General features: G+C 32.9%; 1 protein-coding gene across 1 annotated transcript; it reads left to right on the top strand.

The window, feature by feature from the left end:
- The first annotated feature begins 35984 nt into the window (after positions 1–35984).
- LOC143641315 (cadherin-10-like) lies at positions 35985–140976 on the top strand. The gene is given in 11 exon segments (XM_077108579.1): positions 35985–36215; positions 99115–99409; positions 101660–101779; positions 102165–102332; positions 127757–127944; positions 130241–130506; positions 134138–134274; positions 135227–135325; positions 138858–138885; positions 139002–139033; positions 140486–140976. Coding segments are annotated over 11 exon segments (2055 nt in total).
- The last annotated feature ends 3203 nt before the right edge of the window (positions 140977–144179 follow it).

Genomic DNA, 144179 nt, shown 5'->3' with positions numbered 1-144179 from the left:
AGAAACTCAAAGCAGTTTTTTCCCCCACTTGAACATACCTGGTTGCCTCCAACCATTCTCCACCTGACTACAGTTACCATTCAGTATTCCATTTGGATTATTAATCCATCAAGTGGATTAATCCACTGATGAAGTTATAGTCCTGATCAAGGCCTAAAAGTATAATCTTTGAACCTTGCTTTCTGGGAACCATGCTTTTAAAACAAGAGCTTTTTGGAGAGCAAAACCTTAATAAATTGTAATACTGAATTTTTTTAGTGTAAGCTCATGAACTGACTACAAATTATTTTTTAAAATAAAAAGTCTTCTAAATACATCTAAAATGACAAGCATTATTCATTGAAGTAGATTTATTAAAGGGGACATTGAGATAAATTACTTGTTTTGTTGTATGTTGATTTATAGCCATTTATTGTTTTAGGTACATACTCTGAGAAGAGTTTTGCATTATACACAAAAATGAATATAATTTAAATAGTAAGAGACACTTTGTCTTTGAGAATCAAAGTAGTACATAGAAGTATTTATTGGAACATTATTAGGTACCAAAATGACTATAATAAACCTGTTAAGTATGAGGGATCATTAGTATAAGTCAGAAAGCTGAAGTAGTAGGAGAGATGGCATTCTTAATGAACCCTGGCTTGGAGAAAGGATAGAAAGTTGCAGAGAACTGGCATTCTCAAATATGTATCCTTGTGAGCAAAGGCAGGAAGGAATGTGAAAGTTGGTTGGTTGTTCAGGATCCCAGCTTGGTTGGTGTGGAGAAAATTACATTTATTAAGAGACTTATATATTAGGTTAAGGGCTTTTGACATGATTAAAAGTTTATACAATAGGTACTATTTTGAAAGTACTTATTAAAAAAACAAAGTGTTGAATAAGGTAATAAAATAATCAAATATAGTATTTGGTATTTTTTATGCTATATTTGACATTTTATAGGCATGAACTGGTAGTAATAATATACACTCAAATGGTTTCCAATTCAAAACTGTACTAATATTTCTTTATATAAGCTTACCTGGAGGTGACAATGGAGTTATACCATTAATCATAAATGTCTACTTGTCTGCCCATTCTAACCCCTAGAAATTTTCCCATACATTCTGACTTATTATTTTGGTGTTTGTGGTGTTCCCTGACTCTGTTTTCTGCTCCTGACACCTTGATAGCTGTGTAGTTTCCTCTCTTATTCATGGAGAGGAATCTCATTGATGCATTATTTCTTTAGTTAGTGTTTAGTTGGTGTTCTGGCATTTCAAACCCTGTAAAACTGCTGATGCTCATATGAGGTGGCATTTTGATGTGTCAGATTGTTTTGTTCAAACCCTTCTTCACTTTAGGTTTGTTACTGTGACCAGGGCAGGGGTGATTTATTTAAATCTCCATTTTATTAAAAAAATTGCTTCTAAATTCATAGTTAGCCATTGGCAAAATATGATGTAGACATGAAACTACCATCACTATGTTATTATGTCCGTGTTACAAAAGGAGGCAAATTTGTCTTCAGTATAAAATAAAAACTTGGACAATATCAACATCATGAGTTTATTTTTATAATTGATTGTGATAATTCCTAATGTGTGATATACAGTATATAATACTTGTGTAAATTTTTCATTATGTTTTGTACACTAAATAACATTATGTAATTAAAGCTACCATTTTGTTTGCAATGATACTGATTATAGATAGGACATTCTAGATTTATTATGGAACAGACTTGATACAACAGATTAATATTGATAATACACACAATAATTATAGTTATCACCTACTGACCAGCTTCTATATGGTACATACTATATTGAGTGATTTGAGTTTGGTATTCTTTTTATCATCTTCTTAAAGAAGGCAGGCAATATTATTTATTCCCATTTTACAAAGGAGAACACTGAGAAAGACAGGTTAGATAACTTTCACAAATCAAAATACTGTTGTGACATTGTCGGAATTGTACTCTGATAATATGACCCCTGCTTCTCTATTCTTTTGTTTTTTTTCAATTTTTAAAATTAGTTTTAGTTATATATAATATTAGGTTTTATTTTGACATAATTATATAATCATGAAATATAATTTGCTCCAGTTCAGTCCCCATTATTTCTTCTTTCCTACCCCTTCTTTCTCATCATTTACTTCCCTCTCCTTTAATGGCCTTTCTTCTATTTATTTATAGTTGTTAAAATTAGTACCTTATAAATAAATACACTATGGTATATTCATATATGTACCTAGGAAAGCTTGATCAGATTCATTCTACTGTTCCTTCCTCTTCCTATTCCTTCTCCTTCCCACTCAATTCCCTTCCTCTATTCCACTGAGCTTTGTTCTATTTTCATGGAATTACCCTCTCCCATTTTTATTTTTATTTTTTCCTTCCTTTGGTCTAGCTTTGACATATCAGCCTGTTCCTATATTCTTAACCTCTACTCTGTTTCTGACTATGCTTGACTTCCTGAGAGAAGTATTCAATTTGTTCCAGTCTTATATTCTTTTCTTACAAATTTCTATTTACTAGGGATTTATAATTGTTATTCTTTTCCAATGAGAGAAAAATCATTCTAAAAGCAAGTAGAAATTAAGCTTTAAAAGCATATCAAATGTACTATACTTTAAACATTCTTTGTTTTATTAATATGTAAAATAGAGTTGTCAAAATTATTGAACAGTAAGGAGTCAGAAGATAAGAATTTAGATGATAAATGTGTCACTAAAACAATTTACAAAAAAATGGCCATAAATGCCTTAGTCAGCTTCATGTTGTTCTTAGCATTATAGTTTATTTAAATGTTCTCACTTGGGTAAATACGACATACACCAATATTTTTAATTAACACAGAATATTCTCAAAGTATATAGGAATAGAATCACAGTGGTAAGTTATGAATATGGATTAACTTTTGTATGGAATTAGTTAATTTTCAAAAGCTTATAAATTGTCATGGAACTACTGTACATGAAAAATAAAAAACTGAAAGATTCCACACTCTACATCCATATTTCTAAACTGACCCACACAGTCTCTAAGCCTTCTCAGGTACACTCACAAACACACACAGCTCCTTAAATTTTAGCAAAGTGGTTACTACCAGGAATACTTGAATACATTTCTTTCTCTTGTGGCTCTAAGCTTTAAAAAAATTTATATTTTTATAAAAATATTTTTATATTTTTATAAAAATCTATATTTAGAAAACTACATTGAAGTTTTAATGTAGGCTAGTGTTTGAAAAATTCATGTGGTATGGATTTTAAAACTTTGAACTTTCTTTGGATAATAGGAATATATTTAATATAACCATATATTTAAAGATGATGACTGTCTTATAATAAATTACTTATGGTATTTTGGGACTCATATTTTCTACTGTGATAATTGTTTTTCATGCCTGCTCATAAGTTCCAGAAGTAGGAAATAAGGTGGATTTATTTTATGGATTTTTGTCAAATAAACTTCAAATTATATCGTGGTAAATTATATGAATTATGGGAATGTTTTTCTATATAGAGAAAAGTGGATCATTGAATTTACTTTGTCTATACTTTTAAATGATATATATATGACAGTGGAATGCATTACATACTTTTAAATCTTTGAAAAATCTCCATATTATCTCTCAGTGCCATATACCAAAAGAATCTGTTCCATGAAATTAATTTTAATTTGAATGCCTTTAGGTTCTATGATTTTTGTTTGCAATTATTTTTACCTCTGTCCATTGACATTTAAAATTTTATAAACATAGGGTTTTTTTTATCGTTTAGCTAAAAATGCCTGTAAGCATTCACGTTTAGTGTAAAAGTTCTAGTAACATTATTCTGCAAATAATTGACATCAGTGTAGCAGCAAGTGTTATAAGCAAACAACAATTTGCCATAAAAACCCAAGATAAATCTAAAGTTATCTCTCTCAATGTTAAATAAAAATGTTACAAATCATAATTACCAAGAGACTGTATTATAGAAAGAACATGTTTTATTTTGCAGCAAAGATTAACATTTCAAAATGTGTCAAACCCCGTGATATAAGCAACCTTTATAGATCCTCAACACCAGGAGCCCAAGATACTTCAAATAATTCTTTCTGTGCACCAAAATCTGAAGTTCATATCTAGTAGGGAAATGGCCTTTGGTTCATTTTTATCTGGAATTGAAAAAAAAAATGGTATGCTTCTGCCAGAAATTAAATTAGTTCACCTTTCCACTCTGCCCCTCTGAAGGCAGAGGATTGGAAAGTGGAATTACTGTATCAAGCAGCCTGGTATTGTTCTTTCTGCAGCCAATTCTAAGCCAGCAGTCCTGGGGAGCCAGGGAAACTAGTCAGGCACATTATTAGTAGGGGTACAAGTTTAGGTAATTATGCAATAAAACAGTTTTTCTTTTCCATGATTCCAAAAAGTGGCCAGTAGTAGTTAATGAACCACTTATTTAATCAGTTACATAATTATGAGTTAACTGTAACCAGTAATTGCTTGAAATCACTATTTAAAATGAAATAAAGGAGCTACAATTTAAATGAAATAATTGATAAAAATTAGAACTATAACAAAAATATAAAATATAGCAAAATAAAAGGTTTAATGTTTGTCCACATAATTAATATGAAAATTAGTACAATATGAGATTCCATGGATATTTAAATTATTAAGTACATATGCTGTTAAGTAAAATCATTTTAAAAATGAATGTTAATGAAGCACTTAGCAGCCACCTTTACAATGCTTGAGCTCACTGATCAAATATTCATTCATGACCATGAAATTCCATATTTACAGGAACATTTACTTTTCTTAATAATTTGAATTATCTTTTCTTTGAGGAGATTATTTTATTCTGGATTAAGTAAATAGTAGAAGCACTGAGAGATAGCTTGGAGTGTCAGGGATAAATTTGACATATTGTTAATCATCCTTAATAAACATTTTAAATGACATTTACTTGATTGTTTAATTTTGAGATTTAACAAACTTGAACATTCTCTGTACCACTTTATTTTTGTAATTGTCATTTTTAGTATTTTAGTGTGTTCTATAAGATTATTGAGTAATAGTAATATGTAAAAGAGTTAAGCTTACAAAACCTCAAAACATAAGCTGGTGAATTAGTCAGATCAATTACACAGTACTAACATAAATTTCATAACCCTTAACTACTTTATGTAATTAACCCTGACGCCAGACTCTCTCTCTCTTTAAAAAAAATAATGCAGTGACTTAAATTCTTAAAAAGTTCTAAACCTTCCTGTGAATTTAGGCATACTTTTGGTACCCCACTGTATAATTTTTTATATAATCATGTATGATAACCTTTTTTTGTCTTTTATTTATTTTCAGTACTGAGGATTGAACCCTTGCTGTCCAGCATGAGATGAAAGGGCTCTATGATTGACTACACCCCCATATCCTGAATATGGTTTTTAAAATTCCTATTTATATTATAAATTTGTTGTTATTCCTTATTTTTAATCCACTTTTTCACCTACCACTCACATGAGACAGAAATGATTATGGATTGATTGTCTCATCTCACTGAACATTAGAATTGACTCCTTAAAAGAAAGAAGAAAATAATGTATTGCATAAGAGCTTTGAAGTATAGTTTAGAACAATTTTCATATATATTCAACACACCTTTGACATTTTTACTTCCTTCTACATATCAACACTGAATATATCTGATTGCAAATAAATTTCACCAAATGGAAACTATATAATTTTCTTTTGCTATTGATTTTAACCCCAGGTCCCTAAGAAAATTTTCTAAAATAATATTTTGAAGCATCAAGAATTTTTCATAAGCAAAACTCTTCTACAGATTTGAGAATTATATCATGCTCCATGCTTATAAAAGAGAATAAAATTAAGTTGGTATTACCATGTATATCAGAACATATAAATTCTGCATTGGTAAAATAACATTAGAATAAGGGAAGTATATTGATATACAGAATGATCCAGACTCCTTTTGTTTTCTTTCTTGCCAATCCATGGTTTTGACTTCTATTGATGAGATTAATCATGGTTGTAAAGTAGAGATCTAAGTTTCTTGCTTTCTTGTGTACTACTAATCAGTGCACTGGAAAGAGAAGGGGGGAGGAGTGTATCATGGGTAAGGATTTAGGAAATCCTATCTTGAGTCAATCAGGGAAAAAGGGATGAAGTTCCTGGAGTTTGCTTGCCATGTTGGTGTATGCCTGTTGTCCTAGCAACTCAGGAAGCTGAGGCAGGAGGATGGTAAGTTTGAGTCCAGCCTAGGCAACTTGGCAAGACCCTGTCTCAAAATAAAAAATGAAAAGGGCTAGGGATAGAGAACATCAGTCAAACCCTTTTGGGGGTGAACTGATTGAGAAAATGTAAAATTTGAAAACTGGAGTAAGATCCACATGGCTACTGCTAGAATTTGCAAAAATACTATTAGAATTTGCAAAACTAGATATAGTGAATCTTCCCTTGAGGCATATAAACTGACAAGATGAGTGTGTCATTTGAGATCTTATATAACTTAGGAAGGAAAACAAAGGAAGCAATGCTAGTTAGCTAATACATTCCAAATCTAGGTATTTCACTGATACATTTAAAAGCCCTAAAGTTTATTATTGAACAGGTTTGTGCCTCCACTGACTTCATCATGAGATGAAATTACATCAAAAATTTATTTTAATGCACATTTCTACCCCATTCTGGGAAGTAGGTCATAAAATCAATTCAACTTCTAAATATTTTCAGTAGATTTTTTTCAGCAATTTTCAGTATCTCTGGATATATCACTCCCTACAGTTTAGTTAGCCTAGAAAATATGCAGGTTTTCTTTGTGAAAATGTATTTAAATGGTTTTTAGAGTCATTCCTCAAGTGTACCTAAATACTTAATCATTTTAGGGATTCTTAATCTTGAAGTGACTCACTTCTGGAATTTTGCTCAAGAGCCATATATCTCTGATTGACCAACAGACAGGTTTTTCAGATTTTCAGTTGATATAGTCCAGAGATCATTGCATTTCTGTTTCAGTCCCAGAGACTTTGTGATCAATTTGTCACTGGTAAATACTTCCCTGAAGCATTACTATTAATTGCATAAACTACATCTCTTATCTTATGACTCATTGATATTGTTTGGTTTTAGTACCTATGGATGCCATCATTGTCTAGGGAAATAACCTGTTTCAACTACAACATTTCTGAATAGCACTACTGACTAAAAAAGAGCAGATTATATGATATTCTTCAAAGATGCTGATGTTTTACCATCCATGTATTTCTTGAAAGATGAAGGCATATTTTACCCTGAAATTGATCAAATTGATTTTAATATACACATGAATAGGTCACAATGAAACCACCATTCTATATAACTAATATGCATCCATAAAAAGAGATGCATGGAGTAGGTTGAATAAATCACATATGGCAAGCCATTATATTATTCTCATTTATTTAATTAATGAATTTTTATAGGTAATAAATCAGTCATCTCAGATCTTCATTAAGGACTTTATTTGGGTTAGATGACCACCAGTAAAGCAAACCACTCTCTAATGTGCTTAGGTTTGAATACTATTGCTGAACTTTGGGAACAATACTGTAATTATAGATAGATACATTATAAAATTATGTTTTGTAACCCTTTGTTGAGTACTTTCAGAATTCATTCCTACAAATGTTTTCTAGATTGTTACTGATACAAATCCTAAAATTTTAGCAATGTTTTCATGTTTAATATCTTTTACAGTTTGAGTTTGTAATGATTTCCCCACCACACGTTGAAGTCTGTTTCTAATTTAGAACTGGAGATCATTAGAAATAACATGGGATGGTTTTCCCTGATAAGGTCAATCAGATGAAGTTGTTAATGGTTTTAAGCAAGATAAAAAAGTGTGTCATTGAAGGGCCCATTCTTTCTGCTAATGATATACCCTGAGACATTTGAATGGTTGAAATATGTTGAGCCATGTGGATCTTGCTCCAGTTTTCAGAATTTTACATTTTCTCAATCAGTTCACTGGCTTTCATAGTAAGGTTGTGATCAGGCTGTACACATAATTAACCTTGAAATGTTGAGTTATAAAATTCCCATTGTTACTCTCTGTGCCTCGAGCCAAGATTTTAGGCATTTGTGCTTATTGTTTTTTTACTTCAAGACATCTATTCAGTTTGCAACAGCCCACTCACCTTCACAGTACTTTCTTCTGCATATTCTTTTATTTTCTTGTTGTGGAACAACTGCCAGATCCTTCAAAACCTTAGTGCTAAGAGGACATTGTAATGAGGTTGTCTTTGATGAACTGTTTTGCCAAACTGCAAATGAATGGGTGGTAACTTCCTTTTAATTTCATATGAATTTTATTATGGGAGAAGGGAGACTTAGCTCTACAAAGACTGATGATAAACATCATTTCTTGTACTGCTTTGAGGTTTTATTTCCTCTAAACTCTTCTATCCAATTCTGTATGATTCAGAATTGTGATGCCTCAAGTTTGTGGTGCCAGATTCATATTTGGTGTTCCTAACTGCAAAGGAACTAAAGAAAGCTATTTTTTGGAATTCTTCCTTAGTAATTATGAGTTATGAAGCACGACATTCACTAGGCATTAAAAAGTTATTTCAAATATACTTGACAGAAGAATAATGATAATATATAGCAATTCTTAACTTTCCTTTGGGCATAGTCTATTTATTTCATATTTTTCCATTGTGAGTCTCATTTTTTTCTTATTAAATTGTCAAAGCACTTATCCCTTAGAAGCATTAAGTTCTTTATCAAATATGTCACATGTATTTATTTCCAAATATATCTTCAAAATCTGTAGGCTTCTTATTGTATTATAACTTTTATATGTATTATCTTTTTTATTTTATAGAAGCTTATTAGTTCGTTTTGGATATATATAATATTAGGGTTCATTTTGACATAATTATACAAGTGTGGAAAATAATTTGCTCCAATTCAGTTCCTAGTACTTCCCTCTTCCCTTTCTTTCCCCTTCACTCTTTTCTTTATATTCATATATGGTCATAGGGAAGTTTGAGCAGATTCATTTCTCCATTCTTCCCATTTCCCATCCTTTCTCGTTTCCCCTCAGTCCATTTCCTCTACTTCTCTGATCTCTGCCATCTTTTTTTTATTAAAGTACATTAAAAATTTAAAGACTGTTAATATTGTCATAACTGTAATTGTGGTTTTATATATTTTTCTAATTATATCATGGTCCTTTTAATTATATTCTGTTAGATTCCAAATTTTGCTTTGTTTTGATTTGCCTAAAATGTCATTCTGAGATTACTGAAATTGTCTTTTTCCCATTGATATAAAGTTTATATCTCTTTGGATTTAATGTCATCAAAATTTATATTGGTCATCTAGTGCATTAATATTGTTGTATTAAACTAAAACAAAACAAAACAAAATTTTAGTACTTTTCTTGTTCCTGAGCCGGCCAATCTGCTGTCCTGCACAGGTCACATGGCCATGACCAAATGCTTTGCAGTGAGAATGTGGACTTTGCCCATTTTACAAGGAGGTTTTGGAGGGGTGCATGGAAAGACTATGATATGTAATCCCAACAAAAGGAGCAAGTGAAGTGTTAAAATAGGCTTCAAATTTATTCCTTTGATATATCAGTCATTAATTTGTTTTTACATAATTTTCTATTTTTTATATTGTCACTGTAAGACCAAAAATAAATAAATAAATAAATAAACACCATTTTCTTAAAGCTTTTAAAAAATAAATTCAGTGTTGTACTTACTCATTAAACTTTTTAAAATTTCTGTTGGCATGCTTAGGCTGTGAGGATTCAATTCTATTTTCAAAATCAGCTAATTTATTATCAAATCACATCAGGAAAACTTTCCTTTTGAAATTAAATTTTCATCTTATAAATTAATGGCTACAATTTCTTTGTTAATAAGGGAAATTATTGTGAATGTTGGAAAATATCATGTAAGCAAAGATTACTAAGTTTTCAAAAATACCACAGATGTCATTTTATTGTAATTATTTGCCAAACAAAAATGGAAGCATTCTTTCAGACCTTTTTGTTAACTCATTTTATTGAAAACTAATGTGAAAATATTGAGATAGATGAACATTTTGGATAACATAACTTTTGAGTACTACAGTGTATATGTTGTGCACTGTTGCTTTTTCAGAGTAGCTGAGCTTCTTTAAACCTAAGCAGTTCTGCTGGACCTTCTCCCACATTCCTCAAGGACCCACCTTTGTACCTAACCTCTTGGCCAGTTATTAAAATGGGACATGCTAAGCCTTATCAATCAAGTACATGTGCTAGTGTAAATAAACATTTTGATAATTTCCTGAATTTTAGTATAGTAAAATGCAGTGAAAGACAACTAAATGTATGCTTGAAAGTGTACAAAATGTTTTAGGAAATTTGTTGTGAGACAGAGTTCTGAAACTTGGGGTTTTAGATCAGCTATATTAGTAAAAAAAAAAAAAAAACTTTGAAAAAGTAATTTACTACTATGAAAACTGTTTTTTTTCTTTTATACAATTACTCATTTGAATGATATTGAAGTCACTTTAAACAACTATAAGTTGTAGCAAGAATAGCTTAGAAGTGGGAAAATAATGGAATATTACTCAGCAATAAAAGAGAATAAAATCATGGCATTGGAGAACATAATGCTAAGTGAAGTTAGACAATCCCAACAAAAACAAATGCTGAATCTTTTCTCTCATATAAGGAGTCTGATTCATAGTGGGGTGAGGTGGGGTCATGGGAGGAATAGATGAACTCTAGATAGGGAAGTTGGGGGAGGGAAACAGAGGGTACAGGGTTTAGAAATGATGGTGGAATGGGTGGAACATCATTATCCAAAGTACATGTATGAAGACATGAATTGTATGAAGTATAAATATATAACCATATATATATATATATATATATATATATATATATATATATATATATATAACCAGAGATATGAAAAATGTGCTCTATATGTGTAATATGAATTGTAATGTATTATGCTGTCATATATATAAAAAATTAAAATAAAATTTCAAAAAGAAATAGTATCTTCTAAAAACTTGGCCTACATTGTATGTTTGCATAGAGATTAATTGGCTAATAGATTTCTCACTTTTCAGGATTTTGGCTACATAGTTTTAGTCTTTTTTTTTTCTTAAAATTTTCACATTTTGTTTAGAGTTTTCTTGCAGAGCTTAATTAAGTAATTCATCTACATATGAATATTCTAGGGGATGTTCTAATTCTGTGGTTCTCAATTAAGGGAAATTTCATTCCTCTTCTCCTAGGTAACATTTGGCAATGTTTGTAGAGTTTTTCAATGGTCTGGAGTTAGGGGTAGGGAGAACATTGCTAATGACATGGGATGAATAATGTACAGGATTGTACACCTCATCAAGCAACAGTCCTACAAAGTATTGGAAATGCTACTGTTGAAAATCTTATATAAATTCATTCTAAATAGAATGTTATGAATTTTCAAGTGATTGGATTAACATTTCTTTTCCAGCAATAACTGATGTAAAGAATTTCTTATTTAAAAATGGATATGTATTTTAAAGAGATGAGATGTTAAAGTCAATGGAATTATAATAATGAGAGATTTGTGCTTTTTCAAAATCACTATCATACCTAGATGTCCTTGAATATAATGATATCTAAGATGTCTGTTAGAGGAAAAAAATTATATATGCACTTTGAGAACCAATGTAGTTTATGACCATACCACAAAGTGAGCTTAGCATTCATGCAAATTGATAAGCACAACACTTGGCCCCAGTCCAGGGGTCTAATATGATTTGACATTCCTGTCCATCTGGAAACAGTGAAAGCATTTGAAGACTTACCAAAATATGCTGGAAAACAATCTTAAATTTTGTTCCACATCTAACTGCTTACAAAATAGGAACAATTAACTATGGAATACTTTTTTAGAACATGGAAAAAATATATATGCCAGATTTTGCAAATTAATTCTAACCTAGTAATAACACCTACTTTGTGAACTTCGTTCACGTTTATCACCTCTACAATTTGTTTTTTCTATGTATTTTATACTTTATTCCTTTCTTTTTGTCTTTAAAAAAAAACTCCCTAAGTAGTCAGGCACATTGGTTCATGTCAGTAATCCCAGTGTCTTGGGAAGCTAAGGCAGGAGGATCATGAGTTCAAAGTCAGCTTCAGCAACTTAGTGAGGCCCTAAGCAACTCATTGAAACCATGTATCTAAATAAAATGTAAGGAAGGCTGGGAATGTGGTTCAGTGGTTAAGCACCCCTGAGCTAAATTTCCTGTACTGAAACAAACAAGCAAACAAATATCTCCCTAAGTATAGAACCCTTGTTTAGTTTTCTTCCCTAAAATGAGAAAGGTCTTAAAAATCATAATGCTGATTATAATATGAATGTATTTCATTGAGGAAAACTTCTGATTCTTATTGTCTTGAAAAACAAAGAGTGTCTTAAGTAGTGAATATTTAAACATCATGTGATCCTTGCAACAGAAAACTAAGGTACCCGATATCCACTTTTTTTGCCAAACATAAATTCCTCCTTCTAAAAATTACTACATATATACCTTCTTTTTTTAAAAAAATTAACTTGCAGAAAAGAACTAAATCCATGCAGGGCAGTGGGATATATACCTTTTTTGGTTGTTGTTGAAAAAGTATGAATACAAAAAAATGACAATATTGCCTAAAAACAAAATGGCTCACATTGATATAAATTGAAGTTATTAAACCCAAGGCATGCTAAAACCTTGGCAACATGAAAGGTAGATGGAATACACCATGACCAAGTTCACTACCTCTAATGGACAAGAGAATGGAGTAATGCACATCTATTATTATAGTAGATGTAATATTATAATAGCTGTCTATTATAATAACTGTGCTTAATTTATATAAATTAATTTATACAAACAGAGCCATTCTAATGGGTAAGCTGGCAGTAAGAGTCCAAAGGTAAATAACAATCAAGTAAAAATTAGAGAACTCACTGCATTATTTAAGATATTACATTCCCCAGAAATTGAATTTTCAGAGAGAAAATTCCATGAGAAATGTAGGAGGTTTTAGAGATGCTACTTATTTTTAGAATGTAAGGTACTCATTTACTCAATGTTACCTTCCATTTGTTGCATACCTACAGTATACCACACTATGCCTTATGCTCAGTAACTTAACAAGAGAAAAATAAGAACTAGTATCCTGTATACATATAAAATGCATTTTAGTAACTAATGATAAACAGTTAAACAATATATAAAATTAATAATCATATAACATTGTGATAACTTTCATGAAAAAATAAATGAGGTGAAGGAATGAGAATGTCTTTGAGGGACAGTTTTAAGTAGGACAGTCACAAGGTGATAAGGAGATGACATTTGCTTTGAAACTGAAGCATTTAATAAATAAAATATATGAGATACAGGGAAAGAGCTTTAAGTGTAGGAGGACGAATAAGTGCACAGCTCCTAGAGTGGAAGTTGACTGGATCTTATGGTGGAAATGAATAGATGCCATGGGGCCAGAAAAGCATTGATCAAGAGAAACAGATGAGAGAAGGGTTTAGAGAAATCGAGAGCAGTAGTATCATGCATGTGTCACTTGGCTGACGAGAAGAAAGCTTGGCTTAGAGTTCATGCAGAAATGTGGGGAAGATGGCCATACTTCTCAGTGACACCAGAACTCCTGTGCTTGGAGGTGGCATGATGGCTGAGGCCAGCTTGTTCATCTTCATCATCTGGCTATAGAGGCAAGAGGATGCAGGGGAAATTACTTAAAAATTTGACCTATCCCTTTGGATTTGCACAGAACAAGCTTGTGCCAAAATGAAGAATAAGATCCTAGGTAAACATGAATCTTATACAGTTTGAACAGGTACCCAGATTTTGCCTCCAAATGTCAATTTCAATGTATTTGGCAGAAGGAATTTATTACAGGCTCCACTAGCATAATGGATATGCCTAGATCTTTCTGTGCTTGCCTTGAAAACCAAAACTAAATCAAGCTTCATCAGATGGTGGATATAATTAGAATGTTGTGAAAATCAGTATCAGAGAAAACAGGTGACAATGTTCCCTGATCTCATTTCAGTTGGTTTTGCAATGTCATGATAGTCATTTTTGCTGAATATTTAATTCATTGAATGTCTGTTAGAGTTTAAAATTTTGATATCCACATCTGCAACTATAATGAGATTTCCATCTATAATTTCATGACTCGTACTCTTTCTATTCCCAATTACTCTTGTCCAAATTCCTTATTTTGGATCAGGAGGAAGTTTAGCTACTAGAGTACAAGCCCTGGAATTATTTTTATGGTCATGATATATTTTCTATGTATCTTTAGTTTTAAAAGTAATAAAGAGTACATATTGCATGCAGCATTACCACAGAGCCCATCTTCCAAATATGCCATTCATCCACACTTGTTTGCATTTTCCTACTTCATAAATTCTTACCACAAAGATATGGCCTATCCTTAGATCTCACAGAGTTCAGCCAATCATTTAGAGTAATTGTTTCTTGACATTTTTAAATCCACCATGTACATAGTGTACATGAATAACAACACTGACTATACAATAGGACTAGTATACACACTTGTCAAAAAGTTTCACAAAATCATTTCTGTTATTCCACATAGACAGTTTTTCAGATTCAAAGTTGAATTTGTCATTTTTTTATCTAAAAGACTTCATTCAATAAATATTTGCTTACTGAATAGTTTATTCAAGGTATCTTCAGTGGGTTGAGATGGAAATGACCATCTACTTTTAAAACAGGCCTTTTTGTTAAAAGTCCTTCTACTTAAAAAATAATAATGAATTATTTTCACTTAATCTATGTATCATTTGGTGCTGAGAGAGTGATTCTTTGATGATCAAGAAAGCATGTGTGGAGCTGGGGTTGTGGCTCATCAGTAGAGCTTCTGCCTAGCACATGTGAGGCTTGGGTTTGATCCTCAGCACCACATAAAAATAAATAAAATAAAGATATTGTGTCCAACTACAACTAAAAGAAATATTTTTTTAAAAAATGAAGCATGTGCCCAAATTTTGTTTAAAATTGGGACAAGATGTGGCCCTGTTCTAAATAGCAATACTGTCCCTACTTAAGCTTATTGAGAATGCCTTCAGCAGCTGCTGCCAGTACCTTTAAGGACATTCTTTCATTTTTGTGGTAAATGAAGGCTATCATTCATTTATTTCTTCATTCCCTTAATGAATAGCATGTTTGCAGGTCAAACAACACAGGAATAATATAAGGAAAATGGTGAACAAACATTGTAAAGTTCCATACAGGAGAGAAAGTGAAGACATAAAGATGATTTTAATCTTCTTTTTGCTAGAAAGTCTATAGAAGTGAATCATATTGCTATGAAAATATTTACTTATAGGCATATTAACTGCATAGAGCACAAACACATTGCTTCTCCTGAGGTTTTTTTTTTAATATACTTTTGCTCACTTCAGATATAGTGGAATAATAAGGGAAAATGTAGCACTTCAGTGGTGATAAATAAGCTAACCTCCACACAGTCTATACTTCCCATTTGTACCTCAGTCATCTACTTTCAGTTGTAAGAAACTCACAGCTGCAGGGTGCATGTAAAAGAAACCATTGCATTGCATTCTTTAATTTCATTTTTCTCTACAGATATGCTCTTGGATTATTCTAGATAATGATAATGACATCACAAATCAATTATTGATAATTTGTCTCAGAGGCAGTAGATGTGGGTTACACTTCTTAGAAGACCATGTCCTCAGCTTTTGCAAATAAGGTACCATAGAATCTTAATAAATAAGTAAAAACATCATTAAAATTTTAAATATTTAATAGTAATATTCTGTCAAATGCTATAAATTCCACATGCATTGATTTTTTAGGGGGGTACTTACTGGGGATTGAACTCAGAGGCACCCTACCACTAAGCCACATCCCCAGACCTAGTTTGTATTTTATTCAGAGACAGGGTCTCACTGAGTTGCTTAGCTGCCTTGCCATTACTGAGGTTGCCTTTCAATTTACAATCTTCCCACCTCAGCCTCCTGAGCCCTGGCATTACTGGTGTTCACCACTCCGCCCAGTTCCACATGCATTTTATGATAGATTAAATAATGACATTACATTCTTAAAATTCAACATAGCAATTTCACCATTTTATTAATTATTAGGAGGCATCAATAAATTTAACCAAATGAAAAAAATAACTTTTAAACCTCTTTATAAAATGTGTATAAACATGAAAGCTCTATATTATCTAAATTACCTTCTGGCTTTCTAAGAACCAGTGTATACATGTGAATTTTTAAAAAATTTCACCAAATAATGAAGAACACACACAAAAAAACATTAAAAATTTATAGTATTAACACATTTGACAAGTATTTTTGTAGTTTTTCTATTATGTAAGCAAAGTTATTTTTGTGATATGAAGAGTAAACTGATTCCAAATCAACTTTCAATTAATTGGAAGATATTTTCTGTATTCACAAATGGTAATATGAATTTGAAAAACAAAAGTATGTTATGGAGGTGAGAGAAGATTGCCAATGGGATTATCAACAAATTGTAAAATTTTTAAGAATTTCCTTTTTAGAATACTTTATTGCAATTGAAATCACTCCAATTATGGCATTTTATTACAGTTTAAGAGACTCTTATTTTTTCCACTGATCCATTAGAACACTGTGTCCCTTTTATAAATTCATTTGTATAATCATAAGCCACTGATATTTTCATAGAAAATATATAACATTTTTAAAAATCTAAATCAATTTAATTATTTTATTTGATATACTAATGTGTAACACATCTCCACAAAATTTAACTATTTAAAACAACATTTATTATGTCAGTTTATGTAGGTCAGGAATCCAGGCCTAGTGTTAGGGTCTCTCACAGGTTAAAATCAAGTATTGAGTTCCAGTTAGACTAAAGTTCTGAGTTCCTTGCTGGCTGTTGGGCTTTGTTCTTCTTCAGAACATGAGTGTTCCACTGCTAAGCTGTATCCCCAGTCATTTATTTTCTTGATTTTGAGACAAGATCTCTCTACATTGCCCAGGCTAGCCTCAAATATACAATCCCCTTATCTGAGCCTCCCAATTCACTGGAATTATAAGTGTTCACTCTGGTTCCAGTCAGTCTTTTACCACAAATCCTCTCCAATAGGGTAGCTAGTTCATCCAAGCCTGTAAGTCAAGAAGGCAGGAGAGGGATCTGTTAGACAGATATAAGCAGCAATCTTTTCTAATTTAATCATGGAAGTGATATATTTTCACCTTTGCAGTATTCTATAGATTAGATAAAAGTTCTAAGCAATTCCACATTAAAGAAGACAAGATTATATAGGGTGTTCATACTAGGAGGAATGGATCTTTGAATACCCAATTAAAGCCAATTATTAGGAAAAATCTACTTTGAAAAATACAAGGCAGAGATTCTTTAACAAGTTTTCTGGTGATGCTGTTTTATTCTTGATTTATGTTTCTTCGTTTTAATTCTTGAACTGTTTACATTTTGAATATAGTGTAATAAAAAAGAAAAAATTTAAATCGCAGTATAGCCATTTACTTGCTGAATTGTATTATCATGTTATTTGATTTTTTTTTGGTTAACCCTGTTTGGTTAATCAATTAAGTGGTATTAGTATGATCTAGTTATGGAAATGAATTAAGGTGATAACAATTATAAGTATGTGTGCATAATACATATGAATAATAATTATATATGCATATATGTGTGTATAATAATAATTTACTTACCACTAATTAATTGAGCAATTATATATATAAGGATCCATGTCAGAAATTTAGAACATTAGCATAAAAATCTGGGAAATAAATAGGCCTGTCTCAGAGCATTAATTATTAAAATATGAAATATTTCTATTCTGTAGTAAGCACCAAGCAAATGATGTCTAAAAAAGGATTTGCTCTTTATTAAAGTTTCTTTTTCTAAATTCTAATTTCTGAGCCTCACAATACCTTCTACCCTCTGCCCATCAGTGACTGTAAATGACCAGTTCTTACAGTATTAACAGAAAATCAAATACAGGTGTAGGGATTTTTTTCTTCAACATAATAACCTGTTAGTTTTCATTTCTCTACATCTTTCAGATTTTAAAACATTTTTCCCAAATCTCCAAATGCACATAAGAACAGGCACTTAAAACCTTCTTGAGAATTTGGACTCAGGGAAATAAAATTCAGCATGAGAATATTTCCAGAAAATATTTATTGATGTTAATAAAAAGATTTCACTAGAAATAAATTAAATCAATACATAATCTCTTTATTCAGGGATCATAATTCCATTTGGTAGAGCTGTTTAACATTGCCATTCATAGAAAACCTGATGCTTTATTCATGTGTTTTTTTGAAATAGAGGCCAAACATTCATGTTTATAATATGAAAAAAATCCCATATTAATATTTAAATATCTGTCTCTAAATTTAATCAAATATAATTAGCATAATGAAAGCCAAAATACAGATGATCTTAGTCAATACAATTTTGAAATGGACTCTAAAACTACTGTTTATTGGAATTAAGTTTTAAAAATTCAATTTATATTTAAGAAGCTATTTAATATGATATTCTTTGCTATAGTCCAACACGTGAATAGTTAGAATTCTTTTCCTTACTTTCCCCTTTTATAAGTATTTAATAATCTACTTCACAGTATTATAAAAATTAACTTAGCATATTTTAAAGTTCCTGGCTCAATGATTGACAGGTAATTATTACCCAAGTATAAAATTTTATTTTCTAAAACTGTCTCAAAATACAATTAAGTCCTCAAAAAAGGATTGACTTGAAAAAATTCTCCAGTGTATCTGTGATAATATGGAACATTTCTGCTTCCAGGACCCCTTTAAAATATGTCACTAAATGACTTGTACTGGGTTCTGTTGGAGGCCATGTATAAATTATGGCTTTGTTTGAGCCAACATAAGGCAGTGAGGCTACTTTTCTGAGAACTCATGGGTGAAATTCTCCAGTTGGAGAAAGCCCAGATCATAGTGGTACCCTGCATTAGCTCACAGTCCTAGTTTCAAATGCAGCTGCTCACAGATGGACAAAACTGGCCAGCCATGAACAGTCTTGTTTTCCCATCCGTATCCTGCTTTCCTCAAGAAGCCTGCAATACCGAAACATTTTGATATTTTTTTCCCTTATATAAAGCATTAGGTCCTTTTTCCTTTTTTTCAGTTCCAGTTCCTATCAGAGATGGAAGATTTAACAGGGATCCCACTTCTAAAACTAATTTCTGTCTTTGTCTTTTATTCCTCAGTGATTATTTTTTTAAAAAATTTTATTTTCCTAGCTGGTTCACAGCTCTATGGGGGTACTGGTAACCCCAGCAGGGTTCCCCTCGCTGCTCTTCTGGCCAGTACTGTAAGAGTTACCAGATGTTATATCCTAAACTCTGGGATTGGTGGGGAAAGAAGTGAATGGATATCTGACAGGCTGTAACTGAAAAATCAGTAATTCTGATGGGCATCTGAACATTGAGGTAAAGTCAGCTGACACAGATAATTAGGAGACTTTCAAACATGGTGGGGGTGACTGAAGCCAGGATGGCAAATGTGTATACAAGGAAAGAGAAATTGGGGAAAACCAGAAATCAAAACTTCAAAGAAAAATTAGCATTAGCTTTGCAGTGATGGCACATGCTATCTTGAGTTCCTGTTGGTCTCTGCTTCACAGTGTCTAATCTCTTTATACACTTGTACTGCCATAATTTTGGGGTGAAAATTTTGACAAATTCCTTTAGAGTTCTGTTGGCTTTTGATGTAGTGTGATATGCTCAATAAGTTGTAGACCTATCCTTTCATCATCTGAGGTTGAAATATGTGGTTTCTACTATCTTTGTCTTCATGTTGCTCCCTTCTATTTTTTGTTCTGGCTTATTCAGTTACATATTCATCACACACTGGGTTGCACAGGGCTTGTTATGATTTGTATCTGGAATGACTCCCAAGACCTCCTGGGTTAGTAGATGTAGCAATTCAGAGGTGAAAGGAGTTGATTCCAAGGGCCCTGGCCTCATCATGAAGTCCACATCATGTCCCATTCTGAGGGTCATTCTTTAGTCCCACTGATAGCTCAAAGATTCAATAGGAGGTGAATCCTCTTTGGAGGAAGTAGGTCATCGAGGGCATGTCCTGTAAAGGAATGTCTTCCTTTCAACTTTTTCCTCTCATTCTCTGTCTTGTGCTCTCTCTCTGCTTCCTGGATTCTATGAGCTTAGCAGCTGTCTGGTACCACATGATTCTGACATGATTTTTTTTGTTTCACCTCAATCCCAGAGGAATGGAGCTGGCTGAACACAAATCTTTCTGCTTCTAAGTTGTTCTTGTCGGAATGAAAAGCTGGTACAGCACTCTTGAGGCTGCCCTTCAAATCATCCACCTGGACACCTGCATCAATCACTTCTTATCTCCACGCAATCTGAGCATCTTTTTCTCCTCACCCTTTGACCAAACCTCAGGAAAGTAGAGAAACAGAGGAGTAATAAAGAGTCAAGACTCAGTGGTCTGACACTGTTGGATCATCTGCATATTATTGCTTTTCTGTGGATGATTCTTCCGCATGGTTTTAGTCAGATTTTTTGCTGCTAAAACTAAAGTATCTGCCAGAACAATTGTAAGGAGGAAAATTTTATATGAGGGCTCACAGTTACAGTGATCTCTGTCCGTAGACAGTGGCTTCATTCCTCAGGGATGCAGGTGAGGCAGGAAGAACATGGCAGAGAAGTGTGGCAGAGGGAACCAGCTCAAATGGTGATCAGGAAGCAGAGAGAAAGATTCTCCATTTGCCAGTTATAAATATATACCCAAAGCCACCCCCAAATTTCCACCTCCTCCAGCCATACTCTACAACTTCAGATACCAGTCACTTGATCTCTATTGGGGTATTAAATCACTGATTGGGTTAAGACTCTTACAACCCAATTATTTCTCCTCTGAACCTTCTTGCATTTTCTCGCACATGAGCTTTTCGGGGACACCTCACATCCAAACCATAACAAGCACTTATCTTTTTTTTTTGTTTCTTTCCTCATGGCAGGAAGAGAATTTTCCTACCTTTTGTCCTCAGTTATCTCCACACCAAAGTTTTTAGTAAAGCATTACAAATTTAGTAATTACTGACTTTCAAGGCATTTATTCTACAAATAAGCCAAAGAAAATACAATTTGAAACGCAGGGTCATGTTCTCACCCTTTCTTCTGTCCACACATTTGGAGCCTCCCACCCAAAGAATAATGTTATTATAAATGGGTCATAGCCAGCCACACATTATGGGAAATTTTAAAACGCACAAATTTTAATAACTTTTAAAATGTTGCACATCCAAAAGATCATACAGCATGATTAAGGTAGTTTCATTCCAGGGATGCAAGGTTTAACATATTCAAATCAATAAATGTAATAATGAAATGAATAAAGTATAGAAATCAAATGATCATGTAAATAGATATTTTTTAAAAAAAACTTGATAAAATTCAACTACATTTATCATAAAAGCTAAGAACAAATTCAATATTGAAATATAATACATCTCAACCTAATAAAGGCTATATATGACAAGCCCATAAAAATATCACAGTTCATGCTAAAAAAAATGAACTCATTCCCACTAAGAAAGGTGTAAGACAAGGATGTCCATTCTCACTGCTGCTACTCAATATAAAAGTAGACATTTTAGTCTGAGCAATGAGGCAAGTGAAAGATATAAAAGGCATACATATAGAAAAGAAAAAAAATAAAGTTATTATTTGCAAATGATATGATTCTATACATAGAAATACCTAAAGACTCCACCATCACAACAGACAAATGAATTCAGTAAAGTAGCAGGATAAAATGTCCCTCATGTGAAATCAGTAATTTTCTATACATCTATGATTAGTTTGCTGAGAAAGAAATTACAAAAGCTTCCCATTTATAATAGCTAGAATATAAACAAATATAGGAATCAACAACCAAAATGTTTGGAACAAAATTAATTAAGGTAGAAAATATTTATGCAATGAAAATTATAAACACTGAAGAAATTCAGAGTTGGAAAGATCTTCTGTGTTCACAGACTGAAAGATTTAATATTCTTAAATCTCCCCATGTTATCTACAGATGCAATGCACTCTTCATTAGAATCTCAATGACATTCTTCACAAAACATAAAATTCTAAAATTCCCAAGGAAGCACAAAAACTCCAAATATACAAAGCAATCTTGAAAATAAAAAAACAAAAGTGGAGGCATTATAATACCTGACTTCAAGACATACTATACAGCTATTGTAACCAAAAAAGAATGTTATTTACATAGAATTTGATGCATAGACCAATGGAACAGAATCAAGAATCCAGAAATAAACCCATGCATATACAGCCAACAGTTTCTTAACAAATGAATCAAAAACATATATCGGAGAAAGCAGTCTGTTTAACAAATGGTGCTTGGGAAACAGGATATTCACATTGAGAAGATTGAAACTTGGCTGCTCTCTCTTATCCTGTATAAAAACAATTCAAAACATATCAAAGGCCTCAATTTAACACCTGGAACTTTGAAACTGCTATAAAGAAGGGGGAACACTTTGAGATGTTAGCACAGGCAACCATTTTCTTCCAAAAGTTACAGTTGACAAATGGGATTATGTCACACCTAAAAGCCTCTGCACAGTTAAGAAATCAAGAGTGTGGAAACAACCCTCAGAATGGGAGAAAATATTTGTCCATTATTTATCTCACAGAGGATTAATAGTAAAAGCATTTAAAGAACTCAAAAAAAACTTAACAAAAGCAAAAAATCAATAATCCTATTTAAAAATGCCCAATAATTTGAATAGACTGGTCTCAAAAGAAGAAATACAAATGACCAATAGTTATATGAAAAAGTGTTCGTTATAGTTAGCAATCAGGGAATTGCAAATCAAAATTTTAAAGAGATATAAGCTCACTCAATTTAGTGTGTCTCATAAGAATATTGCCAAACTACTATTAAAAATAAAAAATATTGTCTTACATACACTTTCATATTCTTTCTCCTAATAGTAAAATTTTATATCAAAGATATTTCAATAGCAAACTGTAAAGGATTAAGAAAATTAAGTCAGGCTTGATACTATCAAATAAAAATAATAGAAGGCCCCATTTAAAATATAAAATTATCTTTTTAATAATATAGTCAAGAACTATTTATCACCAGATAATCTTTAATATTTAGATCAGGCTAGGATATAAAATATTCAAAGTATTAATAAAACAATTTTATGGAAATTACAGAATATTTGTTTTTTATTTAATGTGAAACAAAAACTTTAATTTGTATAGTCTAAGATGAGATGTTCTTTTTGGATGACACATAATTCAACTTCTCTTGAGAAATCTTTCATTTCACTTTTTCAGAATAATCTAAAATAGAACAACTAATGTTCATCCCTAGACAATAAAGTAAAATTTATTCTGTATGGAATTCTTACCCATATTGCTTAAAATTCTTGGGGATTTACAGAAGGTTGTTAGTTGTTAGAAAACTTAGTCAATATGTCATAAAAATATTATTCCTTATTTATAATTTATGCTAGAAAATTTGTGTGTGAATAAAGTGGGAACAATAGAAGCCTGGTGGTATCTTTCATAACTTTTTTTTTAATGAATAATGCAACCCTGTCAACTTCATTTCCCTTGTTGACTTGCCTTTTCTTATTTTTGTTTGTTCCATCAGATACTTGTAAATCTAAGGTGCTTTGAGAATAACTCTCCCATCCTTGTGTCTGTCTCCAAGGGAGAATGCAATCTTACTTCAGTCATCTACTTAGGAGTAGGAGTCTCTGTGCTTCAGGCATTGACATCAACACAAGTCTGATGAGCCAGTGTGCTGACATCTATGAACACTTTATTAAATTACACACTCCCCTAAGCAGGCATGGGCTTTCAGAGCCTAATATTTTATGCACTACTGCACTGACTCCTTGTTTGCTGAAACTCAGGTTGTTCAGGCCTCGCTAAGTATATAAAGTTCTAATGAGGTTATGGAAAAAAAATTTAAACAAGATAGTTGGCATGCTGTTAGGTGTTAAGTGTCGTCCATTGTTTTGACAAGTGATAAGTAGAATCAAAGAATTTCAAGAAACAAGACAGAGTATAAGTTTAAGGCAATTTAATTTTTTCTTTTGAACAACAGTTTCTCAGAGTAGAATAAAGGAAGCATTGATCAAAATAAAAATTTAAAATGACTACTTTTTCTGCAGACTACTAATTTAGGTATGTAATTAATATTTAGTAGGTCTTGTGTTCTGTATAATTTATCAAATTGCATATTCTTAAAAGTTTTAAATTATTAAAATATTCAATATTTGATAAAGGAGAATGTAGTGAAGGTAAATACATTTTTAAAAATTTTTACATCCTTTTATAGAATAACCATCCTAACAGATGGGAGATGATGACTCATTGTGGTTTTGATTTGATTTCTCTGATGTTGCTTGATATTAAAAAGCATATCATAACCTGTTGGCCATTCATATCAGTATAAAATTCAAATAGAATAAATGGTATCCTTCCTAAAGTAAATTTCTATGAATTTTGACAAGTTCCTATTTTCTGTTTTTTAAGAGAGAGAGAAAGAGAGAGAGAAAGAGAGAGAGAGAGAGAGAGAGAGAGAGAGAGAGAGAGAGAGAGAATTTTTTAATATTTATTTTGAGTTTTCGGTGGACACAACATCTTTATTTTATTTTTATGTGGTGCTGAGGATCAAACCCAGCGCCCTGCGCAGGCTAGGCAAGTACACTACCGCTTGAGCCACATCCACAGCCCAAATTCCTATTTTCTTATGACTACAGTCAAGACAAAGTATATTTCCATATCCCCCTCCCAAATTCTCTTGTAGTATTTTAAATTTACTAGACTGGGAGGGAAATTACAGATTTGTGTTGTATCTCTATATTTTTGCTTTTTTAAGCATGTCATATGAATGCAATCATATACTATATATAATTTTGAGTTTGATGTCTTCTTTTAGTATATTTAAGATTCATGCATGTGGTTGCATGTATCAATAGTTCATTCAATTTATTGCAGTGTGGATACACTAATATTGTTTATCCATTCATCCATTTGAAAATATTTTGATTGTTTCCATTGTTTTATGATTCTGAGTAAAGTAGGTACACTTTACTTGCATAGAGTTTTATTTTAATTATTCTTTTTTAAAATATGTAGCCTGATAATATTGAGTGATTGGTACATATGTAACATGATAAACAGAACAAAGCAAATTTGTTTTCAGAAGTAGCTATGATATATTGTTCCTACTCATAAGGTATAGTAGTATCAATTGCTCTATATTTTTGCCAATACTTAATAATGTTTTTTAAATTTTTTGCTTTAGCTATTTTATTAAGTGCAGTGGTATGCATTGTACTTTAAATTTTTACTCACAATAATGAATGCTGAGCATCTACTTATGTGCTTGTTTGTCATCTGCATTATCTGTTGAAATGTCTGTTCAAGTCTTTTGCATGTTTTTGTTTTTTTTAATTATTGGCTTTTATGTTTCCTTTATATAATGTGGATAAATGGTTTTACAGAATAGAATTTTGAAATTGTTTTCTACAAGTTTATGAATTGTATTCTCATTTTATTAAGGCATTTTAAAGGCATTTAGCTTTTCTAAAAAATATTATATATATATATATATATATATATATATATATATTTAGTTGTAGGTGAACGAAATACCTTTTATTTATTTATTTATATGTGGTGCCGAGGACCGAACCCAGGGCCTCACACATGCTAGGAGAGCACTCTACCACTGAGCCACAATCTCAGCCCAAAAGGCATTTAATATTGATGGTCAAATTTGTCATTTTTTTTTTAATTTTAGAAATACCTTTTAAGAACCATATCTAAGAAAGTTTTAACAATTAAAAAACAAAAATGAGTTTTATTTCTAAAATTATTAAAATTTGAATTTTACTTTAGTCTTTTGAAACTGACATATTAAGCTTTCCCAATTATAAATATTTTAAAATAAAACATCTCTTTGTTAAATTTTTACTTTCTTGTAGGGGCTTGAAAATTTCAGCATAAAGATCTTGCATATTTTTTTTTGTATTCCATTTTAAATATTTCTTGTCTTTTTGGTCTCAGGTAAATTATACTTTTATTCTTATTTCAGTTTACAATTGTGAGATTGCAATTACTTGACACTATAATTAATGTTTTTTGTTTCATCTTGTATTTGTCAACTTGCTAAATCTGTTGATTAAATCTAGTGTTTCTAAAGCAAATTATCTGGGATTTCTTATATTTAGGATGAAACAGTTTTCTTTTTTCTCTATGTATGATTTTTATTACTATTTTGTGTTAACTTACTGTTTTGTGGAGGAACATCAGTTTAAAGCTGAATGCAAGGTGTGAGAAATGACACCTGTACCTGGTTCTTCATCAGCTGGAGGAAAATACGTAGGTTCTCCCACTAAGTGTGCTAGCTGTGGGATACTGTAAGTGCTCTCTGTGGGATGGAGAAATTTTACTATGAAGGATGTTGAATTTTATGAAGCATTTTTTCTTCATCTCCTGAAGTGGTCAGAGTTTTTCTTAATTTGTTGATAACATGATTTAAATGATTGACTTTTGAATATTGAACTGAGGTAAAGTCATGATGTGTTATACTTTTTACATATTTTTATTTGCCTAAGTTTCATGAGTATATTTGTCTTCACAGAGATTATTGATTATTGGTTTCGTTCCTCCCATCTCTTGTAATGACACTTTACTGTTCCACTGTCAGAGTATTGATGCCTTCACAGACAGTTTTAGGGAGTGCTGTCTTCTGCACATATTCTCCCTATTCAGAAGGTCTGGTTAGTTTATATTAGAATCCGAAAGTAAAATGCACAAGTTAAATTGAGTGGGCCCTACTACAGCTACGATGGCGGATTGACATCTCCAACTAGACAAAGCGTTCACTTCCTTACTATTCTGTTTTCTGCTCCTCTTCATATGCCACTGATGATTTTTTCTTCCTTATTCATTTTCCTTCCTCCCCTTTAATTCATAAAATTAGATATTCTGTATTTTAAAGTTTCATTATTAGATAAAACTGCCGTGATCCAAGGTAAATGTTAATCATGAGCAGAATATGCTGAAAAAGATGAAGATACATGTTTGAAAAAAAAATAACCGAGAGAGCTATTGAAAGGATGCAGGTTTTCCCCTTTCTAGAAAATTGGCCTTGAGATAGATCCTTACCTTTCTACTATTTATTGTCATTCCATCTAATTTATATCCTTACCTTTCTACTATTTATTCTCATTCCATCTAATTTATATCCTTACCTTTCTACTATTTATTCTCATTCCATCTAATTTATATCCTTACCTTTCTACTATTTATTCTCATTCCATCTAATTTATAGGAAAAAGAAATGACAAAACTCTGTCTAAATAACAATGAACTTTTTTTCCATATTTTCTTCATTGACCTTGCTGCAAGTATCTACTACTACATGTTCCTGGTTATGGGAAAATGCAGGAACTTAAATTAAAGTGACGTTGAAATATTTTCTTTGATGAGCTCAGTCCATTGAAGGTCATTAGGATGTGTACCCCCTCACCTCCATAAAATGATATACACTTTCCCCAAGATGCAGCAGGTCACTTTGGGCTGGAGTGTCTTCTAGATAAGCTTTAATCATAGTAACATCTGTTCATTACTAAATTATGTAGAGAATTTACAAAGAGTGCAGATGCATTTGGTGACCCAAGTATATTTCTAGTTATAACACTGTTTGAATTGAACACCTCATATAACATTACTCTTGAAACTTTCCATACCCTTCAGATTATCCCATAGAAGAAAAATATCTTATGCTGTTTGGAGACAGCTCAAAATCCATGATAAAGTTTGCTACTAAAAATCAGGGTCAACTTCCCCATTTAGGCATAGATCTGAGTGCTTGCAATACTTTTAGAGACCCATGCAAATGTTTTAATTTCTTTTAAAATCCAAGAACTAAGCAAACCTCTAAGAAAAATAAAGACATATAGTCATATATAAGTTATATGACTATATACATATATCTATTAATGCATATGTATTTCTATGAATGCAGTTGTAATATACATTTTGTTTTAAAGCCCACAGAAGCTAAATACCTAGTGTCCATGAAACGCATAACACAACCATGAGTAAGAGAAAAATTTTGTCTTAATTATTAGTATATTTGGGCTCCACATTATTATAGGCCTGGGCCTAAATTTGAGCTTATTCATCTAAGAAAAGTGAATTTAATTAAATTAGTGCACAGGCTGCATTTTATTCTTGGAGCTCTGTAATGTTCTTCCTCTATTCATGTCTCTGTACCTATATCTGCCACATTACTCCCACTCATGAAACACAGTTCCACTCCATTGTGTTGTCATAGCTGAATTTAACTCTTACAGTTGTTGGCAAACCTAACACATATACAGTTCACATATATTGGCACTCTATTTTTTTCTTTCCTTTGGATCATTTTGGATATAAATTCAATCAAAATAATTCCTTAGACCACTGATGTTTAAAGTAGGTACTTCTTCATGTTTTTACATTGTTATTTCTTAGGTGGTAAAAGACATTTCAGTTTTTTTTACATTTGACAGCTCCTATATGGCAGACTTGATGGTACAAGAAAAAGTACTCCATAGACACTGCTGAAAGAACCATTCTGAGTATTGATGACACATCTATAGAATGGATATTCTGAACACATCCCACTGAGATTCAAAGAACAAGAACAAAAATTTTAAAAGAATGGTTCATTGATTTGTACAACATACTATAGTTTAATACTTCAAATATTTATGTACCTAATAACAGTTTTTGTAGTCTAGTGTCTATATCTAGGCATTGATAACTTTAAGAAATAAAATAAATAAATAAATGAATATATAATATATATATATATATATATATATATATATATATATATAAATAGAAAAAAGGAAATAAATCTGGAATTGTTTGTTTACTTGAAAAATATGATGAAATTATAATTTAGCATTGAGATGAGCATTATAATAAATAAGAAGTACTTTATAAGCTAATCCTGTCTTCCATGAAGAAAAAGAACTTCAGCTGACATGGTATTATTCCAATTTTATATTTCAACCACAGAATGTCATTTAGTAGATAATTCTTTTCTATGGAATGAGCTTCCATATAGGGAAAGGACAGGTGATCAACTAATGAGCAGTTCAGTTTAGTATTGGGCATATCCTAAAGCATAATTAGAATTAAAAAATCGTGCTAATATATTTTTCATTTTTGTTTGTTTGTTGCTTAAGCCCAATTGTATCACAAATTCATGCCTCGAGGTCTGTCTGATGATTACTGTGTTTATCCTCATGTTGACAGCAACATGTATCCTTTTAATTTAAGTAGAATTTTAATGAACATTTGTTTATCTTTGTATATTTGTATTTTTTACTCATCTTCACAAATTAGTGTCAAAATATTTTGCACTTTTAGTTTAACAGTGAAAACGTCTTAAAATGTTGTTAATTTCAATATAGTGCATATTCTATACATTTCCACAGTAGAACATATTAAAGTATTTAGTGGCTTAGTACATATACAAAAGGTCTTCATTGAAGTGACTTAGAAAAGATCCTTAGTAGTGGCTTCCAACTTTGTTTATCTTTTCATTGGTGTTCTAATATTAATGTTTTCAATGAGAAATAATTCATTCTGGGTGCAAACTCCAAAACAACTCTGAAATTCTCTTTGTTTCTTTATTCATTGTTTACACAATCTTTCAAGTCCTGGATCAAAGAAAATGGGGTACCAGATGGCTTTTATCTGAGCATCTTTAAGTTACCCTGAGAGCATTCTTGCTACCAGTTTTCACGTAATGAAATAAATCCCAGCTACAGTAAAATGAGGCTTCCTGAAAGGAGCAGGTGTAATGTCACAGCTGTATTGGCACTGCTAACATGGTCGTGGATCAAGTTACATCTGGGACTGTCACATTTGCTGCTGAGTTAAAAAGGTTGTGCAGAGAGCAGGAAGAACTTTTGGACACTGTTCCTAAACTTATTAGCAGGAATCTTAGAGATAATGACCACTCCAAGTTATGTGCTTCATTCACCAAGGCTCCTCTTCACCTCTGCCATATGCTTTATCTACTCAGTGCTACAAATTTATGTGGGTTGTACATGGCTGGAAAATTACAATATGAAGATGTTAGTTCATAGAACAGCTGGAGAAGTGTTTTGCCAGTTTGTGTGCAGGTCACATTCCCAGGAATAAAACTAATTTCAAACAGTTTTGCTTGCAGGAAAATTTTAAACAGAGAATAGCAAGAAATGGGAGCTTTTTGGAATTTTTTCTGCATTGATAGCAAGCATAGCAATCAAAAATGTTTGATAACTTATCTGAGACTAATGAACCTTGTGTGGTATATTTTTTTTATTCAACAAAGATGTATTGATCACTAGTTTGAAAAATGTCTTATGTGAGTTCTGTCATGTTACATACAAATAGGATTATGCATACAATATTTTTGTTTTGTTTTAGGGAAGGGAATCAAGGTTCCTTCTTAATAAAATATTTTAGACAGAATAACAATATTCAGTCAATTTTAACAATAATATTCATTGAACACTTTGCATTAATCCCTATATTACTAAATTTGCATGCAAGGTATAAGACATTGCTTTACAATTTAAACAGAAATGCATATGCAGAATATTTAAAATAGAGTGATAAATATTCAGTATAGAACTATATATTTTCTAAGGCATTAAAGCACATTAAGTAATGTATAATAAAGTCTTGGAAAATATGATCAAGCATATGGACTCATTTTATTTGTGTCCTTTGTGTAATGCTTTGATTCAATTATCTCAAATTGTGCTTTATCCAAGATGCATAAAATGGCATCATTTGAATAAAAAGGAAGTATTTAGTATGCATCAACTCATTTTAATTATACCAATATACCTGAAAACTGTTCCTTTATTTTTCAGTCTTGAATTTCATTAGACCGTATTTGTTGTATGAAATACTAAAAGCATTAAAGTTATACGACTATACAGGCTTCAGTTTGGTCTCAATAATCTTTAGCATTTTTGTTACTATTATAAATGGTGGTTAAAAAAAACTAATACTTTAGGATTCTAATCAACATAGCCAATTGACTGAAGAATGATTAATTCTTTTTATTAGCCAAAGATGGATTGTAGCTTAAGTAATCATCTGTGATGTATGAAGACTTAATTAGTAATTGAGTTTTTCCAAAATACCCACTATTGTATCCTGTGATCTGCTTTTTTTTGAGTGTTTTAATGATAAAATTTGAAGATTTTTGAGGAATTAATATGTGTGATAAGTATTTACAGAGAATAATGAAATCTTGTGATTATAAAAATTATAGAAGCCCAGTGAGACAAATTATCTAAAATGTGCTTATACAAGAAATCATAGTTTATATATTTATGTTTATGATTAGAAGGGAAATTGTTTTAGAGTATGCTGACTTGAGTCAAAACTTTCTGGTTAAAAAAGTGTCCAAAATGACTTTGAATATTGAGAAATAATGTTCTAATCTTCCAGCAGCAATCATTATCATAGTAGAATGTGTACCTGTTTTCTGAAGCACTAATGGGGAAAAAAAGTCATAATATATTTTAGAGGTGAATTTAGGTTTGAGTTGGTCTACAGATTTTCTGTTGAAAGCATGGTACCAAGCTGTTTTGGCATGATATGTGAGCTAGTTGGCAATGGAGAATCATGCGTGCTGCCTCAGATATGCTGAGTGGGAACAGACACTTACCAAAGGTCCTAAGAATCCAGAGTGTATGTCAAAAATTGAAAGCTCTAATTTAAAGGAATATGGGAATGCACATGCTAAAGGGTGGTTTAATGATTCTTAATTTGCATGATATTTATGTTAGTTTTATGATAAAAATAAGGAAATATCATTTTAAATAGACTACTCAAAAATTAAATTTATTAATTGGAAGTTACATTATAAAATTTCATTAATTTAAGTATTTTACTTTTATCTTAATCCTGTTGACACTTTTAATAGTTTATAATTTCCAACAAGTACAATAGTTCCCCTGAATAGTATTTTTATATTCTAAAATACAGCTTTTATTTTTCATCACAAGCAGTCCAACCTATTTAGAAAGAGTTCTTTGAGCAGGGAAGGGGGTATCAGGGATTTAAATCAGGGGCACTCCACCACTGAGACACATCCTCAGCCCTATTTTGTGTCTTATTTAGAGACAGGGTCTCACTAAGTTGATTAGTACCTCACTTTTGTTGAGGCTGGTTTGAACTCACAATCCTCTTGACTCAGCCTCCCAAGCCTCTGGTATTACAGGCATGCCTCACCATACCCATCCAGAAAGAGTTTTTAAAAACATGTATTACTTAATTCTAGAAACATCTGCTGGTATATCTACATCGAGCTTACAAAATGGAGTTCACTAGTGAGGAAAATTCAATAGAGTTTAATCACCTAAACAGTACTCTGATTTATATATTCATGAGGAAGTAATTTATACACATAAGTTTCATATCAAAACTGAAATGAAAAACAATTGGAAATAATGTGAAATAAAAAATTTAAAATTATCTGATTTCAGATATTGAAATGAATTATGAATGGTAGATGTTATGTTCCCTGTAGAAGATATACTCAAAATTTTTAATTGATTTGAATCTTGGTGAAGTGAGTTTTGGAAAATTAATTCACCTAACACCCTGTAGTATAACTTTTAAATAAGAAAAGTTGAGGTTTAGAAAACCTGGCAGTAGATATGAACAAGGTAAGCTCTCATTCATGAAATGATCATTTAATGTTGCATAGTGGCACATAGAACACAGGGTTGGTGGGGAGCACAGTTGTGAGTCATGAAATACTAAATAAAACAATAAAATATATTAATTTACCATATCAAAAGTCTATTGGTTGAGGGGCTGGGGATGTGGCTAAAGTGGTAGTGTGCTTGCCTGGCATGCATGCGGCCCAGGTTCAATCATCAGCACCACATACAAAGATGTTGTGTCCGACGAAATAACTAAAAAAATAAATATTAAAAAATTCTCTCTCTCTCTTTTTCTGTCTCTTTAAAAGAAAGAATATTGGTTGAATCTAAAGTCAAAATTATTCTGTAATTTGAGGCAGGTTACTGGCAAAAATTGTGGTATTAATAATAAATGAGCAATGCTTTGATATGTCTACATATAGACTCTGAGCCATATAGAACATCCTAGGGAAAATTAACTTTGGACAAATTAAATGATGGTTTACTAAAAGTGTCTACATTTATGTATTCTTGTCAGTGGAATAGTTTTTCCAATGATCATTGTGTAAAATGTACTTAAAATAGATGAACTGAGAATGACTGTTGCTTCAATAAAATTTTATGCTTTGGTGGAAAAGAGTAGAAACCACTCATTACACAGACTTTCCCTTCCCTTAGGAAAAGTGACTTTCCGGATATACCATTGGCACACCCTGAGATACAAAAAGACAAACATCATTTTATTAAATGTTTTTGCTACTTAGAATCCAAACAATATGAGTTTCTATAAAGTCATTACTTTAGTATGTACAACTATTTTGTGCATCAGGTGATTACTAAACTCCAAGTAAAGTATCACATATAATATTTTAGTAGAGTTTGCATCAATCATGTTGAATGACTTCACACACTATGGAGGTTTCAGTGACATTAAGTACACTCAGGAGATTTACTGTTTCACCATTAGTATTATTTCTAAAGCACATTTGTTATAGCTTGTCAATATTTTAAATAACAAAACAAAAAGTAAACAGATTGCTAACGAATAATCATAGACGGAAACACAAATGTAAACACCAGAATACTTAGAATGCATGCTGTATAAGAGAATTAGAACTCAATCATTTCATTCTCCAGCCACTTTTTTAAAATAAATGTCTTATCATCCTTGACACATAATTTATTTCTATTGGAAAAAATTAAAAATCCACACAAAATTTTAAAATAAGAATAATATTCTGGGGCTGGGTTTGTAGCTCAGTAGCAGAGTGCTTGCCTAGCATATGTGAGGCACTGGGTTCCACGCTGAGTACCACATAAAAATAAACAAAACAAAACAATAAAAGGCATTCTGGCCATTTACAACTACAAATTTTTTTTTAAATAAGTATATTCTAATGATAAGATAAATGAGAATTAAGAATTTTATTTAAAAATATGCATTTCCATAGATGAATACTTTAGCATAACAACACACAGCAGGTAATGAATCATATTCAGAAGTTTGTATCCACTTTATGCAGGCATTTATTCATTCATTCAAAATATTTATTCAGCATCCACTTGGAGCAAGATATTGTTGTATGTATTGTTACTAAAGCAGTAAAGGAAAAAGAGAAAAAAATCCTTCCTGAAAGAGATTGTAGCTGGTTGGCAGAATTTATGCATAACAAATAAATAAAATGCATGTCATGTGTTGGGATATGTAAAATATCAGAAGAGTTTTCAAAGCAAAACCTGAAGGAACCAAAGGGCCTATGTAAGTTGCTAACTTCAGAAAAGGCATTCCAGGCACAGGGAACAAGCAGAAAGACTTGAGGAAAGAAGCAGATGAACTCTGTTGCAGGGTGAAGAAGAGGGTCCTTGTAACTGGAAAGGAGTTGGTCAGGAGGGCAGTTGAAGGGTTGAAGTGAAGCAGGTCAGAGGAGTGACAGTGATGAAGGGAATGCGGTAATTTTGCATAGATTTTAGATTTCACTCAAAGTTAGATGAGAAGCCAGTTGAATGTTCTGTGGACAGCAGTGAAATGGTGTAACTTACTTTTGAATGGGGTTACTTTGGAGATTTTGTTGAGAAAATATTGTCAGGCACAACGTGGAGAGTGGGGAAATAGACTATTGCCACAGTCCAACAGAGATGCCATGCAATTTGGGACAAAGTTGGTGGCCATAGGGACCATTAGAACTGCACAGTTTGGGTAAACATAGCACAGGTAGAGCTGTGACTTGATTATATCTTCTTACCCACTAGTATTAATTGTTTTAGAAATGATTCTCTGTAGTGGAATTTTTTTTTTTTGCTGCATCTAGGAAAACCCAGATGTTTCACACACCAAAGAAAAGAGAGGAAAGATTTTAACCCAGTGTAATCCTCTTTTGTTTATATGTTTGTTTGCTTGCTTTTGTCTTTACTTTTGCATCTAGATTAAATTGGAAAAAAATTGTGCGCTGTTTGAAAAATATATAGGTATTATTATATTTTACAAGTAATGCACAATTCCTGTAGTTTATTTAAATCACTGTTTTTTTTTTAGAGAGAGAGAGAGAGAGAGAATTTTAATATTTATTTCTTAGTTTTTGGTGGACACTACATCTTTGTTTGTATGTGGTGCTGAGAATCAAACCTCAGCCGCATGCATGCCAGGCAAGCGCCTACCACTTGAGCCACATCCCCAGCCCCAAAATCACTGTTTTTTAAGTAAAATTTATATTAAATTTATTCCAGAAACAAATGACACACAAAATAAAATACACCTACAATCTATAGGAATTATAAATTCTAAATAATATTAAATCACCAAAAGAGATAAATGAATTTCATGATATCTCTTCTTTATGCTTTGTTTAAAGAAAACACCTGTAATCATATTTTCTTAAATCATGAATATTTTATGACACAAGGCTTCCCCAAACCAATCACTATTCTGTGAAAAACAGAAACACTAAATGTTTTAATAAATTTTTATAATTTTAAATTTAAAATTACAAATAATAGTCATAATGTTGTCAACTGACTTTTTTTTTATCTGTTTGCTTAAAGATTTTGGAAAAGTACCAAACATTAATGAAATGTTGGAAACCAGTTGAAATGCAGTAAAATCCAATCCAGTATAATAAGACTACTTTTTCTTCATCCACTTTGGGATTTGTCAACAAGTGAACTATGACAATACACCAGTTTTTGAGACTGATTCTACTCTGCCTATGCCTGCCACATTTCTGTTCTCCAGAGATAACATTCAGAAAGACTCCTGTGCCTCAACAAAGGACTTTAGGTGCACGAGTGTCAAGAAGTGATGGCAAAATTCTGCATCGTCAAAAACGTGGTTGGATGTGGACTCAGTTTTTCTTACTGGAGGAATATACAGGATCTGATTATCAATATGTAGGCAAGGTAAGTCCATACTGAAATGACAAATATTTACCTTCATACTTTACAAGTCTTACTATGGAAAATGAAAGGTTGTAGAGATGATGATCTGTATATCTTTGATTCCCAAAATATCCCAAAAGTATTATTTATGAAATATTATTCTATTTTGAAAAACTAGGAAATTGATAAATGTAGGAATTTATTTATGTGAATTAATTTTTTTCCACCAACTCATGGACTCAAGATGTAAAAAAAAATCACTTAAAATTTTAACTACAAAACAATGATAGATATCTGTTAATATAGTCATTTAAATGACTATATTCATATGTGTTTGTGTATATATGTGTGTGTATATGCATGTGTATTCTTTAGTTTTGTTAAATCAAAATTTGAGAGTATTTGTATAAAAGAAAAACAACTAAGAAGATCAGCAGGTAGAAACAATTTACTTACTACAATATGAGGGGAGCATACAAGTCTTGCATTAAACTTTTTGTTAAGTTTTTGTCTTCTAAGTAACACTATTTTTGATAAAATATATTTTCATTCATTTAAAAAATGTTGATATGTTTTATCATACTCAATTATATCAGTCCTTAAACATCCGATAATATAAGAAAGATGATATTAAAGGTGAAATGTTATATTGAGAAGGAAAACAAATAGCAACCTAAGCAATCTTAGCAAAAAGCAAAAATTAACAGACTTGTCACAGACCCAATGGTTGCATGCTTAAGAGCACAGTGTGAAGGTAATTTTTATGGGTGACACTATAGAAAACTTTTAAAACATGAAATCAACCACATAAAGATGTGATAATGGTAATCTTGCCCATAGAAACTATAAATGGTTTTGTTTGTTTTTTCCTGGACATAGGGATCATTTGGCATCTATTTTCCTTCATCTAGTTCTTAATGAGGATTTAATAAATGTTGAGAAATTAAAGTATTACATTATATACTCTCTCCAGATAGTCAAGATGCTTCTTGTTTTTTTTTTCTTTTTGCATTTCCCATAGAATGTTAATACTTTAAAATCAAGAACTATACTTCATATCTTTGTCCATAGTCCTTGGAATAGAGTTTAATAACTACTTAGCTGATTGAATTAACTTGAGCCTTATTGAATTTAATTCCCTCAGCCATCTGGTACCACTTGGCTCTTCAGCAGATAAAACTAGTCTAGAATTTTAAATCATTGAGAACAATTAAAGTGAGTAACCAGTTAAGATATATGCATCTTGATATGCAGTTAAATTATAGTCTCTCTATTCTGCTCTATGAAAGCAAATCAGAAAATCATTTAATGGGATGGGCATAGAGAATTTATGGTAGTTAATTTCTGTAATCTATATACTGAGCTCCTGGATGAACAAAAGTTTAGTAAATGCTTTACCTCTGAGATACAAGTAGATTCTGAATCTGTATTACAGCCACAGTGTCCATTTTATACTGTATGTTTCAAGTGGTAGAGCACTTTCAAGTTACTGTGGATTATTCATTTCATAATCTGTGAAATAGGATTTTTTTAAAAAATTTTTGTCTATATTACAGTATTGTATTAGTTATATTGCATTAACTGTCTATATAATTTAAAATCTTATTTTAAATGGAAGCATACACATTTATGTATGTCAAAAAGGCAATGCTAAACATACAATAATTTAATAAATGTGCCTTATGATGAATTTAAATTCATAATAAGACATATTTTCTTCAGGAAATATGAAAACTTAAAATATCCTACATATTCTCACTAATATTATTTATAATAAGTTTATTACAGCCATGGAAATTTCCCCTTAAGTTTTCATTTCCTTTAAGATAAGCATGTGATCTTAATGTGTGATGAGCACAAAAATGCAAAGAGGAAAGACATTTTTTAAATATTCAAACAACTGGGAGTCATTTAATTCATCAGATAAAAATTTTTGGTTATAGTGTTAAAGTTGAGGGAAACACAGGAAAATCATACAGTTGGCCACAGAACACCTAGCATATATAATGTTTTTTTCCTGCCAACATTTCTTTTTCAATGTTTAATTGCATTCTCTTGGTCTTCATTTTCTCATCTATGAAATCAAAAGGAATGATTACACCAGTGAACATTTATGTACATTCACTTTTTATAGTACTATTATTTTACTAATGTAAAGTGTATTTTAATATCTATTTAAAAAAGAGATAAAGAAATAAAGAGAGCATTGGGCAGTAGGGAGAGAGAAAGAGAAGTCAGTGGCTGAATTTCACCACCACAGCTACTATGTTATAAGAAATAGAGTTGGACTGGGGCTGTAGCTCAGTGGTAGAGCACTTACCTAGCGTGTGTGAGGCACTGGGTTCAATCCTCAGGACCATATAGAAACATATAAACTAAATAAAGGTATTTCATCTATAATATGCATATATATTTTTAAAGAAATAAAATCAACCATAATGAACTTAAAACATTTCTTTGCTGAGTTTTCAATGACTAAGAAGGCTATTCTAATAAATCATTCAATCAAATGGATTTCCAAGCAAAAAAAATGTATCTATCATAAAACCTTTTTTCTTCAAAGAGTTAGTAAGAATGCTGCCCTTTAAGGTATTTTCTATATACAAAAATTGATAGCATTTTGGGGAAGTTTTCATGTACTGTCCAATTTCTTCAACTTTGAAAGCATAGTCTTCAAGAGTTGAACTTCAAGAAATATACTTTAAACTGTGTAGCCTTTGTATTGCAAACCTCTAACTATTTTTAAATTTCCTAATTTGATTTGAGAAACATTATAATTTTTTACTTTTTATCAATTTGATATTTTCATATGTAGTTTCTAGTCACAGAGTCCTGTTGCCTGTAAGAGTTGTCCTGTTTTATCATAATTTCTAATTTCTCAGCTTCCTATTTTCAAATCTAAAATAAATAATGAAACTAAAACTTGTATTCTTGAATTCAATTTTGGTAATAACAGACAACTCTAAGTAAATTACTAATATTATTTACTGTACAAACTTTGTATTTTATACAAAAGTCTGAAGTAATGAAAAGCATGTTAAAATAGATTTTAGTAAAAATCAGATATAGAGACAAATCCAAACCCACGAAAATTAATAATATAAAAATAAAATCATGGATTTGTCTCTGAATCACTATAGTAATATCATTCACTTCAGGAAATAAAACTGTGAGCATATGTATATGGTCATGTATATATGTCTGTGTATTTATATAATCAGAATAACCCTCAATCCTCTTAAAATCATACAGCATCCAGAGTCATAAAAGATTAAGGGGCCTCCTAGCAATTCTGAACTAACAGATGTCATTAATATCCTTTTCTAAATACAGAATTAGGTACCAATTTTTGAGCATTCTTGAAAAACAGAAACCATGTTCAACTATTTCTTAAAATCATATCCCTTTGCCCTGAAACATTGTTGCCTTATCAGACTGGAGCCATAATGCCTGCTTTCCATTTCAATAGATTAAGAATATAGTTGAAGGTGTAATTCCCACTGATAATTTAACTGAGACTCCCTTCCACCCACAAGGTACATCACATCTTTTATGCATTGCTGCTGTTTATACACTCTATAACCTAAGATGAACAATCATTCTCCCTCTTGAATAGTCAATAGAAATACTGCTCCTAATGTTTCATTTGTTACAGTTTGGAAACAGCTGTTTTTGTTTGAACAAACCTCTTGCAGGTCATTTGACATTTCATTATTTTAGTTTACATTTTCTGACTCTAAACTTTCCCATGATCAAAGAGGAATGAGTCATGTATTTTGTCACTTCTTCTCAACTTCATGTTTTCAGAACTTTCTCATTTGCCTGCACCTTCTGAATGACTGTGATGAGCTCAAATTAACCTAGATTAGTGGTTCTAACTGTGAGTGATTTTGCCTCCCCTGGGACATTTATATGTGTATGGAAGCATTTTAGGTTTTTACAACTTGGCATGTGATTCTTAGGTCTGGCTGTCAATGGCCAGGACTACTACTAACCATTCACAATGCACAGAACTGACCCTCCAAGGGTCAGTTGTCAATGTCAGTAGTGCTAAGATTGAAAAACACCTTTCTAGAGTTTGCTATAGGGTTTTTTCCTTTTCTTTTCTTAAATGGTTCAATCTTGATTTTAAATTCTTCACGAGTTCTTACTTCTGAATCTACTTTAATTACAATCATATATCTTCCCTTAAGAGTTGCCAGTCATACTTGTTTTCCCCAGATTCTACTTCTACCAAGATCTTAACTCCTGTCTTAAGGCATGTAGTTGGCACCCATCTGCCAGTCATCCCTCACTGTAGAATTGTGGGCACCAAATACCACTATGAATGAAGTGATTATTTATTATGTCAATAAATATCTAGAAGGCCTTCCAGCTGCTACTTTGTTGTTAAGCATATGGCAATAAAAAATTTAAATTGTCTGCTCACTGACTATCTGTGTTTAGAGAGAGAACAAATAATATATAAGTGTGTGAGGAGATTATGAGGCTTTTTTTTTCTTTTTGTCTCAGGTATGGCCAAGAACAAAACAATAGGTAGGAAATATCACCATGTTTCATTTCTGCATTACTGAAAACTAAAATTGAAATAACACAGTTTTGGAATTTGTGTTTCATGAATCAATGTTGTTAAATGTTAAGACTAGACAGTCAAAGAACCTGCTTTTTTATTTATCTTTTTGTTTTTAGAAAGAGTTGTTCATGTGTAAAGCCTCATAATGAAACGGTCACTCAGGATTTCTAAAGGAAGTGTCTCCCAGAAACTCTTTTTTTTTCTCCCAGAAACCTTAAAGGTGATCCATGAAAGACAAACTCATTTTTAATCATTACTATGTTCAGAAATATCAGTGATGTCCACTATATTGGACTGTGTTCCTGTTTTCCGGTTAATTTTAATTATATGGGCATAATCATGGTCAACTATGAAAGGAGTGGTTAGAAGTCAAAGTGAAGCATGTCTAAAATGGGCAATTTAAAAAAAACTTCATAATATGTGGTAGTTTGGAAAGTAAAAAAAATACTTTTTAATTACTGAAATCAAACCTATATAAAAAATAAAAAGATCACTAATTATAGACTATTAATAGGATAGGAATGGAAGGTGGGGGTTGCTGGGATACACATTTATTTTCTATTTGATCAGTACCAAATACAGATACAAAATAAATAGAGTCTACAAAAGGTAAACAGAGTAGAAAATATTAGTGAAAAAAAGCTCTGGAAGAAAATCATTATGTGGTATCATTGACAAAGACTCCTTTAAATTAAGTGATAATACATTTCTTCCTAATGGGTGGGCATTTGGATAAAAAGAGACATTATTTCCCTTACATTTAATAAGTTATTCCCTGATAGCACTGCAAAGTGAATATATGATAGATTCTCTGTTGACTTTTATACAAATATACTAATAATCAAGCTGGAATCAATAAAAGCATTTTAAGAGGATGCCCTGCAGAATCCAATAATGTTTTCCAAGCAAGCCACCTATTGTTTCTTAAGTCATATATATATAAAAGATATATACATATATATAGGGCTGGGGTTGTGGCTCAGGCGGTGGCGTGGTCGCCTGGCATGCGTTTGGCCCGGGTTCGATCCTCAGCACCACATACAAACAGGGATATTGTGTCTGCCGAAAACTGGAAAATAGATGTTGAAATTCTCTCTCTCTCTCTCTCTCAAGAAAAAAAGATATATATATATATATATATATATATATATATATATATAATTTAAATTGTATTTTAACCAGAAATTATATAGAGAAAGCATGCTTGCATTCACAAATCTCATTATAATCTTGTAAAAAAAAAAGTAAGAATTCAAGATGATCTTGAGTAACACTCCAGATATACTTGACAGAGCTTGAAAGCCTCCATAATTATTTTGAAGATTAAAAATGATATCAAAAAGAATGTGCAGCTAAGATTTGTAAACACATAGAGAAGACATGGAGATTCATTTTAGCTTTTAAGTCACTCCGAAAGACTACTTTAACCATTTTACATATTTATTTTACACATTATTCTATACAAAAGTTTTATTGTGTCTTAGTGACATTATAAGAAATTGACTTTGAAGTTTGGTTTAAACAGTTTGCCTTATTCCATTTAAAATAATTGTTATCACTTTCAAACAGAATATGAAATGTCAAACGTGAAATGTGAAAAATAAAATTATTCAGGCACAAAATCAATTGGGAAATAGGAGGCTTGCAAAACATTTTAGATGAAATGAACCTAATAGGCATATTAAACATTTTATCCAATACTAGCAGAATACCCATTCTTCTAAGCCCAAATGAAGCATTCTCTAGGATAGATCAAGTTGGATAAAGAACAAAGCTTAACAAAGTTAAGATGGTTATAATCGGCCTGGGGATGTGGCTCAAGTGGTAATGTGCTCGCCTAGCATGTGCGGGGCTCTAGGTTTGATCCTCAGCACCACATAAAAAATAAAAAATAAAAATGTTGTGTCCACCAAAAACTGAAAAATAAAATAAAAAATTCTCTCTCTCTCTCTCTCTCTCTCTCTCTCTCTCTCTCTCTCTTCTCTCGCTCTCTTTAAAAAAAAGATGGTTGTAATCATATCCAGTATTTTTTTCTAGCTATAATGGAATTAGTCTAGAAATTAATAAAAATAGAAATTTTAGAAAAATTGCAAATACATGGAAACAATATGTTCTTGAACAACCTATTGACTCAACAAGATATTAAAAGTTAAATTATAAAATGTCTTGAAATTAACAAAAATCAGCACACAATATATCAAAAGTTTTGGAAGGCAATAATAGTTCAAAGAGAGCAGTTTATAGTAATAAATGCCTACATCAAAAAAGAAGAAAAAACTCAAATAACATTACAACTCAATGATTTGGAAAAATAAGAACAAACCGGACCAAAAATCAATAGAGGAAATAAAATTTTTAAAAAGATCAGATAAAAAATAAATTAAGAAAACAATAGAAATTCTGAGGAAAATCAAGAGTTGTCTCGTTGAAATGATAAACAAAATCAACAACTTTTTAGCCTGAATAAATAAGGGAGAAGAATCAAATAAATAAGTCTTAGACAAAAAGTGAAGTAATTATAACTAACACAGAAATAAAAAAGGGTCAAAAAATCACTGATTATTTATTCTATGACAAATTGAATAAACTAGAAGTATTTCATAGAAATGGATGGCACAGCAAAGTTGAATCAAGAAGAATAAAATCTGAACTGACAAGTAGTGAATACTAAAATTAAATCCATAAAAATCTCATCAAATAAAGTCTAGTATCAGATGCATTCACAGTGGAAATCCCCATCTAAAGAACTAATGCCAGTCCTTTCCAAATCATTTGAAAAATTTATATGGAACAAATATTTCCAAACTCAGTTTATGAAGCCAGTATTAACCTACTAAGAAATTTAGTTAGATATTACAAAAAAAATAGAAAGAAAGAAATTAATAGGAAATTCAGTATTTTTGAAGAACATAGATACTAAAATTTTCAACAAAATACTAACAAACCAACTGAACAATACAGAAACTATAATTCACTATGATCAAATTAGTTTTACCTTTTAGCTGAAAGGAGGGGTCAACATATGAAAATCAATAAATGAGGTACACTATATTCATAGAAAGAAAAAAACCAAAAAATATATGATCATAAGTAGATGCATAGTAAGCATTTGACAAAATTCAGCATCATTTCATTATTAAAATCTCTTAATAAATGTGGCATAGAAGGAATTATATCAACACACTAAGGATCATATATGAAAATTCCATGATTAGCATCACACTGGAGAAAAGTTGCAAATTTTTTCATCTAAGATCAGGAACAAGATAAAGATGCTCATAAATTCTATTCCACATGGTACTAGAAGTTCTAGCAACAATCATTAAAAAAGAAAAGTGAATAAAAGACATTTAAATAGACTAGGAAGAATGAAGTTTTGTCTGCTCACTGATGACATTACCTTATAGAAAGAAAACCCTAAATAAGATATCAAATATCAGCTAGAATCAATAAATTCTCTAGTAGAAGGGCACAAAAATTTCAGTGATTTGATACTTTCAGAATTCTTACTGTAGTGCATTTAAACTGGAATGCAGAAGGATAAATTGGAGAAACACATGTGGCAAACTTCTGAGTATCTTGCCTGAGATTAGCCTGAATATTCAGCAGTACTGAAGAAGGTGGGAAGCTGTATTACAGCAACCAAGAGAAAACCCTTTTTGTTTTTTGTCTTTTCTCATTGATTAAAAACTGCAACACAGGGCTGGGGATGTGGCTCAAGCTATAACACACTTGCCTGGCATGTGCGGGGCGCTGGTTGGATCCTTAGCACCACATAAGATGTTGTGTCTACCGAAAACTGAAAAATAAATATTAAAAAATTCTCTCTCTCACTCTCTCTCAAAAAAAACCTGCAATACAATAATCCATAGACTATATTATGGGAAGAATTCTTATTTTTCTTTATTTCAGAGAATATGTTTAATATTTTACCATCAATTCCAAAGTTTCCTAAGCCTATTTTAAATAATTTCTTTTTCAGAATAAAGAACTAACTTTTAATTCTAATACCTAATGTTTTTTATTCATAAAGAAGTATGAAATATTTCACAATATACTTATGTTCCCATTGAATACTGTTTATTTTTCCCTTTTCTAAATTAATTTGAGAGATACTTTATTTTTTCTTGTCTGAACTAAACTTTGAAGTTCTGGAAAAGCCCACATTGTTAATTATTTGTATATTTTAATCCATTTACTTTGTATATTTTTAAATATTTTAACTTTTTTATCTTATTGTTTTCTTATTTTTTTAATGCTTTGATTTATATCTCAATTTGGGCTTTTCTGATATATAATTTTTTACACAGATAGAGTTTGGTTTTGGGTTTTCACAGGGAAGACTACAGAGGTGAAATGTTGATGTCAAAACATCATATGATGCCATGGGCTCATGGCTTTAGCATTACTTATTATTGATCATGTAAGGCTAAGGTTCCCATGTAAGCATTTAGGTAAAATGTGAACCTGTGAACTAAATTTTCTAAAATTTCCCTGTTGGATTTAGAGATGAACTTTCTACTTGTGACATAAAAGAGGTAGGCAGTAATACCACATTTCCTACTCTGTTAAATAATTTGCACAAAATGGATTTTTTTCGTGAATGTTGGACAGAATTCAGAAAAGATACCTTATGGCACCACAATTTTATTGTAGGGAAATTTGAACTATTGATTTATTTTCTCTAATAATGATAAGGATAACTAAATTATTTTTCTTCCTTGTAGTAAACAGCGCTTTAAACATCTATTAAATTTTAATTGTAAAAAGCATAATTATGTCTCACAAAAGAATCCCAAAGAGATATTAATCGTTTTATTTTTTAAAATGTTTATTGTAGTATAACACTTGTGATAGTGATACAAAAAACTCACACTCAGTTTCCCATATCCTTAACATATCAATTACCTTAGTGCATTTGTCATATGTAATGACCCACTATATATGCTTTATTAACTCGGTTCTATACATTGCTCAGAGTCCATAACTTCTCTTAACCTTTTTCACTTCTAGGATCCAACCAGGAGCCCACAATGGCATTAGTTCTCATGCATCCTTAGACTTCTTTGAGCTCTGGAAGCTTTATAGATTTCTTTGGTTTTTATTACTTTGATATTTTTGAGATATACACATAAAATATTTTGCAGCATGTGTCTGAATTTTTTTTTCTGATTTTTTTTCTCATGGATACAGTATGGTTCTGGGCTTTTTGGTGGCTAACCCAGAGGTGAAGTGCCATTGTTGACATATTATATCATGCCTTGGACATATGACTTCAACATTACTTATACTAATGATGTTAACTTTCATTTCTGGTAAAGTTTCCAATGAAACACTACTTTCCTTACAGTGCTTTTTAGAAACTAGTCACGGATCATAGCAAATAATAAATGCACTGGTGGTTATTCTCCAACTCCGTTAAGGGTAGATTTACGATGTTATTTTAAAGTTTCCTGTAGAGGAGAGTTTTATTTTCTCACTATTCATTGATTTACTCATTTTTTATTGTTGTTTTTGCTTTTGATTGTAATATAAACTCTGTGACTTACTTTATTGCTTAAATTGATCCAAATTTGACCAATGGGAAGTCTAGCCAATCATTTTATTCCCTGAGCACTTTCTTACTTTCTGGAACTATCTTGCATATTTGCCAGGTAAGTGCTGGAATAAGACATTTCACAAGGAAGACATTTTAAACAGAAAGATGTGAGGAAAGTTAAACTTTCCAGAATTCAAGTCATCTTATGTTGTAATGCAGAAAGCTCATAGCTCTGAGTTGAAGCAAACATTTAAACACCTAATAAATTAAATACTGAAAGATAATGTAGGGTATCAGGAGATTTCAATGTAATAAATATCAGGAAAACTCAGTATGGAAAAGTCAGTCTCATTTAGTTGCTTTTGCAACTACTGGATAACAATCTAGGAGATCAAATTTCAATTAACAATGATACAATTGAGGAAATTCTGATGGCAAGTCATCACAGAAAAATCACTCAAAACAATAGAGTTGCAAAAAATAAGTAAAAAGTTATTGTTGGGGATTTAGAAACTGACTCATGACAAATAGCTTTATGATTTGATTTAAAACATCAGGAATTAATATTTTCAGACACAGTGAAACAATTAGATAGGTTTATATATTTTAATCTCATAATTCCACATTGAAGAATATAGATGCTATTAACCCTAAATGAAAAAGAATGTTTTACAGAAATGCTAGTTATAAAAAAAATAAAATGAAACATGTTAAAACTTCCAACAATAGGATAATGGTTAAATAATCAAGATGACTTGCAAAATAAAGCTTGCACAGATCTTAAAGTAAATATACAGACAATAAAAGCTTATGGGAATATTATTAGAAAGGAACATCTCTACTACTGGAAAAAACAGATAGAAAATTAAAAGTGTGTATTCTTTACACTAAGTAAATTAAATAAATGTTCAGGTTTGTTCATTTACATTCATTTATTTATAGTTATTCAGTAATTCTTTGATCACCTATGATGCATCAGAAGCTAAGGGTGTAGAATAAATTTTAAATCTTGTATTTTGACAAAATCTCAAAAACATTTGAAAATATAAATAGAATCCTTTCATCATTAAGTCCTTTTAAGGGTTAAATATTTTAATTCATAAAATACTGAAGGCAATAGACTAAAATTGTAGATGAGGTTTCAGGAGACATTTTGAGAGCAAAGTCGACCTCCTGGTCTCAGAAAGGTATGAATGACTATGAAAAATTCACTTGAAGAGAAGCTCTTCTGTAATAATTAGTATACTAACTCATAATTAATCCCTAACTCATATACATGAGCTATTTTTCATTTAATCTATGGATTAGTTTGTACTTAAGCCTATCATCTTGTTCTTTATTTCCTGTTTGCTTTTGCTCCTTTTTTCTTTTCTCTTTTTCTATTGTTTGTTAAAGTAACTGAACTTGGTTGTAACCATGATAGTAATTTTTTTTTTTTTGTGTGTGTGTGTGTGTGTGTGTGTATGTGTGCACAGGATTTGGTATGCTGTGGGTAGTGGCTAGATACAGAAGGCCTGTGATCTAAGAACGTTTTTTTTTTTTTTTTTTTTTTTTTGGTGCCGGGGATTGAACTCAGGGGCACTCAACCAGCAAGCCATATCCCCAGCACAATTTTGTATTTTATTAGAGACAGGATCTCACTGAGTTGCTGAGTGCCTCACCATTGCTGAGGCTGGCTTTGAACTTGTGATCCTCCTGTTTCAGCCAATCAAGCAGCTTGGATTAGAGATGTGTACCACCATGCCCAATGATTTTTTTGCATTTTTTAAAGCTAGGTTTAACAAAGAAATAAAGGAAAAGAACATGATGTAAAGGTTAAAAGTGTTCCTACAAACTAAAGTATTTACTATTTCTTATCTCCATCTTTACAAATAAAGAAAAAAAGAATGAACCTGTTTAGTGCCTTCTTTGGAAATTACTTTATGGAAATTCTTCTTTCTGTATGATAGTGTGAAGCCCTTAAAAATATTGGTGCTAGATTAAACCAATCAAAATGACCTTAATAGTTCTACTACTTTCAGATGTATTTGTCAAAGCTTTAAAACTCTTCAGCTATCTTTTATAAATGAAAACCAAAGTTTTAAAAACATTTTATCACAATATGCATCAAGTAAAACTTGAAAATTTTATGTGTCTTCCCTTTGGGCAATAAAAACAGTGTTTCCTAAGAAATAGGAAGCAAATTAGAATAAAAAGTCTATTTTTCTCAGCTCACTGCCTTGAGACACAAGTGAAAAAGAAGAATCCGGGCTGACCCTAATGCTAATGACCATGTTTTGAGATTCCAGGAAAACTGAATTGGCCCATGATCACATGCCTCAATAACTTGGGACAGAGTACCAGAGATGAGAAAGCTATAGAGTGAGAGAACTCCATAAATATTAATAACACACCCTTCAATTATTCATCATGTGTGAAAACTACCTGAGGCTAGGGGAAGAACCACATACAGACATTAGAAGAAAACACTGTCCCCTCTTCACAGAGAGCTGTGAATAGCAACGTTCTTATCAACCAGACAGGGAAAAAATAAAAATAAAGGAACCATGTGTTATTGATTAATAATGAATATCTTGACTCAAGTAGAAAACAATTAACCTAAGAATTATCACAATTCTTCATTTAGAAAAAAACGAAAATCTTAAAAAAAATAATATTCAAAACACAAACAGATCCAGAATAAAGTCTATTAAAAATACACAGAATCCTAAAATGAATTCTTCTGTGAAATGAATGATAAAATTATAAGTTGTGCAAAGAAGCAGGAAAGTGAACACTAATAAACAGATAAGCCAATCAATTGAAATTAACCCAGAAATTAAACATGTTATAATTAGCAAGGATATGAAAATACAATGCATGTATTCCTTCTAATAAAATAATATTTGGGGCCATTGAATATACAAAAGGTACATAATTCAATCCTTTTTAGTTGTAAAGTAAGATGTATATAATGGAAGATACAGAAGGTATAAATATGATTAGGTTAGATATTGCAGATATAAAGAATAAGGAAGGTGAAGATAAAGCAATAGAAATTACCCAACTCAAACAAAGAGGTTAAAAAATTCTCTTTTAAATTGAAGATTTTTTTCACTTAGTTTCCTATGCTACCCATTCACTAACTTATTTTAGCTAGAATGAGTTTAGTTTCTATTGTCTATTTATGGTTTAACTTACAAAAAACATTGTACAAAATTAGTTTATCAATATCCAACTTTAATCCAGCTTTAGTGTTACACGGATGCTGTTGTTAATGTGACACAGATCACATTATTGCAATTCTCATTGTCTTGTGCATTCCTCATCTGTTTAAAGTCACACTTTTTTTTTTATTCTCATCATGATTGCTTCTTACATCTCATATTCAGTAGGAAATCACTTGTCTTTGTTAGGAAATAAGAATTTTCTTTAGTATATTTGCTATTAATGATAATACTGAATTTGAAGAGATCTTGGACTTCATGTGAAAATATTGATTTTGTGGGTATAGAATTTGAGAATGACAGCTATTTCTCTCTCTTTTGGTATTATTGGATTCTTGTTTCTGAAAAGTTAGTAGATGGTCTGCCTCTCATATTGAACACCACTTTACCACTTGCCTTTTTTAAATTTTTTTTTATTTTTTTTCTACTGCTTTTAAGCATTAGCCTTATGGTTTTCTATTTAACTTACATGTTTAAATCTTCTAGAGCTATTGGTGAGCCAGACTGTGGCCATAGCTTCATAGGAGCAATATTGTTACTTTACATGTGGTTACTATTCATCTTCTTTCCTTTATTTTTCTGCTTTTATTACATTTATATAGGTTAATTATCTGTTTTTAACTGTTTAATAATTGGACATTTATCAACCGCCTTTTTTATTAATTCTTTTCAGTTATACATGACAGTATGATCCATTTTGCCAAATTATACAACCATAGAAAATATCTAATTCTAATTAGGACACCATTCTTGTGGATTGGTGTGATAGCCAAATTATGTTAGATCTATTCTATTGTCTTTCCTATTCCTATTCCTCCTCCATTCCTTTCATTCTCCTTTGTCTAATCAACTGAAATTCTCTTCTCCTCCCTACCTTTATTGTGGTTTAGCTTCCACATATAAGCAAAGATATTTGACCTTTAGTTTTTTGGGATTGGCTTATTTCACATAACATGACAGTTTCCCATTCCAGTTATTTACTGGCAAATGCCATAATCTCATTCTTCATTATGGCTGAGTAATATTTCATTGTGTATATATACCACAATATCTTTATCTATTCTTCTGTTGATGGACATACAGGTTGGTTCCATAGCTTAGTTATTGTGAATTGTACTGCTATAAACATTAATTTGGCTGTCACAGTAGTATGCTGATTTTAAGTCTTTTGGGATAGATGCTAAAGGGTGGGATAAATGCGTCAAATGATGGTTCCATTCCTAGTTTTTTTGAGGAATCTCCATATTGCTTTTCAGAGGGGTAGAAAAAAATTGCAGTCCCATTAACAATGTATGAATGTACCATTTCCCCCCATCCTTGTCGACATGTGTTATTTATATTCTTGCCATTCTGATAGGAGTAAGATAAAATATCAGTATATTTTTCAATGTCTCTAATTGCTAGACATGTTGAAATTTTTTATATATTTGTTTATTATTCATATGTCTTCTTTTTTATTTTTATGGATCTATTGTTTTCTATTCTCTCCAGAATTTTTACCATAATTATTTTCCAAAATAATTTCTTTGCTCATATCTGAAAGTGGTAGACTGTCTCTAAGAATTTGATAGGATCTTCAAACATATTTTCAGTGTATGTTGTATTTTAATCATTTGAATATATTGTTAAACACACTGGACTATTTTTATGAAGTCAAATTATTTATTTGTTTCCCTTTTCTAAGGTTTTTCCTTTATTTTTCTGATTCACTTCTTGGAGCTAACTCTCTTCATTATTTTGTTTCTACATATTTTTGTTTTTGATGTTTTTATTATTTCATTATAGTTATACATAATATTGGGATTCATTGACATAATCATACATGCATGAAATATAAATTATCTGAGTCTATCTTTCTAAATGTTTCACATATATTTTTGGTTTAAAATGTTCTTTTATCAACTATATTCAGAGCAATTTCTGTATTTTTAAAATTTGTGCTAATGTATTTATGTTTTTGTCACTGTTTAACTCTTCACATTTTTTCCTGAGCTCTCTTTGTTGTCGTTTTTAGTAAAATATCTTCTATCAATTTTTGCATCAATTATCATAGTCTTTTTTCAAAAAAAAAACCAATTTTCTTCATAGTTTTCTGGTGGTATTTATTTATTTACTTACTTATTGATTTGTATGCCTTTCTATCATGTTCTTCTGCCCATCCTTTTTCTTCTTCTAGTAAATTTTACAAAATCTTAGCTGTTTTTTCCCCCTCATAAGTCTTATGGCGGTAGTAGTATATACAGGTAGGTATTGTGAAACATGCAAGAATGTAGGAATTTTCTCTTAATATGTGAATATGGTGTCAGACATGAAATTTGTATACATTGGCTGTTATTTCTTTACACTCATTAAAATTGATGTTTCTAGGGATGTTCAAAATGTAGAATGAGTCTAATCTCTCAGTCTCATACATGTATAACTTCCTGCAAATAAAGTCTTCTCTTTGATTCATTTTATCCTAAAATTCTTGTGCCAAAACTGATCTCTTATGCTTCTGCCATCAGTTAACATCACTATTCATTTTCTTCTAAATAAGATGGTGCTGATTTTTTTCTTGCCCTTTAATACCAATTTTACTCAATTCTTAAGCAATGTGAGAGTTTGGAAACAATATGTGCAGTTGAAAATCCATGTGTAACCTTTTTATATCTTTAAAATTAATTTTAACTAGGAATATATAACAACAAAATGTTTTTTAATTCATAGTACACAGTTGTAGCACAACTTTTTATTTCTCTGATTGTACATGATGTAGCACCACACCCTATGTACATGCAGTCTTATATGTACATAAGGTAATGATGTCCATTTTATTCCACCATCGTTCCTGCCCCCTCCCCAACCTCACTCCCCTTTGCCCAAGCAAAGTTGCTTCATTTTTCCCATGCCTCCCTTTACCCCATTTCAGCCTTTTGTGTGTGTGTGTGTGTGTGTGTGTGTGTGTGTGTGTGTGTGTGTGATTGGCTTGCTTCACTTAGCATAATATTTTCCAACTCAATCCATTTACCTGCAAATGCCGTGATTTTATTGCTGAGTAATATTCCATTGTGTATATATACCGTCCGTTTCTTTATCTATTTACCTATTGAAGGGCATCTAGGTTGCTTCCACAGTTTACCAATTGTGAATTGAGCTGCTATGAACATTGTTGTGGCTGCATTACTACAGTATGCTGATTTTAAGTCCTTTGGGTATAGACGGAGGAGTGAGATAGAGGGTCAAATGATGGTTCCATTGCATGTTTTCTAATCACCATACTACTTTCCAGATCAGTTGCACCAATTTGCAGTCCCACCAGTAATATGTAAGGGTGCCTTTTTCCCCACATCCTCACCAACATTTATTGTTGTCTGTATTCTTGCCATTCTGACTGTCATGAGTTGAAATCTTCGAGTAGTTTTGATTTGCATTTTTCTAGTTGCTAAAGATGATGAATATTTTTTTATATATTTGTTGATTGATTGTATGCCCTCTTTTGAGAAGTGTCTGTTCAATTCCTTGGCCCATTTATTTATTGATTGTATATCCACTTTTGAGAAGTATCTGTTCAATTCCTTGGCCCATTTATTGATTGAGTTGTTAGTATTTTTGGTGTTAAAGATTTTTGCGTTCTTTATATATCCTGGAGATTAGTGTTCTATCTGATGTGTGTGAGAAAAATTTTGCTCCCAAAATATAGGCTCTCTTTTCACCTCATTGATTGTTTCTTTTGCTGAGAAGAAGCATTTTAGTTTGAGCCTGTCCCATTCATTGATTCTTGATTTTAATTCTTGTGCTATAGGAGTCTTGTTAAGGAAGTCGGGACCTAAATCAACATGATGAAGATTTTGGTCTGCTTTTTAACAAAAGAGGTGAAAAACTTATACAATGAAAACTACAGAACCCTAAAGAGAGAAATAGAAGAAGATCTTAGAAGATGGAAAAATATACCCTGTTCATGGATAGGTAGAACTAATATCATCAAAATGGCGATATTACCAAAAGTTCTCTATAGGTTTAATGCAATGCCAATCAAAATACCATCGGCATTTCTTGTAGAAATAGAGAAAGCAATCATGAAATTCATATGGAAAAATAAAAGACTCAGAATAGCAAAAACAATGCTAAGCAGGAAATGTGAATCAGGTGGTATAGCGATACCAGACTTCAAACTATACTACAGAGCAATAGTAACAAAAACAGCATGGTACTGGTACCAAAACAGGCAGGTGGACCAATGGTACAGAATAGAGGACACAGAAACCAATCCACAAAACTACAACTATCTTATATTTGATAAAGGGGCTAAAAGCATGCAATGGAGGAAGGATAGCATCTTCAACAAATGGTGCTGGGAAAACTGGAAATCCTTATGCAACAAAATGAAACTGAATCCCTTTCTCTCACCATGCACAAAAGTTAACTCAAAGTGCATCAAGGAACTTGATATCAAATCATAGACATGGCGTCTGATAGATGAAAAAGTTGGCTACGATCTACATATGGTGGGGTCGGGCTCCAAATTCCTCAATAGGACACCCATAGCACAACAGTTAATAACTAGAATCAACAAATGGGACTTACTCAAACTAAAAAGTTTTTTTTCTCAGCAAAAGAAACAATAAGAGAGGTAAATAGGGAGCCTACATCCTGGGAACAAATCTTTACTCCTCACACTTCAGACACAGCCCTAATATCCAGAATATACAAAGATCTCAAAAAATTAGACAATAAGATAACAAATAACCCAATCAACAAATGGGCCAAGGACCTGAACAGAAATTTCTCAGAGGAGGACATAAATCAATCAACAAGTACATGAAAAAATGCTCATCATCTCTAGCAGTCAGAGAAATGCAAATCAAAACCACCCTAAGATACCATCTCACTCCAGTAAGATTGGCAGCCATTAGGAAGTCAAACAACAACAAGTGCTGGCGAGGATGTGGGGAAAAGGGTTCACTTGTACATTGCTGGTGGGACTGCAAATTAGTGCGGCCATTTTGGAAAGCAGTATGGAGATTTCTTGGAAAGCTGGGAATGGAACCACCATTTGACCCAGCTATTCCCCTTATTGGTCTATTCCCTAAAGACCTAAAAAGAGCATACTATAGGGACACTGCTACATCCATGTTCATAGCAGCACAATTCACAATACTAAGACTGTGGAACCAACCTAGATGCCCTTCAATAGATGAATGGATAAAGAAAATGTGGCATTTATACGCAATGGAGTATTACTCTGCAATAAAAAACGACAAAATCATAGAATTTGCAGGGAAATGGATGGCATTAGAGCAGATAATGCTAAGTGAAGCTATCCAATCCCTTAAAAACAAATGCCAAATGTCTTCTTTGATATAAGGAGAGTAACTAAGATCAGAGTAGTGATGAAGAGCATGAGAAGAAGACTAACATTAAACAGGGATGAGAGGTGGGAGGAAAAGTGAGAGAGAAGGGAAATTGCATGGAAATGGAAGGAGATCCTCAGGGGTATACAAAATTACATACAAGAGGAAGTGAGGGGAAAGGGAAAAAATATAAGGGAGAGAAATGAATTACAGTAGAGGAGGTAGAGAGAGAAGAGGGGAGGGGAGGGGGGGAAGGTAGAGGATAGGAAAGGCAGCAGAATACAACAGACACTAGTATGGCAATGTGTAAATCAATGGATGTGTAACTGATGTGATTCTGCAATCTGTATACGGGGTAAAAATGGGAGTTCATATCCCACTTGAATCAAAGTGTGAAATATGATATATCCAGAACTATGTAATGTTTTGAACAACCAACAATAAAAATTAATAATAATAAAAAAGAATCATATGATGACACCAATTGATGCAGATTAATCATTTGACAAAATGCAGCATCCGTTCATGTTCAAAAAACTCGAAAACCTAGAAATAGTAGGAACATACCTCAATATTGTAAAAGATGTCTATGCTAAACCGAAGGCCAATATCATTCTAAATGGTGAAAAATTGGAAACATTCCCTCTAAACACTGGAGCAAGACAGGGATGTCCTCTTCCGCCACTTCTATTCAACACAATTCTTGAAACTCTAGCCAGAATAATTAGACAGACAAAACAAATTAAAGGGATATATAGGAAAAGATGAACTCAAACTATCATTATTTGTTGATGACATGATTCTATACTTAGTGGATCCAAAAAATCTCCACCAGAAAACTTCTTGAATTAATGAATTCATCAAAGTAGCAGCATATAAAATCAATATTCATAAATCAAATGCATTTGTATACATCAGTAATTAATCCACTGAAGGAAAAATTAGGAATACTACCCCATTCACAATAGCCTCAAAATAAAAATAAAAATAAAATACTTGGAAATAAACTTAACAAAAGAGGTAAAAAGACCTGTACAATGAAAAATACAGAACACTAAATAAAAAAATTAAAGAAAATCTTAGAAGATGGAATCATCTCCCATGCTCTTGGAAAGGGAACAGTTATATTGTCAAAATGGCCATACTACCCAAAGCACTATACAGAGTCAATGTGATTCCAATTAAAATCCCAATGTCATTCATTATAAAAATAGAAAAAGCAATAATGAAATTCATTTGGAAAAATAAGGGACCCAGAATAGACAAAGAAATCCTTAGCAAGAAGAGTAAAGCAGGAGGCATCACAATACAGACCTCAAACTATACTACAAAGCTAGAGTAACAAAAATGGAATGGTATTGGCAATAAATGATGCTGGCAGAACTGGAAATCCATATGCAGCAATATGAAAATAAACTTCTATCTCTCATCATCCACAAAACTCAACTCAAAGCATATCAAGAACTTAGTAAGTCCAGAGACCCTGTGCCAAATAATAGAGGAAAAAGTAGGTCCATGTGTAACTTTTGATTAACCCAAAAGTTAACAACTATTAGCCTGTTGTTATGGGGAAGCAGTACTGATAATATAAAGTCATTCACCACATATTTTATGATATATACATTCTATAATAAGGTGAAAAATATAAGACAAATATGAGATATCACTTTTTACTCTGATACACATGAACTGAACTGTTCATGCAGGCGATTAGCATCACAAGGCATTTTAAGGGAATACTTGCAATATGAACTCACAAAGGTATTACAGGTAGCTACCACATTATTGTAATAGTACATTATAAGAGTCATGATTTAATCCGCATCTGTACATTTGTTTGTTATTATCTAAACTATCAATGGCCCATCTACAGAATATCTTTGCATGCATAAATTTTGATAAATTAAAATTTATATAGTAGACTCATGTTTTATGATAGGAATGATAGACTATTTTCTACATGTAACTTATACATTCATGTTACATCTAACTTTATCTTATTTTTTTCAATATTTCTAGGTTGCATAGTGTTTGTGTTGGTTCTTTCAAGTTGTTGCAACTCTCCCAAAGAAAAATCCACATGTATGTGGTCCTGCTCATTTAAAACCCATATTGTTCAATGGTCAACTATATTTGGTCTAATTGAACTCTGCCAGCTTTTTGTTAGTTTCTCAGCACTATTTATCCATCTTTCTTCTTTTTCTCCCTGATAATAATCACATCATGTGCATAACCTTAGGGTATCACATAGTTTCTTTAATAAGGGAACTGATATTACTTCTGCTTAATCTCTCAAATTTATTCAAGGTGTTTTAAAGAAGATAAAGTGGGAAACTCACTACATATCATTATTTTAAAATTTTATTTCAATTATTTATATGTATTAATTATATTTTTTAAATCTATTCATTTAATTTATTTATTTTTATATGGTGCGAAGGATTGAACCCAGAGCTTCACACATATTAGGCAAGCACTCTACCACTCAGCTATAACCCTAGCCCTAATTACACATTTTAATGGAGTTCAGTGTGATATTTCAACACATGCACATAACATACACTAGCCAAATCTAGACTCCCTTTATCTACCATGCTCAGCCTTCCAGTCCTCTAGTAAACACTGTTAAACTCAGGTCAATTTATTTTTAGCTTCCATATATAAAATAATATATTGTATTTGACTTTGTGTGTCTGACTTATTTCAACTAACATAATATCCTCCAGTTTCATTCATTTTATATCAAATAACAGGATTTCATTATTGTTTCTACATGTATCATATTCTATTGCACATATATCACATTTTTTATACCCCTTTATCTCTTGAAAGGCACTTAGGTTTATTTCACATCTAACGTATTGCAAATAGTGCTACAACGAACATAGGCATGCAGAAATCTTTTTGGTGTCCTGATTTTAATTTGTTAGAGAACAAGGAATGATGGTTTCATTTGTAGTTTGTGGAGAAACTTTGGACATTCTCCATATAGGAACTAATAACGAATGTTTCAAAGGTACCATAGAGAATGGTTGACTTCATTACACATACCTGGTCTTTCAGTTTCTCAAATCCTTTTAAGCTCCATCTGTGATTTCATGTCCAGTGTGAATTTCAATATAATATTGATTTTACCATAGCCATAAAGACAAGTTTTTTTCAGGGGCATCTTCTGGTTTTGTCATGAAGACTATGATTGTATAAAATTATGGATTTTTGAATAATGAAGTATTTTAAATGAAATTGAGTTTACCTTTTGTGGCTTTATGATCCATAAGAATGATCACTTGTGAAATATACATAGCAATCCTCTGCTTGAGTCAGCTCATGAGAATACTTTGTTAATTTTTCAGAATGTTTTTATGTTAGCTAATGCCATAGGGTACTTTTATATTACAGAAATTGGAGGACACTACAGGCCTTCTGTCTCCAGATCGTTATTTGTCAAAGACTTGTAGCCCAGCACCATATAATATCATCTTTAATTTATTTTATAGAACTAATTTTAGAATTGAATCTACTTTGGGGCCTATGTTACATTTTTCCTGGCATATTAAAAATACTCAGTAAACCTTCTATATATACTTCCTGACTTGTTGCTGCTCTGGTATAACAAGTATCTTTAGTACAGATCTTAAGGCCACATTGGAACCTCTCCTGAATTCACTCATTGTTCTTACACTGACCTTGACTCAAGATGGGTAATGCTTTCTTGACTTCTGATATAAACTAATTTATTTTCCTGTCATATGACTCATCAATTATTCCTTTCTCTGAGGCATTTTCTTACTCCTGACCCCTGTGGCTTTTAGTATTAATCAGTCTCTACTTGGCTTAATTGAAGCTGTTACTATTATTTATATCCTGTTTTTTCTGCCAAAATTCTTAAAAATTATTTCCCTTCATCTTTACAATATTCAGGACTCATTGTGAATCTAATGGTTAGAATTCACTGCAGTCAATCAATTATTAATATATTTACTTCATGTGTATACAGTTCACAACTAACTGCAAATATGCCAATTATGATGAATTCCATAATAATATGAAAGAGAATTGTTTGGCCTAAATCTCTTCAACTGCATTTTTACTGATACAAAACTCCATTTTAAGTAATGTGAAGCCTTCAAGCAAAGTGATGAGTTAATGCACACCGTTTTTCTTCTTCATTTGGATTAAATCTTAAGACATCAGAGACAAGTCTTATTAAAATAATAAGCCAATAAGATTTGAAATTCAGAGGCAATAAAACTTTCACACTACATATGATCATCAGTTTAGCCATCATGTAAATTCTTTTGAAAAAAGGAAAAAAAGATTTCAAATCATTCACAAAAGACCTTACTACTAAGTGCAAAAATGTAAATGAGGTTGAGCAAAGTAGGTTAAAAGTAGGAAACAACAAATTATCATAAGCATTTTTTATATATTCTACAGAGACTTTTTAAAAATGACATCTGACTAGACAGAAAGGTAGAGAACATTTTATTAGTACACATTCTTTGCAGTAATCAAATAATAATTACGTTGTATAATGTTGCATCTTACAATGAAGCCTTTTGGAATATCGATGAAGAAGTGTCTTTCTATAGACACCTATGGAAGGGAGAGGTAAAGAACAGAATCAGGCACAGAGCGATGGAATTGAAGGCAGTCTTTCACAGTTCCACATCTGTCAGACTCTGAATGTAGGTGCCATCTGAGATGGTGACCTGTTTTCTGAAACCAACAGAATATTTTAAAGTGATTTTACACAGCCAGAGCAAGATTCAATCCTTCAAGGCAAAAGTGGAACTATCAACTCTGCATAAATTCCCAATGCATATATTGGCCTATAGTTTTCAATTAATAGAAATACTTCATTAGTGATAAATTTTATGTAAAAGCTTCTAAAAATTAATATTGCTAAGAGAATATTCCCAGATGGGACAGGAAACTGTAACAAATTCAGACGAAAATAAATCCTACATAAAACATTCATTTGTTCATTTAAATATGCACAGTGATGACAATGAATGTCCTAATAAATAATAAAAATTTAAAGAAAAATATGTATATGTTTGATATAAGTATATCAAGCCTTCTAAAATTTTGAGAAGCATAAATTATTTGAGTGAAAAGAATGAAGCAATTTTAAATAACAATTTTGCACAAATTAATGATTTTGTGGGCAACCTATTTTTTGACAAAAGTTATTTTTGATATATCTTAATGAGGAATACATATATAGTATGTATTTTATTATTCAGAAAAAAGCCATCACATTTGAAGTTTATTGAAATTAGTACACTGATAAAATTCCTACAATTCTTTTATTTTTATTGTAAAATATAAAGTTCCACCATTTTAACCATTTATAAGTGTGCAATTTAGTGAGATCAATTAGATTAACAGACTTGTACAAATATCAATGTCCATCTCCATAACATTTTCACCCTTCTCAGAGGAAGTTTTTCCCATTAAAACATGATTCCAAATATTGCCCTGCCCATCTTCTTGTACGCTATTTTTAGTCTATTAATTTGGCTCTTCTGGTTACTTTTATATGAAGTATAAAGGAATGATACAATATTTGTTCTTTTATGTAAAGAAATGATACATTATTTGTCTTATTATGTCTCAACTGTTTTACTTACTGTATTTCTCTCATGGATTTTTCACCTTGTATCAGGTCTCAGAATTCTATTCTTTTTAAAGATTGAATAATATCAATTTTGCATGTACACTATATTTTGTTTATTCATTCCTGTGAAGATGAACATTTGGATGATTTCTTCCCTTTGGCAAATCTGAAATATACTGCTCTGAACATTGGAATACAAATAACTGTTGAAGTCCCTGCTTTCATGTCTCTGTATACACACCTGAAAATGGAAGTGCTAGGTTATAAGTCCGTTCCTCTTAGAATTTCCTGCAGAACAATCATGCTCTTTAGGACAGTATTTGTACTATTCTTCTTTCCCAGCAGCAGTGTACATGGGGTTCCGTTTCACTACATCCTCACCAACACTAGTTTTGTTTTTGTTTTTCTCCACTGTTGAAAACCACCATCCTAACTGGGCATGAAGGAAGACCTCTTTGTGGTTCAATTGTGCATTTTTCTAATGACTAGTGATGCTTTCTATTTTTTCATGTATTTATTTGTCTTGGAATGTCTTCTTTGGAGAAACATGTGTTGAAGTCCATCATTTTGATCTTTTTAAAATAATGTGATTTAAGAACGTTCTTTATGCCCAACATTTCTTTTTGGAGGCAATATAACACTATATTAATAATTGCCCTCTGATTTCTGTTATATATTTTTTCTTATCTTTGTAACGACCTTACCTTGAAACAGTTTCAAAGCTTCTGGTCTTAAAATATAAAAGTAAAAATTTAGTTATGGCAATATCTCCTAGATATTTTTCTGGAGTGTAGATCATAAGGTTTTGTTCAACTGACTGCCCTGCTGCTCTTGAACTGATTATGGGAAAACAATTTAACTTTGAAAGGTTTTTGGGTGAGATTAAAATTGAGACACCACAAATTGAGACCAACCCATAAAATTGAGACACCACAAAAATACATTATATACCTATGATACTTTGACATCTTTTGTAATAAATTAATAGATTATATATTATCAATCTATATAGGTATGTTAACATATATACCATTTCTGCAACACAATACAGAAGGAAATATAAGAATATAAAATAATAAACATTGCAATAAAAATACATTATTTAATTATATATGAACACCACTAAAAAAGGAAAGAAAAAAAAGTCTGCACACAATAACAGGACAGGGCTATGACTTGTTGGCTTATTTAAACTTTACCTATAATCCTCATGAGCAGTTTGGTTTTCTGTAGCAAAATACAGTGATTTTGAGTATAGCTGCATATAAGTTTTGAAAAATGCATATACTGTTGTTATCATATGAAGATATAGAACATTTGAATTTGAATTACATTGTAATTTCCCTGCACTTGTCCTATCTCCATGATAATTTCTCTGATTTCTCTTGATATAAATCAATATTCTAATAGGAATTGCATTAAATCTATAAAACAGTTTTGGCAGTATGGTCATTTTCACAATATTAATTCTGTCTATCCAAGAGAATGAGAAATCTTTCCATTTTCTAAGATCTTCTTCAATTTCTTTCTTTAGTGTTCTGTAGTTAGAATTGTAGAGGTCTTTCACCTCTTTTGTTAGATTGATCCCCAACTATTTTAATTTTTTTGAGGCTGTTTTCAATGGGGTAGTTTTCCTAATTTCTCTTGCAGTGGCTTCATAATTTATGTATAGAAATGCATTTGATATGTGGGTGTTGATTTTATAACCTGCTACTTGGATTAATTCATTTACTCTAGAGGTTTTCTGGTGGAATTTTTTTGAATCTTCTAAATATAGAATATTGTTGTCAGCAATTAGTGCTAGTTTGAGTTCTTCTTTTCCTTTTTGTATCCTTTTAATTTCTTTCATCTGTCTGATTGCTCTGGCTAGAGTTTCAAGGAATATGTTGAATACAAGTGATGAAAGAGGGCATCCCTGACTTGTTCCAGTTTTTACAAAGAATGCTTTCAATTTTTCTCCATTTAGAACGTTGTTGGCCTTGAGTTTAGAATAAAAAGCTCTACAATGTAGAGGTACATTTGTACTATCTTTAGATTTTCTAGTGGTTTGAACATGAAGTCATGGTGTAGTTTGTCAAAATCTTTTTCTGCATCTATTGAAATGATCATATGACTGTTATCTTTAAGTTTACTGATGTGATGAATTATGTTTATTGATTTCCATATGTTGAATCAATCTTGCATCTCTGGGATAAACCTCACTTGACCATGGTTCACTATCTTTTAATATGTATTTGTGTGCAATTAGCCAGAATTTTATTGAGAATTTTTGTATCTGTTTTCATCAAGGGTACAGTTTAATGCAATTCTTATTAAAATCCCAATGACATTCTTCCTAGAACTAGAAAAAGCAATCATGAAATTGATTTGGAAAAATGAGAGACCCAGAATAGCCAAAGTAATTCTTAGCAAAAAGAGTGAAGCAGGAAGCATTACAATACCAGACCTTAAATTATACTACATAGTATAGTAGTATGGTAACAAAAGTGGCATGGTATTGGCACCAAAATAGATCTGTAGACCAGTGGTACAAAATAGAAGATGCAGAGACAAACACATAAATATAGTTATCTGATACTGGACAAAGGTGCCAAAAACATACATTCTAGAAAAGAGCCTATTCAACCAATAGTGCTGGTAAAACTGGGAATCTGAATATACAAAAATAAAATTAAACCTCTATCTCTCACCCTGCACAAAAATCAACTCAAAGTTGATCAAAGATGTAGGCACTAGAACAAAGACTCTGTGCCCAATAGAAGAAAAAGTAAGCCCAAATCTGCACTATTTTGGCTTATGACCTGACTTCCTTAACAATACTTCTAATGCACAAGAAGTAAAATTAAGAATCAATAAATGGGATTGATTCAGAAAGTTACTTCTCAGAATAATGTGAAGAGAAAGCCTACAGAATGGGAGCAAATTTTTACCACAAGAACATCAGAGAGATCACTAATATCCAGGATATATAAAGAACTCAAAAATTTAACACCAAAAAAAAAAAAAGAAAAAACAATCAATAAATGGGCTAAGGAAATGAACAGACACTTCAAATAAGAAGACATACAATTTATCAACAAACACATGAAAAAATGTTTATTATCTCTAGTGATTAGAGAAGTGCAAATCAAAACTACTCTAGAATTTCATCTCATTACAATCAGAATGACAATTATCAAGTATACAAGCAATAATAAAAATTGGTGAGGATATCAGGGGAAAAGGTACATTCATACATTGCTCGTGGTACTGCTAATTGGTGCAACCACTCTGGAAAGCAGTATGGAGATTCCTCAGAAAACTGGGAAGGAGGGAACCACCATTTGACCCAGCTATTCCAATCATTCTTTTATACCCTAAGGACTTTAAATCAGTACAATACAGTGACATAGCTACATCAATGTTTATAGCAGCCCAGTTCACAATAGCTAAACTGTGGAACCAACCTAGATGCCCTTCAACAGGTAAATGGATAAAGAAAAGTACAATGAAGTACTCAGCCTTAAAGAAGAATGAAATTATGGAATTTGCAAGTAAATGTATAGAGCTAGAGAATGTAATGCTATGTGAAATAAGCCAATCCCCAAACACCAAAGGTGAAATGTTTTCTCTGATGAGTGGATACTGATCCATAGTTGGGGGGGATAGAAAGAATTAAAAACTTTGGATTATGCAGAGGGGAGTGAGGGAAAGGGTGGAGTGTTAGGGATGGGAAGGATGGTTGATGAGGCGGACATTATTACCCTACATACATGTATATTTACACTACTGGGGTGACTTCTTCCATGTACAGCTAGAGGAATGAGAAGTTATGCTCTCAAAAAATGCACTCCACTATCATGTATAGCTAATTAGAACAAATTTTAAAAGTTATAGTTGTTCCAAATTTGCATATACATTACCAGTGTATACAGTAAAATTTTATCAAATCAAAATTAAAAAGTCAAAAAATTAATATAATTTCTTTATAATTTTCTATCAAAGGACTTAAGAAGCACCTAATATTTCTTATATGGCTTCTTCTTCTCATCATCATATTTTGAGGATATCTATTACATTTGTCAGTGGTCATTTCTATTTATTGTGGAGAGCAACTATACTGTATTATCCCAACTCCATTGATGTGAATTTTATGTCCTTTTGTGTCTATATATTTTTCTTTATCCCCAAATTACTAGAAGTCAAATTTTGCATCTTGGACAAGGTATATAATTACCTTAATGAGAACATTCTAATTTTCTGAAATAGATGAATATAAAATTTTACATGATCTTTATTAATGTATGAGAATGCCTATGGCTTAATGCAATGAATTTCACTGACTTAAAATTTTTAAATGCTTTCAATTTTTAATTGACATATAATAATTGTACACACTTATGGGTTTCAATATAGAGCATCTGAACATGTATCCATTATATATTGATTGAATCAGGGGCTTCAGCATATCTGTCAGCTTGTACATTTATCATTTCTTTGTGAGAAAACATTTGAAATCCTCTCTCCTACTTGTATTACATAACCTCTTATTGTTAAGTACAGCCACTGTACTCTGCAATAGAGTATCAGAAATTATTTCTGCACTTGTAACTTTGTATCTCTTGATCAAACTCTTCCCTTTCTCATTTGCCTCCAGCCTTCCTCTACCTCTAGTGACTATTATTCTACTCTCTTTTTCTTTTTTCTTTTTTTTTTATTGGTTGTCCAAAACATTACAATGCTCTTGACATATCATATTTCATACATTTGATTCAAGTGGGTTATTAACTCCCATTTTTACCACGTATGCAGATTGCAGATTCACATTGGTTACACATCCACGTTTATACTCTCTTTTTCTACGAGATCTGCTTTTTGAAAATCTTCCACATGAGTGGGATAGTGTAGTATTTAGTCTTCCTGTCCCTGACTTCTTTCACTAAACTTGAAATTTTCTATTTTCACCCACGTTATCACAAATGACAGTATTATGTCTTTTTTATGTCTAAATAACAATCCATTGTGCATATGTACATTTCCTTCATCTGCTCATCCACTGATGGACACTTAGATGATTTCATAATGTGGACACTGAACAGTTGCAACAATGAACTCAGGAATGAAGGTATGTCTGCAGCAGGATTTCCTCTCCTGAGCATGTGCTCTTGCCTTGATCCAAAAGAAGAGACAGGACATAGGAAGACACTATTGCTGAAATCTCAGCTTCAGAGGTCTCAATCTATAGACAACTGACTTACTCTTGGCCTGAGATGAGGCAGAATATCATGGTGGAAGGGCATGGTAGAGGAAAGTAGCTCAGGACAGGGCCATCAGGGAGCAGAGAATTCACTGGTGTTTTTTTGGACTTCAGATTGAGTTGATCCAAGAGGTGTGTATTGATATTTCAATGTTGTTTAATTTTCATTTCCCTTATAACTAAAGATGTTCAAAATACCAAATATGGCCCAAGAAAATGGCTTAATGACCAATTGTATATATTATTTTGTACAATGCATTTCTAAGGTCAGGGCAAATATTGTGCTATGTTGCAGGAAATTTATCATGGAGTCAGAGAAATTTTCTTATTTTGTGTCAGATGTAAAGTTATTGTTAGTGGCTTTTCCTTTAATCTTTCACTGGCATATTAATTTTCTTTATGTTCGAGGAAATGGTTTAAATTTCAATGAAGTTCAGTGTATAATTTTTGTACTTTTTATGATTGGTGAATTTTTGTCTTTTGGGGGGTTATCTTACAAATCTTTAATTACCTATGTTTGCTTCTAAGCAAATTTACAGTTTTACATATCCCAAATAAATATTTGAATATGTTTGTGTATAATATATGAATATTTTTTCTATATAGTTAGCTGTTCTAGCATAATTTGTGAAAAAAAATTCTGTTCATATAGAAATGTTGTCATGCATCAGTCACAAATATATTGACCATGTACACTGGGGTCTAATTATGAGTGATAAATTCTGGTTCATTGATTTATTTATAGATTGTTATGCCAATACCACATTACCCTGATTACTATAGCTTCAAACCAAGTTTTAAAATCCAGTAAGTACACCAAATGTAATTTTCCCCTAAGTTTTTTTTTTAATTCTATGTTCTTTGCAATTTCATATAAATTTTAAATATATATAAAAAACATTCAGGGATATTATTTTTATTTTATTGAGGTTTTATTTGTAAGTGAGGTTGAAGAGAACTAGCATATTCAGGTACCGTGCTTGGAGTCCTAAAATGAAACTATCATGGATTAAATTGTTTAAAAAAACAGAAATTTATTTTCTCATTGTTCTGAAGGCTAGAAGTCTTAGACATAGGTATGCAAGGTTGGTTTTTATTGAAGGCTGTCTTCCTGACTTGCAAACAAATACTTAACGTGTCTTTTCTTTCTTGTGAGTGAATGGATAAAATGGTGTGGAACTGAAAAAAAGAGAGAAAAAGAAAAGTGTCTCTGCTTATAATGACATAAATCCTTAGGGTCAGGGTCTCACTCTTATGGTCTCATTTGACCTTCATCATTTCCTCAGAGGGCCCATCTTCAAATGCAGCTAGGGTGTCAACATAAACTTTTGGGGGATGAATACAAGTTAAGTCCACACCATATCTTAACATCGAGTTTTCAAATCACTGAACAGATTATATGTTTCCATCTATTTAGAATTTCATTTAACAATATTTTTTAGATTTTAGTGTAAGGATCTTACATGTATCTCAATACAGTTTCCCAAAGTATTTTGTGGTATTAGTGCTATGGTAAAAGGTTCTATAGTTTAGAGACAATTTTCAAGTATATGATACTAGTTCATGGGAATATATAATTATTTTTTGTTTGATCTTGCATAATGTGACCTTGATTCAATTATCTATAATCTTTAAAATTTTATACATATATTTTTTTTCTACATAGGTAATCATGTTGTCTGAATAATTCCACAATCCCTTCTTTCCTCTTCTCCTTTCTTTCCTGAGTGTTACATTTTTAAGTATATTAAGGGAAAATTAAGCTAGACATTTTCAGGGCTCAAAGAACCTCCATTCTATAGAATAAGTTTTCAGAACCAAATCTGAGTAAGTAGTCATTTTTAGAGATGGCAGTCAGATGTGGCATCTCAGAGATGGATGAAGTTATAGTTTAGAGAGTCAGATTGCTATAGGCACAGTAAGATGTGGAAGAAGATGGTCATATGCACAGTGCAGTGGCAGTGTGAGAGTAAGAGTTAGCAGAATGAGGAGGGAATTCATGCACAGGGGGCTCAGTATGAGGTACTCAAGCAGGGAGGTAGATGCGGTCACCTGAGAGATGATGGTGGCAGAGAGGGGAGATTTGTTATAGAAAGGAGGACTAATTAAAAAGTAAATACACTATGTAAGGATCATTTCAGCAAATATTTTTTCTGTAACAGTGCCGCAGTCTCTGGCTGGGCACAAATCACGAGCCACCACACAGCTTGTAGATTCAAACAGCAATTCTTTATTCCTGATCTCACACCAGCCTTCTACAAACACGTTCTGGCGGAATCCACGTTCTCTGTGCAAATTTTTCCCCTGGGCTTCTGTCTCCCAAAATATTCTGTCTGACCCTAAGAACTCAAGAGGAACTCAGGCAGCAGGATATGCCCTATTCTAAAGGGGGAACACCCTAATCTCCTATTATGCTAAACCGCCCTATTCTAAAGGGGGAACACCCTATTCTCCTATTATGCTAAACCAGGGACACCCTAAACACAGATCCGCCCTGGTCCTTGAGCAAGGTCACCTTTTAGGAGTCCTTTCCCTAGACAGCATGGGAGTAGCTGGCAAGGAAATTATCATACCTACTTGGCTGATGGCTCCCAGCATCCCGCCCCTTCTGATTAATTAAACAACAAGTAATGTGGCTTAAGGACCATGCCTGGTAGGTTGTCCAGTTCAACATATGGTTCTTACCAGTTATTGGAAAACTGACCTTTAGGAATCAGCCTCCTGTCTTAGGTTGATACCACTGCAACTGGATCACACCCATCACTGACTACCGGTCCAGCATACAGCCATAATTGTGGATAGGTCTATGCACCAGTTGGGGGGTGAGGTTCTTTGCCTCACCTCTGTTGGCCTCCAAATTAGGCCTTGGTGCCAGTGGGGGAGTGAGGTTAATGTGGCTTAAGGACCGTGCCTGGTAGGTTGTCCAATTCAACATATGGTTCTTACCCGTCATCGGAAAACTGACCTTTAGGCGTCAGCCTCCTGTCTTAGGTTGATACCACTGGATTGGATCATACCCGTCACTGACTACCGGTCCAGCATATCGCCATTGGCCCCCAAATTTTAGACCATCACTAGCAGAAGGGAGGAGGACACAGAAATACCAAGACACCAGGCCAATTGACAGTTCCTTTGGAAAAATTGCATCATTGGTGACACCATCAGCAAAGATATGCCAGCATTACCACAATTAACATGTGGTGCACTGGCAAGGAAATAAAAATTGCATCACTGGTGACACCATCAGCAAAGATATGCCAGCATTATCACAATTTGCTGCACTAAACGATAGTTACATAGTCCAGGCAGGTTCTGCAAGCGGTTCAAAGTGGAGGAATCTATCAATATGTCCGTCTCCTCCCAAATTACTTGTTGAGTTATATTCATTGGGATGAAGATAGGAATTCTGGCAATGATGCTAAAAAGACATTATCCTGAAAAGAATTATTAAATATAATGAAAAGGGAAGGTGAAAGTAAACAAACAGATCTGTTAACCTCCTTAAAAAACAATCCTTAACAGCTGTTTACCTGATTTAAATTAGTAAACAAGCAGATCTGTTAACCACCTTTAAAAGCAATCATTAACAGCTGTTTACCTAATTTAAATTAAGCCATTTAAATCACGTGAATAAATAAAAAATAATAATTTGGATCCATTTTTCCATGAGCGCTCCTCATATATGATATATGGACATACGCACACACAGACATACAACACAAAACACAAAAGTACAACACATAAGACAATAATAAAGGCCTTGTAGCTTTACCTAGGTGAAATCTCCATTGCAATGTTTAAAAACTCCATAGTCAAAAAATAAAACTGATCAGAAAAACATTAACCTAGGTATGTATGAGCTCAAAAAATAAAATTAGAACCTTATGATGTGGAAAAATGCAATAATAAAATAGATATTGAAAAAAGCATCCTGGTTAATCACTGTCACAGATGTAAGAATGGCCAAGCTGGAGTTCTGGATATCAGCTGTTATGGATTTGAGTCAAATCATCTTCTTTTTGATCTGTAGAAATCGTTTAAGTTAGTCTTTCTGGAATCCAAATCGGTTGCTGTTCTCCCTGTGGAAACACACAAACAGAGCCCCGACTCCAGACAATCACTGGGTCAGGACCTTTCCATTGTCCTGTTAGAATATCTTTCCAAAGTACTTTAGGCTTATGTACATTTTTTGGATACATATGCCTTTCCGCAGCACTAAGACCTGATGAATCCAAATTTAAAAAGTTTAGAGTAAAAAGCATTATTTTAAGTTTATCTTTGGGGGATATATACCCCTTTCCAATTCCCTCTTTTTGCTTTAATAAGTACATTTTAATAGTTTGATGAGCTCTTTCAACTATGCCTTGTCCCTGTGGATTGTATGGAATTCCTGTTATATGAGTAATACCAAATGATGAGCAAAATTGTTTAAAAGAGGTAGAAGTATAGCCAGGACCGTTATCGGTTTTTAACTCTTTAGGAATGCCCACAGTGGCAAAATTTTGTAAGCAATGAGCTATAACATCTTTAGTTTTTTCTCCAGCATGAAGGGAGCCCATCAAAAATCCGGAAGAGGTATCAACTGTAACATGTAAATATTTTAATTTTCCAAATTCTGGCAGGTGTGTGACGTCCATCTGCCAAATATGGTTAGGTATCAGTCCTCTAGGATTGACTCCAAGATTAACTTGTGGTAAAAAGGTCACACAATTTTGACATTGTTTTATTATATGTCTGGCTTGTTCCTTAGTTATTTTAAAATGCTTTTGTAAAGTATTAGCATTAACATGGAATTTTTTATGAAAATTCGTAGCTTCTTCTAGTGTAGAGAAAATATGTATGTCATGTGTAGTATTATCTGCTAAATCATTGCCCAAACTAAAGGCTCCAGGCAATCCTGTATGTGCCCTAATATGTCCTATAAAGAATGGATCTTTTCTGTCCCAGATTAGACTTGGTATAGTGGAAAACAAAGAGAAAACAGTAGAAGAAGGGGAAATCCTACCAGCATCTTCAAGAGATACTACAGCATTAACTACATACTGACTATCAGAAAATAAATTAAATACAGAATCTTTAAACATCAAAAGGGCTTGTAAAACTGCATTAAGCTCTACCTTTTGAGCTGAATGTTTGGGTACTAAAAATGTAAAAGTTTGATCAGAGGTAACTACTGCTGAAATACCATTATTTGACCCATCAGTGAATATATTTGGAGCATTCATGATAGGGGTTTGTCTTGTCATTTTTGGAAAAACTACAGGATGCTTAGACCAAAAAGACAACAAAGGATTAGATGGTAAGTGATTATCAAATGAAAAATTAGATTTATACATAATTATTGCCCAAGTATTTAACTCATTAGCTAACTCATCAATTTGATCCATAGTATATGGAGTAATAATTTTATTGGGAGAAATTCCAAACACTCCCTTCGCTGCTTTTATTCCTTTGAGTATTAATTGTCCTACAGCCTCAGGATACCTATTAAGAATAGTGTTAGGAGAATAAGATAAATGTATCCACAATAATGGACCTTCTTGCCAAAATACTCCTGTAGGAATATTTTTTGTTGGTAGTACAATAAATAATAAAGGCAAACTTATATCAATTCTATCCAAATGTATATTTTCCATATATGTTTCAATAATTTTCAATGCCTTTCTTGCTTTAGGAGTTAACATGTGAGGTGAGTTTGGATCTGATGGATCTTTTAGAATATCAAATGAAGGTCCCAACTCTCCTGTTGGTATGCCTAGATAAGGCCTTATCCAATTTATGTCTCCCAATAACTTTTGAAAGTCGTTAAGTGACTTGAGTTGATCTACTCGTATTTGAATTTTTGGTGGACGGACCATGGTTGAGGATAATAGAACTCCTAAATAATTAATTGGAAAATTTGATTGTACTTTATCTATTGCTATCTCTAGATTATAATTTTTTAATAAGTTTTTAAGTGTAGCATAACATTCCAGCAATATGTTTTTATCTTTATGTGCCAATAATACATCATCCATATAGTGAAATATTTGTAGTTCAGGATTTTGATTTCTAAGTCGCTGGATTGCTTTGTTAACATATATTTGACACATAGTTAGACTGTTAGCCATCCCGTGAGGGAGTACTTTCCATTCATATCTGTGATCAGGACCTTCATGATTTAATGCAGGGATAGTAAATGCAAAACGTGGACTATCCTCGGGATGAATTGGAATTGAAAAGAAACAATCTTTAATATCTATGACTAAAACATGCCAGGTTTTTGGCAAAGCAGACAATTGAGGAATCCCTGATTGAGCAGGTCCAATTATAACCATCTCATTATTAATGGCTCTTAAATCTTGCAATAATCTCCATTTACCAGATTTCTTTTTAATGACAAAAATGGGAGTATTATGGGGAGATATGGAAGGTTGTATATGTCCTTCCGCTATTTGTTGTTTGACCAGATCATGGGCTACTTGTATCTTTTCTTTAGTCAGGGAACACTGAGGAACCCACACTGGTCTTTCTAATTTCCAAGTAATTTTTATTGTCTCAGTGGCCCTTTCTGAAAATCCAACCCATTTCTGTCTGTTCCTTGATCTATTTGAATTGGTGCTGCTATATCTTGTCCTTGTTTTCCTAATCTTTTTTCTTTCCTAAAACCTTGTCTATCCCTAATAGTGGGCACATTAGGATTGATGTTATTTGTTAACGTCAAACCTAATTGATCTAGGACATCTCGTCCCCATAAATTTATAGGAAGATGATCCAATACATATGGCTGTATAGTACCCTCACATCCTTCAGGATCTTTCCAATCTAATACCATTGCACTTCTATGGGGATTAGTAGCCACTCCTAGGCCTCAAAGCATTTGAGTGGCTTGTTGTAATGGCCAATGTTTTGGCCATTCCTAACTAGATATGATGCTAAGGTCAGCACCTGTGTCCAGTAGCCCATTAAAGTCGTGTCCTTGAATATTTAGTTTTAACATTGGGCGAGAATCTAAATTTAAAGACAGCATAGCCCAATCTACACCTGTGGAGCCTAATCCCCTGGAACCTCTTTTTACACTATGACTAGGAAATTTATCATGTAGGCTGGGTATTATTAACAACTGTGCTATTCTATCTCCAGGTGAAATTACTGATATACCTCTTGGAGAACTAGCTATAATTTTTATTTCACCTACATAATCGGGATCAATTACCCCAGGACTTATCATAAGTCCTTTTAATGTAGATGAACTACGTCCTAATAATAAGCCTACTGTCCCTTGGGGAAGAGGTCCTTTTATTCCTGTGGGAATGATTTGAACTCCCATCTCTGGAGTTAGTACTGCTCTGGCAGAGGCGCAGATGTCCAACCCTGTGCTCCCTCGGGTTTGTCTGATGAGGGATTTAATGGACAATGTGTCCTGGGCACTACCTTGATGGTGTTGCTGGGTTCCTCCACTGCCCCATATATTTGTGGTTGTGGGCCCCGGAGCATTGGGCCCCCAAGTCCATTTTATGGCAATGGAGCCTGATGCCTTTCTCCACAATATCGTGGGTAAATACCTGGTCCTTGTCCGTTTTTTGATAAGGGAGTACCCTCTATGGTGCTTTGAGAACGGCATTCATTAGCCCAATGTCTCCCTGTACGGCATCGTGGGCAAATACCCGGTATTCTATTTCTTTGATACCTACTTTTGGTAAACCCTCCTCCTATGGAGCAATTCCTTTTAAAATGTCCTGTTTGTTCACAACTATAGCATGTTTTTGGCCTGGCATCTAAAGCCTGTTTTACTGCAGCTGCCAAGACTTGCCCTCGTTCATTAATATCTCTACATAATTTAATATATGTGTTTAAATCTTCATGTCTCCATAGTCTAATAACCTCTCTGCAGCAACAATTTGCTTGGTCATAAGCCAGTTGTTTTATCAATGGCATTGCTTGTTCCGTATCCCCCAAAATTTTGGCAGCCGTTTGAATTAGCCTATCTACAAAGTCAGCGTAAGGTTCATTAGCTCTCTGTATTACCTTAGATAGCTGACCTTGTAAATCTCCATGTCCTTGTAAAGTCTTCCATGCCCTAATTGCGTCTGCAGCAATTTGTGCATATATAGCAGGATCATATTCAATTTGTTGCCGGTGACCCTCATAAGGTCCTTTCCCTAGCAACATTTCTAGATTTCTTTGATGGTAACTGGCTGCTGTATTTCGCCTAGCTGTCTCTGCGCAAAATTCCTCATTGGCAACCTTCTATAACAAATATTGTCCTCCATTTAGCACAGATTTACACATGCTAGCCCAATCTGCTGGCGTCATGTCCAAGTTAGTAATGGACTCGACCATGCTTACCGTGAAGGGAGCTTGGGGACCATAGGTTGTTACAGCCTCCTTTAACTGCTTCACTGTTTTAAAATCTAAAGCACGGTGAATTCGCTGCCCTCCTACCTGTTCAATACAGGGCATGCTAATCTTTGAGGTCCTGTCTCAGGATCCCAATTATCAACTACAGGGTTTGAGGGCCACTCAGCTGTCTCTATCAGTGGGGCTGTTGGTTGAATTACACCCTCTTGTGATAAAACGGAGTTAGTAACAGCCTCCTGTTGTGGCCTTTTTCCTAACAACCCCTTTTCCTTTAAATTTTCTTCCTCTGTCTGACTAGCTCGAGAGACCTTCTCTTTTGCTTGATCTAAAATGTCTTTCTCCATGTTCTGAACCTCTAACAATTTACTTAACATCTTTTCAGTTTGTTTTAATCTACTATAAAAATAACGCAACCCAATAAGATAACACAAAACAAAACCGAAACTGAATGAAACAAAAACGGAATCAAAAATCATTCTATCAGTTTTCTCTTCCTCAGGGCCAACAAACTTCAAACCTTTAGTCAACCATTTTTTCCAGTTTGCCTGAGAAATTTCTAGGGATAGGCAGCTTTAAAGAAAAACAAAATAAATCAAAAGAAGAACACATTGTTTTTTGAAATGGTCACCTATTCTCTCGCCTTCCCTCAGGGGTGAACAATTTCACTTACCCTAAAGCTTCAGGCGTTCCACGTACAGGCCACCAGATGCCGCGGTCTCTGGCTGGGCACAAATCACGAGCCACCACACAGCTTGTAGATTCAAACAGCAATTCTTTATTCCCAATCTCACACCGGCCTTCTACAAACACGTTCTGGGGGAATCCACGTTCTCTGCCCAAATTCACCCCCTGGGCTTCTGTCTCCCAAAATATACTGTCTGACCCTAAGAAATCAAGAGGAACTCAGGCAGCAGGATATGCCCTATTCTAAAGGGGGAACACCCTAATCTCCTACTATGCTAAACCGCCCTATTCTAAAGGGGGAACACCCTAATCTCCTATTATGCTAAACCGGGGACACCCTAAACACGGATCCGCCCTGGTCCTTGAGCAAGGTCACCTTTCAGGAGTTCTTCCATTAGACAGCATGGGTGTAGCTGGCAAGGAAATTGTCATACCTACTTGGCTGATGGCTCCCAGCACACAGAAGTAAGGAAATGAATAAAACTGTGTTATTGAACAACAATTAGAGGCACTAGAATGAATTCATTTTAACATATGTACATATATATACAAACATATATATAATACCCATGTATGGTATATGTACACAAAAATAAACCTTAGTTCTATTTAATGAGAGTGTCCCTAGTAGCTTGATTTTTGAGGATGAGTCCACAAAAAGATCAGGGTTTATACAAATCTCATTCACCTTTTATCAGAAAACAAATAGATTGTCAAAGAATGAAGGCAACTTGTACTTAAAAGCAACTCTATAGTGCTTGAACATCAAAATAAATAATATTAGTCATGAATCATAACCCATTGAAGAAGATAAGAAACAACTCATGAAGATATAAATTATTGATTCATTGATGGAATAAAAAAATAAGAAGTACAATGCTTACATTGTTGTTTCTTATGAAAATATGTATTAATTACAAGGGGAAGACACCAAACTTTCCAGTAGAGATTTATGTTGAACAAAATGAATATAATATGTAAAAACAGAAAATGATATTTAGTGCTTATTATCAAGGTGAAAAAAGAACATAGTACCACTTTTGTGATAATACAACCAAAATGCCTACCCCTTATTTAAATATAAGGAAACATGAAAACTAAATCGAGGCAGATCTTGAAGTTCAGCTCCTCTGTAATTTCTATGATTGTCTAAATCTTCATTAAGGAATACTGACAAACAGTTCCAGACTCAAATATCCTAAACAAACATACCAACTAAATGGGCAGGTTATTTGAGAGTCAAATCGTTTAGGATAAAATGTGTTCTTACTTCATTCCAACATCCTATTATTTTGACTTTCAAATATCTTTTTAAAGATTTTCTTTTTTTTTTTTTCCTTTTCAGTTAGTACGCTTGCTAATATATTTGTATGTACTCATTGAAAGTATGAGTATTTGGGGAACTGTGTTAAAGGAAATGGTGAGATGGATGAGTCTGTCTTTTGGTTTTGATTTTGAGTGTGGAGGAAACCCCTTTTGTCTTCCTAAATCATATATGATGTTAACTACAGAAATCTTTATAGAATAAATGCAAACTCATGTTTTAAAATTGCTTATAAATATACAAATTCAACACCCTTGCAGATACTTTTTTAGTGAGTTATATAATGACACTCTTGCATGCCATTCTCTGCCACCAATTATATGTATGGAAATGAGAAAATCATTTAATATCTTGGGTTTCTGGTTTGGTCATAAATCAAATGGAGCATTTGGAAAAGATTAAATTAAAAACATCATTACTTCTGCCATTTTTTTCTTTTTTATTTGTTCTTTTTTAGATACACACATAGAGTGTATTTTAACATATACACATGGAGTGTAACTTATTCTAATTAGGATCCCATTCTTATAGTTGTACATAACATGGAGTTTCACTGTAGTATATTTATATATGTACATAAGAAAATTATACCAGATACATTGTACCGTCTTTCTTATTCCTATCCTTTTCCTTTCCCTTCCTTCCCCTTTGTCTAATCCCCTTTACTTCTATTCTTCCCCTCCCTGACCTTGTTGGGTTTAGCATCCACATATCAGACAGAACATTCAGCCGTTAGTTTTTTGGGACTGGCTTATTTCATTAGCATGACAGTTTCCATATCTATCCATTTACTGGAAAATATCACAAAGTCATTCTTTTTTAATGGATGAGTAATATTTCATTTTTTATATATAACGTAATTTATTTATCCATTCATCATTTGTAGGACACTATGATGCTTCCATAGCTTAGCAATTGTGAATTGTGCTGTTATAAATCTTGATGTGGCTGTTTCACTATTGTATACTAATTTCAAATCCATTGGGTATATACCAAGGAGTGGGATAACTGGGTAAAATGGTGGTCCTCTTCCAAAATTATATTAACATAGAGGACAAAAATAAAGAATGAAAAACATAAGCTATATAGAAGTTAATTACCATCAGACTGAATGATTATGTATCTCTATTTAAATTTGTTAAATCAGTATCTAAAGAGTAGTGTTTTCAAATTATGGAATGATAATTTGCATTTATCATGGTTATATAAAATTTGTGAATATAGTTTGGTAAGCATATTTTTTTAACTTCTATGTATTGTATTTTCTTGTTTTTTTTTTCTCTTTTTTCTAAGTTTTCATTAATCTTGCTTTTCTTTTTATCAACTATAATATCCTAGTTTCTTTTAGTATTTTTTAAATTTTTATTGGTATATTATGGTTTTATACAACATTAAAATTCATTGCTACATTTTAAAAATTAGTTGTAGATGGACACAATAACTTTATTTAATTTACTTATTTATATGTGGTGCTGAGGATCAAACCCAGCACCTCACACTTGCAAGTGTTCTACCCCAGCCCCATTGTTACATATTCGTATGTGCAAATGTATTGTCTGTGAGATTCATTCAAATTTTTGGGGAGCACTGAAATGTTAGCGGTGAAAATGTTTTTCAAAATACTTCATGGAGGAGGTAAAGCTTCTTTTGATTTTCAAATGATTATTAGAAGTTTTACAGATGATCAGAAGGTGATTGCTTTCATGCATCACCTTCTGATCATCTGTAAAACTTCTAAGCTTCATGGTGTCTTCAGAGACCTACAGTAGTGAAACTTTGACTTTAGATTGATCATAATTATAAGAATACCAAAAAGGGCTGGGGCTAGGCCTGGGGCTCAGCAGTAGCTCTGTTGTCTGGCATGAGGCACTGAATTCGACTCTCAGCACTGCATATAAATAAATAAAATAAAAGTCTATCAACAACTAAAAAAAAATTCAAAGAAGAATGCCAAAATATCACTTTGTGAAGAAATTTTGAGGAAAGCATTGGTATTTTAAGTTTTTCATCTACACCAGAGCCCCAGGATATGGTTTGTAGCATATGGTCCTGGAAATATTAAAGTTGAAATGACAGAGAATGGCACCAGATCTTGATGATTTCTCTAGCAAAGAAAAATGTGTTCAAGAGTGCATTATGATTGGTATTATGGAGGAGTTGGGATTGGATAAAACTATAGATGCATATTATGAATGCATTTTTTTCAGTATCTGAGATGAGATGACTTGAGGAAGATAAAGCCATCAAAAATTCCCTAAGGTTGTATTTGCATGTAGCATCTTTCCTGGGTCAGAGCATTTTATGGAGAATTGTGTTCTCATTGTGTGAGTTTTCTAGGGCTGCCATAACAAAATACAACAGATGGGGAGGCTTAAAGAACAGAACTTTGTTTCTCCCAGTTCTGATGGCCACAAGTCCAAGATCAGGATGTCTGTCAGAAGGATTGGTTTTTTTCTGTGATCTCTCATTGGCGTACAGGTAGCTAGTTTTTGTCATGTCCTCACATGATTTCTTCTGGGTTTCTATTTCCCATTTCCTCTTCTTATAACAATGGATTAGTACTGGTGCTAATGTGTGTGTGTGTATATATATACATACATATATAAATTATATATATATTATTGGCTCTACTTAGAAAGATTCTGATATGTTAGACGAGGACCATTTGATTTTTGCTTTATAATTTTAGTTTCTTTGCATGATCCACATTGGAATAGAAATAGGGGGTGGCCTTATCTAACATTATGAATTGCTATCTCTAATTAATTACTGGGATCATTGTCTTATGGCTCCTTTACAAAATTGTGGTTTTTCTCCAAGCTTCAGCTTTTTCAGAATGTCTTGGAAATGATCTGATTTTACTATTGCTTTATGCTGTCTTTTTGTGTTTATTTTAATTCTCATGATTCCAAATAATATACATTTAATCTTAAAATGTGGTATTTTTTAATCATTTTATGGCATCTGTTCTTATATACATTTTCTTTAAGAGGATAGGCATAGTCTTTAATGTTCACCTAACTGTGGGAAATTGAGTACTTCTGAAGTTTGGAGGAGACTTGTGGAGTTACTACAGAGAGTGATAAGGGAATGGATGAATGCAAATGGGTCACAAATGATGGCTCATTTTGAGCTAATCACAAGGAAAATGACCTTTGAATTAAGTCCAGAGTAGTTTAACCGTAACACAGTTAGAAATGCGTATAGTCATATCCTTATAGGATTGTTTTTAATTTTTTAATTTATCTTGATTATGAAATAATTTAAAATTCATACCAAGCATGTTTTTGCAGTAATTAATACATTATATGAAATTTCTGTTAATCTCCTAGATATTACTGCTTTCAAACCTCATACATATGCTCTACCATTCACATTTTTTTCTATGTATAATACACATTGATATTTGAGCATTATACTTAAAAATAAAATATGTGGGCTGGGGATGTGGCTCAAGTGGTAGCACGCTCGCCTGGCATGCGTGCGGCCCGGGTTCGATCCTAGCACCACGTACAAACAAAGATGCTGTGTTCACCAAGTACTAAAAAAAAAACTATTAAAAAATTCTCTCTCTCTCTCTCTCCCTCTCTATCTCACTCTTTCTTTAAAAAAAAAATTAAAAATATGTGATATTTTATAACATAATTAAAATAATACCAGGGACCACATTCTGTTCCTTTCATCTGTGCCAGTTACTATTTAGGTGCTGTGTTTAAATCTTCTCAACACTATTGCAAGATAGATATTGTCATTCCACAGGAGGAAACAAACTTAGGAAAGTCAGTTATCATATCTAGCCATTTAGTTAATAAACAACAAAGCTAGGAATCAAATCAAAAACTACATAATTTAGAAACCTGGATTAAATATGCTCTATAGTATAAGAGCATATTAATACTTATATGCAAAGCATCACAGAGTTACTGCATTATTTTGTTTTGTTTTGTGGGCAGGGTTCTGATTGAGTACAAAAATCCATCAACAACAATTTCTCAGACTGAAATTGTTTTATTCAAAAAATGTACAGACAGACATTCATAGGGGAAAAAAAACTCTGGAGTTTTAACTTCAGCATGGAATTTCTTGAAAACATGATCTAATCTTTCAGAGTCTCAGTTTCCATGTTTATAAATGAAATAATGGTATCCATTCATGCAAATCATAATTTCAGAAATCAAAATTTTGTGATCAATATGCAAACTCTTTAGAATTTATCAAGCCCTACCCAAATGTTCAGCCCTATTAAAACTTCCATGAGAAAATACAATAATCATTATCAAACAGAATATTTAATTAAATGCAATTTTTATTATATAAATGAAAAGAAGAATCTAAAAACATAGTCAGAATTGGAAGTGGCAGCATTAGTGATAATTATATGTTGGGGATATACTATGTTGGTGGTTGATTTTCTTCCCAAGCATATTTTTCCTGCCAGCATCTTTAATATGCCAGAAATATGCAAACTGAAGGAAATGGATAGAATATTGAAAAACATACACACATGCAAGGAACTGGAAATATTTCTGAACAAAATATCATTAGTTCATTTTGATTTAATCAAAAAAAGCTAAAGACATGTTACCTAAAGTTTTTAAAGTTAAAGGCAAGACAAAAATATTGAGATATTCACAGATTTAGAGATGAAATACTGAAAACTGATGTTACTCAAAAGCAGTGGTATAAAAGTAGCAAATATTAAAGAGTACCACATTGAAGTACAGAAAGTATGACCACACATTTAATTTGTTTTCTAGCCAGTAGAAATACATAGCAACTGGAATCTGGCCTGTGTAATAAACTGATTATATTTGGAACTTTAATCAGTTAAACATTTCCAAATGAAAATGCTCATTTACCATTTATTGGATAGGGTAACTAGACTGTAACATTTCTTTCTTATGATAACTAGACTTAGATTTTAAAGTATCAATTCAGAAAGCATTTTTTTATAACACAGTTATCAGTTACTAATACCACTTTTTTATTGCCTTGCAAAAATGCATGTTTTGGGTAATTCATTTATTTTTTTGGGGGGGTGGTACTAGTGATTGAACCAGGCGGTACTTTACTACTGAGCTATGTCCCGCGCTCTTTTGTTTTATTTGAGACAGGGTCTCACTAAGTTACACAGGCTAGCTTCAACCTAGGAAATCTCCTTCTTCAGCCTCCCCAATCCATGTGATCATAGGCATGGGCTGAGCCTGGCTACTTTGGATAATAATATTTTAACCAAAACTTCATTGGAATAGCCTATTTTTCTCTTTCCTGCCCATGATATATTTTCAAGTGGTCAGAAAACTTTTGAATTTTCTTTTCAAATAAAGATTTCTCAAGATGAAATGGGTCCTTCCATGTGAATGAGTGCAATAATACACTGTCTGAACAAAGTGCTGTTGATGAATATTGATCTAAGTTCAACTTATGCATATTGTAACTACATTTTTATTTTATAAAACAAAGATAATTAATTTAGAGTGTTTCTCCATGTGTCTAGATATACATTGCTTGCAAAGATTTAATGTCAGAAATAAGTATTAAATTTTAACATATGCTAAAATTTCAACATGGCTAAAATTGGCTGTGGCATGTTGTCTAAAAACAAAAGGTGGGATGATTCATTTGCTAGAAGAGTAAAATTTTAGCATCCTATTAATTCCTATGGTACTTATTTTTGAACAGCATATTTATCTGTGTGTGCTAATTTTAAATACACAAAATATAGTGCATATTTTGATAAGAATTATATACTACTGAAAAGATACATTAAAATAAATAATTCAAACTACACATCCACCCACCACCATTACATTACCCAAGGAAAATGTTTGAGTTTAAGAATAAGATTTTTAAAGTCACTGAATATATATAAAAAATTAAAAGTAGTATGCTGAATGAGATTGGATAAGACTCTTGTGAAAATAATCTGGCTTATGAAGCACATTTAAGTTTTTGTTAATTGTTGTTTTTTTTTAGTTGTTGTTAAACCTTTATTTTATTCATTTATTTATATGTGTTGCTGAGAATTGAACCCAGTGCTTCACACATGGGAGGCAAATGCTCTACTACTGAGCCACAACCCCAACCCACATTAAAGTTTTGACTTTAGATGCAAGAATTCATAGTGACAGTCAATGTGAAATGACAGTAAGACTTCACAAGGTGAAATATGCTGATTCTTACCTAGCTTATGTTTCAGTTGATCAAGACTTAATATACGTTGTAATAATCTAGATAGATGTTATTCTTTATTATTATATACATATGGGTGTGTGTGTTTACCTGACCTTCTGTGTTTCTTTTTATCTCTGATTTTTAGTCATACATCTCCTTTTCTTAACTCTGACATTTTTGATTTGCATTAGGTGGGTAATGAAATTTTTGCCTTTCCAGTATATACATACATCCTTGTCCTTTGTCAGTTTAACAGAGTGTAGTAAAAAAAAGTATGGTCATCTAAATAGATCTTTTTTTCTAAAATAAGTAATTCTAGTAACTAATGTAATATTTATCTTTAATAATTTTTATTCTAATAGATATTATTATTTTAATATCTTATAAATCCTTTTTATTCATGCCATGGCTTCTTATCCTAAATGAGAGATTAAGAATATTTAAGTTTATGAATATCCTAGAAAATTGAGAATCTTGATTGTAGTTTGTAATAATGGACTATTAATTTTTTTATAGACAAACATCCTGAAATGAGAAATATAGTGATTGCATTAAATGCTCTTAATTACAGAAAGTTTGCCCAGAAATATTAATAAATTTTAACACTACTTAGAGTTTTACAAGTTTTCAGCATTTAAATGATCTTTGGTACACACTGTACTTACTCTGTTACACTCAATTTAAAAATAGAGTTCATCTTTTTCATTTTTTCTATTCCTATTTTACTTACTGTCACATAAATTTATAACAGAAACAAAAAACATTTTACGTTTTTCCTTTTTCTCTCATTTCAAAAAACTTTAATTCTGGGGGCTGTTAAAAGTTTTATGCAGAATATAAAATTGTTGGGATGATAACTCAAAGGGGCTAAAAAATTAAATTTAGTTCTTGCTTGAGAGAAATGATATATATGCACCATTACTTCCATCTTTAATCCATTCCATTCATCTTATTTTGTTAAGTGACTATACCAATTTTTAAATAATTGTTAAATTCATCAGGGAGGATTTCATTGGAACAGCATTGATTGTCACAGATGCTAAAGGAATTATTTGTTCTCATATTAGACAGAGATACTTATTGTTAACCTCAGGCCTTTTTTTCAATGACTAGAAATAAGCACTATGAATTCATATCATTTTTGTTCCCTTGACTATGACTAAAGGATACAAGCAAACAATTGAGCTGAAAATGAAATTAAGCTATGGAATTTTAATGGTGTGTTGTCTTTATTTTTATGTGCAAGGGGCTGGGAATCGCCAAATTATAAATGAAATTATATGGAAATGCATTGAACTCTTTTTTTCAGCTAGCAATTTGTTCTGTTTTACTAAAAACATAGGAAAATGTAATCAGTTGGAAAGAACGATGATTATTTAAATTAAGAGCATGAAAATAAAAAAAAAATACAACTTTCTTAACTGGCAAAATAAAGAAAACTATAAGTAATGGAAATAAAATCCAGAAAATTTCAAGTAGAAAATTTTATAGTAATGTCAGATGTAAATTAAAAAAATCTAAAGAATTGGAAGTCAATGCAAAATAAAAAAGCAATAAATTTTAATAATCTTTTTACTTTTGATCAAAGTTGCAGAATATGGTATAACAATAGAAAGCCATCTTTCATAGAATTTAGGCAGATGAAGTGATATTGTTTAGGAAATCTTGAAAAGAAGAATATCTTCAAATTCATTTTCTCATTATTTTTTAAATAAAAACTATGAAAATAATCTTCAGAACATAATTTAATTATTTGGTTTGAATTATTTCAATTGATTGGTAGTATATGTAAAAATATTTCTGAACAACTCTAGTGTCTAAGTGAATATGTGTTACCACAGTTTTATAAATAAATTATGCTCAATTAATTTTTCTTTCTTACATAATGGCAGTATTAATAAAGACAAGGACTAACTTTTAATAGTTATATTAAATATTTAATTAAATTGTATTAATTCTTGTAATTTTCTAGTCACTAATTTTTTTACAAAAACTTCCAAGTAATTACACATAATGGTTAGTTCAATCAAAAATTTTGTCTGATCATTAGTGGTAAAAGGACATGTAATGAATTTTTCAGGAAGGATGGAACTTAGACTATAATGTTGATTTAATTAATTCTTATAAAAAGACCTTGTGGGACTAATATGTAGAATAACTATATTTTATAGGTTTTGGAGTTTTAACAGTGAAATATAAAAATGAACATACAGTGATATATTATTTATTACTGTAAATCAAATTACAATTATTTTTTGGGCAATTATACACTACAATTCAATTTAACTTAGAACAATTGCACTATTTTTTCTCAAAAGGGTATGTTTTAACATGGTTGCCTAATTACTCTTAACTCTTTCTTTCTTATTTACAAAAGAAGAAAATAATATAAATATACATTAGAAGCACAAGGAACATATGATACCAGACAAAAAAATTATGAAGAATTTATTGGGAATTAATACAGGGTCACCATGCTAGCCACCCCCATCACTTCAGCAGAAGTACACTACAGAAGAATGCTGAGGCTGAAGTGGCATTATTTTCACCTTTAATTTGAACTCAATGTTTATTGAATTTACTTTCTCCACAGTCATCAACTGTATTGATTGGGTTTGCATCCCTATCTCCCCAGCTTTCCAAATCTACTATTGACATAAACAAAATAGGCAATCATATATTTCCCTGGAGGTGATATAGTAAGTGTGACTACCTACTGTTGAACCTAATCTTTAAAAAAATAAACAACAACAATAGAACGTTTAAAAAATGTGTAATACTTAAAAAAAGAAGTAAAATACTCAGTACACAAAATGAGAAGAAAGAAAAGAATAAATTGGAATAATTTCTAAAATTTTATAAGATAAAATTTTGAACATTGCTTTGTTTACCTTAGTGAAACTATCAACCAAAATTTTTAAAGAAAAAACATTCCAAAAAACCAAAGAAAGGAAACAAATGGGGAAAAAATAATTTGAAGGAATTAGAGAATATGCAAAAAAATTAAAAAGTCAATTCCACATGTATGAAAATATTCAATGTAAGTACTATATATATTTGTTGACTAACCCCACTAAATTTAATGATTTAGCACAACAATAGTAATTTAAGTAGCTGTCATGCTGCCTATGATTCAGGACAAAAGTAAGAACTTGACTGGACGATTCAACCTGAGTTTTTCATGAAGGTGGACTCCGTGAGTGGCCTAGCAGCTGGAGTATCTGACAGATAACTGGGTACCTATCTCTTTTTCTTTTTCTCCCCTTCATTCTTGCTTTTGCTCCCTGTCCTTATATGGATTCAGTAAGAGCTAGTTGGTGCTCCTCATAGCATGCTGACATCAGAGCAACTCAAATAATCACATAATAACTGCTCAGTGCAATAGTGCAAGAAACCCAGTTCACAAGGCAAAAGGTTCTCCATCTTTTCTCATCCAGCATGAGAAGTCTTGAAGCTTCCCCTTAAATATATTCTGTTCGTTACAAGAGATTCAGGGGGAGAGGAATTGTGTTCTTGATGTGGAAACCATAGAAAGGATATAAAATTCTTTCTCTTGATTAGGGAGTGATAAGTTACTAAAAGAGGTTATATGATGAAAAGATTGTTGGATACCCCTATGGAAAATACTGTGCATTACATATATGTAATTAAAAATGAAGTATCATAGATGAAGAATATGCCTTTGGAAATAAAATTCTCAATATATGACTTGGAGAGAAATGTAACAAACACAGTCAATGGAATAAAACATGAACAAAGAAAAAAATAGAAGCTAAGGGATAATGGAATAAAAGGAAAAATGATGAGGATTGATGTCTGAATAAATAGGATGTCCAAAAATGTTGAATGTTAAAATGGAGGAGAGGGGCACTAATAAAAAATTTTATTAGAATGTCCCATAACTGAATGGTATGAGGCTGCTGACTGAAAGGACTTGGTGAGTGTGTTGCAGTTTTAATACTATTAACTTTCGGAAATCTGGATAAACAGAAATTTCTGCAAACTTTTAGAAGGAAATAAACCCATGAGTTTTATACAAAAGATCAGAAGTCAGAATAAGTATAACTTTTTTTTTTTGGTACAGGGGATTGATCTCAGGGGCACTCAACCACTGAACCACATCCCCAGGCTATTTTGTATTTTGTTTAGAGACAGGTTCTCACTCAGTTGCTTAGTGCCTTGCTTTTGTTGAGGCTGGCTTTGAACTTGCGATCTTTCTGTCTCAGCCTCCTGAGGCACTGGGAGTACAGGAATGCGCCTATGCGCCTGCTAACTATAGCTTATTTTTTTTTACTGTAATGTGAAAATGAAGATAAAGAAGTTGTCCATTCAAGAAAAACAATATCCAGGCTTCTCTTTCTGCCCAAGAGAATAAGTGCACATATACTCAGTATTTATCACATCGAAATGAAAAAAAAAAAATAAGGGTATAACATACTGGAGTTGGAAAGTCACAGGGCACTGGTGAAGAACTATCACAGGGTGACAGAGATAAACACAGTTTGAATCTCATAAATTCCCTTTTGGATCATAACAGCAGACTCTGGGGGATGTATCTTGAAAAAGATGAAACCTGGTTGACCTCACTGTCTAGGCAAAAACATAGGCAGTTATAGAAAACCCTGTGGTTGAGTGTAATTGTAAGCAATAATTCTATTATTCTATAGTGATTGTTTTGCTATTATATCAGAATGTTACATACTAATTAAAAAATCTCTATGGTATAAACCAAGAATGCTAAGACATTTTAAAAAAATAGATAGGAATTATTATTTATTTGAACAGATATCAATAATTATTACAACAAATTGAGAGTGTTTTTAATGAAATAATCATGCCTGTCATAATTTAGTTTGTTTTGTGCTGCTTTATCAAAATACCAGAAACTGAGTAAGGAAAAAAAAAAAAAACATTTCTCACGTATCTGGAGAATGCCAAGGTCAGTGACAAACAGTTGGCATCTGACAAGAACAATTTTGCTGCATTATCTCATAGTGGAAGATGAGAGGATGAGAAAGCAAGAGAGGACCAAACTTGTCATTTTATTTAAACCTATTTCCATGATAAGGAAGCCACTCTTGTAACAACCGCATTAACTTTCTCATTAAGGCAGAGTTCTAATGGCCTAACCTTCCCTCATTGTCCTCATATGCCAAGACTGCTGCACTGGTGATTCAGCTCTCACCAAATGCTTATTGGAGTGTAAGGGGAGACACATTCAAACCACAGCAGTGCCAATGGACAAATGGAGCAAAATGGAAGGATCTAAAACAGACAAAAATGCATTGATGATCTAGTTACAGTTAAGAATTAATGGATTAAGAACAATCTTTTTTGACTGCTGATTAGAAATACAAATAGGCCTTTGTTTTATGTATAGCATCATAGACATACATCCACACACACATTCAGATGGTAAAAGTGAATCCAATGTCAAAAGGAAAACTTATAAAATATTAAAAGAGAGAATTTTATGGCTCAAAATATATGATTTTGAGTTAGAAAAATATTTCTTTAAAGAGATACAGAGAATAATAATCATATAATGAATGATTGATAAATTTGACTATATTAAAATTAAACATTTCCCTAGGACAAAGGAAACTATTATCAATGATAAAATAAAAATCTCAAACTTGAAGAAGTCACTTCTAATGACATAACTATAAATTGTCAAATCAAAATGTATAAAGAAACCCTTAAAATTGAGAATATGTCAAGCAGATCAAGAATAACAGAGAGGGAAGAAAGATATGAATGCACAACAGAGGAAAATTGAATAGTGTACAAAAAAAAATAAGTGAAGGGGTGATCTCATTCATAAAACTAGCAAGGGTATATTCAAGAAACAGGCCAGTTTGAGTATAGTTGGTTGAAAGGAGTATGAAGTCAAAGTGACAGGCAGAGGCTACATCATTATGAATTAATTATAAATAATTTTAAGTTACTTATAATTAATTATTAATTAAGTTATGGGCTTTAGATAAAGTTCTAAGTACATGGGGAATCCACTGATGGATTTTGAGCAAAGTAGTGGCATGCACTGTTTTACACTGAAAGATGATCTCTTTGGCTAGAAGGTAGAGAGTAATCCTGGAAGGACAAAAATAGAAGTGGAGTGACCAGCTTCAAGAGCTTCAGTGGCAAACTATGGAGACTGGCATTCAAATAGCAATAGTAGAGATTATGAGAAGCAACTGAAGATATATCTTGAAGCCAGAAGGGTTTTACTTATGGAATAAAAGGGTAGAGCAAGGGGGAAGAGTCAGTGACTCCTAGGATTTCACTTTGCTTAGACTTTTTTTTGGGGGGGGAGTGGGGGAGATGCTGGGATGGAACCCACCCAAGGCTTTGTGCATGTGAGATAAGTGCTCTACCAACTGGTCTATGTCCCCAGCCTAGGTTTTTGGTTGAATGAGCAGCTTGATAATCACAGTTAACTGAATTGGAGAGCCATGATTTGTTCAGAGGATGAAAATGATGCACTTGTTTTAGGACAAGGGTTAGTACTATTACTGGGAAGGTTTTTCTCATATTATTTGCTTATCACCTGTGATCATTAATTTTATGTGCCATCTTGATAAAGATAGGGTGCCCAATTGTGTGGTCAAATATTTGTCTTACTATTGCTGTTAAGATATTTTTAAATAGGATTAACAATTTTAATCAGTAAATATTACATATATAGATTAACCTCCACAATGTGTCTGGGACTCATCCAATTAGTTAAAGGGCTTAAAATCAAAGACAGAGGGATCCCAAAGAAGACTTCTCAAGATTCTAACAGAAATGCAGCTTGAGTTTTCATCTTGCTACTCTGTCATATGGGTTTTTGACTTGAGATTTCAACATCAAGTCTTACTAGAATTTTAAAAATCCCATCCTTCCTTACAGATCTCAAAATTGCCTGTCCCCACAATTGCATTAACCAATTCTCTCTCTCTCTCTCTCTCTCTCTCTCTCTCTCTCTCTCTCTCTCTCTCTCTCTCTCTCTCATTTTCATCAATGATTGACAAATTCTCCAAAAGTAGATCGGCTGTCTGTTTTGCCATTTCAGCTTTGCATGAAGAATGTATCTCCTGCTTTCTCTTCCTGGCAGTGCACGTTTGCCAAGGGACCAGGTCTGCATTTTTAAAATTTAAGAAGCACTGAGATTGAATGCCTTTAGAGAAAAACATATAAATCGTCAGTTCAATTTACCATTCCTTGGAGGACTCTCCACTCTCACCTATTTCCTACTTTTATATGATTTTTTGTTTTGAACCTAATAGCCATTAGTCTCTAGCAATATGGACAGTTGTGTTCTGCTTTCTGAAGCTTTCAGCCTTATCCTTAAGCATCCCTCCAGACTCATAATTCAACACATCTTAAGTCTTTGGCTGAAGAATGATAATGTGCTTGAAGTCCCTTGCTTCAACAGTGTTTGCCCTTTGATGCTATGTGAGCTCTGGGTCTCTAATTCACAGAAATACCCTCTTCTTTGGTCAACCACAGGTCTTCACTTCAAACCTATAGCAAGAATGGACAGTTTTTCAGGGGAGAAAACTGTTGCTGGTCATTAGTTACCTCTGCACACATTTCTCCTCTCACGTTCTGGTTCTTGTTGTATATACAGTGATGGTGCCATAGCAATAGGATTGTTTCTTAATCAATCTGGTTATTGTACATGCCACCAATGGGAAAGTGAGCCTGCTATTACTAACCTGAGTAATGCTGTTCCTAAGATAAATTATAGAGGTGTATGATACCCTGATAATTTCAGAGAAAATTTAAATTTGCATCCTTTTAGGGTGGGGAGTGGCATCTGAGGATTGAACTCAGGGGCAATCAATCACTGATCAACATCCAGAGCCCTATTTTTGTATTTTGTTTAGAGACAGAGTTTCTCTCAGTTGCTTTGCACCTTGTTTTTGTTGAGGCTGGCTTCGAACTCTGAATCTTTCTGCCTCAGCCTCACAAGCTACTGGGATTACTACAGTTGTAAACCACTAAACCTGGCTAGATTTGCATTCTTTTTTTTTCCTTTTTTTTTGGGTGGTGCTAGGGATTGAACCAAGGGCCTTATTCATTCAAGGCAAGCACTCTATCAACTGAGCTATATTCCCAACCCTATATTTGCATTCTTATTCCTACAAAAATTAAATATGTTTCTTGGTAATCCATGTATGCATCATATTCCCATTGATTAATATTCATAGTTGATTTGAGCTCCTGTCTTAACTTATAACCTCAATATTCTTCAATATGAAGAATAAGATTTTCTTAAGCAGTTGTTGATCCCCACTTTTCATCATCTAACTTTAACTTTTCCACTCATCCAAAATATTGAGGATTTTTACGAAATGGGCTAGGTGTATTTGTGCACACCTCTAATCCCAGTGGCACCTGAAGCTGAGGCAGGAGAAGTCAAGGCCAGCCTCAGACATTTAGCATGATCCTAACTAAGCAACCTAGTTAGATGCTGCTTCCAAATAAAATATAAAAGGACTGATGATGTAGCTCAAGGGTAAAGCACCTTGGAGTTCAAGCCACAGTACAAAAAACAAACTAACGAACAAACCCTACACAAAATGGGCCCTTATAGTGGCATTTGACTGCAATGTTCATTTCCTTCTAGTAATAGTTAATGATGTACTCTATACTGTATTTATTATTAAGAGTCCAAAAGAATAGAAGGCTTGGTTCCTGTCCTAAAAATAAATACATGTTTTCTTTCACGATGACTTACAGAAATAATATTTCAAAATTGTCACATGTGTTTTGAAAGTTTATACACATATTTATATACATATATGTATACACATAATTTATATATGTAGTTATGAATAAAATACAGAAAATTTATACATTCATATACTAAAATTATAATTCAGGCAGAAGGAAAGAGACACAAGTTTTAAATGTACTTTAAAAATCAATTTATGTAGGATCACAGTTATGACCTTGAAGGCGGAGTAAGAATTTTGCACAATGGATAAATGGAGAAGTTATGGACACATGACATCTAGTAGTTCTGGGGAACTTGTCTTTCTATCTGATAAGGGTGCAGATGTCTCAGCCAGAGAAGCAGCCTGCTTTATTGATGACAGCCTCATATCTTGATCTCTCTATTCTTTTGATTAGGAAAACACAGAAAGTTAACCTAGAATAAGTTTTTCCGTTTAAACCTAATGCCCTATATTTCAGAGGATCTGTGCATCTATCAGATACTGCATTCAGTATTGTTTTTGTATTTTTCACACATACATACCACATACATATAATTAAGTTTTTTTATACAATAACATTTATTGCATCTTAAAACAATTCTCATTTTAATAATTATTTTAAACATATGAATATAAACATCCAAACTCCTCTTTCTAGTTCTCCTCCGTAGACGAAGGACCTCTATGGGCTTAGCAACCCCTTCAAATCACCCTTTGTAGCCAAGTCTTAAATTCTCTTGAAATCATAAAACGCCACATGCAGAATTTTCACCATTATCTTCAATTTGGTGTAGTACATTTCAGTTCAAGAAATATTTAAATAAACTCCTTCCATTGGTATTTATTCCTAGCCCTCACTTTCCTTTCATAGCATCTGTTATCACACATTTTTTTTTTCGGTGAAGAGGTGGACAGAAATATTCTCAGTTGCTTTCACAGTTCATAGAATTGACATGATCTTCCTTTACTAATTATTCTTCAATCTCTTTTCACATAATTAATAAAAAATGAAGTCAGGCATGGTGACATACATCTGTAATCCCAGTGTCTTGGGAGGCTGAGACAGGAGGATTACAGGTTTGATGACAGCCTCAGCAACTTAAGAAGGCCTTGGATAACTTAGTGAGCTCCTGTCTCAAAAAAAATCTGGGCTTGCAGCTCAGTTGTAAAGTGCCTCTGGGTTAATTCCCCAGTACACCCCCAAACACAAAAAAAATTCATATATATTTGAATATATACATATTTTATGTATGTATTGTAAATCCACAATTGTTAAGACTTTTCTAAACTGTGGGAAAATAAGGTATCAATGTCCACCATTTTTTTATTTTTGGACCACAAAGGAATAGTTCGCATAATTTGTTCATTTTCAAAACTATAAGAAGGAAGATACTAACTTATTAAATAATATAAACTTTCTCTAAAATATTCCCTTTGTAACTCTATTTACAAAGGATAATCTTCCAAGTTAGAAATAATATGTCTACTGTATATTATACATGACACTGATGTTCTTGCCATATAGAATGGCGTTTTTTTTTTTTTTTTTCTTTTTTAATTGTGGGCCTCTAAAGTAGATAATGCCTATAAAAGTATGTTTATGAAAAAAAAATCAATGTTTTTGATGTTGTCTCGCTGTTTTTCTGTACTAGGAAAAAAAAAAAACCCTAATTGATATGCTTCAAGATGTAAGTTTACTAAACTTTCTTTTCTTTGGTACTGGGGATTTACCTCAGTTTTATTTAACCACTGAGCCACATCCCAGCCCTTTAATTTTTTTTATTTTGAGACAAGTTCTTGAAAGTTGCTTAGAGCCTCTCTAAGTTGCTAAGGCTGACTTTGAACTTGTGATAACTCCTTCTTCATCCTCCCAAGTTGCTGGGATTACAGGTATGCACCATCATCCCTGGCTAGTTAACTGATTTTCTAAAAGGTGGTACCTTCTAGAATTGTACAGCACTCACTGATATGAAAACTGATTTCTTGAAGAGTCTTGAGGAATTCTTAATGGGTTCAGAAAGAACTCCCAAACTTTCTTGACCATCCAGATTAGGGTCACCAGTCAGGGGCTCATAATCGCAAGGCCAACCACCCTGTCCATATTTTACTTCCCCATCCCCCCAAAAAGATTAACTATTTATTTATTTCTGACCAGATTGTGTTTGCTGGCATTAATGTGCTCTCAGCTGATTTCTGATGCTAGGCTACCTTCACTGGTATATTTTATTGAATTTGGTTATTTGAGTCATTGCCTTACTTTTCATAAGATATAATTCACTGGACCAGTAAGAGCAGTATGTTAATGTTGATACCACCAGAATCACAAAGGATATCTGCTACATTCTAGATTTCTTTTCAGCAACAATAAAATATCTAAGCTATTTGAAAGAAAATCAATCATAAAATGCTCGTTGTATGTCAGAAACTATTCAACAATATCTGATATTTTTACAACAATGAACATGAAAATGAACCGAAATTGTTAAATTCAGAGAATGTATGTTATAGTTCTCTTGATTCTTTTATCAAAATTCATCTTTCAGAGAACTATAAACACTATAAATGTGATTCTACTTATCTATACAATTATTTCTCAGATTTTGGACTGGAGTCAAATACTAACAATTACCAATATCTAAAATGGTCTTAATATTATGAATAAGAAAGAATCTCACAATATAAACAATATAAGAAGTTTCTCAGAACTAGTCATCTGACTTTTACAGGAAGTACTAGTATTTTTTTCTTTTCCTTTCCTTATCCCTTTCACTCCCTTCCTCCCCCACCGCCCCCACCTATCACTCTCTCTTTCTCTCTCTCTCTCTCTCTTCTTTTCTTTTCTTTTCTTTCTTTTCTTTCCTACCAAGAATTGAACCCAAAGGCACTTAATCACTGTGCCATATCCTCATCCCCTTTTATTTTTGATACAGGGTTTAACCAGGTTGCTTACAGCATCTCTAAACTGATTAGGCTGGCTTTGAACCTGTGATCCTCCTGCCACAGCCTCCTAAACCCCTGGCATGTGCCACTATGACTGGCTTGGTATTTATTTTCACTGAAACAAGGATCCTCCAACATGAACCCATCCTGGAGTTTACTCTTGATTTAACTTCCATGTAATAAACAATTGACTCTCTAGTTCCTAAGCTGGGTAATCCAGAGTTCCTTTTAGCTTATAAGCTTTATTTTATGTAAATATCTCAAATAACTGCTTTATTAGAAATGTTATAAAAAATATCAGAAATGTGCTACATTTCAAATTACCAGGCATTTATTAATCATTTATATTTCAAATAATTCTTTAATTTAAATGGATTGCTTAGTTTTAAATATTACAACTAGTCAATATAAACAAACATAATGATGTTATAATGAAACATATCTGAATCAAGTTAAGGCGTAGGAAGATGACTTTTAAATGTTCAGTGCAGTACCAGTTGTTCTATTTTCATTAGTTGTCATGTATCGTGCCATGTCCTTTATCTGCTTGTGAATTTACAAGTAACACAGCAGGTTGTGAATTTTTAATAGGCTTTCCTCAAGGAAAGAAAAGGTCAGTATTAACATAAATTTCTTCTTAAAGATTTGTGGCACAAATGTTTCACACCGAAAAACAGGTGTTACTGAGAAACTAAAGCCATAATAATCTAATATTTTTTCCCTGTTTAAAGAAAACTTAGTCTCATATAATAAAATAGCACAAGACAAGTTCTTATAAAAGTTATTTCTCTGTAAGTAGATATGATGTTTTTTAACACATGTTCCATTGATGCCTCTTCTCTGCAACAAAAATAAGTGATCTTATTCAATTAAATGTTTAACAAATTCAAGCACTGACGCCTCATATCCAAATAAAAAAAGGAAGAGTAATTAGAGGGTTACAATCATAATAATTAATTATTGTCTGAACTTAGTAAATGAGGCAGAAAAAGAAATAAACTGTATCACACATACACAGAATGATGGAAGGAAACAATGCCAGTGCACATGTGAATAGAGTATGCTCAGAAAAGATGACTGGAAAACTAAGGAGATATGTAAAAATAGAGGAGAAGGATTGCCCATTTGTCTCTTCCTATGTCTGCTAGGAAAGCATCAGCATTCAGTGTCCCTGCAAGGAGCTGCCTTTAACAACCATGGGTTTTATCTTCGAGAAGAGGCATTTTCTCCAATCTCGAGAGTATAGGAATTCATCTCTCTGACTCATTTTGTATGACAGATATCAACTTTAGTTTTTTACTTATACATTTCTCAATTTTTTAAAAACCCTTCTATCATTAAACAGAGGTTAATATCAAGACAGTAAATAAGGTCATTTTAATCTTTGTTTTCTTTTTGTTTGTTTTTAGTTGTAAATGGACACAATACATTTATTTTATTTATTTATTTTTAGGTGGTGCTGATACTTGAACCCAGTGCCTCACACATGACATGCTAGCCAAAAGCTCTACCACTGAGCTACGTGCTCAGTTCCAACATTTGTTTTTCTTTTTCTTTTCTTTGTTTCTTTTTTTTAAAAATTTCTTTGCTTACTGTCTTTTTTTTTTTTTTTTTTTTTTTTGCGGTACTTGAAATTTAATGCAGGGACACTCTTCAGTGATTTACATCCCCAGTCCTTTTTAATTTTTATTTTGAGACAGTGTCTGACTAAGTTGTTAAAGGTGGTCTCAAATTGCAAATCTTCCTGCCTTAACTTCCCTGGTAGCTGGGATTACAGCCGTGCATCACAACATCCAGCTTCATGTTTTACTCTTTTTTTAAAAAAAAATATTTATTTATTTATTACTCTTAACTAATATAATAGAGTTTACTTGTGGCCCTCTGTAAGCAAAGTTTTCTTTAAATGCAAGTTATCATTACTTCAATATTGTATAGTTCAAAAAATTATTGTCTATAGTTTCTTAACAATAAAACACAAATACATAGAGAAAACTAATGAGATGGTTAGAATTATAACTATTTTATTCTCTTAGTTATATTTCCGTTGGAGAAAGTAGACATCCTTCATTTTCCAATTTTTTTTAAATTAATTTTTATTGTAGGTTGTTCAAAACATTACATAGTTCTTGATATATTATATGTAGCAGTAATTCACTTGCAGGTCAGCATGGGAAAAGAAAGAAGAAGAAGAAGCATAGCAAGCGAAGCAGCAGCAGAAAAAAAGTCCTTTATTGTGTACAAGCAATCTTTTTATAGTATTGTGAACAAAGAAGGCAGCCTTCCAACATCAATAAATCACATCTTTCAGCTAATTAAACATAGCATACCGAAGTTTTACTTTCTAATCAGAAGTGACCCGCTTCTCATGGCTAATCTACTTTTGGCCCGGAGTATGTTGAGCTCTGCTCTTTGTTAAGAACAGATAATAAAAATTTTCTCAGCGCCCTCCTAGCCCACTTGGCAGAACATCCCGTTTGCAGGCAAGTCCTCCCAAGGACAGCAAACATCTCGTTTTCAAGCATGTCCGCTGTTACTTTATCTAAACCTTGAAGGAGCCTCTCGTTTGCAAGCAGGCATGTCTGCTGTTACCTATCTATACCTTGACAGAATATCCCGTTTGCAGGCAGACTCCATCAAGGACAGTAATAGTAACACAGTCACATCTGATTCTCTACATTATATTTCACACTTTGATTCAAGTGGGATATGAACTCCCATTTTTACCCAATATACAGATTGCTGTCACAGTCTGACTTACAATCCTCATCTCTTTGATTCCCTGCTACATGTACAATTTTCTAATCCAATGGAAACTCCCACAGTATGTGATACAATTATAGGATCTAATTTTTACTCTCTGTAATATAATATAAGTAAAGGTAGAAATTCTGCTGTGATTTATATTCTAAAATTCAGCATTATAGAAATTAATATCTCACCATTTGAGCAGCTTTATAAATATGTTTAAATGATTAGAATATTGAACTGATTTTAATCAGTTTCATATCTTGCTTTATATCCTTGACCAAAATCTATGTTCTATATTCATCCTCTGTTCTAAGATGTAAAATTTGTAAAATGGAAAACCTTTTTCTAGTTCAAATGTCTTCTTATTCTTAATTGGGTAGTTTGGTTGTGTATACTTAACAAACCCTCCATTATTCCTGTAGGCTAGTTTGGTAGCTGTCCTGTGAATATCCATCCACACTTTGTTTGAATCTTTCATTGAACTAGAATGAAATTTTTGATTTCATTTAGTTGTACCTGACTCTTCTGATAATAAACAAATATTTATCCATTCAAATTACTGAATGAATAAAAAAAATCAGAACTGTCTATTGCAAACCATAAAGTTATCTGTTCAAATGATGGATATTGATATTATCAATGCTCTTTTCTTGAATTATTTTGATTCCCAGGCAGAAAGAAATGTGCAATGCCTAAATCTGCCATATGGAAAATTGCCACTGTGTGGTACATGCATATAATTGGAAAGTTTCCCAGCAACTATGTGCATTTTCATTTACTAAAAAGCATCAATCTTGTGACTTTTTGAGAGTGGTTCCCTGGACAACACAATCATATGTTACTTCTGAGAGCTTTTCAGTTAAAAGTAGATATTTCCTGAGTTTTCCACCCCTACCTTACTGTTTATGAATAGCTAAAAATGTATTTAAAATTTTGTTCTCTAATTTCTTTATCTTTGTCTAGAAAGTGAATATGCCTTTTGGGTTTTCTGTCTTGCATTATATTTGTAATAATGAGTTATCAATCCTGAAAAAAGAGAAATAAAAATATTTTTCAAGAGTTGATAGGTAAATACAAATTACTGATAATCATTAAAAATCAAACTACTTTTATTGATAGTGCTAATATTAGAAATTAAGAAAAATCTACAATTTATTAAATATTTCTTAAGGCAAATAATAAAAATTTAAAGTGTAATATTTTGTTTCAAATAATAAAACTGTAATCCTAACATAAAAATGTTTACTGGCTGTGTGCTACAAGTGAAGAAAACCTTACAATCCTTGTGGTTTTCAAAGCCAAACTTCGTGCTTCCTATGGCAAACCTCCTTCCTTAAGGAAACAAATCCAGTGGAAGGCAAGAGATACACTCACTAGAATCCATATTCATTTTTATAATCCACAATGCTTGAGGGACACATTACTACCTGCTCAAACATCCTTCGGCTTCCTTTAGGTTCTATGGGTATCTCTTCTCCAAGTCTTCTTAAGACCAAATTCACTCACTGATACCTGTATCCATAAGTCTGAGGGCTGACCATATAGGTGGGTATCTGGTGAAAGGCAGAATATACGGAACTTTTCAACGACACACAGATTCCTGGGTTTGCATTTGCATTCACTGTGATGGTACTGGAATGGGATGTCCATGTGGATGCATGCAAAGCTCCTTGATGTGAATTAATTTTGAAAGATTGAGTGTGGTTTTCTTTGGACATAAGCAAGGAAGAAAGAAAAAGACTTGCCCTGCATTGTCTTGCCATTTAAGGATTTTAAGAAGATAGATTTGATAAGGCAAGAAGCCAGAACATATTTAATTTTATAGTTTCCTATTTTTTTCAGTAATAAGGATCAAATAATTTTTAATTTGACTTATGACATATATATTGTGTGTTTTTTGTAGATTTCTATCTGAACTTGTGCTAAGAGACCTACAAACATTTAAGAGGTAGTCACTGTCTTTTGTTTGAACCAAAAATGGTGTATATTTTTCCTAAAGTATACACTATGCTTTTCAGCATTGTGTATCTTACAAATCCTAAAATATTTCTAATTCCCCGATAGAAATACAATGACTGATAATAAGTTTGTAGAAGGTGAAATTCCTGCAAAATATGAGAGTTAAAGACTTTTCCATAGAGCAAAAGATTGAGAGAACTGTTTACAACAACACATCAAGACTGATGGCTGCTGTCTCAATCAGATTTATTTGCCCATGAAAATGATTATTTACCAAGTAAAGGGAAGAAGGGTTTTGGTTCATTTTATTACTTTTTCCCATTTATAAAAAAAAATCACAATGATACATAAAAGACTATTCCTGGTGCTTAAAGCATATAAATGAGTGTTATCAAACCTATTAAACTCTCATTTCCAGAAGTAAGATTACTGACCCCATTATTCTGTGATGGGATTTGAAGGACCTTCTTTGAATTCTTTCAACATTATTCACCTTTAAACATTATCATGGATATGCTCATTTTTATTTCCCATAGCTTCATTCAGACCAAGATAAAGGAGATGGATCACTCAAATATATTTTATCTGGTGATGGAGCTGGAACTCTTTTTATTATTGATGAAAAAACAGGTGATTTTCATGCCACAAGAAGAATTGATAGGGAGGAAAAGGCCTTTTACACTCTATGTGCACAAGCAATTAACAGAAGAACTCTGCGGCCAGTGGAGCCAGAATCTGAATTTGTGATAAAAATCCATGATATCAATGACAATGAACCAACATTTCCAGAAGAAATTTACACAGCTAGTGTTCCTGAAATGTCTGTTGTAGGTAAGTTTATTTACAGCAATATGAAGATATTTAAAACATGAAAAATTTCAAGAAATACTTAAAATATTAGGATAAATTTACTGAAAACATTTTTTATATTCCTTATCAAGACTACATGTTTAACATTATTTTAGTTAGGAAATAAGGAAAAAAGAAATTAATTCATTTCACAGTGCTTATGAATTTGTAAATCATATATATATATATATATATATATATATATATATGATAGATCTTCTTTTAAAAATTAATGAAAAATTGACTTACAATAGAAAAATGTGAAAATATTAATTTTATGTCACATGGATTTGTTTAACAGTTGTATAAAATTCTGTCCTAGGATATAATTATAGTCATCTCTTTCTTTCCACAAAGGCAGGTTCAGGGCTACCCACAGATACTGAAATTCTTGGATGCTCAATTTCCTCATATAAAATGGCACAGTATTTGCATGCAATGAATACCCATCCACACATGTATTTTAAATTATTTCTAGATTATTTATAATACCTACTGCAATGAAAATGCTATAGAAATAGTAGCTATGCTACATTGGATAGAGACTATTACAGGAAAAACTTCTACTCATATTCAGTAGATGTACATTTTTAAAAAATATTTTTGAACCTAGGAAAATTGAGTCCTAAAATAAAGAACCTACAGATATAGGTGGCCAATGATTTTAAGAATACTATTGCCTGTTGCAGTGGTTCACACATGTAAATCCAGTCACTGGAGAGGTGGAGGCAAGAGAATTCTAATCCTGAGGCCAGCCTGAGTAGCTTACTGAGAACCTGTCTCAAATAAATAAAAAGATTGGGGTTTATGGCACAGTGTAAGACCATTTGGCTAGCATTCATGAGGCCTTGGGTTTAATTACAGTACCACATACACACAAGAAAAATATTACTATTAATGCAATATAGAATTTTAGCTATGTGTATTAGTTACAAATTACCAAAAGAGTTTATTTAGCTTATCTATATATACCAAATGATGGAATTCAATTACTGATTTATTTCTTATTATGTATTAAGATACTTATTTATTATAACAAATATATGTATACATACACATACATATATTTATTTGTATATATAAAATATACATGCATATAAAAATATACAATATATTTAAAACTGCTGATATGAATCTCAAATTGAAATAAACCTCCAGTTGAAAACACACAATTAATCATTTGCTGGTAGAGAATTACAAGGTTGAATTTTGAAACTTATAAAACAGAAGTCATGAAAAGGGTAAAATTCAAGAAAGTGGAGTTTACTTTTTCAATTTAAATAAAAATAAACATATTTGTAGGAGAATAATGCTAATACTGTCATTTTTAATTAGATAGAGGATGACAAAGAATTAAATGCACCAAGAAATTTAGATAATATTTTTAGAGAGACACACATTTGAATTTAATACAAATACACACTTTTCAAATGTATGTACATTTTTTAAACTGATGTGACCGCTATGATGACTTTTTTTTCACATGTAACAATTTAAATAGTAATGTTTTAAACTGCAATTCTCAAAAGATTTGGTCTGGATTGTTATTTAATGTTTACTTACTAAATTCCAAGGGCTTGGGACAATCACCTAACTCTAAAGCCCTTATAAATATCATGAACTTTATTAGATTTTAGTAGTTCATGAAAATTAGGATCATCTTAGATTGTTTCTATGTTTAGAATTTAATATATTCATAAAGATGTATTCTAGATCAGATGTTAATTATTTTTAGAGTTAATTAGTGCAGGGGTGAGGAAGAGAACAGACTTATTACTTTGTGCTTAGATATGCCCTTTACAAAAAAAAAACAAATCTATTATATAAAAATAAATTTAAATATCAAAACTGAGAATTTGAAAAATGATCATATTTGTTAACATTTGAAAAACTGCAGCATTATCTATTTTATACATAAAATACTGTTGATTAAATATAGATTATGCAGTTGAACTTAAAGTTGAACTGCAGTAACACTATATAAATATAAAAATCAAATATTTATATTTTATCATCTTACTATAAAGCCCTTATAAATATGAACTTTATTTTAGTAGTTCATGAAATACACACACACACACACATATATTTGATTATCATCCAAATTATATGTAAAATTTTATTAAGAGGTCATTATTAAAGACAAACATCAATGAAGTCTCCAATGAAAACGAGTGCTTTTGCTCCCCCTTCTGGTACTGTGCAGAACTAAGCTGAGTTTGGATACTTCAGGTACTTCTGTGGTGCAAGTCACAGCTACAGATGCCGATGACCCTTCCTATGGGAACAGCGCCAGAGTCATTTACAGCATACTTCAAGGGCAGCCCTATTTCTCTGTGGAGCCGGAAACAGGTCAGGAATAATGAATCGGTGTTCGTTCATTTAACCATCTTTGTGATCTTTATTAGTACAGAGAGGGGAGAATGAGAACAAAGCATTAATACTCAAAGTCTGAGGATGCCACATTTAAAGATGACAAAACTCAATATTAAAATATCAAATATGCTAATGGAAATGTAATTGTTTTCGTGTTTTTATACATGGATTCAGATGACTCTAGAATACGCTGGGAACTGCTAGAAAATATTTATATGGAATTATTTTTACAATTAATAGAAATCAATATCAAAAGAATATCTTTTAAAAATTCACTAGTCTAAAAATACTACTTGTGAGCTGAATCAAATAATAACTGAAAATCCAGTTAGAATAATGAGAGTAATTGTATTTTCTTCAGGTATCCTCAGAACTGCTTTACCAAATATGAACAGAGAAAACAGAGAACAATACCAGGTGGTCATCCAAGCCAAAGACATGGGTGGCCAGATGGGAGGTTTGTCTGGGACCACCACAGTGAACATCACACTGACAGACGTCAATGACAATCCACCTCGCTTCCCACAGAGTAAGTGGCCTTTAATGGTCATTTATGTTCATTCTGAAGAAAGTTTTAGAAAATTTTTTTTAAAGTTTTAGAAAAATAAAACAAAATAGAGTTAAAAGAAGAAATAAGAAAGGAACTATCAATTTTATTTGAAACACTTGAAAATGTGCTATACAAATGAACTAAAACTATATGTTGATGAGTTCACTGTTATTCAAAATAAAATGAAATATTTCAGGCATATTTTATTCAGACAGGAGCTGTGATTAACAAACATCTTTATATTTATACATTTAGTTTAATATTTTACTGAAAATGCACTGTTATAATTAACAATTCACTCCTCTCTATTTAGAACTTAATAAAAGGACCCTAGCTTAAAGGTAAATTTTTATGATACAAAATATAATTTGACAAATTATAAATACTTCATCAGAAAGGGCTATATAGAAAAATCTTCCAAAACCTGAGAAATATTTCCAATCACTGTGTATTTAATGTCAACTGTTAACACTTCAAATCCTCAAAATAAATTCAGGATATATTAAGACCCCTTAGCTTCTTCCCTTATAATACATACATTTATTGTTTTTTCTTCTTGTACAAATTTGTGTGACTACATGCCTAATTGTACATAGAGAGAATGATAATGAGTCTCAGTGGACACACCCAAGACCAAATCAATTTTTTTCTATTCTAAAAGAGCCTATATTTCAAGATGGAATTTAATGTTGTTAGAAATGAGACATAAAAATCAAATTCTAGTGATAATCTAATTTCTCATCATTTGCTGAATATTTACTTCTAAATATATCTCCATTTCAGATAGTGTTTTGGTTTAAATATTTTCCTAATTAAATGTTAAAATATAAAATGCAATGGCTATTTTGTGATATTTGTATCTTTGAAGACTATTACTCAGAATGAATGATAGTGTAAGAATTCACTGTGGGTTCCTTTTTTTCTTTTTTTTTTTTTTGCTATTTATTTATTTACTTTTGTAGTTCTAGATGGACAGCATGCCTTTATTTTATTTATTTACTGAGCTATAGCCCCAGCACTGTTTGATGATTTGAAAGCATTTTATTCTTTTCTCTGTTTTTTTAATCAAAATGTGATTATTAGTAGTGTATTTTTTAAATTATATTGCCTACAATTACTTATGTGAAGGAATGTTAAGTTCAGATAGAACCTTCTTCAGAAGACCAATGGCCTGCCTCTGTACCCATGGCGACTGCTTGCTGGGTGTTTGATGCAAGTGCCCATCACACATAAAGTTGAGCCCAGGACAATGAGGAAGGATGGCATCCATGTACTCTATTTTCAAGAAATCAGGTTTCATCTTCACATTATCTTTGTCAATTTACAATAAAAAGCAAACTGATAATAAATACACATAATTCCATAAAACAGGTTTAAAGATATAAACAATTTTAAAGAAATTTTATAACAGGAAAAAAAGAACACTGTAAATATACAAGATCATTAAGATGGAGAAAGAAGGACTGAGGGAGGGAGGAGGGGAGGGTGAGTAAGGTATTGGGGAGTGAAATTGATCATATTTTGTTTTAAAGTATGTATGAACATATCATATTAAAACCCACAATTCTGTATAATAAATATGCACCAATTAAAAATTAAATAAAACAAATTTTAGATTACAAATGTATTCCTGGCCACCTCTTATCTTGAGCCTTTTACCAGGAGAATGAACATGCAAATTGAAGAGAATAAGCCATAACTAATTAATTTCACAATGTACAATGAGCAAAGTATTTTGGAAAAAAAATGTATTTTATCAGTAGTTAATAATCATTTGGATTAGTACTATATTCTTAAATTCTCAGTAGTCTAAAATGCAGTCCATTCACTAATGGCACATTTGATAAGCAAATATATAGATTCTAATTAAATTAAGAAAATTAGACATTTTATAGGCAGTAATGATCAATGAAAATACACTTGATTATATTTTCAATTGCTGTGAGTCCTTTATTCATTCATTTAATAAATATTTCTTTTTATTTTATTAACTTGAAATTTTTGTTTGCCATCTCTTAGGCACAATATATAAGCCCTGCTGTAGTAATAATGGCAATAATAATCATTAAGATGCTAATAATAATGAAAGGAAAACACTGCAATAATTTTTGCATTTTCTAAATGGCATTTTTATAGGACACTGTGCCATATTATTTATTGACCTACCTTATTTAATCAGAACAACTCATTCAGATCAGTGTTATGATCTCAATTATATAAATGAGAAGAAAATGAGTGGTTAAAGATGTTAAGGCCAAAGTAATAGTTATGACAGAGATGTGTTGACATCAATGTTCAATTCTAAATGTGAAGCACAATATATTTAAAGGGATTTTAGCACATCCTGCTTCCTGACTCATTATTTTAAAATATGCATGGAAACATGATTTAGTGATTTTTATTTGCTAAATTATCTTTTATATTACAAACATTTGCAACTGTATCTGACTATTGGGAACACTGAGTCATGGCAATTAGAATGTCATTTGATAGCCTAAATCATCTAACATTCAAGAAACTTGATTTTAATTTCTAATATCATTTTATTAGATACACAAAGTTAGTTCTGTTTATGTAATCTTTCATGTGCAATGTATCATAGAAATCTCATACTAACTTTGAAACTAAGAGTGGGTATAATAAAGAGAAAACCAATGCTGTCTACTAACAATATAATGTAAATTTAGAATGTTTGCTACATGTGTAAATGTAAATTTTCTATCAGCCATGTTTAAAAAAAAGGGAGACAGGAGGAATTTATTTTAATTATATACATGTATTTTTTAAAAATTTATTTTTGGTGTGTATGGACACAACACAATACATTTTATTTGTATGTGGTGCTGAGGATCGAGCCTGGGTCCCACCTGTGCTAGGTGAGCATTCTCCTGCTGAGCCACAATCCCAGGCCTAATTATATATTATTTAACCCAATATTGTCCTTTATATATGTCATCAGTATAGGACACAGTTAGATAGTTTTCCATTCTTTTTCCCCTCCAAGTCTTATACTTGAGTCAAATATATTCCACTGTCATCAAATTTTAATTCAAATGAACTGCATTTTCAATGCATAGCACAAGAGTTTAAGTGATTTGATTGTAACCTGCCATATTTGCAGTTCAGGAGCAGATCCTGCGATCAACCTGCATGAGACTCAGTGATCTCGTACTTCTGGGAGCATTTTCACCTTGATGAACTAAACTGCACTTTCTATTTTCCAGTGTCATTAGTTACACTGGACACTAGTATATACTTTGTGGCCTGATGTGAGACTAAATAAATAACTCTCTGAGGCATTGACTCACTGTCTAGCACTTAGTTTATTTATTTAGTGTCCAATAATGTTGATCTGTGCAAGTGCTGCTCTTTTAGCATCTTCGTCTTTAAATATTATAAAAGTAGAATCAAAACTTAAGCTTTCAATAAAGTTGAATCATCCAAATTTAATATTTCTCAATATGCTGCATAAATTCTTCTGTCATTTGGAAGGGACAGGGACCCATGCAAGCTAAGATGTCCCGACTCATTTGTTTGTTTATTTTATTGTGTGAATTTATAACAGTGGTTCTCGGTTTAGGGCAATTTTGCCTGCAAGATGTCAATTGTCAATATCTTGACATATTTTTTTTTTGTGTGTTACCTGGTGGGTCCTACTGACATCTAGTGGATGGATGCTGGGGAGGCTGCTAAGAATCCTTATAATACAAAAGACAATTATTTAAGCCAACATATCAATAATATTTAGGTTGACATTTTAAAATATGTTAAATGAATAACAATTAATTCATGTGACTCAAAATATTTTTCTAAGGTTGCCTCAATAAGTTTAAAAACTGAAAGTGCATAAAATTAGGCAATTTGATTTTCCTGAACCTCAATCCCTGTATATAAATCACTTGTTACTCATAATAATGTTGCAAATAATCAATAAGGTCAGATAAATAAAATGGCTTCAGTAATTCTCATAGCATATAATAGTATTTCAATACATGGATTTTCTCTTGAGAAGGAAAAGGGTAAATATCAAGGATTATATCTCAGTTTTCAAATTTTAGTGTTTTTCTTGTTCTGATGCCAAGCTGCCATTTATTTATGGTCAAATATTAAATAAAAACACCTCAAACCTGGAAAGATATATAATCATGAGTTTCACAATAAAGTAAATGTGCTTGTCTCATAAATAACTGCTTAACACTATCTTTAATGAGGACTACAGGGCAAATTAGTCAAATATTCAATGTTCCATGAGATTTGCTATTTCATTTTGCAAAAGTTAGAAAGATATTATATGTCCATACCTAAAATATATCTGTAATGCATCCCCATTTGAATATTTTAGGCCTATCCATCTACTTTTGTTCACTTCCTATATGAATTTCCTAAAATCATAATAAAACCAAATAGGCTTTATGGAAATAATCTAAGCAAATATTAAATTACTGTAACTAGATCATTGTATTTTGGCAAAAGCAACTGGACAACAGGATTTTTTTCGAAATTACATTTTATTTATTTATTTTTAATAAAAACATCCCTGGAAAAATAATTCGATTTTGAGTCGAGAGTCTTGAGAAGGAAAAGGGTAAATATCAAGGATTATATGAGGGATATCTCATCTATAGTGAGCATGCTAGGCCCAGCATCCTTACTTAAATGTTGCAGAGAACAGCTGCAGAACTCTACTCTCAATTTCTTTCAAGCAAAACAAAACAAAAACATCAGAAAGGAAGCCCCTCTTCTAGAGAAAAAGAGTTTGCAAAAGCAGTTAAACCGGTGGTCAGGTTTTCATTCACCTAGTTAGTGTCTAAGATTTGGCTCCAGTTTTTGAAGGAACTGCAAGTGTCAAGATAGCAATAGGACTCAAGAGACTTGATTTAATATACAAGACTAGCAACTGAGACTCAGGCAAAACATACAGACCTGACCCACAAATGGGATGCAAACCCTTGCAAAATTTTCAGAGGATACAGCTATTTACACAACACTGAAACAAAATACAAAGGGAAGAGATTACTTTACATTCTAGCTAAGGATGTGTCTGCTGTCCTAGCATTTACTCACAGAACTTGTTTCGTACAACTTAGGTTGAGAAATCACAAATCAATAGCAAGTAAATTTATGTAACGTCAGGTTAGCTGAGATTTTACGAAGGGGAAAACTTTTAAATTATAAACCAAAGATCATGCAATGAATGAAAAAACCCTCATTTGTGGTATATTAGATATATGTCAAATTAATATGATATATTATATAATATATATATATATATATAAGATACATGTCAAATTAATGAGAATCTGATATGGTATTTATTATATAGCATCCAGATCTATCCAAAGTGTACTCAGAATAGTGAATTTATTACTGTCTGTTATATTTTTTTCCCATGAACTATTGAGAATAGTAACAAAAATCAGTTGTTGACCACCATTTATTAATGACCTGAGAACTAATGCAAAATTTCTCACAGGAAAGTTTCTGTTAAAATAAATTAGGTGATGGATGAGCTTTGGGATTGAACATTAATTTAACAAGACTCATCTTCTGCATATTTCAAAACCATCCCTTAGCTGGGCACGGTAGCATGTGCCTGTAATCAGCTTGGCAGGCTGAGGCAGGAGGAGTGCAAGTTCAAAGCCAGCCTCTGCAACTTAGTGAGGTCCTGAGCAACTTTAGCAAGACCCTGTCTCAAAATAAAATACAAAATAAGGTTGGGGAGTTGGCTCAGTGGTCAAAGTGCCTCTGAGTTCAATCCCTGGTACCCAATAAAACAACAACAAAAAAAGAAAATGCTGTCTCTTCACATTTCCCTTTGATTATCACTAAAGATTACACACAACTATAACTATTTAAAAGAAAAAGTAAAAAACAATTCAGAATCACTGAGGTCTGGAAACAATTTCATATTTATATATGCTTTTTGTTCTTTTTATTTGGATGTTCTTTTTTTATTACAGCTTTATAGTTATACATAGCAGTTGGTGGTATCCTGACAAACTTATCAATGCATGGAAATCAATTTCAGTTATAATCCCCTACTTTTTTCCTCCTCTTTTGCCCTCACATTTTCTCTCCCCTCTCTGACTCACCTTTCTCTGCTTGACTTCCTTTTGTTTGTGTATAAATTTGTATTTGATTGGTTCTATATAATATCCTGTCCTTCCTTCCCTCTTTCCTTTATTTTACTCTAGCTTTCACATATGAGAGAGAACATTCAATTTTCAGTTTCTGATTTTGGCTTATTTCACTTTGCCTGATAGTCTCCATTTCCATCCATTTAGCAGCAAATGACATAATTTCATTATTTTCTATGGTGGAAAAAGAACCTGTGTGTGTGTGTGTGTGTGTGTGTGTGTGTGTGTGTGTGTGTAATAATTTCTTATTCCTTTCATCTATTGATGGGCATCTGGGTTGATTTCATAAATTAGCGACTGTGAATTGTGCTGCTATGAATATTGAGGTGGCTGATTTGCTACAGTATATCAATGTTAGACCTTTGGGGGCAATACAAAGGAGTGGGATAGCTGGGTCCTACATAGTGGCTCCATCCCTAATTTTTCAAGGATCGTCCATACTACTTTCCAGAATGGTTGTACTAGTCTGCAATCCCACCCACAATGTATAAGTGTATCTTTTCCCCCACAATCTTATCAGCATTTTTTATTATCTGTAGTCTTGATTATTGCCATTCTGACTGGAATGATGCAAAACATTAGTGTACTTTTAATTTGCATTTCCCTGATTGCTACAGATCTTAAACATTTTTTCATGTATTTGTTGGCTATTTGTGTTTCTTCTTTTGAGAAGTTTCTGTTTAGTTCTCTTTTTTTGCACATTTATTGATTGGGTCATTTTTTTAGTTAATTGTATATTCTGGATATTTATCCCCTACTGGAGAAGGAGTAGCTGGCCAAGATTTTCTCCCACTCTATAGTCTCCCTCTTCATACTATTAATCATTTTCTTTGCTGTGGAAAAGCTTTTCAGTTTAATGACATCCCACTTATTGATTCTTGGTTTCATTTCTTACACTTTGGGGATAGGTGTCAGCACCAATATGGTGGAGTGTTGACCCTTATATTTTCTTCTAGTAGTTTTAAAGCTTCAAGACTATTTTTTTAATCTAATACATTTCAATCTGAGTTTTTTGCAGTGTCTAGTTTTATTTTTCTACATATAACTATCCAGTTTTCCCAGCACCATTTGTTAAAAAAGCTGTCTTTTCTCCAAGATATATTTTTGGCACCTTGGTCAAATATTAGATGACCTATTGGTATGTAGATTTGTCTCTGTGTCTTCTATTCTATTCTATTGGTCTTTATGTTTATTTTGATGCCAATACCATGCTGTTTTTGTTACTACCTCTTTGTAGTATGTTTCAGATTAGAAATTGATCATATATTGTGATTCCTCTTGCTTCTCTTTTCCTGTTTAGTATTGCTTTGGCTATTCTGGATCTCTTATTCTTCCAAATGAATTTAAGAATTGTTTCTTCTAATTCTGTGAAGAATATCAGTGGTATATTGATGGGGATTGAATTAAAGCTGTACAATGCTTTTGGCAGAATGTGCACTTTGACAATAATGCTCCTGCCTATTCAAAAACATGGGATGTCTTTATCTTCTAAAATTGTCTCCATTTTCTTTCTTCAGTGTTCTATAATTTTCATTGTAGAGCTATTTTTTCTCCTTGGTTAGGTTAATTCCCAAGTATTAAATTTTTTTTTTTTTTTTTTTTTTTTGGTCATTGTGAATGAGATGGTTTTTCTGATGTCTTATTCAACTCAATCAGTATTGGAGTTTAGGGGAGCTATTGACTTATGGCTATTAATCTTATACCCTGCTATGTTGCTAACCTCATTTATAAACTGTAAAAGTCTTCTGGTAGAGTTTTTTGAATCTTATAGAATCATATCATTGGCAAACATAGATCGTTTGACTTCTTATTTAGTTTTATCCCTAAGATTTCCTTTTCTTTCTTGCATGCTCTGGCTAATGTTTCAAGAACTATATTGAATAGGAATGGTGAGAGTGGACAGCATTGTCTTGTTCTTGATTTTAGAGGAAATGCTTTTAGTTTTTCCATTTAGTATGATGTTGATGTTCTTGATTGATGACTTATATTATCCCATTAGTTTTTTGTAAGTATAGATTATATGTTTTTCTCAAAATAAACAAGATAGAACAATATTATAAAATAATAGGTATTTTTATAGCATGTGCTAAATAGTATAAAATATAACACAAACATTCTCATTTAATCTTTACAACATCTGTATGAGGAAGACTATTATAATTTTCTCCCTCCTTTTACTAGTTAAAACAATAGAAATTTATAAACTGAAGTCACTATTCATAATTATGCAGTTGGAATAGAAGAAACAGCCTGAAGACTGACATAATTTGGCTCTCAATTCTGTATTATAAGCAGTATATAAAGAAAATAGTACATTAAAAAATCGTTCCTCCTTCTTGCATTCCACTTTTAGTTAATTATATGATTCACTTTACACATCTGGATTATAGGGTCAGCTTCAAGGAGGACACACTGAATTCTTCAACATCTAAGCATTTTGGTACAAGAGCATGAAATCATACCTTCATAGGTGGGTGCTTTTGTGATACTTAAAGACCAAACATGACTGGTCCTTTTCATGAGTTCTCTATACTGCTTGGGCAGATGCATAATCAAGTTTTCACTAGACAAGGTCTTTCAAGGAAATTTTATATGATATGCATAGGAATTTAAGGCATGTATATTCAGGGAGCTCTGAGACTACTATAATCCCTTCCTGGTACCAAAGAGATTTGATTTAATAACTGCTGGTTTTCTCTTTGTAAATAGAGTCAACCTCCCCTCAACTGGGGATCCAAAGATAATGTAGGCCCCAGGCTGATCTGCATATTTTAAAGTTAGCAAGCACTTTTCAACTAGAGTAACTGTCAGGTATGTCCCAAGGAAGATGCTTCAGCTTGAAAAGAAAATGAAATTTAAAATGTCTTTTTTCCCCTTCTTATTTTCTAGAAAAAATAAATATACTCATGTTTCACAGCACTGTTCTATAATTTATTTAGTTAGATATAGTGTGATTTTTACTGCGACCATAAAAATAATGTCAAATATTTGTTGGATTTTTTCCCTCTTTGCCCCAATGCCTACAGTTTGCAAGAATTACACAGAAATAATATTATCAAGAATTTGTCAATGTAATAAACATTGATTAAATTCCTAGTGTGTGTCAATAACTATGCTGGGAAATAATAATAGTTTATAATAATCATAAAGCAAGTATTAAGAAGCAGGGTAGACCCACAATAATCTGCATTTGGATAAAGTATAGAGATTGATTCTCTCTCTCTCTCTCTCTCTCTCTCTCTCTCTCTCTCTCTCTCTTACACACACACACACACACACAGAGTTTATGATGTCACTTTGAAATTTATCTTACAATCTTGATGCTTTTGCATGCATATATTGTGTGTATAAATATATATCATGTGTATAAGTGAAAATACAAATGTATACACCATATATATATATATATATATATATATATATATATATATATATATACAAAACATGAATGAACATGTAAGTAGAGATTATCTATGAAGATCAGTGCTACAGCTATAAAAGACTGCTGTAACACAAGTGATGTGCCCTCTCACATGTGAAACCATCAGTAAAGAGAAAATTATCTAAAACTCCCTCTAAAATAAACAACAACAACAACAAAAATATTGGCACTGAGGCAAAGAGCATTTTTTTGTTTTGTTTTGTTTTGTTGCTAGAACAGAGTGAACACCATTGGTATTCAGTGAAAGATGTATGATTTAGCATGGTGGGGCCCCAGGGTTCAAAGCAGGGATTGTGAAATGAAGTGTAAGCAGTGTTAGTATCAGGAGAAGGGCTAAATATAAAGCACTGCATGTATTATCTAAGAGATCCTTACTATTTTCAAAGCATCAGGCATAGCTCTACTTTTTGACTAATTGTTTTGGTAGCAGTGAAGCACGCTACTTGGACAGTAAAGGCAAGAATTGATGAAAGTCTGAACTAATGCTGAGGAGAGGAGGGATTTGAGATTATAGTGTATTTAAGGAGGTGATCCACAGGACTTAGAAACCAGGTCGATAAAAGATTTGTGGGATAAAAGGTAAAATATCAATACAAAGATACTTTCACGCTTTCTACCAGACAAGTCTCTTTGAAGAGAAAGAGATTTCAATTCAATTTGAACATTTTGAATTGAGAGAGCTAAAGAAAGACAGTGGGTTATAAATATCTATAACTAGTAAAAAAATGATTATCGGCGCTATGTATGTGACACACAAGTGAACACAGACGTGACCAATCTTGGCTAAAGGTTTAGGGTGACCAAAAGTGGGAAAATATACTATTTCTCACATGTGATAAAATCATATGAGTCCAAGAGAAATCAGATATACAGAAATATGTAAAAACTCACTTGCAATATTCCAGTTATTCTAAAGGAAACTTGACCTACACCAATCAACTTGGCATTTTGTGTAATGGGATTCAAAGGCCTTCTGTATCATGATACTCTCTAGAACAAACTTGTGTGTGTGTGTGGTGTGTGTGTGTGTGTGTGTGTGTGTGTGTTTGTGTGTGTTTGTGTGTGGTGTGTCTGTGTGTTTAAAAACTAAGGTATGCAAAATTAGGCTGTTGTTTAAGAATTTTTAATGCACTTAAAATTTCAGGTGAGACATATTGTCTGTCAGAAGACTGAATAGTACTATATCTATGAATGATTAACTTAAGATTTATCATAACCTTCCCCAAACCTATATACTTTTTATGTTTGTACACATTGCAATTCTGCATAACTGTTGATGCCAATTAACTCAGAGACAATTTCAAAGAAATGTATAAAGATAAATTCAAAAAACTATGGGGATCACTGGCAGCCTATCTGAAAGCTTTGTCATGCTACTTTCCTCAATGGCATAAACAGGAAACTAAGATATTATGAAGAATCTCTGTTTGCTCCAATTTAACTTAAATGCCCAAAGCTAAGTTTGTGATAAGGTCTCCAGGGTTCACAAATATAGGTTTCTCTCTTTCCTCTGATGAGTATCTTCAATTCCAAAGTCTTAGCACTTCCTCAGTCTCTAGTGTGACTTTCAATTCTCCTCTGCTTTCTCCTAAATGCCCATTTAGCATTGCGTAATTTCCTTAACTACTCTGCAGTTGCCTCCAAGGAGCTTTATCTAGTTTTTAATTTCTTCCTGTTAAGCTCATTGAAAAACATCTTTTAAACATTATACAATGGAATGGTTTATAAACATGCATAATTGTGTCATTTTTCTTGAAGCAAGTAATGTTTGAGATTATTATGCAGCATAGAGATGTTACCATAAGATTGCACACAAAGCAAATAAAAAATTAAACTAATGTTAAATTATTTTGTTGATTCACATGTGTGGTGCTTTTTATCTCAACTCTGGAAAAGCAGAGCACTCTTATGTAAATGTGAATAGCAACAAGGGCAGGGAACAAAGGATAAAGACAAATTACAGCTCTTTGAACCTCATTGTTTTTGAATCAACAAAACAAAACAGTAGCTATTTGGGGCTAAATTCAAAAACTGAAGGTGAAAATTTGCCTGGCTTCCCCTCTAGCTGATTTCTGCCACTTCTTGTGTGGCTCTTAGGGAAGTCTGTGTCACATTTCTTACTTTGCCTGTCTTATGTCTGTCCTCCAATGTTTCTTACCCACATTGAGCTATCGATGATTTCAATTCTGGTGCACCAATCTGTAATGTTTTTAATATTCTAGTGAAAAGTCCTATTGATCAATTGTATGGTAGAACAAGTGACTTGAAATATCAGTCTCAAATGTCAGAAGCAGAAAACAACAACAACAACACAGAAATAACTCAAAATCTTTTGAAATCTTTAATAATGACAATTCAGGTGATGTGCAAATGCATGTTTATTTAAGTAGCCATATATTTTGTTCAGTTTTCAGGGAACCTTCTCTGCAACATCACTGTCTAGATTTTTACTTGCTTATTACAATTCTTTGTATGCTTTACAGAAATGGCAATTACCTGTCTCCTCACATTCTTGCCTTGGCCAGAGCATACTTACCAGGAAGAATTATTTATCTGCCCTCAACTTTAAAAGAAAAGCAGATGATTCAATCTGACACCTGAGAATAAATTTAAAACAACTATAAATTGGAATTGATAGGAAAGCATACCACATAATTAAAGATCCATCAACTGTAAGATAAAAAATAAGAAGCATGCAAATAGATGTCTTTAAGGAGAAATTAAACTTAAGATGGGTGACAGATGCTCTTTTGCCTTAGTCACTGTGTAAGTAACAATCTTTGCACCTTTTCCAGCTCTCCTCTGCTGCATGCCCTATGTGGTAAATGCTCTTGTAGGGAGAACAGACTGGGTCTCAATTAAATCAATTTCAGTGAACTTGACAAACTGAGATACTTGTATTCAACACACAGGACATGCAAATAAATAAAGTATGAATAAATCATTCTTCCATGTGTTTAAAATGTAGAGAAACACTTTTTAATTTTGAAAAATACTCAATAAATCTTGCCCTAAGAATGGTTTCTGAGTAATTCTGAAAAAGAAGCATTATTAAAGTATACATGTAGGACCCTGAATAAAAGTATTTTGAATGAATTAACTACTGAAATTGACGTGCCATGAAACCAACTGTGATATGTGTACAACATTTTTTTTTTTTCCTTTTTGATACTGGGAATTGAACCCATGAGTACTTAACCACTGTGCTAAATCTGGAGCCCTTTTATTATCTATTTTCAGACAGGGTCTCATTAAGTTGCTTATGGCCTTGTTAAATTGCTGAGGCTGGCTTGTGATCCTTCTGCCTCAAACTCCTGAGCTACTGAGATTATAGGCTTGTGCCACTGTGCTCAGCAACATATGTATTTTTAATAAATCTATTTAGATTATTTGACAGAAGACCAAAGTTTTTATTTTGATGAAGGCTCCATCTCAATTGTAGTTTTTCAGAAAAGTACAGAACACCTTGAAAATATTTTAATTAATATCTTAGGAAAAGACAAATATATGTATTTGCAAATATGCATACACCTTTATCCACATATATACTTTCCAAAAAATTACTGAGGAAGAATACTGAGAGATCATCATTGCAATTATAACAATACAGTTCTAAAACTTGGGTTCCCCTTAGTGTGAACCAATGGAGCATGAACAATATCCTATTTAAGTCTCAGAAGGTACTAGGAATTAACAGGAATATCACTAATTATAATCAAAATGAAATATACACCTTGTAATGGATATTGTCCTGTACAAATCAAGAAATTAAATAAAATGATAAATAATTTTTGATACTTCACCAGAGCTATAATAGCAAGTTCACAGCAGACCAACTTTCAGAATCTAAGGTTGTGTCTAAGAATACAAAGAAGTCCAAGCTAAAATGAAAAAGTAAAAGAAAACATAGAGGCTAGAGTAAGTAGTCATGGTTAAAAATGATTTTATCATCAATTTTGATGACATTAATTACCTGGCAGAAACACTTTAGCCAGGTGACCAAGGTTAACTTCATCAGTCCTAAGAAAATTTGACAGCATGTACTCCCTGACAAGTTATGACATACGGAGAAAACATCCCTTTTGGATATATCTCACAATTTGCATAGCCTTAATCTACTCATGAGAAAATATCAGACAAACCCAATTTGAAGATACTCTGAAAGAACTGACTAGTGTTCCTTTAAAGTATCAATGGAGTGAAAACAAAGCCTGAACTCACACACTGGAAATCAGTAAGGAGATATGATAACCAAAAGCAAAATGAGATCTCCTAAAGACTAATGGAAAAGATGATGAAATTCAAAGAGTAAGAAATTTGATAGTGAGAAACTAATGTGACTCCATTTTTGAGAAACTGGACTCTACCTCAGAGCAAAGCCTGTCCAAGGATGGGGCGTGATCCTTGTCCTTGGAAAAACGCACAGAGCACTCCTAGGCACATACCCACCCTGCTGAGTTGTTTGTCTGTAAATAACAGGAGAGGTCCCTGGTGCCAGGTGTCCCTGATTCAGTTAGGCTAGGTGAGGACCCATAGCAATCCCCCTAGCAACCTCCAATCAGCATGAGACAGGGAAAATACTTGGAATGCCAGATGACCCCCAAGTAGTTTATGGTGGTTGATAACATGTTGGGAAACCAGGTAGGTTAGCACATATACCCCTCATGGCCTAAACCAATCAGTTCAAATGAATCCCCCTATTGTACTAACCAGTCACCCCTACCCAATTTGTTCCCGCCATTGAATGTGCTAATCAATGTTAAGAGTTGTTGTTTGATTTTCCCGCAGTATGGAATGATTTGCTGTGTGATGTTGTGACACATAGAGTATCCCCCCAAAATCTATAAAATCTCACTGAACAAAGGACCAGGACTCACTCCCTAGGACACTGCATCGGGAACAGTTGTGAGTCCAGGCTTGAGATAAAGACTTTTGTGTGATTGCATCGGATTCAGCTCCTGGAGGTCTATTGGGGTCCCACAAATCTGGCATAACAATAGAAAAGTGATTAGAAAACTATTTGGCATAAATTGAACTTTACAATTGAGATTATGAAATATAAAAAATGGACTGAGTATTTACATGTAGTAGACTTGAAATTTTGACCATACTATATTACCCACCAAACACTTATCATTTGCTTTCTTTACCAGGGTTATACTGATCTCATATAGTGAGTTAGAAAACAGTCTTTCCTTTCTATTCTCTGGAAGACTTTGCATAAAACTAGAATTTTCTGGTCCATGAATTTTCTGTTTTTTGAAAAATGAGCTATTTGTGTCTAAATGGTAGATGATTTTAAAATCATCCTTTACTTATTCATTAGTAGGGTTTGGTATAGTTTAAATTATTTGTATTCATTTTTTCAACATACAATATTTCTAATATTTTCTAATTTTTCAATCTTCTGCAGTTGTAGTCTTTTTCTGTAAAATTTTTAATAATAGTTTTTTTTTTCTTCCTTTTCCATAAGAAACGTTTCCAGACATTTGGTTGTTTTGTAAGGTTTTTAATATAAGAAACAATGTTTTATATTTTTTTTTAAGAGAGAGTGAGAGAGGGAAAGAGAGAGAGAGAGAGAGAGAATTTTTTAATATTTATTTTTTAGTTTTCGGTGGACACAACATCTTTGTTTGTATGTGGTGTTGAGGATGGAACCCGGGCCGCGCGCATGCCAGGCGAGTGAGCTATCACTTGAGCCACATCCCCAGCCCAATGTTTTATATTTTTAATCTCTTCCTTTTATATGTATCAACTTTATTAGTTTCTCTATTTTTTTACTATATCCTATTTCTTAGCTTTGTGTTTATGTCATTTTCCTATGTTTCAGGCTTAAACTATTAATTTAGTTTCATCTTGTCTTTATTTTTTTATAAGTATACAAATTGATAAATTATCTTCTTTTGGTAGCATTTTCTGTGCACCACATTTTACTTTATTACTTCTTCAATTGTAGGATTTTCCCCTCAACTTGTTTTTTCTTCTTTTTTTTAAATTAATTTTTATTGTAGGTTGTTCAAAACATTACATAGTTCTTGATATATCATATTTCACACTTCGATTCAAGTGGGATATGAACTCCCATTTTTACCCCATATACAGATTGCAGAATCACTTCAGTTGCACAACCATTGATTTACATATTGCCATTCTGGAGTCTGTTGTATTCTGCTGCCTTTCCTATCCTCTACTATCCCCCCTCCCCCCTCCCCTCCCCTCTTCTCTCTCTACCCCCTCTACTGTAATTCATTTCTCCCCCTTATATTTTCCCTCCTTTCTCCTCACTTCCTCTTGTATGTAATTTTGTATACCCCTGAGGGTCTCCTTCCATTTACATGCAATTTCCCTTCTCTCTCCCTTTCCCTCCCACCTCTCATCCCTGTTTAATGTTAATCTTCTTCTCATGCTCTTCTTCCCTACTCTGTTCTTAGTTACTCTCCTTATATCAAAGAAGACATTTGGCATTTGTTTTTAAGGGATTGGCTAGCTTCACTTAGCATAATCTGCTCTAATGCCATCCATTTCCCTCCAAATTCTATGATTTTGTCATTTCTTAATGCAGAGTAATACTCCATTGTGTATAAATGCCACATTTTTTTTATCCATTCGTGTATTGAAGGGCATCTAGGTTGGTTCCACAGTCTTGCTATTGTGAATTGTGCTGCTATGAACATGGATGTAGCAGTGTCCCTATAGTGTGCTCTTTTTAGGTCTTTAGGAAATAGACCGAGTAGTGGAATAGCTGGATCAAATGGTGGTTCCATTCCGAGCTTTCCAAGAAATCTCCATACTGCTTTCCAAATTGGCCACACCAATTTGCAGTCCCACCAACAATGTACAAGAGTACACTTTTCCCCACATCCTCGCCAGCACTTGTTGCTGTATGACTTCCTAATGGCTGCCAATCTTACTCGAGTGAGATGGTATCTTAGGGTGGTTTTGATTTGCATTTCTCTGACTGCTAGAGATGGTGAGCATTTTTTCATATACTTGTTGATTGATTGTATGTCCTCCTCTGAGAAATTTCTGTTCAGGTCCTTGGCCCATTTGTTGATTGGGTTATTTGTTATCTCATTGTCTAATTTGTTTAGTTCTTTGTATATTCTGGATATTAGGGCTCTGTCTGAAGTGTGAGGAGTAAAGATTTGTTCCCAGGACGTAGGCTCCCTATTTACCTCTCTTATTGTTTCTTTTGCTGAGAAAAAAACTTTTTAGTTTGAGTAAGTCCCATTTGTTGATTCTAGTTATTAACTGTTGTGCTATGGGTGTCCTATTGAGGAATTTGGAGCCCGACCCCACAGTATGTAGATCATAGCCAACTTTTTCTTCTATCAGACGCCATGTCTCTGATTTGATATCAAGTTCCTTGATCCACTTTGAGTTAACTTTTGTGCATGGCGAGAGAAAGGGATTCAGTTTCATTTTGTTGCATATGGATTTCCAGTTTTCCCAACACCATTTGTTGAAGATGCTATCATTCTTCCATTGCATGCTTTTAGCCCCTTTATCAAATATAAGATAGTTGTAGTTTTGTGGATTGGTTTCTGTGTCCTCTATTCTGTACCATTGGTCCACCTGCCTGTTTTGGTACCAGTACCATGCTGTTTTTGTTACTATTGCTCTGTAGTATAGTTTGAAGTCTGGTATAGCTATACCGCCTGATTCACATTTCCTGCTTAGAATTGTTTTTGCTATTCTGGGTCTTTTATTTTTCCATATGAATTTCATGATTGCTTTCTCTATTTCTACAAGAAATGCCGTTGGGATTTTGATTGGCATTGCATTAAACCTATAGAGAACTTTTGGTAATATCGCCATTTTGATGATGTTACTTCTACCTATCCATGAACAGGGTATATTTTTCCATCTTCTAAGATCTTCTTCTATTTCTCTCTTTAGGGTTCTGTAGTTTTCATTGTATAAGTCTTTCACCTCTTTTGTTAGGTTGATTCCCAAGTATTTTATTTTCTTTGAGGATATTGTGAATGGGGTGGTTGTCCTCATTTCCATTTCAGAGGATTTGTTGCTGATATACAGGAATGCCTTTGATTTATGCGTGTTGATTTTATAGCCTGCCACTTTGCTGAATTCATTTATTAGCTCTAATAGTTTCTTTGTAGACCCTTTTGGGTCTGCTAGGTATAGAATCATGTCATCTGCAAATAGTGATAATTTGAGTTCTTCTTTTCCTATTTTTATGCCTTGAATTTCTTTCGTCTGTCTAATTGCTCTGGCCAGTGATTCGAGAACTATGTTGAACAGAAGTGGTGAGAGATTTTAGAGGGAATGCCTGTCTTGTTCCAGATTTTAGAGGGAATGCCTTCAGTTTTTCTCCATTCAGAATGATGCTAGCCTGAGGCTTAGCATAGATTGCTTTTACAATATTGAGGTATGTTCCTGTTATCCCTAGTTTTTCTAGAGTTTTGAACATAAAGGGATGCTGTACTTTGTCGAATGCTTTTTCCGCATCTATCGAGATGACCATATGGTTCTTATTTTTAAGCCTGTTGATGTGGTGAATAACATTTATTGATTTCCGTATATTGAACCAACCTTGCATCCCAGGGATAAATCCTACCTGATCATGGTGCACAATTTTTTTGATATGTTTTTGTATCTGGTTCGCCAGAAGTTTATTGAGGATTTTTGCATCTAGGTTCATTAGAGATATTGGTCTGTAGTTTTCTTTCTTTGAAGTGTCTTTGTCTGGTTTAGGAATCAGGGTGATGTTGGCCTCATAGAATGAATTTGGAAGTTCTCCCTCTTTTTCTATTTCCTGAAATAGCTTGAAAAGTATTGGTATTAGTTCCTCTTTAAAGGTTTTGAAAAACTCTGCTGTATACCCATCCGGTCCTGGGCTTTTCTTAGTTGGTAGTCTTTTGATGGTATCTTCTATTTCCTCAATTGATATTGGTCTGTTTAGGTTGTCAATATCCTCCTGACTCAATCTGGGCAAATCATATGACTTAAGAAATTTATCGATGCCTTCACTATCTTCTATTTTATTGGAGTATAAGGATTCAAAATAATTTCTGATAATCTTCTGTATTTCTGAAGTGTCTGTTGTGATATTGCCTTTTTCATCCCGTATGCTGGTAATTTGAGTACTCTCTCTTCTTCTCTTTGTTAGCGTGGCTAAGGGTCTGTCGATTTTATTTATTTTTTCAAAGAACCAACTTTTAGTTTTGTCAATTTTTTCAATTGTTTCTTTCGTTTCGATTTCATTAATTTCAGCTCTGATTTTAATTATTTCTTGTCTTCTACTTCTTTTGCTGTTGTTTTGCTCTTCTTTTTCTAGGATTTTGAGTTGAAGTATTAGATCATTTATTTGTTGGTTTTTTCTTTTTTTAAGGAATGAACTCCAAGCAATAAATTTTCCTCTTAGAAGTGCTTTCAATGTGTCCCATAGATTCCGATATGTTGTGTCTGTGTTTTCATTTATCTCTAAGAATTTTTTAATTTCCTCCTTGATGTCTTCTATAACCCATTGATCATTCAGTAACCTATTGTTCATTCTCCAAGTGATGCATGATTTTTCCTTACTTCTTTTATCGTTGATTTTCAATTTCATTCCATTATGATCAGATAATATGCATGGTATTATCTCTACTCCTTTATATTGTCTAAGAGTTGCCCTGTGACATAATATATGATCTATTTTTGAGAAGGATCCATGTGCTGCTGAGAAAAAAGTGTAACTGCTTGATGTTGGGTGGTATATTCTATATATGTCAATTAAGTCTAGGTTATTAATTGTGTTATTGAGCTCTATAGTTTCCTTATTCAACTTTTGTTTGGAAGATCTGTCCAGTGGTGAGAGAGGTGTGTTGAAGTCTCCCATGATTATTGTATGGTGGTCTATTAGACTCTTGAACTTGAGAAGAGTTTGTTTGATGAACATAGTTGCACCATTGTTTGGGGCATATATATTTATGATTGTTATGTCTTGTTGGTGTATGGTTCCCTTGAGAAGTATGTAGTGTCCCTCTTCATCCCTTTTGATTAACTTTGGCTTGAAATCTATTTTATTTGAAATGAGTATGGACACTCCTGCTTGTTTCCGAAGTCCATATGAGTGATATGATTTTTCCCAACCTTTCACCTTCAGTCTATGTATGTCTTTTCCTATCAAATGCGTCTCCTGAAGGCAGCATATTGTTGGGTCTTGTTTAGTGATCCATTCTGCTAGCCTGTGTCTCTTAATTGGTGAGTTTAAGCCATTAACATTTAGAGTTATTATTGAGATATGGGTTGTTCTTCCAGCCATATTTGTTTATTTATGTTACTAAACATGGTTTGTTTTCCTCTTTGATTATTCCCCCCCACCTTTACTGTACTACCTCCCGCTGTTGGTTTTCATTGATATTTTCCATTTCCTCTTCCTGTAATATTTTGCCGAGGATGTTTTGAAGAGATGGTTTTCTAGCTGCAAATTCTTTTAACTTTTGTTTATCATGGAAGGTTTTAATTTCATCTTCCATCCTGAAGCTTAATTTCGCGGGATACACAATTCTTGGTTGGAACCCCTTTTCTTTCAGTGTTTGAAATATGTTATTCCAGGATCTTCTAGCTTTCAGAGTCTGTGTTGAAAGATCAGCTGTTATCCTGATTGGTTTACCCCTAAATGTAATCTGCTTCCTTTCTCTTGTAGCTTTTAAAATTCTCTCCTTATTCTGTATGTTGGGCATCTTCATTATAATGTGTCTAGGTGTGGATCTCTTATGATTTTGCACATTCGGCGTCCTGTAGGCTTCTAGGATTTGGGATTCTGTCTCATTCTTCAAGTCTGGGAAGTTTTCTCGTATTATTTCGTTGAATAGATTGCTCATTCCTTTGGTTTGGACCTCAATACCTTCCTGTATCCCCATGACCCTTAAGTTGGGTCTCTTTATGTTATCCCATATTTCTTGAATGTTCTGCTCGTGGTTTCTTAACAGCTTTGCTGAGCTGTCTATGTTCTTCTCCAGTTGAAATACTTTGTCTTCATTGTCTGATGTTCTATCTTCTAAGTGTTCTACTCTGCTGGTAGTATTCTCAATTGAGTTTTTAAGTTGGTTTATCGTTTCCTGCATTTCCAGGATTTCTGTTTGTTTGTTTTTTATAACCTCTATCTCCCTGTATAATTGATCTTTTGCTTCTTGGATTTGTTTATGTAATTCATTGTCGATGTGGTCGAAGTGGTCTTTCATTGTCTGATTTTGCTGTCTAATGTCTTCCTTGAGACTCCAGATCATCTGAAGCATGTATATCCTGAATTCTTTATCTGACATTCCATCTGCTGCAGATATTACCTCTTTTAAAGTTGAGTTGACCTGCATTGCTTGTGGTCCTTTCTTTCCTTGTCTTTTCATACTGATCGCGTTTCTTTCTGCTTGGTGAAACTGTTGTGTTATTGATTTTTAACCCCTATATATTTATATTGCTCTTGTATAGCTGCAAAGTCTCCCTCACAGGCTTTGGCGGTGGCTCTGCCCCTCCTCCAATTGAGGCAATGTGCCTTCCACGCCAGGAGGCCGCTGTACCTGTACTTTCAATGGGCCTGTTCTTTCGGTGGTCACAGGTCCGCCTACCTTGCAGGCGTCAGCAGCGGCTTTGCCCCTCCGCTGGCCACTAGGCCTGTTCTGTCTGTCGGTTGCAGATCTGTCTACCTAAAAGGCGCTGGTGGCGGCTCTGCCCCTCCCCTGACCGGGGCAATGTATCTGGCGGGCCACTGGGCCTTTTTTGTCGGTGGTCACGGTTCCACCTACCTTGCACACGCGTGGAGCAGCTGTTTCATTAGTGCCTGGGCACACTCTCCTTGTTTGCCTCCCTCAGGCCCTAAGTTTGTAGAGCTTGGGGCTGAGAACCCCCAGCAAATTTGCTTACCTTCTGGTAGCCACGCCCCCGTATCTGGTGCAAGAGACCTCAGTTGTCAGCACTGGTGGGAGCGGTAGCTGGGAGACCCGCGCCGCGCGGCTCCCGCCGGCTCCTGCGTCAGCGCCACCTCAGCTCCCGCCGGTTCCCGTGCCGCTGCCGCGGTTCCCGCCAGCTCCGGCCGGCTCCCTCGCCGCTCCTGCTAATTTAGAATCCACTGGGAAGGAATCTCTTTGGCCGATCTTTGGTGACTTCCCCTCTCTGCTATGGCGGGCCCCTGGCTCCTTGCAGGAGTGACCGAAGGGAGAGGTGGAACTGGCTTGTCTCTGGTCTGACACAATCTCTGGTTTTAGATCCCAGTTCGCTAATTGATAGAGGCTTGGTTAGATTTCCTTCCCATCCTCTCAAGGGGGGGAGCCCTTTCCCGGGTGGGCAGGGCCGTTAGCAGAGCCGGAAGGGCACGGGCCTTCTGTCGGGCCAGGCGGGGACCCTTCTGGCTGCGCTGGGCCGCTGGGGGCGCCCACAGAGCCAGGCAGATGGCGCCCGCGTGGCTAAGAGCCGGGTGGGGTGACCCTTCGCAGAGCGGGCGGGCCGCCAGGAGTGCCGGGATGGTGGGAGCTGTCTGCCGGCCGGGCAGGGACCCTTCTCACTGAGCAGGGCCGCTGGGGGCGCTTGTAAAGCCGGGCGGCTGCAGCCTCGTGGCTAAGAACCAGGCGGGCGGGGTGGCTGTTTGCAGAACAAGAGCGGAATGGCGGGAGCTGTCTGCCAGCAGGGCGGGGACCCTTCTCGCCGAGCAGGGCCGCCGGGGGTGCTTGTAAAGCCGGGTGGCTGCAGCCGCGTGGCTAAGGACCAGGCGGGCGGGGTGGCTGTTTGCAGGACAAGAGTGGAATGGCGGGAGCTGTCTGCCGGCCGGGCGGGGACCCTTCTCTCCGAGCCGGGCCGCCGGGGGCCGCTTGTAAAGCCGGGTGACTGCAGCCGCGTGGCTAAGAACTAGCCGGGTGGGGTGGCTGTTCGCCGAGCGAGAGCAGGGCCGCCAGGGTAGCCGGGATGGCGGGAGCTGTCTGCTGGCCGGGCGGGGACCCTTCTGCCGCGCTGCTCTGGGCCGCCTGCCGCTTGCAGAAGCGGCGGGTGGCCACGGGATTGGACTCTGAGCCCGCGCTGCCGGTCAAGTTTCACTTGTCTGGGGCAAACTGTCACGTCTAATAAACTTACTAATTCTCGGCAGGTCTCCTTTCAACGGAATTTTGCTAGAAGATCCTCAGTAGGTAGAATGTAGCTGTTTTAATGAGTGTTTCTGATCCCGTTAATGTGGAGATATTGAAAGTGCAGCTTCCTCGCCGGCCGCCATGTTGGATCCCCCTGTTTTTTCTTCTTAATTTGAACATTTATAAGTTAATTTTGATATTTTTCTTTCAAGTTTTTTTCAAGAATATAAAGATTTTAATTTATCATTTTGTGCTAATGTTTAGCTTGTGGCATAGTCAAAGAGTTTAATAAATACTGTTTTAAAAAATTTACTCAAACTTGCCTCATAAACTAGTCCTTGATCATATTGCAATAAATGATATCTGCTTAAAAATAATATGTAATCTCAAGATGGATATCATTCAGTTTTATGTACATATAAATCAAATCATTCATATTATTTATATTTGTTTTCCAAACATATCATATATTTGTAATTTTGGGGATGGTTAACTGATACTTAGTTGAGAACACATTAGCTTGGCTGCATTTCTTATGTACTATAGATTTGAAAATAGATAATAAAAATACTAAGGTTTTTAGCAGAGATCAGATTTTAGGCTTTCTAAAACAAATGAAGTTAAACAGTTGACCTTCATAATGAGTTCTTTCTGTATTGTAGTGATCATTTTTGTATTCCTTCTGTATTGTGATCATTTTTGCATTTCACAAAGGACATTTTTCTGTATTTTAATAGATTGATTTGTTGACTGTATGACATTTAATTTTTTAAAGAAAGTTCTTGAAGTAAGAAGGCTAGAGTTCTAGTTCTGCACTAGAAGATTGATGATACAGGCATATATCAAACAAATAATAAGCACTTCTATAGATTTAAATGGGTAATTTTTTATGAGGAGGGAAATGTATTAAACTGAAATAAGAAAAACATGTAGGAAAACCTCAAGGAGAAAGATGTTACTCCTAAGTATAAATTAAGGGAGAGAATGAAAGAGCAAAATTAGGAAAAGTCAGCCTATGGATCTTTTGTTGTACCTTAAGTAAAATGGGAGCAATCATCATATAGTGCTTATAATATTCAGAGGGAAAACATTGGTGAAAAAATGCAACCAGCCTATGTTTTATGTCCTTGTGGCATACATAAATAGGTATGTAGATAGTATAGTGCCTGGCAATGGAAAGAGATTAGAAGCACGACTGGGATTACTGCTTCTGACTAGTCTATTTGCAATTAGGTTACTGATGGAATGTTTCTGAGAAGGTCATAGTTGGGCAAGTACTTGAAGGAGGTGATCAAGGGAACCATTCAAATACCCAGGGCTCAGGTGTTCCAAAGTGAAGTGATGAAAAAGGCCAGGAGAGGCAGTAGGAGAGTAGTCATGAAATGAGTTAACTGACTTTCCATTGTGTGATACCAGAGACAGAGAAAAACGTAAGAAAATACCCTCTGAGACTGACTGGTATGTGATGAAAACTGAGTTCTCACAATGTTCTCCTAGAAAATTACTTTTAAAACTGAGTGAATGTATATGCCTGTATTAGGTTGTTACATCTGCCACAGAAATTCCATAGGCTAGGTAGCCTAAAGAAAAGGAAATTTATCGTCTCACAGTTCTAGAGGCTAGATTTCTAAAATCATGCTGTCAGCAGGTTTATTTCTTCTGAGCCACCCCCTGCCCCCGACACCTTGGCATAACACCATTCCTGAAGTGCTTCGCCCATGAAAGTGCTATTTTATTCTGACAAACTGCATTTTAAATATATTTGGGTAATGGGGAGAGGATTTTACTTGAGGGAAATAGCATGAGAAAAATACATAGAATGATGTTGGAAAGAAAGTAGGAGTCAGAAAAAACTAAATGGTCTAGTTCGATGCAAATCTTTCATGAAAGTGAACAAAAGCCAAATATGTTAGGAAAGATATATGTAGGCAATAACATGGCTAGACAAGAGGTCTGAACTTTATTATGTATATTAAGGAGAATTACTTAAGGTTTATGAGCAAGAAGGCACAATAATCAGAACTGTGCTTCCAGTCGATTAACCTGTTAGAAATATGTAGTTTATGACCAGGTGCTAAACATAAATCTCATTAGCAGTAGAGGTTGTTCAAGCTGGAAGCACATCCAGGTACACCAAGGGCTTAGATAAATTCTTGTTTTGCTCTGGAAGGAAGGCGAGTTTGTCAGATTTTAGTGTTGTTGTTTTTTTTTTTTTTTCTCTGACTCTGAGAAGGGCATCTTAATATTTCTGCCATAGACTTTCCTTTGTTTTTTGTTGTCACAAATAGAAATAAGATTCCTACCTGTTACAGCTGATTTCACTGGAATTTTGGAATGTTCTGTCTTGTAGCTAAAGGAAGAGAAGAAAATTACCAAATACAGCATAGCAAAATTAATTAAATAGAAATAGTCACTGTGTATCCTGTGATTTATTGTGATTGTATAAACACACATAGATATATAACTGCACTCAAAGCAAACGAAAAAAAAGACAACATGCTTATTTTCAAAACCAGAACTCCTGATAATATTAGAGGTTGGTTCTCAGTATTCATTTTAACACACACACACACACACACACACACACAAGTCAAAGCCCTCATGCTCCTAGACTTTAATAGAATGTTAACCATAATTGGTATACTCAAAGAATGAATCAATCAACATCTAATGTAGAGTTTAAAATTTACAGGATTCTCATATACATTTTACTTCTGAAAATTCTGTTCAGAAATCTCTCTATTCATCTCTTCTTATTCTCTGCAGACACCATTCATCTTCGGGTTCTTGAATCTTCCCCAGTCGGCACAGCTGTTGGAAGTGTGAAAGCAACCAATGCCGACACTGGGAAAAATGCTGAAGTAGAATACCGAATTATTGATGGTGATGGGACTGATACGTTTGACATTATAACTGAGAAGGAAACCCAGGAAGGCATCATAACCGTGAAAAAGGTGCTCTGCGTCAGCAGAAAAAAGCATGGTGTGTTTAGAGAGTTGAGGTTTCATTATGTTCTTTTGACTCATGCATTATCCATTAAAAGATATATTACTGCCATGCTTGAATGTAATTCATAGTTTACTTAAGTAAGAAGGATATAAAGCCAAAAGCTTCTTAGACATGTTCACTGTGTTTCTATTGATTGAAACGTGAGTCTTGAGATTTTACAGAATTTAAAAAGTTAATGTATGTGTGATTATATTTTCAAGTCATATTAATAAAAGGCCACGATAATAACATTATTTTCTTCAGAAAATGCTTAATAGCTAATAAGATCAATATATCATTATAGTTGGAAGCATAAAATGTAGTACACCATCCAGATTCATGAAGCAATAACTAGAGATGCTAATAAAAACAGAATGGATTGGAACATAATTCAATTGTTCACATTTCCCCTTATGCTATGTAAATTAAACTTTTCTGCTAACATATGTTCAGTGATACAATTTTAAGGTAACCAGTTACGTTATTGTAGGATCAGTGCCATATTATGAGAAAATGCAGGGAAATTTAAAAAAAAAACAATAATTTCTAATGAAATGCCAACCATCAAGTAACCACTGAGGCACTGGTTAATAAGAAAACTATCCTGAGAGTGCATGGCAAGGCAGGAGGTACTCAACCTTCATTAAACAGTGACCAGCAAAGGGCAAAGCAGCTTTATTATTTTCCATGACCAGAATGTAGCACTCATGCAAACAGAATCTTGGGGATCTAAAAATGAAAAAGAAAATGGAGGAAGTCTGATTCAGCAATGTCTTCACTGTTAATAAAACTTATCTTTCAGAGTGAATGTGAGGTGAGAGAATGCCGCAGTCTCTGGCTGGGCACAAATCACGAGCCACCACACAGCTTGTAGATTCAAACAGCAATTCTTTATTCCCGAACTCACACCGGCTGTCTACAAACACGTTCTGGGGGAATCCACGTTCTCTGCCCAAATCCACTCTCTCCCAAATCCACTCTCTGCCCAAATCCTCTCCGCATGGGCTTCTGTCTCCCAAAATATACTGTCTGACCCTAAGCACTCAAGAGGAACTCAGCAGCCGGATACGCCCTATTCTAAAGGGGGAACACCCTAATCTCCTACTATGCTAAACCGCCCTATTCTAAAGGGGGAACACCCTAAACACGGATCCTGCCCTGGTCCTTGAGCAAGGTCACCTTTCAGAAGTCCTTCCACTAGACAGCATGGGAGTAAGCTGGCAAGGAATTTGTCATACCTACTTGGCTGATGGCTCCCAGCAAGAGACATAGTTCTTTATTTGTGACAGTTAAACTATATTGATATTTAAAGCCCCTTTTTTGTTTATTAATGCATCCTCATGCCAACTTGCTATTAAATCTGTGCTCTCTTTTTTATATGTTATTTTTACTTATACGTGACAGTAGAATGTATTTTGGCATGTTATATATACATGAAGTATAACTTCTCATTCTTGTGGTTGTACAGGATATTGTCCTTTCTTATTCCTGAGATTTTCTTTATTTTGACTCTTTCAAGCAAGTATGGAAATTTATCACCAAGATTTTGTAAATTTAAAATTTAAAAAAATTTTGGGTACCGGGGATTTAACTCAGGAGTACTCAGCCACTGAGCCAAAACCCTAGCGCTATATATATATTTTTTTGATGCTAGGGATTAAACCCAGGGCCTTACACATGCAAAGTAAGCACTCCACTAACTGAGCTATATCCACAGCCCCTCCCAGCCTTATTTGGTATTTTATTTAGAGATAAGGTATCACTGAGTTGCTTAGCACCTCAATTTTGCTGAGGCTGACTTTGAACTCACAGTCCTCCTGCCTCAGCCTCCTAAGCTGCTGGGTTTAGAGGTGTATGTCACCACACCCAGCTTCACTTTTTTTTGCTTAGAAAAATTTAGTAGTACCCAATACCTCAAAACACACATGTGTGCATGCCACATATACATAATCTGCCAGTCAATTTTTTTTGGTAGAGAATCACCACCTATGAGATAGGTTTGAACATCTAGCCCAATTTTTTGCAAGGTTTAAAATCTCATTTTCTTAAGTTCCAAAGTGTTACATTTTGAATATATAAAAAGTAAAAATTGAATCCTAAACAATATTTAAGGATTATATAATTATCTGTGCTACTTTCTAAACTTATTAATAAGCAAATCAAATGCATTCAATCTGGATTTTAAAAATCATTCTCTAACTTGAAATGAGCATGTCATACAATTCCCCTCACTTTAATTGAATGACATTTGTCTTTTTACAGCCACTTGACTATGAGAGCTAGAGACTTTACACTCAGAAGGTTGAAGCAGAAAATACCCATGTGGACACACGTTTTTATTATCTAGGACCATTCAAAGATACCACAATTGTGAAAATCTCTATAGAAGATATAGATGAACCTCCTGTTTTCAGCAGGTCCTCCTACCTCTTTGAGGTTCATGAAGATATTGAAGTGGGCACAATAATCGGGACTGTAATGGCAAGGGATCCAGACTCTGCTTCCAGCCCCATTAGGAAATTATGCCTGTGTTTGAGATGAAACAGAAGAAATTGAAATTCACATAGAGATTATGAAATTCTATTTGAAACATTTAATGCAATAAAATACTACAGGAGTTTTTCTGTAAGTTATACATAAATTTGGTGAGCCCAGTGTTTAAGGTAAATTGGCTTTGAATATTTGGGAGCAGGTGTGCACAAGGGTTATAGCTTATTCTTATCACATCCTATAGACTGAAGTCTGGCTTGTATCATCTGTTTGTCTCCTTAAAGTGTTTGTTGTTTTCTGGGGGAAACGAGGTACTGGGGATTGTACTCAGAGGCACTCAACCACTGCCATATCCCCAGCCTATTTTGTATTTTATTTAGAGGCAGGGTCTCAATGAGTTGCTGAAGCTGGCTTTGAACTCTTCCTGTGTCAAACTCCCACTAGGATTACAATTGTACATCACTGTGCCTGGGCTCAAGAATACTTTTTTAGATGTACATTCACGTTGCAACCAAGCCATGATATTTGTATGTGAGATAAATATAAACAGTTAAAAATAATGTGATTGTGTTATAATTCAGTTTTCTCATAATTTTTACAAATTGTAATTATACTCTAGTCATTAAAGAAGGGAATTTTTGCATTGTTCTTGGTTTTGGGCTTTGTTGTTGTTGTTTAGCTGTCTCAAAAAAATGCAAGGACATTCCACAAATATCAGTCACTCAACATTTTTCTTTATTATGGCAATCAAAACACATGAGATGTGATAGACACATAAAAATTAGAAAGACTCAAAGTTTGCATTGACATTTGCACTGATATAGCAAGGAAACAGAGATATACCTAATATTCATCATCAAAGTGAACGCTTACTTTAGTCTGTTTTTCCAGCATGTGTTCTGGATTTCATTTGTTTCCTTAATTATCAGCAGGTTGATTTTGCTTCCACATGAGCTAGTAAAGTATGAGTTTAAAGGTTTGCTGTACAATTTCTGTATGTACTCATGACTCATTCACCTGACTCTGGTCCGACTTACTTTGAAAATTCTATAAATTCTGCCAACTTTCAAGTGAAGTCATACTATATACAGTGACAAATGTATGTATGGTTTTATTTAATTATATAATTATGCATAAATACTATTTTTTGGATTGATGTGAAGCATCACAGTTTACATGCTGCAGAAGAAAACTGTACATAGTATTCACATATTACTCCCAACTGCCAGCAGGACTTCCCTATAAATATCACACCTCCAGTCCACTTGTCTTCATCTAAGTGGCTGCATTCCCTGAATTTTTCTTTAAGCTTTAAAATAACTAATATGCATGTTTAATTTTACCCCTTAAATACTTACCAAGCATTTTCTTGGCAGAAATTCTAACTAATGTCAGCCGTCTCTGTTCTGGGTCCCTGATTTCAAAATGGTCCTTTTAAAAAATGATACATCAGAGTTTTGATGATACAAAATTAAGTTGACTAGTATTAAGTCCTGATATAAAGATATATCTCCACAAAGTGAAATATACATTCCATCCTCACATAGATTGATGGCTATTTTATATTAAAATCTATATGTAGATACTTAAAAACACAATAAATATAATGTTTAATGAAAACACAAATCAAAGGACCAGGAAGAGTCCATTCATGTATAGAATATACAATGCCAATAGGTATGGCTTTGTATCACCTGGTTGTAGAAAGTAGGAAGGCATACTCTTATATCTTATTATTTTTGTAGAACAAGCAGATACAATGTATACATGTGATATACTATACTATGTATATAATCAAATAAATATAAATATTGTGGATAAGTGTGCACATATATGTAGTAAATTTATATATTCTACAGGTTTTGCATCTACCAATTCAAACAAAATCAATGAAAAGTTTTTGGAAAGATATTGTTTGTACTGAATGTATGAAGACATTTTTCTTGTCATTATTTCCTAAATAGTATAGCACAATAATTACTTGTGTAGGGTATGGCATTTATCTTATATTAGGTATTATAAACTATCTAGAAATGATTTAAAGGAGAATGTGCATTGGTTCTAATCCCCAGTGAATATAAAAGGACAATTTTATATATTCAAAGAAATAAAATAGCCTTGCAAGTTTAATGTATTTATATCATCATTCTGGACATGTTACAAATTATGTCATATATCCTTAATGGTAATGCAGTAATCAAAAAGTTTTACTGAAAACATGTATCTTGGAAATGATTTTAAAAGAAAAATGAAAGTTAACATATAATTTGGTGATTAAGAATCAGAAAATAAAATTATGTTTTGAATAATATTTGAAAAAGAAGGGCTGTGGTTTCTCTACATCTTCAAGATAATATCACATAATACTCTAAATCTTATTATTTCTTCTTTAAACTGAACTGCAAAAAACTAATTAAGAAAACCACAAAAACTGTGTTTGGCAAAATCATGGTACATGATAACAAAAGTTTTCTATTAATGTACATATTTCTACTTCATATCCTATTTCTATATAAATAAGGGAACTTCTATTTGCCAAAATTCTTAATAATTCTGTCATTTTTTCTTACATTGGATAAATATTTGTACATAACCATATCAGATATTAACATATTATTCAAGGAGTTTTCATTCCATTGGAGAAGAATATGAGAATCAAATAATATTCACTAACTGCCTACTAAAGTTACAGTAGTAGATATATTATGATGGTGGTCAGTAGGCACATTGTTTTCAAGTTTAGATTCCTGTTTTAGATTTGGAATGAAACAAATTTCAAATACATGAGATAAATGACAGATATAGTTGTACAGTTACTTTAGGTAGGAAGCAGATAGATTCTTGAAATTTAGGTGATCATGGAAGACTATAAGTAGGAGATAAAATGTATGTTGGGTCTTTCAGTAGTAAACTAATTTTGTCAATCTGGGGTGGAATTTGGGAATTATTCTAGATATAGGGATAAAATTATTTGCTTTATTTGTGAAGGCTAAAACATGTAGTGTTTTTTTTAAAAAATGGGATTTTTCCCAATGACATCATTAAGATTGAAAAACCTGGTATTAGGTTTCAGAATGATATACAATACAATGCCACAATAACCAATTGCTGCCTATTTTAATACAGATGTATGAAGATTTCTCATCTGGAATTATACTATTTTAAAGTTATACATTTTATAATACATGTGGTTAGAAACTGAAGCTATGTACATATCATACTCTGAAGCTCCAAAACACCATTAGTTGATGCCCAACTAGTTTGATGAACCTACTGTTATCTCCAATTTTGTCATTAAGGAAAATCTGAGCTTCTGGGATTGATCTGTTGCAATGGATTACTGCAGTAATTCTCCACTACTAAATAAAGCAATGTAACCACATGTAATGCATACTATGTTGTGGTCAAATATATCAATATTAGTTCACATGAAAATAGACAATGATTTTAAGAGCAGAGATTTTAGAAGACTAGCATTTCAATACAGAACCAAGTACTTGGAGAGAGTGTATTTCTGTGATTAACTCATGAAACTCTACATTCTAGATCAGTCAGTACTGTGTTTCTTCTGATAATTATTAGTAATATGTGTGTCTTTTAATTTTACCATTTTCTCCTGTAACACTTCAATAACACTGCCATGTGCTTTTCTTTGGCCTCTATGTTCAGATTTTCTTTGGATCGCTATATTGACCTTGATCGGATCTTTAGCATACATTCTGGAAATGGATCGCTTTACACATCAAAACCACTTGACCGTGAACTATCTCAATGGCACAATCTTACTGTCATAGCTGCTGAAATCAGTAAGATGACTTTATGTCTATAATACATAGTTATGTTTATAATTCTGAATATTTTAGTTTTGTATATTTAACATATGTTTATAGATTTAATTATATACTAAAATAATTCATTCATTGCTTATGCAAATTATACAAATTATAGTTTTTGTTCTAAGAAATTTATATTTATTTTATTTATCTTTAAAATTTATTTATATATGACAGCAGAATGCATTATAATTCTTATTAAACATATAGAGTACAATTTTTCATATCTCTGGTTGTATACAAAGTATATTCACAACAATTCATGTCTTCATACATGTTACTTTCGATAATAATGATCATCACATTGCACCATCATTTATAACCCCATGCCCCCTCCCTTTCCTTTCAACCCCTCTGCCCTATCTAGAGTTCATCTGTACCTCCCATGCTCCCTCTTCCTACCCCACTATGAATCAGCCTCCTTATATCAAATAAAACTTTCAGTGTTTGATGGTTTGGGATTGGCAAATTTCACTTAGCATTATCTTCTCTAATTCCATCAATTTACCTGAAAATTCCATGATTTTATTCACTTTTATTGATGAATAATATTCCATTTTTATCCATTCATCTATTAAAGGGCATCTAGGTGATTCCACAGTTTAGCTATTGTGAATTGTGCTGCTATAAACATTGATGTGGCTGTGTCCCTATAGTATGCTGTTTTTAAGTCCTTTGGATATAGACCAAGGAGAGGGATAGCTGGGTCAAATAGAGGGTACATTTCCAATTGTCCAAAGATTCTCCGTACTGCTTTCCATATTGGCTGTCCCAATTTGCAGTCTCACCAGCAGGGTATGAGTGTACATTTTTTCCCACATCCTCGCCAGAACTTATTGTTGTGTGTCTTCATAATAGCTGCCATTCTGACTGGAGTGAGATGAAATCTTAAAGTGGTTTTAATTTGCATTTCTCTAATTGCTAGAGATAAGTGCAGTACACAAAGATGACCCTTTAGGTGGTCAGAAATTTTTCTTCAGTTTAGCTGCTGTCAATCCAAACTTCACAGTACAGGATAATGAAGGTAAGTTTTAGAATTTGTTCATTATAATATAACATGACATTAACTGGAAATTTCTTCTAAAGTAACTATTATAATATACATGATCTGTCAATTTATTGATCTGCATTATGAAATTTTGTTTTTATCTGATAGTTAATGATATTTCATGATAATGTCTTGTTTGAAAATGTTAGCTCTCTTTTATTTAATAAACTATGTGAGAGAAGTGTCTGTGTAGATATGAACAATGAGATTAATGATGAAATGATTAGAAAGGCTAGAAATAATCACTTTGCCTAAGAAAAGGTATACAAAATATGAATGGAGAAATAAGTAACTCAGTGAAAGTGTTATGCAAACTCTGATGAGATTGAATAGCAGCAGGTTTATTGAAGCCAAGTAGGCATAAAGGAAGAGTAAGAATGTGATGTAGCCTCACTAGCCCCTTAGAAAATATGGTGCAAAGGCATTGCAAGATATGCTGTTGTCCTTATAGTATACAAATTTTATTTTTTAGAAATTAATTTTTCTCATAGTCTCACAAAAATAAAACACATTTTACAGAATAGTTATGATTGTTTAAAAGTTGAACAGCTCTGTTCCCTGATAAATATGTCATTGGAGTCATTCTAGCTAAACAAAATTATGTTGTCAGATCTCTATTTGACTTATTGTATGTTATGTTAAGCTAACTATGCAAGCTTCTGTTTGCAAAAAGACATGAGTTTTAGAATGGCTGCAGATTTGTGTATTTTTAAATAAGCCTCATAACCACATTGGCATGTATGTAAGTGCTTTCTTCACAATGCATGATGTGTGTTGGCAGAATCAGAATCTAGGTAGTTTTCAAAGTACCAGCAAATAATTTAAGATAATAGGTCATTTTACATTGTGCCAACCTTTATTCAAGCTATTTCATCTCATTGAATCTTAGCAAAAACCAACTGAAAGGGGGAGTATCTATTGTAAACATCTGTTTTTTATTAAATATGAATTTATTAAAATGCTCATGTTTTCTATCACTCCAAACACCTAAAGTTATCAAGTTGAAAAAAATTAACATGAAGGTGGCAGTCAAAATGCAGAATGAATATTTAATTTTTAAACATGAATTGTAGACATTCATCTGAAATATGAATTAGAGATTAAGTCTGAATTAGAGATAAACAACATCCTACTTTTTAATTTGCTGAACCTGGCAACATATGCATTGAGTTTTGTTGTTGTTGTTGTTATACATGACAGTAATCAAACATTGAATTTAGACTGGAGCTGTCTCTAGTACTGAATTTACAGTATTGAATTGACAGTACCTGCTTCTAGTTGTATTTTAATTTTCTCCCTGCTCCAGTGAAACTGAGCACTGGTTATTAAAAAGTGATATAGACATGAAATAGTATTGTCTTAGCATGGCATTTCAAAGTTATTGGGGAAATCACTCAAGACCAGCCTTAATTAATTTTTGACAAATATTACCAAGAGTTCTTTAATCTATATACGGTACTCAAAGCAGGAAAAAAGCCCACAGAATATAAACCAGAATATTTAACCTAATCATGTGAAATTAATGATGCTGTGATACTGGGTGAAGTTTTTTTAAAAAAATTGAAATAGCATATATACTACCTTAGTGTTAATTTTCTAGCCTTGTATTAATTAATATTTGCCTTAAACTCCCTTATTTCTAGGTTATTCCTGTTTAAAATTAATTTTGTTTATTCTATCATAGGTCAAAAATTATATCATGAATTTCTAAATATTCCATAAAATAATTTGAAATGAGTCAAACTTTATTTGGTCCCTCAACCTGTCAAAACTATTACAAAACTAAGGTTCAAACATTTGTTAAAAAAATTAAAAATTAGACAAGCAAGATTCTAAAAGTACCATATATATATATGCTCATATTATCTTAGGATATTTCAGGGGAAAAATAGTTATTGAAAGATAAATTTTAAAATTTATTTATGTGCATGTTATTTTGTTAGTCTGCTTTCCCAGCTTATGTAGTTAACTGGTATCATTAAGTTCCAACTCATAATTAAGGAATAAATTATTTTGTATTCAAACACTGTACCTGCAACAGATTACCTCTATTTTTTTCTCTCCTGTTTGTTTGATTTAGCAGCTCACTGACTCCCTCCCTATATTGGCATTTTGAACAACTCTGCAGGGCTGACTAAACAAAACTAACTTCTCTGGGCAAACAACCGGGATAGAAACTATCATACCAATTATTTTTTAAATACTACTTGTTTGGGGATAGAAGTCTTTTTTCATTTTAACCCCACAAATTCCATGTGAGAATACTAGGTCAATTAACATGTAAAGAAAAAGTCAGTAGTATAATATGCTAGGTAGTGGGATATTTGTCTTTATTAAATCTTTACTTCACTCTGGAACTTTATTAGGCACTTCTAAGAGTTAGCCCAGGCTTTCTGTTATTACTTTCAGTTAAATACATCCTTTAAGTTATGTGTTTGTTTGAATGAGTGGAAATCAATGCTCAGAAATGTTAAATAATTTGCATGCTGCTGGGTATATATTGAGATTCTTCATGGATTTTGACTATTTTATTGCTTTAAACAATGTAACAATGCTTACAATGTATCCAATCCTATTTTCTTCATGAATATTGGATTGAGATATGCTGTATGTGTGTAAATGAATAAATGAAAGAAAATAATATTTTCTTTTGGTCTACAAAGCAGATTTTCAGAAAACAGTAAAAAAAAAACTTCTCATCTATGTAAACTTGATATTTACTTACACAAACTCACCATTTTGAAAATACTATGGGATAATTTTTGAAGTTAGTACTCAATCAATATTTAGTTATGAGGTATTTTCATATATAACAAAGATAATAAATGATTTCACTTAACAGAATATGGGAGAATTGATAAAAGTTTATTTTTATAATTTGACTTTTCTGTATTACTAAAAATATTAAGAGAAGTCAAGAAACAGACTTTATACTAATTAAATCAAAAAGTTCAAATATGAATAATCTATTTATTTGAGGACTTTATAATTTATATGTAAATTATATTCAGTCATTCTGCTGAAATATGTATTAAATATAAAATCTCCAGTAAGAATAACATCAAGAGTAGCAAGCTTTTATTAAGTTGATTTTGTCAAACAGTGTAAACAACAATATAATGAAAAACACTTTTATCTTTCATTTGATGAAACAATGTATGCAGTATGTATGGTTATCTTCACTTTATACGCAATAAAGATGAATGTTCGAAATATTTAAAGCATTCTCCAAGGCCATCAATTTGTGAGAAGTTGAACCAAAGCACCTTGCTTCTTGGTGATTGTGTGTACAATTTTCCAGTGAAATTTGGAGTTTTTGTCCATGTTTTTTTTCTCATAATGGCTGGGTTGAGGCCTCACTGTCTTATGTGTTCACTAAAAAAATGTTAAAACTCTCCCTTTATTTGATTTACTTCTCTCTAAAATAATGATTCTTGATTTTATAACCTAGAGTAAATTGCTTTTTAACTGCTTTTGAGTTAAGAATGAGATTAAATTTACTCTCCAGATGCATTAGCTTCAAACTATTGTTTTGGGTATCCCTCTGACCCTTATTGAAAACACTATATCTGACATTCCAAGAAGTGAGGAAATAAACTTGGAGTTGGAATCAATATTACTAAATTTTTGTTATTAGAAGCTTTTGACTCAGTAAAATCATTTTGTTCATAATAATCAATCTGAGTTTCAAAACTTTACTTCATACATTTTATGGATGCATGAATACATGAGTTTAAGCAAAATAAAATTAATTTTTCCCAAAGACCTGAATAATAAACAGCTTTCTGTCTTCATCAAGGGCTATTTTTTTTTTATCATTTTAAGGCCAAGATTACTTAACAGTGGGTTAAAACTCCTTTTGGTAGAATTAGAAAAGTTTCTTTTTTTGCCCTGTCACAGATTTGAAGACCAATAGTCTGAGAATTCCATGTTAATAAATAAGGAAACAGAACTTAGAATATCTTGATACAAAAATATCATAATTCCCCCATCCTTTAGACATTCTTCTAAAAGAGGCTAAGGACAGATATATAGAAGAGAAAGATTTCTCCCCTTCTTTTACCTATGTAATTGAATTTCCATCTGTTTCTCTAAATCAATTTAATGGACCAGAATCTAAATTTTTGGGAACAGCAAATAATAGTGGGAAATTTAAATGCAATCAGAAGAATTTGATGTTAACTTCCTCTTAGAGTTCATGTTATTAACATTATTTTGGTTATTAACAGTATTATTTTTATACTTATTGTTACTGTCTCATCAAAGTGGAGAACTGTCCTTTGTGAGCAATACACATTTCAACTTATGTATACACATTTTTAAAAATGTATCTTGGGCTGGGGATATAGCTCAGTTGGTAGAGTTCTTGCCTTGCAAGCACAAGGCCCTGAGGTCCATACCCAGCACCAAAATAAAATAAAATTAAAATAAATAAAAATGTATCTGGCCAAGGTCCCTGCATTGATTTGGAGTTAATCCAGTGTAGTGACTTGAATATACTTGTTGTACTGTCATCTAACAATTTGGGGGAGTTCTCTTACAAGATATATATTTCTAAGGAAAGCATCATAAACCTCTAAACCCATGTTATGTCTAAACATCTGGGTCTTATTTCCTATAATGTAGGCCTTCTTTTAATAAAGTAAGAAACAAAGGTATATAAATCAATCAACACAGTTATTTAACAGAATCAATATTCTATACCTTATTAAGAATGGTAAGGATGTGAAAATTCAGGCATATTTTAGCCACTTGGATCTTACATGAAGCTTAGTTCAACTTCTCTAATGTTTGTATAACATCTATCTTACCATTTATTACACAAGGCTCATATATTCTGAACAACCAGAAACTAACACTTCTTAGAAAAACAGAAAAAAATATGCACTGTAATTAAGGAAGATTCCACAGTGCCTTAACAATAAGTCAGAAACACAGCTTTTGAACATCACCTACCTTCACTAAACCCTTTTCTGCTTCCCCCAACCAAAAAAAAAAAAAAAAAGGAACTTGCAAGAAAAAATGGGGAAGTAAAAACTATATCTAAATAACGCATGCTCCTTTTTCCTGCTCCCTCTTGCTTGATAGCATTCTGAATGGACTTCTTACGTCTCTCCTTTTTTTTTTTTTTTCAAGTTATAGTAGTACTGTTTGCAGCTCTAAAGAGACAGCGGAAGAAGGAACCTCTGATCTTATCCAAGGAGGACATCAGGAAAAACATCGTGAGCTATAATGACGAAGGTGGTGGCGAGGAGAACACCCAGGCCTTTGACATTGGCACCCTGAGGAATCCTGCAGCAATCGAGGAAAAGAAGCTGAGGCGAGACATCATGCCAGAAGCGCTCTTTATCCCCCGCAGGACTCCCACAGCGCCTGACAACACGGATGTGCGGGATTTCATCGCCAAGAGGCTCAAGGAGCACGACCTGGACCCCACCACACCACCCTACGACTCCCTGGCCACCTACGCCTATGAGGGCAACTACTCGGTGGCTGAGTCGCTGAGCTCCCTGGAGTCAGGCACCACCGAAGGAGACCAGAATTATGATTACCCCCGGGAGTGGGGTCCCAGGCTTAACAAGCTCACGGAGATGTATGGTTGTGGGGACAGTGACAAAGACTCCTAACCTGGATTTCTGTTCTGCTCAATAAGAGGAAGCGACGTAAAGGACACTGTCTCCACTTCACCATATTTGATAATCAGGAGACGTTTCCTGCCACTCAGCACAATTCTTTCCCATTTATTTCTTAATTTGTTCATTAATTGCATTAATAATTTCCTGTAGGATGTCTCATGGAATATATGCGACATTTTATTTAATCACTTCCAAGAACCAAAGCTATGGAAATTCAGTGTTGTCCATCTTAGTAAAAAAAAAAAAAAAATTCAAAAACATGAACAGGATAGCTCTCCCTTAATCAACCTCAGAAATGAGCCGCTTCTGTTAGATACATGTTCTGCCCTTGCAAATGAAGTTTTTGAAAAGGTGCAGACAAATTTTAAGATATATCCTGTTCTGTACATTAAATTTAAAAAGAAAAAATGTACATGTGGTGTTAATAGGTGTGATATGCAATCTGGTATACAAAAATTTGTGCAATTTTATTTCATCAAATTCTATCTGCTAATGTTTTATATTTATATTTTTGTATTTATTTTTAAAAAAATAAACCAGTTTTTACAACTACTTTGTCTCCAGCTTCTTTTTTCCCCCCCTAGGAAGAAAAGAAGTTCTCCATGAACTAAATATCTTGGTAGAAAATTATATTAAATACAGGTAAGAAGACAAAGTCACTTTAATATTGAAAATGGTAACCAATTTAATATAACTTAGTCAAGACCTATCCTTCCTATTGAGTCTTGTTGTGTTATAATATGTGAGAAAAAAATCTTAATATTAAAATTTTAATTTATATATCATTTCAATGTACCATTCAAACAACTTTAAAATATTGTCAACCTTGTACTAAAGACACCAAGCAATGCAATAATTTCATTTTGCTCATATTTCCTGAAATAATTGAGAAAGGAATAAAACATTTTTCTCATTTTTGTATGACATCTGTGCTATTGAGTTTTATTGGCAATAATAGTTCAGACAGATCTCAGACTGAAATCATGTTTTAATGGAAAATATATTTACCTCCCATGGTGACTTTGAAAATGGCTAGTAATGACAGTAATAATGCTGAATGTTCCATTAAGATACATCGTTGCAATTATGTCAACTTTCCAAAAATTCATTACACATTTATGTGTAACAAAGTCTGTTTTTCTGTCAATGAATGATTCAATTGCAAAGAAAAGGGAGGGAGGATTTTTTAGTTAAATACACTGGCAGTTAGTGCCAGTCCAAAGTTTCTGAGACTCATGGAGTTTAGCTGCCACTAACTGATTCTTTGTTTCTCAAACTCCACAACATAATTTATTTATAAGTGGAATACTTTATTGGATCTAAGCAAAGTTATGTTCCCTGTTGAGTATACTGTAAACAATACCAAAGATTTGTGTGTTAATTAGTGAAAATGCTATGGTTTTGGAGTAAGTCAAGGTATGATATTGACATGTCCTTAGTGCAGAATTAGTTATTTCACTCTTTTTGAACACTAATGTTTTCTAACTCCCAGCTTGCCCCACATCACTCTGACCACAGATACTTAGGTTTGCATAGTAATAATGAAAGATAATGAAAAGATAATGAAAGATAAACAATCCAGGTGGTCTAATTAAAATTACAGCCACATTTAAGACCAAATACACATCACACTGTATAGTAAGATCTAATTTGGCACACTCCCTCAAGTTCAAGAGCCCATTAATGATATACTGAAGTCTGGCTACCAAAAATATAAAGTTTAAGAAACAACAACAACAACAAAAAAATGTTTTATATGTTGAACTGAAAGGAAGAAAAATTCTCCAAAACCCCTAGAAAAAGAGTTCATTAAAAATAAAATTGGGGCTGGGGATATGGCACAGTGGTAGAGCACTTGCCTAGCATACATGAGGCACTGGGTTCCACCCTCAGCACCAGATAAAAAATAAAATAAAATAAAATAAAAGTATTATGTTCACTAACAACTAAAAATATATATTTTAAAAAGAATACTTCATAATAAGGTACTTGCACTACTTGTAAAGCAGTAAAATGTTAGAGGTGGATCCATTTTAAAAAATTTGGTTAACAATGGAAAAGATAATAGGATATGTATCTTATGAGCATTTTATATTATGATTCAAAATATAATTTTGTTTAAACATTAGTTTTAATGTTTCCAGCATTAGTTGTTTTTATTAATATTAGATGTTGGTAATTGACATTCTTAATTAAAGGATTTAATTATCTATGCTCAAATAATTTAAAAGCGACATTAACTTGTTGTCATTTATTTTGACATACATTTTTTTTTAAGAATTCAAGGATTGTGACAATGATCCAAACCAATTTTCCAAAAATACTCTCTGAACTAATATTTGTTGGCAATGAAGTTGGTATGGTAAAGGTGTGAGATTTCTTGGTAACCCTGAAATTCAAAATGTATGCCTATATTAACCTGTTTAATTTTTCTTAATTGTTCTTCTAGAATTATTCTTCTAGAATTAGTGTTCTTCTAGAATTATTTGTTCTTCTAGAATTATTTGCTACCAAAGGAACACACAAGGTATAGCTTATTCTATGTCCAAATTTTGTTTTGTGTAGGGATTAAGGCAACTGTCTTCAGTATCACAGACTATTGATTTCATGGAACCAATGTGGGATACTTATTTATTTATCCATGTATATGCTCATTTGTCAAATAATTATTGAGCATCTATTAAAATCAACAAATATTTTAACTCCTAGATATGTAAAAAAAAAACTCATATAAATATTCTTCTACAAATAAAAATATGGTAAAATTGTTATTGAAAAACTCTGATTTTATGACAAAACACCTAGATTTTCCTATAATCAAAATTTCTAAACACATAATAATAAATCATTCTGTTCTTTTTCATGATTAAATATTCAGATAAGTAAAAAAATATTGGCTTATAAATCTTTTGATCATTAGTAATGATAACTGAGTTCTCATTTTTTTACTTTCAACAAATTACCAAAGATTTATATATAATTTTATATTCAGTCTTAGATTGAGTTATCTCTTTCTCTATATATAAACAGATATATCTCTTTGCTATATATTCTAAAATAAAATAATTTTAGATTTAGGATTGAGGATTAAGGATGTCTTCTTATCTAGTTAAGGTATCAATGTATGTACTTAACTGTCTATAATTTATATCAATAGTATATTCATAGATATGTACATACAAACTATGAAAACA

The sequence above is a fragment of the Callospermophilus lateralis genome, unplaced genomic scaffold (genome assembly GCF_048772815.1).
Source record: "Callospermophilus lateralis isolate mCalLat2 unplaced genomic scaffold, mCalLat2.hap1 Scaffold_96, whole genome shotgun sequence".
Taxonomy (NCBI): Eukaryota; Metazoa; Chordata; class Mammalia; order Rodentia; family Sciuridae; genus Callospermophilus; species Callospermophilus lateralis.
Note: the sequence above shows the minus strand (reverse complement) of the source record. Positions and strands in the feature narration are given on the sequence as shown.